This window comes from Felis catus, chromosome A2 (assembly GCF_018350175.1).
Source record: "Felis catus isolate Fca126 chromosome A2, F.catus_Fca126_mat1.0, whole genome shotgun sequence".
Lineage (NCBI taxonomy): Eukaryota > Metazoa > Chordata > Mammalia > Carnivora > Felidae > Felis > Felis catus.
This window is the reverse complement of record NC_058369.1, coordinates 133,033-265,119: the sequence shown is the minus strand read 5'-3', so window position 1 is coordinate 265,119 and position 132,087 is coordinate 133,033. Positions and strand designations below refer to the sequence as shown.

The 132,087-nt window shown below is 61.4% G+C and overlaps 9 protein-coding genes and 4 long non-coding RNA genes across 27 annotated transcripts in view; 4 read left to right on the top strand and 9 right to left on the bottom strand.

Annotated features, from left to right (window-relative positions):
* The window catches only part of FSTL3 (follistatin like 3), a 5,959-nt gene extending 953 nt beyond the window's left edge, over positions 1-5,006 (bottom strand). For 2 of the 4 annotated variants that reach the window (XM_023242637.2, XM_045042414.1), the window contains exons 1-5: positions 4,816-5,006; positions 3,277-3,462; positions 890-1,105; positions 301-528; positions 159-210 (exon numbers count right to left, since the gene is read on the bottom strand). In XM_023242637.2, coding sequence (XP_023098405.1) covers positions 159-210; positions 301-528; positions 890-1,105; positions 3,277-3,462; positions 4,816-4,918 — 785 coding nt within the window. In that variant the 5' untranslated portion in view covers positions 4,919-5,006. Of the gene's footprint in view, positions 211-300; positions 529-889; positions 1,106-3,276; positions 3,463-4,815 lie in introns of all 4 variants that reach the window. The other 2 variants (XM_023242641.2, XR_006588461.1) reach the window with 1 other exon arrangement.
* An 8,451-nt stretch (positions 5,007-13,457) lies between these two features.
* On the top strand, positions 13,458-24,726 carry RNF126 (ring finger protein 126). Of its 4 annotated transcripts, none has more exons than XM_023242598.2 (9): positions 13,458-13,632; positions 21,125-21,183; positions 21,318-21,399; positions 21,781-21,992; positions 23,046-23,114; positions 23,189-23,258; positions 23,798-23,891; positions 23,973-24,088; positions 24,206-24,726. In XM_023242598.2, the coding sequence occupies exons 1-9, from the start codon at positions 13,558-13,560 to the stop codon at positions 24,353-24,355; spliced, it is 927 nt and encodes a 308-aa protein (XP_023098366.1). In that variant the 5' UTR covers positions 13,458-13,557; the 3' UTR covers positions 24,356-24,726. The 4 variants fall into 4 exon arrangements, with proteins under 4 accessions (XP_023098366.1, XP_023098363.2, XP_023098377.1 ...); XM_023242595.2 differs by having other exon boundaries at positions 13,462-13,632; positions 21,748-21,992; XM_023242609.2 differs by having other exon boundaries at positions 13,463-13,632; positions 21,336-21,399.
* Positions 13,643-18,921, top strand: LOC111557538. The gene is made up of 3 exons (XR_002737647.2): positions 13,643-15,230; positions 18,127-18,200; positions 18,663-18,921. It is a non-coding gene; the product is annotated as an uncharacterized LOC111557538 (long non-coding RNA).
* A 353-nt stretch (positions 24,727-25,079) lies between the features above and the next one.
* Positions 25,080-29,249, bottom strand: FGF22 (fibroblast growth factor 22). The gene is made up of 3 exons (XM_023242667.2): positions 28,979-29,249; positions 26,468-26,571; positions 25,080-26,294 (listed from the first exon to the last, which is right to left on the bottom strand). The coding sequence occupies exons 1-3, from the start codon at positions 29,190-29,192 to the stop codon at positions 26,100-26,102; spliced, it is 513 nt and encodes a 170-aa protein (XP_023098435.1). The 5' UTR covers positions 29,193-29,249; the 3' UTR covers positions 25,080-26,099.
* A 6,253-nt stretch (positions 29,250-35,502) lies between these two features.
* Positions 35,503-50,092, top strand: POLRMT (RNA polymerase mitochondrial). 5 transcript variants are annotated; one of them, XM_023242468.2, is made up of 21 exons: positions 35,503-35,655; positions 36,184-36,282; positions 38,757-39,364; positions 42,733-42,863; positions 42,987-43,179; positions 44,028-44,177; positions 44,379-44,543; positions 44,626-44,793; positions 45,136-45,360; positions 45,543-46,331; positions 46,637-46,759; positions 47,027-47,149; positions 47,396-47,575; positions 47,867-47,953; positions 48,038-48,151; positions 48,236-48,288; positions 48,372-48,470; positions 49,361-49,433; positions 49,643-49,734; positions 49,819-49,889; positions 49,989-50,092. In XM_023242468.2, the coding sequence occupies exons 1-21, from the start codon at positions 35,568-35,570 to the stop codon at positions 50,036-50,038; spliced, it is 3,681 nt and encodes a 1,226-aa protein (XP_023098236.2). In that variant the 5' UTR covers positions 35,503-35,567; the 3' UTR covers positions 50,039-50,092. The 5 variants fall into 5 exon arrangements, with proteins under 5 accessions (XP_023098236.2, XP_023098239.2, XP_023098230.2 ...); XM_023242471.2 differs by lacking the exon at positions 49,643-49,734; XM_023242462.2 differs by having other exon boundaries at positions 49,643-49,889.
* Positions 43,613-44,173, bottom strand: LOC123381446. The gene is made up of 2 exons (XR_006588434.1): positions 44,046-44,173; positions 43,613-43,894 (listed from the first exon to the last, which is right to left on the bottom strand). It is a non-coding gene; the product is annotated as an uncharacterized LOC123381446 (long non-coding RNA).
* Positions 50,093-50,171: 79 nt separating the features above from the next.
* HCN2 (hyperpolarization activated cyclic nucleotide gated potassium and sodium channel 2) lies at positions 50,172-71,848 on the bottom strand. The gene is made up of 8 exons (XM_023242496.2): positions 71,229-71,848; positions 60,415-60,838; positions 59,709-59,870; positions 59,036-59,254; positions 57,475-57,621; positions 53,852-54,092; positions 53,445-53,609; positions 50,172-51,613 (listed from the first exon to the last, which is right to left on the bottom strand). Exons 1-8 carry the CDS (start codon positions 71,846-71,848, stop codon positions 50,904-50,906), a joined length of 2,688 nt encoding a protein of 895 aa, XP_023098264.1. The 3' UTR covers positions 50,172-50,903.
* Positions 71,849-72,012: 164 nt separating this feature from the next.
* On the top strand, positions 72,013-76,796 carry LOC109493402. Of its 2 annotated transcripts, none has more exons than XR_002147621.3 (3): positions 72,013-72,322; positions 74,629-75,615; positions 75,886-76,796. It is a non-coding gene; the product is annotated as an uncharacterized LOC109493402 (long non-coding RNA). The 2 variants fall into 2 exon arrangements; XR_002147622.3 differs by having other exon boundaries at positions 72,015-72,322; positions 74,629-75,179; positions 75,305-76,796.
* A 62-nt stretch (positions 76,797-76,858) lies between these two features.
* On the bottom strand, positions 76,859-85,975 carry BSG (basigin). Of its 2 annotated transcripts, none has more exons than XM_023242446.2 (8): positions 85,845-85,975; positions 79,833-79,989; positions 79,032-79,114; positions 78,774-78,910; positions 78,421-78,697; positions 77,874-77,898; positions 77,652-77,713; positions 76,859-77,539 (listed from the first exon to the last, which is right to left on the bottom strand). In XM_023242446.2, exons 1-7 carry the CDS (start codon positions 85,909-85,911, stop codon positions 77,653-77,655), a joined length of 807 nt encoding a protein of 268 aa, XP_023098214.1. In that variant the 5' UTR covers positions 85,912-85,975; the 3' UTR covers positions 76,859-77,539; position 77,652. The 2 variants fall into 2 exon arrangements, with proteins under 2 accessions (XP_023098214.1, XP_023098205.1); XM_023242437.2 differs by having other exon boundaries at positions 85,776-85,926.
* Positions 85,976-94,200: 8,225 nt separating this feature from the next.
* CDC34 (cell division cycle 34, ubiqiutin conjugating enzyme) lies at positions 94,201-102,614 on the bottom strand. 2 transcript variants are annotated; one of them, XM_023242434.2, is made up of 5 exons: positions 102,388-102,614; positions 99,495-99,581; positions 99,289-99,386; positions 98,372-98,506; positions 94,201-95,306 (listed from the first exon to the last, which is right to left on the bottom strand). In XM_023242434.2, the coding sequence occupies exons 1-5, from the start codon at positions 102,562-102,564 to the stop codon at positions 95,045-95,047; spliced, it is 759 nt and encodes a 252-aa protein (XP_023098202.1). In that variant the 5' UTR covers positions 102,565-102,614; the 3' UTR covers positions 94,201-95,044. The 2 variants fall into 2 exon arrangements, with proteins under 2 accessions (XP_023098202.1, XP_023098204.1); XM_023242436.2 differs by having other exon boundaries at positions 94,201-95,258; positions 102,388-102,576.
* A 6,001-nt stretch (positions 102,615-108,615) lies between these two features.
* TPGS1 (tubulin polyglutamylase complex subunit 1) lies at positions 108,616-115,681 on the bottom strand. Its single transcript, XM_023242431.2, has 2 exons — positions 115,306-115,681; positions 108,616-109,435 (listed from the first exon to the last, which is right to left on the bottom strand). The coding sequence occupies exons 1-2, from the start codon at positions 115,641-115,643 to the stop codon at positions 108,898-108,900; spliced, it is 876 nt and encodes a 291-aa protein (XP_023098199.1). The 5' UTR covers positions 115,644-115,681; the 3' UTR covers positions 108,616-108,897.
* Positions 115,682-116,796: 1,115 nt separating this feature from the next.
* On the bottom strand, positions 116,797-121,590 carry MADCAM1 (mucosal vascular addressin cell adhesion molecule 1). 2 transcript variants are annotated; one of them, XM_003981624.5, is made up of 5 exons: positions 121,249-121,590; positions 120,783-121,055; positions 119,894-120,217; positions 117,823-118,197; positions 116,797-117,162 (listed from the first exon to the last, which is right to left on the bottom strand). In XM_003981624.5, exons 1-5 carry the CDS (start codon positions 121,307-121,309, stop codon positions 117,053-117,055), a joined length of 1,143 nt encoding a protein of 380 aa, XP_003981673.2. In that variant the 5' UTR covers positions 121,310-121,590; the 3' UTR covers positions 116,797-117,052. The 2 variants fall into 2 exon arrangements, with proteins under 2 accessions (XP_003981673.2, XP_019670667.2); XM_019815108.3 differs by having other exon boundaries at positions 120,029-120,217; positions 121,249-121,586.
* Positions 121,591-128,884: 7,294 nt separating this feature from the next.
* On the bottom strand, positions 128,885-130,193 carry LOC109493368. The gene is made up of 2 exons (XR_002147582.3): positions 129,599-130,193; positions 128,885-129,194 (listed from the first exon to the last, which is right to left on the bottom strand). It is a non-coding gene; the product is annotated as an uncharacterized LOC109493368 (long non-coding RNA).
* Between the last annotated feature and the right edge of the window lie 1,894 nt (positions 130,194-132,087).

Below are 132,087 nucleotides of genomic sequence, written 5' to 3'. Positions count from 1 at the left end.
CCTTCCAAGGTATTGTCAGGGGGCTCCAGGGCTCCTCCTAAGTGGTCCCGGCCCAGGCTCTGGGGAGTGTCCCTGGGACATAAATTAGACTCGGCTGTGGCAATAAATAAAACGGGGAGGCCTTGAACGCCAGGCCCAAGCCGGCCCCACGGGCTCACACGAAGTTCTCCTCCTCTGACTCCGACTCCGCATCCGACGGCTCAGGGGTGCCTGAAGAGCGGGAGGGACGAAAAGAAAAGTGGGGGCGCGGAGAGGGGCGGGAGGTTGGGCCCCACCGCTGCTCCCCGCTCCGCGCCACACCTGCACAGCTGCCCGGGTGGCGCACGCCGATGGAGCGGCCCAGGAAGCAGGTGGCCTGACGGAGGTGACACGAGGACATGTAGGTGACGTTGTTGTTGCCGCAGAGCTCCTGGCCGGGGCTGGAGGGCGCGGGACAGGGCGCCGCGCGACACACCACGCAGTGGGCGCTGCCGGTCTGGTCCACCACGCACGACTGCGGGCGCGGGCACATCACGTGCGCGCACGACTCTGCGAGCGGGGAGCCAGGACCGGTCAGGGGCGGGGGCCAGCCCGCCGCAGGTTCCACCCGCAGGCCCCGCCCCCGGCCGCGCCGGAAGCCACACCCCTTCCGCGCGCCCCGCCCACTCTCGTTCCACACCCAGGCCCCGCCCCTCTGGTTGCACCCGCAAGCCCCTCCCTGAGTCACGCACCCCAATCTCGCACCCCATGTGAGCCTCCCTTCCCGAAACCCCACCCCGCTTTTCCTCTTTCCGACCGACCCCGGCAGAAGACCCAATCCGGCGGCGCTGTCCCTTCGCTAGGCCCCTCCCTCAGAGCGCCGCCAGGCCCCGCCCCCCGCAGGCCCCGCCCCCACCCCGCCCTCACGTACTGCGGCAGCGTCCTGGGTACATGACGCGCAGGTCCGGGTGGCCGCGGCAGCGCGCGGCGCGCAGCTCGCACTCGTCGCGGTAGGTGGCGCCGTCGGAGCCGCAGACCTGCAGGCGCGCCGGGAGCCCAGCGCAGTCGGGCGCGCACTCGCAGCGCGGGCGGCCCCCCTGCATGCGGCACGTCTTGCCGGGGCCGCACTCCACGCCCTCGCACGAATCTGCGGACACAGGGCACGCGCGCGTGGTGGTGGTGGTGGCGGTGGCGGTGGCGGTGGTGGAGAGGTGCGTGGCCGAGGCCGGGCGTCCTCGGAGCCCACGGCACCCCGTCCCTGCTCCGACGCCGGAGGCCGGGCGGGAGTCCGGGAACCCCGGAGAGGACGACTGGTTCAGAGTCTGGGTGCGGGATCCGTTGGGGACGAGATCAGCCACGGTCCCGGTGGACCGGGAGTCGAGGCTGCGCCTGGGCTTGGGGTTCTGTCTGGAGTTGGGGCTCGGAACGGGCGGGAGTGGGTTGTTTCCGCTCGGTTCTGGGGGTCCAGGAACGAGCTTCCAGTACCCAGTCCCGGTGTCGCTCCGCAGCTGGGCCACCCGCTGGGGCTGGCGTCCGTTCCCTGATTTACGCGCGGTTATGGGAAGGCCGGCGCGGGGCCCGGCTGCGTCATCAGAGGGGGGCCCCACCCCGTCCAGGAGCGGGCCTGGGGAGGACCGGCCGCGTCTGTTCCCCGGGCCTGCCAGGACCAACCCAGAGGAGCCGTCGGGGAGGGTGGGGCGTTGGCACCTGGCCTGAGGCTCATTTTCTGGGGAGGGGGCTTCCCACATCCCGAGCCCAGTGAGCCCAGGGGATACCCCTCCCCGCCAGCCCTATTTCTCAGGCAGGGAAACAGGTCTGGCCAGGGCAAGTCTCTCCCTGGGGTCTTCCCTCCCCCCCCCCCCCCCCCAGACCTATTACTGCGCTGCTCCTCTCACAGGCCCTCCCAGGCTGCTTGCGGTCTCTCAACCACCCCTAGGAGGTGATGACACTTCATTAGCATTTTACAGAAGGGGGAAATCGAGGCCCTGTCACAGCTGTGAGTGGAGGAGAGCCAGGGGCCCCTCAGCATGAGAATTCCAGGCCAGGCCCCAGATGGAACCCCCCACCTCTGTTGCTTGTGGACCTGGAGGGCAGACTTGAGCTCTTGAGTTCAGCCTCAGTTTCCCTGTGTGGAAGTGAGGCTGACTGGGGTACCCACCTTACAGGCGGAGCATGAGCATAAAATGAGCTGGTGCACTGGTGCCCCCAACCAGGCAGAGGCAGGGCATGTGGGCCGCACCTGGGCACCTCCCACACTGCCTGCCCACACACACATCTGGAAACGCTCCCCCTGGGTGGCTTCACAAGCAGAAAGGAAGTGGGAGAACTGAGTTCCCTTCCCCAAGGCCAGATGAGATGTGGTGGTGGGGGGGGGGGGGTGATCTGAACCTTCTCATGCCCAGGCCAGGCACTTTTTGAAGTCTGTCCTCCCCCTGCCAGAACCCAGAGTAGGTTCTGGAGGGAGCCAGCCAGGGCACATGGCAGTGAGTCCAAGACCACCCAGCCAGGCTGAGCGGGGATTAATCACATCCCAGTGGCCAGCTGGGCTCTGGGCTTGGCCCTCAGCTCCAGCCTCCTCCCTGCTCCCCTGCCCTGACCCCACCCACTAGGGCCTGATCCCATACTTTCTCCATCTGGCAAACTCCTAATCACACTCCAACACCCTGGTCCTAATGCCCACTTCCTTCAAGCCATGCCTCACACTACCTCTGGGCCCTTGCAGGTTCAGCCCCGGCCAGAGAGGCCTGGGAGGATCCCCAACCCCTTCTCCAGAGCACAGAGTATGTCTTGGCTTATTCACTCAATCATTCTGCCTTCAAAGAGCTCCTAGGCTGAAGAAAGAGGCGGCATTTCTCAGAACACGATCCAGAAGGGACACGCTTATGAGACATGCATCTGTGGCCCCACCACAGATCGCTGGAATCTGGGGTGATGGGAAGATCAAGTGTTTGGGAGCACTGCCTGTGGAGTCACAAACCCCAGTGGCCAGTTAGGAAAATCCATCTTCCTAGGACTTGGGTGTGAGTCGGGTCTACCAGGTGGGGTGCAGCTGGGAAAGGCCAACCAGGCAGAGGGCTCAGCACGGGCAAGGGCCTAGCGGCTAGAAACCAAGCTGGGGAGTCCTCCAAGCTTCTTCCTGAATCCTCACCAGAGGGAGGCTGAGGCCTGGAACCTCAGGTCCCCTGTCTCTCTCCGAGCCCCGGGTCCCCCCACAAACACCCTTCCTAACAGCCATACCCCCAAGGTGGGGAGCTCATTCGCAGCTGCCCCACCTGCTGCACGGTGACCCTGACCCGTGGCTGATGCCCAGGAGCTCACCTTTGCAGGGGAGGCAGTGGACAAGGCCCAAGAAGCCCAGAAGGCTGATCTTGTTCCCCGGGTGAGTGAAGTTGGACCAGGCGGTGTCAATGTTGCTGGTGGCACAACACTCGGCTTGGCTCACGTCAGTCTGCAGCACCAGACTGCAGGTGGCCTCTCGGCCCTGCTGGAGCCAGCAGACGCCGCCTGTGGACAAGGGGGACAGCGACCACTGGACCAGAGGTGCCCTCCTATGCCGCTCCCAACGCCCAGGCCTTCCACCCAGCTCCCCACCCACGGGGGATGCATACAGTTGGTGCTCGGTGATTACACAGGGGATGATTTTGCTCCCAACTTGGGAAGGAGGGGCAGAGACCTGCACAGGTGCTCCCATCCCAGCTCCGCTCTCGATCCCTCTGGGATTCTTCCTCCTCTCTGAGCCTTACCCCCACACACAACCCTCACTCTTGGTGGGAAGCTCTTCCTACCCCACCCCCGACCTTGCTCCAGGCCCCCAGGCCCCCCAGCCCAGGCCTGGCGTCCTGCCCAACCAGTCAAACACTCAGAGCTCAACATGCCGGGGTCAGTGGGCCCTGGAGCCCCCTCTCCGCCTCTGCCCTCTGTCTAGACAGGGCCCGAGGGCACGCAGAGCCCCCCTCGCCCAGCAGCCCCCCCTTGCCTGGCCCGCCTCTTACTCACTCCAACTTGGGAACATTCTCCTTGCATGAGCTCACATCTCCCTGGGGACACGGCCTTCGGGGAGGGGGCTCAGCTCTCCCCTTCATGCGGGGCTGGGGTGGGGCTGCCGGGTGGGGTCGGAAGGCAGATAGCCCTCAATCCCTTCACCCTTAAATGGGGGCGGGAATGGCCCCGGCCCCCATCCCCGGGAACTTGCTGGTTCCTTCCAGGGGGCAGCTCTGGGAACTCAGCACTCTGGCACCCGTCTTCTAAAAGGAGAAACTGAGGCCAGCGGTGGGGATATTCCTTGCCTGGCATCCCCTAACAAGTAGCAGGTACGGGACTCCAATGGCCCGTCTGCCTAAGCCAAAGCTGGGGAGGATCTGACACTTCCGGTGGAGGTCCTGGGGCCTGCCACCCCCCCCCCCCCAACCCACTCCCGCCTCTCTGGGGCTTCAGGACATAGATGGTTCCGGTTCGAATCCTGACTTGGCCACCGACGGGCTGTGTGACTGCGCCTCAGCTCCCCCATCCGGAAAATGGGCGTGAGAGTACACACATTAATGGGCTATCACATGAATTCAAAGAGGCGAGAGGTAGACACTAAGCGCTCAATAAGTGTCAGCCGTCATCGAGACGACCACTCTTGACAATTGTGAAAGGGAGTCACGTCTGCTCTGCTGACCTCCTGGTGACCCTCCTTCAGGCCCTTTGGGGCTGGGGGAGGGGAGCCCCAAGCCCTCCCGGACTGAACCTGAGGAGGCCGCCCGATCAGCGGCTAGCACGGCCGCCGTGCCCCCAACGTCTCCCCCAAGGCCCGCATTCCGGGCAGGCCCACGTGGGTGGCCCACCCCGCCCGCCCCTTCCGGCCGCCCCACTCACCGGGCGCGGGGTCCCCCGAGCCCACGGAGCCCACGAAGCCCACGGCCCAAGCCAGGGCCCCCCAGGGCAGTGGCCACAGTGGCCCCGGCGTCCCGGGACGCATGGCGGACGCAGAGACGGCGGCGGCCCCCGCGTCGGAGGCGCGGGCGGGCGGGCGGCTGGGAGGGCGGCGGCACCGACTTCCCAGCGCGCCGCGGCCGGGCGCTCCCTATAAAGGTCCCGCTGGCTGCGGGCGGGGCCGGGCCGGGGCGGGGCGCGGGGCCGGGGCGCGCACGGTGTGTGCAGGGGCTGGGCCTGGCCACCCCGAGGGCAGCTGCGCGGGGGGGTGGGGGGGGCAGGAGTGCGACCCGGGAGCCCGAGAACTCGCCCGGGAAGGTGTCCCCGTGGCCGGGGCGAGAGGGCCAGCCTGGCCCCTGGTGTGAGCTCCGGGGCTCACCGCGCGTTTGGGGAGGTGGGGTCTTCGGCCGGAGGGCTGTGGCTGAGCTCGCTGGGGACCCACGGGGAGCCGGCCTACGGTTCCTTGTCAGCCGCGTCGTGGCTTGCTTGCGGTCGCTCGCTCACGTGGCGCCCCCAGACTCATCCCCGCCCCGGTGCGCCCACACACTTCCGGAGACCTGAGTCCCGGCAACGCCCACTCGCACCCCGGGGGCCCCCACCTGGCCGCTGCAGCCCGTGGGCACAGCTGGGCGTGAGCAAGTGCGGGTGGGCGAGGGCCGGGCGGCAGCAGAGGCGGAGGGGCGCAAGGGCGACAGCGGGAGACCCAGAGCCACCAACGGTCCCTCCCGGCGTCGTGGACAGCAGCGATCCTACCGCACGACTGCCACAGTGTGCCGGGCGCGCCCGCCCCCCAGACCCCTGCAAACGGTCCTCCCGGGCCGCATCAAAGAGAACTCACTGGCTAGGGTTTTCTCCTCTCCCCAGGTTCAGTGCTGTGTCTGCAGCCCCTGGCCACCTGGAATCCCAGACTTTCCAGTTTGTGACAGTGACCTCAGACATCAGCGTGGCCCTGGAAAGTAGTGACCACTGGGGCCTTAGTGCAGTGGACACTCTTCCTGTTTGGGAGCCCCCCCCCCCAAATTGTCAGGGCATCCTCCAAAGGCTCGGGGGTCCTGTACAGCCCCTCTCTGAGTTTCCAAGAAATAATTCTTGACGATCTCCTCATGGCAGGGCTTGTTCAAGGTGCTGGGTTCCCGAGTGACCAAGGAACGCTCTGTCTTGTCATCACCAAGCCCATGGCTTGCAGGGGCCGCGGAAATGAAATACCTACATGGACAAATTAATATATGACTTCAAAGAGGGGAAATGCTTTCGGGAAAATAAAAACGCTTGCGAGCAGTATGGTGTATCGTGGGGGGGGGGGGTGCCTCGTCACCCCCCCCATTCCCGCATCTCCCCCCACTCCTTCCCCAGGTATGGAACCCAAAGATCCCTCAGCCACACAGCAGACGCCTTCCGTGTACACGAGATCTGTCAGCAGCATACACCACGCCTAGACCTCTGCCCCATCTCAGCTGCTCAGCCTGACCCATGTGCCCCCACCCGTGGCCAAGGGCCACGTCCCTGCCCAGTGGCACTGAGGGAGGACACCCAGCTTCTTGGCCTGTCCTTGGCCTCTGAGTATGTGAGGGGATTCTCCCCCGGTTGGGGATGGGGCGGGGATGGGACCCTATGTCCTCACCAGGGGTGTGCAAGAGCTGGACATTGTGGCCTTGGCCGAGGGCTGACCCTGCTGTGGCTCAGCCGCCCCAGCCTGGGTTTGTGCAAACCAAAGGGTCATTGTTGGCCTGGCGTGGGTTCGAAACTGAGACCAGTTGCCAGCACCCTCCTGCCTCCCATCCTGGCCTATCTCTCCTCCGACCCAGAGGCCATGTGCTGGGTGACCTTAAGCAAGACACTGGCCCTCTCTGGGGAGCCCTCCCCCCCCCTTTTTGGTCTCTCCTTTTCATGCCCTCCTGTCCACCCTGAACTGGTCTCAGCCTCATCCCCTGCAGCCCGCTTCCTACCTTGGCTGTCCACCATAAGGCTCCTCCCCCAGCTCAGACATCCACCATGACTCCCCGTGGCCCCAGGCTTCACTCCTCCAGACCCCACAGAAAACAGGCGATGACAATCCAAAGTGATCAGGACTGTGATGGAGGATGCTCTACCCAGTGCAGACCGGGGAGGCCCAGGCAGACTTCCCAGAGGAGGAGGACATTTAAATCGCATTGGACTGAACAATGGTGAGGAAGGGGGTGTGGGGACAGACGTGATAGGATGTTTGTGCTACAGGTCAGAGAAAACCCACCTCAAAGGTTTGGATCAGGGAAACGGTCCGGGCTTCGCAGGTGGGCCCAGTGGAATCAGAGGATCGTCAAAAGCGGAGACCACTTCCCTCTGTGGTCACAGTGATGTACGTGACCTGCCATTGCTGTCTGTGAAGGCAGAGGAAGGGGCCTTGAGCCAGTGCATAGCCTCTAGAAGTTGGAAAATCAAGGAACAGACCCTCCCCCCACCCCGAGACTCCAGAAGGAACACAGCTCTACCAACACCTCGATTTTGGTTCAGGGGTGGACTTCTGACCCCCAGAACTGGAAGAGAAGAATGTGTCTTGTTTCAAGCCACCACGTTCGTGGCAGTTCCTTAGAGCAGCAACGGGCAACGAGTGCTACAGACCGGGTTTGGTGCCACCGTGAGAGGGTCCCCTTTGGCTGGAGACAAACGAGAGTGATCACAAATATGAAGGCAGGCGGCGGTATAGACGCCCCCAGGAGCAGGAGGGTGACCCTGGGGCCTGGAACGAGAAGGGGCCTTCTGGGGGAAGGAGGATGTGCCGCCTTGGCTAGGCCACGTGTGTGGCCATTTTCTCTCTGTGCCCATTTTCTCACCTGTAAAATGGGCACAGATCCCAGGCCTGCAGCTTCTAGGAAGGACGCCAGGGACCGTGCCTGGTGCACAGCAGGGGCACGACATGTGTGCCCCGGTTCTTATTAACCAGCAGACAACTGTTTGCCCAGGGAAGATGCGTGACGAGTCTTCTCTGCCACTCACCACAATGCTGTGAGACAGGCATCCGTTTTACAGAGGGGGTATTCAAAGCTGGAGGAGGGAAAGTGACTTTCCGGCAGTCACAAAGCCCCACAGTGTGGGGACAGTACCAGAGAAGCAAGATCCCAGGCCCCACGTGCTGAACTGTGGGGCAGGTCCCTCCCCATTCTGGATCGGACATGGGGGGCCAGCCCCCAGGTTGCGGCTGGCATCCCGTTCTGGTTCCAGCACTGGATTTTCCTTTGAGAAATCACCTCCTGTGCTTCCAGTCCAAATGACCCCAGGAATGGACACCAACCCAGGCTCAAACAATTAGAATCATCTGACATTCAGCAAGCCGGGAGGAGTAAGCTCTGAGATTTTTTTCTGGGATCCAGAGACACCAACTTCCTGCCTGAGCTAGATGGGTGTGAGCCTAGAGCTGCAGGTGGCTCCTACCAATGGCCAGGGAGAGGCCAATCCAGTGGGATGCTGAGCCAAGAGGGGGCAGCAGAAATTCCCTGTGCCGCTATTGGGAGTCCTGGATCCAGCTGCACCTGAACTCCTCCACCCCAATAAGACGAAGTCCATTTAAGCTGAGTTTCTGTCGCTCGTAGTGGACAAAACCAGCTTTCAATAAGCCCATTTACATTTTATTCAAGTGGAGCCTTTAGGACCCAGAGCAGTGGGTCTGCAGGGGCTATAGGAATCACACACACCCTGAAGTGCAGACCTTTGCCTCCAGGATATGGGTCTTAGCTTGGTCCAGAACGGTCAGGGTCGCCCCCGCCTCCCCTCCCCTCCCCCCCCTCCCCCCCCCCCAGCTCCCACCTTCCTCAAGCCGGACGAAGGCTTGTGATGGACTCCACACTCACTCAATGTCCACAGCCCTTGCACTAGGACCTGAAAACTTCAAGGCCTTGTGGGTTCTCCGATAGGGTATGTGATGTTGATAACCAAGGCAGCACCTGAAGACTCGGGGGTGGTGGATGCTACGGGAGAACTCTGGTCAGAGCTGGGCTTCATGACGCCTTCATCGGATGTGCCCTCCCCTCTCAAACGCCACCGTGGCTCCCCATGGCCCCTGGACGAAGTCCAGGCTTCTCAGCCTGGGTTCCAGCCCCTTCCTGCTCAATCCATGCAATCCCCGCTGCAACTCTTCCACGCCATCCCCAAGCGCCCCCACCGCACCCCCGTCCCCGCAAAGTGACCAGATCTTGGGCAGGGAGCCGGCAGTATGATTTGTAACCAAAGGTAGGGCCCGCCCTCCTCTTGCTAGCCATTGGTTTAGGCGTGACCATGTGACCCAGATCTGGCCAATGGTAGGAGAGACAACCTGCCAGGGCGGGGACTGGAAGACGGCGCGGCCGAGCGTGTGTGCACGTGACCCGTGAGAGCTTGATGGATTCGGTTCCCGTTTGCTGCTCTAACAGATGACCGCGATTCTAGCTGCACAAACCCGACGCCTCGCGGTGCTGGGGGTCAGGGGTCTGAGGCGGGTCTCAGCGGCCAAAATCAGATGTGTCCGGGGGTCGCAGCGCTCGCCGCTGTCCGGCCGGTGGCCTCTGCGTCCTCGCCCCCAGGGCGCGCCCTCTATCCTGCAGCATTCTCGCCCCCAGGGCACGTCCTCACCACCCGGCACAGGGGCGACCTGGGCACGTCCTTGTCCTGTCATCCACCTTGGCCCGTCGTCTGTTTGCTCAGGTGTCCAGCGTTCTGGGGTTGGGCCTGTGAACGGGAGGAGAAAGCACCAGAACTCGCTTGCCCTGATCCAGGCCTATGCCGTGTGTAAGGTCACGGCCAAAAATGTCCCATGTGGGAGAACTGACAACCACAGGACGCGGAACGAGACCAAACCACGGAGATGAGCAGCCAGCTTGGATGAGGCTGCGGATTAGCCCTGACTTTGTGTCTTTGGTAAATGTGCCTTCGGTTCAGGTAAGCAAGTAGCTTGCTTTTGGAGATACACCTGCGTGTGTATGAATAAAATGAAAAATATAAATAAAAAGTACAAGCCAACAAACACGAATAAAAAGGGAAGGGATGCCTGGGTGGCTCAGTCGGTTGAGTGTCTGACTGTTGATTTCTGCTCAGGTGGTGATCCCAGGGTCATGAGATGGAGCCCAGAGTCAGGCTGAGTGTGGAGCCTGCTTGGGATTCATTGTCTCTCTCTCTCTCTCTTTCTCTCTCAAATAAAAATTTTAAAATGGGGGAGAAAAGACATAACTCAAAATACACAAATAAAATTTTTAAAAGACAAAAACTGCATACTCAGACGGTGGCATATTCACACCTGTAGGAATACTGGCTGGTGGGCCAGTGGCCCTACCCGCTTGGTGCCTCGGTCTCTTGCCTGAAACATGGGAACTCGCTTTCTCCAACCCCGAAGTCCCCGAAGGCTCCTCCCTGAGGCTTGATTTGAACTAAGCAGGTGAATACATGAGGGCACACCTGCCCCCTGGCCCAGGACAAGCCACTTAATGCCACCAGCTCTCTGGTGGTTGAATGTGGCTCCAATCGGAATCTCCATGGCTTGGTCCCTCCTGAGAACGAACCAAGACCGTTCTAACTCTCATCTGGAAAAATAAATGAGAAAGAAAAGAGGTTCAAACATGGTCACTTGCCCCAAATCAAGATCCAAACACACTACAAAGCCACAAGAAAAGGAACAGGGTGAACCTGGGAGAGGATTGGGGGGGGGGGCCCTGCCCTTGTACAGGCTCCACCTCCTGAAATCTCCCCACACAGAGGACAAAGCTACTGTGTCCCTGGGTGACAGGCGAGGAAACCTAGCAAGAGCAGAAGTCACCCGCCCAAGGCGGAGACTCAAGGGTGCACGGTATCGGGGCAACTTCCCCTCTGCCCCTGAGGCCCCTGGCTCAGCGTGGCGGCGGCCGCGGCGGAAGGAAAGGGTGCTCCTGGCAAAGGGGAAGGCACGTGAAAGGTCTAGCAACTAGAGAGAGCTGGGAGACTATAATCACAGCCGCCACTTGCAGAGGCAGCCTCCCCGGGAGGTGGGAGGCAGACCCACTTTACAGATGAAAGACTGAGTCTTGGAGGGGCTGTTGGTCCTTGTCTTGCAGTGTCTAGGGGGAAGCACAACCGTGTTGTGGGAAGTCTGAGGAGGGAGGCATGGCCCTGTCCTGGGGGGTATGTGTAGGGCCCAGGTGCCGCCTACCTCCTCAACCCACTTTCAGAGCCTTTCTCGGGAAGTGCTGGGCAACCCTCAAGTTGTGTTTCACTGTGCCTGGCAATCAGAGTGCCCTCCCAGGTCTGTCCCAGCAGCAGCAACAGCAGCAAGGTAGCCACAGGGCTGGAAGTGGGTACCTGAGGGCCCCAGAACTGCAGAGACACCGGGTCATTTGCAGACACGGCCTGAGTGCTTGCATTCCAATGCCACAGTCCCAGGGTAGCCAGCAGGCAAGAGCCCACGCAGAGGGCACAGAGACCCAATGGCCTGTGCCTGAGTCCTGGCCCTGCCGCATGACCATGTTTGAGCCCTCAGTCTCCCCAACTATAAAATGGGGGTCTTCATTTTCCTCACATCATGGTGCTTGCACGAAGATTAAACTTCCGGCCCAGCACATACTTAGCCCTTAGATTTATAGTACACAAACCCTGCCTGGGCCTGGCACGCAGCAGGCACTCACTAATTATTCGTTTATTCAAGAATCTATGGGGCATCTACTATATGCTGAGTACTGGCCTCATGTATTGGGAGACGCCGTTGATAACTCCTGGATTTGGGGATAGCTGTAGGAGAAGGAAAAAGGGTGCCAGGCAGCGGGGTGCAGTATGGGATGGGGCTCCCTCAGGGAGGGACTGGAAACAGAAGCAAGGAAACAGAAGGGACAGTGGGAAGGGCGTGCCCAGCAGAGGGCATGACCAGACAGGGGTCGCGAGGTGGGATGCAGCTTGGCCCACCCAAGGGGACCAGCGAGGACCAAGGAAGTGCCGTGTGTGCCCATGTGTGCTCCCAGCCTCATCCAATCCCCAAACCCGGGAGGTGGGTTCTGCCATTTGCACAGAGGAGTTAAGTGACCTACCCGGGGTCACACAGCCAGCATGACTTGGTGGGATTTGAACACAGGCCTGATGGTTGTAAGGCCTCTTGCTCAATACCTCATAAACTTCTACAGGATGAATGAATGAATGAATGAATGAATGAATGAATGAATGAATGAATGAATGAATGTTGGTGGTATGAAATGAGCTAGGGGCTGGGCTTGAGTGGCCTGAAATGAACTGCCCTCCCTGGATCTGGGGTTTCCTGGATTCCCAGTGATGGGACCTGCATACTCTCTAGTGGCCAGACCAGGAATGGCTTGGAATCACCCCTGAACCTTGAGGGGGACAAGACTGACTGTCAGAGAAGTCCCTGTCCCTACCCTGACATTCAAGATCCTTTGTACACGGGCTCCAATTTTTAATGCCTTGACAGTCTGGTTCCTGTGCCCCCTTTTGCGGGAGGCCCAACTCCAACCTACTCCTATTCATTCCTCAAAGCCCTGGCTCAAATGCCCCCTCCCCTAGGAAACCCTGTCTGTCTCCCCAGGCAGAGCCAGTACGGCCTTAGGGACCCATCCTCTGGCTCAGCCTCACGGGGCTGGGGTGCCTGCGTCCAGCTCTGTCTCCCTGAGCCACCGAGCCACTTTCATTGCCTGTTGCGTTGCGTTCCGTGTTATGTCCTTGTACCACCCATCACAAAGTGTGGCACGTGGCAGGTGACCCATGAACGTTCTGTTGAGTAGATGAGGGAAATAAGTTCATGACTGGGCTGGAATTAACCTCAGAAATGTTCCGGGCCTGTGCCAGGTGATAGTGCAGTTTTTGCTGATTAATTTTTTGGAGAGGGGAGTGGTTAGGTTCTCTTTGCTCTCAAAAACAAGGCCACACCCCGCAGGCCTTGCACTGTCTTATCCCGTGGGTCACACTGAGGCACAGAGGGCAGTCCTCCTTCGACCCAGGAACGGGGCTCCCTGCGTTTATTCAACGTGTTCATGGAATACCTGTGTACCAGGCGCTATTAGGAGTCCAGCTGGGAACAAGATATAAACACCCCTTCCACTGTGGAGCCGACTCTATGTTTCGTCAGGCGGGAATAAGTGCCATTGAGAAGGGCAAAGGCTTGAGAAAAGGAGAAAGCAAGCCACGCAGGTGTCTGGGGTGCACCCGGCGGGGGCACAGCAAGTGCAAAGGCCCGGAGGTGAGAGTGCGCCCGGTGCCCAGAAACCAGTGAGGACGGCGGGGGGACAGAAAGGCGGCACTTGGGATAGAAGACCCGACGAGGGAAGTGGAAGCCTGGCCTCTTTCGGAGAAGAGGAGGGGCTCGACCCCACCCCGCGCAGGCCGCTCCCCTCGGCCTCCTCGGAGCCGGGCCTCGCCCCCAGCCACACCCCCGCTCCCTGCTCCGGGTTGCCAAGGAGACTCGGCCCCGCCCCTCCCAGCCCCGCCTTCGGGCTTCCAGGCCCGGCTCCGTCCCCTTACTCGGAGCCCTGCGAGAGAGGCGCCCGCACTGAGTTTGTCCCTCCGCGACCACCGTCGCCCGGGCAGGCGCCTGCCGCGCGCGCCGCCCGCCTCGCTCCCGCGCGCTCCTCCACCCCACGCCGTGCGTGCCTTGCGTGCCTTGCGTGAGCGTGCGCGGGCGCGTCGGCCGGCAAGGGAGCAGCAAACGGCCGGCGGCGGGCGGCGGGCGCCGCGCGGGGGGCGGGCGGCGCGGAGGAGGCGGCAGTGGCCATGGCCGAGGCGTCGCCGCAGCCCGGACGGTACTTCTGCCACTGCTGCTCGGTCGAGATCGTGCCGCGCCTGCCGGTGAGGCGCGGGCCGGGGCGGCGGGCGGGGGCTCTCTCTCCCTTGGCCTGAAGCGAGCTGGCCCCGCCGGGGAAACTGAGGCCCGGGTGGCGTTGGCCCGGGTCGCTGCGGAGGGCCCGGAGGCGGGGCCCACCCCCGGGGAAGCAGCGGGACCGATGATCCCAGATGCGCGGCGGGGAGGCCGCTCGGTCCCCGACGGGGAAACTGAGGCCCGCAGAGGCCGCGTGACCTGCGCTCGGCGCCCCGCCCCGGAGGAGGGAGGTGGGGGGAATCGGACCCCGGGAGGTGTCTCCGGGGGCCGTTCCCGGAGCGCGTGGTCGGCGCTGCGGGCGCCTGGCTGCGGGCCGCCCCGCCGAGCGCTCCCGCCTGCTTTCCCGATGTCGAGACGGGACGGCTGTGTACCTGGCCCGGGCCTGACAGCCCCGGGCAGACTTTCGTGACCTGAGCCTGCGCTTTTGTGCTTCCCCGGAGTGGGGGTTGGGGGGCGGGTTTAGGCCCGCCTGTGGCCAGGTGTTGCCTTCTCCTTTAGGCCAGCGTTTCCCAAACCGTGTGGTGCGGCAGGGGACTGCTTGTTCAACGTACAGTGTTTCAGGCTCCTCGCCCCGGAGGTTCCTAGTTAGCAGGTCTAGGATGGGGCCCGTGTTCCCCTGCTCCAGGCCCACAGGGAAAGCGGGGGTCTGGTTCGACCCTTTCCTATTTTACAGGTGGGAAAAATGAAGCCAGGGGAAGCGCAGGCCAGCTGTGGCCCTGACATCCTGACAGTTGCCCCTGGGCCAGCTCCCACGGAGCAGGAAGAGGGAGGTGTGGGATGGTGGAGGCCCTGCAGGTGGTGAGGATTTATTGAGCACTTTCTAGGTGCTCCTAGTACTTTATCTCTGGCCCGCATGCTCCCCACAGTCGCCTGGGTGGTGGGTGGTGGGTGGAGGCTGTTCTCGTCTCAAAGCCAGACTCAGTCCTGCCTTTGCCAGCAGTGGGGACCCCTGGGAGGAGGGGGCCAGGGGAAGGAGTCTATGGGCATCATCCCAGCCACAGAGGAAGGAAGTGGGCTCAAGTCAGGTTGGGAGCAGAGAGCAATGCCTGGGCCCAGAAGGCGAGAAAAGGTAGGGAGGTGCGGCTTCCAGAAGCGAGGGAGGAGGGAGAAATAAAACGAAACCTCAGCTGTGAGCACCCGCTGGGGGAGCCGACACTTGCCTCACTCTAGCCTCCCGGAAGTCCTGCTTCTGCCTTTTCTGGCTTTCTGCAGCCCCAGCTCCGTTCTCGACCGTGACCACGGCAGGAGGCGGCTGGGGGCCTGACAGCTCACCGGCCTGAGTTAGTTGCCTGCAGCCCCTTGCGGCTGGTATGAGCCCAGGACAGGCCCTGGGACCCAGGCTTTCCCCAGAGCAGCCTGCCCGGAGCCGAGGGGGACCTGGGGCTGGGCGGTCTGCATAGCCAGCTGTTCTGGGCCTCTCTTCCTGGGGCCAGCACAGGGCCTGGGGCCTGGCCAGGTGTGCCCGCTTCCTGGCCGTGTGGCCTTGGACCCGGAGCACCCTGATCTCTTGCAGCTGTCACCGGGCTGGGGAGGACCTGCCTCAGCACAAGAATCCGGTGGTGACAAGGTATCGTTGACCTCTGCCCTCAGAGTTTATAGGCTGGTCAGGGAGCCAGTGTTGAATAAGTGATTGGCAAATATTTAGTTAGGAATGCTGGCAAATTCCGTAAAATTAGCAAATGGCAGTAAGGTACTCGTGTGCCTGTCTGTGGGTTTGAAGGGTTCCATGAGGCCCGGTAGACAGGGTGACTGTTTACCAGTAAGGGGCACACCTGCTGTTTCGGGATGGGGAGGGTTGGCCCTCGACCTGGTAGCGGTGGCAGGTCCCAGCCAGCACGCAGCACGTTCTGTTCACAGGAGGTAGCCCTGACTTTGGCCTGCTCTAGGGCGTCGGGGCTGGGGTTTGTGCAGTTCTTACTTTTGATTTTTGCCACCATCGTGGTACCTCCGTAGGCGCTGAGATAGTGCCGGCTCTCAGGTGCTTCTCGGCAGGGTCGGGCTGAGGCCACACCCAGCTGTGCCTCTTATCACCAGCGTGGCTCTGGGTGAGGTGCTCGACCTCCCTGGACCTCCGTTTCTTCGCCTGCAAGATGGGCTTGACGAGATAACCCGTGCCCACTCGGTGGGAGCACACGTGTAGGGGGGACCCCAGTGCCTGGCTCCCAGGACGGGGAATGGCTGGCAGCCTAGCCGGAGCAGGGCATGTGGGAGCAGGAACCAGACAGGCCGGCTGGCTTGAGGGCCTCCGAGCCTGGCACACAAGCCCAGACTCGAACCCGCCCAGGAAACGGCAGCTCTTGGGATGAGGCGGACGTGCGGGGTTGTGGAGACGCAGCGTCCACGGGCCGCCACCTGGTGTGCTTGGCACCCTGGGGTCCGCCAGGAGGTGCAGGGTCCCACCAGGGGGGCCGAGCGGGTGGCAGTCCGGGGTTGTATCCACCCCTGTGCCACGGCCCTGAGCGCCTCGCCGCAGGCGGTGCCTCCGATGGCCCTCTTCGGGCCGCCTTCTCGTTGCTGGCGACCGCTTTCCTTCTCAGGGACGGCCTGAGTGTGTGACCGGGCGGGACCCGGACCCGGAGGGCGCTGGGGGGAGGAAGCCAGCCTGTGGTCAGCGCCCAGCGGCGGTGGGTGTCTGCCCTCGCTCTCTTTATGCCTCAGTCTACATGTCCTCTGTCCTTGCCCCTCGAGGGGCCTCGAGGAGTCCTGGCCCCTGATGCTTAGCAGAATAAGTGGAGTCCTTCCCATGGGGCACCCTGTGGCCTCGGGCGGGTCCCTCTGGCCACCTGACAGCTCTGTGTGCCCACGTGCCGGATGCTGTGTGTCGTGCCGGGTCCTGCCCTGTGACCAGCCGTCTGTTCACCGCTGCAGAAATCCGGGTGCTCCGACGTGTGGGCTGCCCCTCTGGGGGACACAGACCCCATCCTGCAACTCCACACAGCGGGTGCTGCAGAGAGGGCTGGCATTTGCTCAGGGTCTGAAGTCAGCGGGGCAGGAAGTGAGCTGAGCCCCCAAAAGGTGGCTGGATGCTGGGCGGAGCCACATCCTAGGGCACCCCAGGCCTCTGAGTCACGTGGCACTGTGGGGAGGCTGAAGTGAGGTGGGGCTCCCAGCACAGTGGGCACACATGTCGTGTCACACGGGGTCCCGGTCCCTAGCAGTGGTGTCAGAAGCACCCTGGCAAGATCAAGGAAGCTTGTAACATCTGCTGGGCTCTGTGTGTAAGCATCACTGGCTCCCAGTGGGCCTCACACGCGGCCAGATCCCGGCGTGGCTCTGCACCCTGGCATCCAGCGGTGTGCGTGATGCTCACGGGCGCTTGGGGGACAGGTGGGGTCAATGTGGGGTGTGGTGGCAGCAGGGTGGGCCTTCCGTGGGCCCTGGGCACCTGTCTGCCCAGTGGCAGCTGAGGAGGGCTATGTAGAGCAGCCAGTGCATTCCCGCGGTCCGTGGGCTGGTGGGGCACAGGCTGGGAGCACCGGCAGCAGGGGCCTGGGTGTCCCATCACGTCTGTGTCTGGGGCTGAGTCCATGTTCCTTCAACGCAGCGCTACGCTTGGGTTCTGCCTCTCCTGGAGGGGCCTTGAGGGGCCGGGGCCCACGGAGGCCGAGGTCACTGTACAGCAGGCGATCCCGTGGGGCCAGCCACCTCTCTCCCCCCCGCCCGAGTTTCCCTGATTTAATCACGCTTGCCTGGCTGTGGTGTGAAGGAGTGCCTGAGTGAAGAGTGGCGCCTGTCCCCCAGGGCTGCCCTGGCTGACCCTGGGAGACCTGGGCAGGCTACTCCCTGGTCTGAGCCCCCGGGTCCGCCTCGTCACCGAGGAGGGGCTGAATTGCACCTCTTAGGCACGGCATAGAGACCGAGCACAGAGAGCGAGCGCTCAGTGAATTTCGCGTCTGTCTCTCCTGTCGTTGGTGTTCTGGCCACCGCCGTTGCTGATGATGCTGGGGTGGTCCCCTTCATTCCCTCTCCTCCTCCTAGGGGGAGAGGTAACTGATTCACGGTGAGGAGCCATCAGAGACAGGCGCTCACAAGTTAGGGCCAGCGAGCGCCGGCTGACCCCCACCTGGGAAGTGGGGCTGTCACCACCTGGACCTGGGCTCTGCCCTGTGGGTGGCAGACATCCATCCCAGCGTCTCCTCGCTTGGATGCAGATGGCCGTTACTGGCTAGTCTGATTTAACAGGAACCGGTGGGGTGTGCCCGTGGAGGAGGAGAGCACTGGGGCACCCCCAGATCTGGTCCCTTCCCTGCTGCATACAAGCAGAAGCTGCAGCCCACTCCTGAAATGCCAGGTGTCAGGTGGCCCATGGTCAGGCCGATCTGGACTTAGCGTGGGGCTCGCATGGGGATGGAGAGTGTGGAGGCAGGGCCCTGACCGCAGCCAGCTGTTGAGCCATAGCCCTCTGGTCCTCAGTGGCTGCTGGATTTCAGAGCCCTAGGGTTGAGGCCATCCTCCGTTTACAGGTGGGGAGACCGAGGCTTGCAGCCAGGATGTGACGTTTGAGCAGAGACCCGACTTCCAAGAGGGGGCAAGCCAGGTAGCTATCTGGGGGAGAATGCTCCGGCAGAGGGGATGGCGTGCAGGCCCTGAGAAGAGAGGGCAGGTGGCGGTGGCCTGGATGGGGCAGGGAAGCGGGAGTGGCGGGCCAGCTTGTTCTGAGCCCACCGCAGGGGAGGAGAGCGCAGAGCAGGTAGTTCGATGAGGTTCTTGTGCGCCGCGTGGGATGGGGCTCCAAGGTGACGCTCAGAAATGGCACCCGGCCTTGGTCGCAGAAGAGGTTGCCTGTTTCTAGCAGGTCAGGCTGAGGCTGAGGCTGAGGCCGCCTGGCTCACCGGTCCTGCCCTGGCTCTTCCAGGCTTGCCCAGGGGAGCGTGGAGACTGGGGGCGGGCGGCGTGCTCAGAGGAGAGGAGGGGGAGGGACAGCTTCTCACCCAGGCCCCCCCACCCCCATCCTGGCTGGAGAGGGCGGGCGCGCTTCTGATTCCCGTCTCCCCCGTAGGGCAGGTGTGGTGGCGGCGGGCTCCACCAGGGCCCAGAGAGAGCCTGGACCTTGCCGCCGGCCCCGAGCCGAGGGGAGCCCCGAGCAGACGCCTGCTGTCGTCTGTGACATGGCCACGCTAAGGGCTTGATTGCCAGCGTCCTAACCGAGGCCGTCGCAGCCACCTGCAGCCACACTGGCCCGTGTCCGCGGCCCTCTCTCCCCTGGGGGCTGCACCAGGCCGTGAGAGCCCTGGCCCGTCCACAGAGCTTCACGCGGCCGTCTTCCACTGCAGCCAACAGTCCGAGGGTTGGTCGTTCACTGTGGAGCCGAGCTGCCCGTTGCCCCCTGTGTCCCCACTTGGGAGGGCAGGGGTCACTGTCCTCGCTGTGCCTTCTGACGGCTCTGTTGAGATACAACTCACCTGTTCACAGTGTGCATGTCAGTGTTTTCCATACGCTCGGAGCCCTGCACCCACCACTGCTATCTCCTTCCAGAACATTCCCTCACCCTAAAAGGAAGCCCTGTCCCCGTTAGCATTCACCCTCACTCCCCCTCCCCTCCCCCGGCCCCCACGAACCCCCTTCCGTCCGTGGACGAGCGTGTTCCGGACGTTTCACACACGTGGACTCACACCCCGTGGGGCCTCTCGTGTCGGGTTCCCTCCCTGAGTGTCGTGCGTTCAGGGTTGGTCCGCGGGGCAGCGGGGGTGGGCACTTCGCCCCTTCTCGCGGCCGAGGGATGTGTGCCTGTGCGGTGGACACGGTCGTCTGTGCGCGTGCGCGGGGGACGTGGTCATGTGTGGGCGTGCGGGTGGGGGTTGCGTGGACGTGAGTGTTCGTGTCTCTCGGGTGTGGACCCGGCAGTGGGGTCGCGGGGTCGTGTGGTGACCCTGGGGTTGACCTGACGAGGAACTGACCGCGGGCCTGTCTTCCAGACAGACCGCCCCGCTTCTCATCCCCACCGCCAGCCGGGGGTTCCGGTTCCTCCACTTCCGCTGACGCTTAGCCTAGCCGGCTGAGTGTCGCGGTCCCGGCGGCCGGCCGGGAGGTGGTGTCTCACGGGTTTCGGTTTGCGTTTGCTCGTTGCCTGACGGTGTCGAGCGGCTCTCTGCTGGTTTGTCGCCCTTTGTGTGTCTTTGGAGAACTGTTTTAATTCTTTGGTCATTTTTTAGCCGGGTTGTTTGTGTTTTTGGCATTGAAGCGTTAGAGCTCTGTATTCTGGATCTCAGCTCCTATGGCGGGTGCAGTTCCTTCCTGTCCTCCCCAGTCGGCTCAGACAGTGTGTTCTTTGACCCCACCCCCCCTTTGCTTTTGGTGGCGGGGTGGGGGGGGGACGTGGCGCGTGCTGTGGTGGCACCCACTGCCCTGGTGGAGGTGCCTGGCACTCCCGCTGGGTGTCCACAGGGAGGCCCGTGCCCGCTGAGCCACCGGTGCCTGTGGCTCACGTGGGGCCATTGGCGGCCCCCTCCTTGACAGAGTCTGCATCCCCTCTGTGTCTCCCACTCGGCACGCGGGGACAGTGCTTCCAAAACGTCACCTTAGGTAGAAGCACAGCTTGCACTCACGTCTGTGTCTTCCTGTCTGGGTGGCTTTTGGACACTCGTGCGAGCCCCCAACCCACATGTTTGGTTTTGGTGTTTCCATGCCTTGCGGCCCCTGGGGCCCGTCCTCCACTCGGGACATTACACCTCCCCCATCTGACTGGCGGGCCTGGCTGGGGCGGGAGTGGCTGGGCTTGGAGGGGGCATGGCCAATGGGGGTGGGGTCACACTGCAGCCTGGGGTCACAGGCCCTGCGCTGGGATTGCAGGAATGTTCCAGAGATGCCGCCACGGGACACCCGCGGGCGGGTCCCTTTGCTCAGGTGGCGCTTCCAGTCCTCAGCGGCCGCCTTCCTGGGAGCTGAGCTACTGAGGCCTCGATAGTCCTGTGACCCCACAGTCCCTCCTGCAACCTTCTCAGGAGCTCGGGGCGGGTGCCTTTATATGCAAAAGGAGAGTCTCTCACGGAATGTTCTCACGTCTCACGTCTGCACAAGTCGGGAACTGCTAGGTGGGCCCGCATCAGCTGGCCCGTTTGGTACAGGCTTCTTCAGAGCCTTCAACAGCTGGTGTGGCTGAGTGGAGGCCTTGAAGCTCGGAAAGTTTTGTCACCCTGAGGAGCGTGGGCTGATGGACTTTGGCACGGCAGGAGCTCACCTGGGGGCTCAGGCCTCGCCTGCACGAGGGGCAGGTCGAGGTGGCTGCGGTCATCACCACACAGAGGTGGTGGCCTCGGATGAAGGGCGCCCGCCTCTCAGACATCTCAGAGACCCGGCAGGTCTGTGCCCAATCGGACTCTGGGCCTGAGCAGTTTCACCGATGTGCCTGGAGCCGCTCGCTGTGGCATGAGGTGGGGGTGTCCGGTGACCCCACAGGCACGGCTGACACAGCATGGGGGCCGGGACCCCCGAGATCGCACTCACCCGCCCTCTCCTCCGCAGGATTACACCTGCCCCAGATGCGAGTCTGGTTTTATTGAGGAGCTTCCCGAAGAGACCAGGTAACCCGGCCCAGGTGCACGCTGGCAGCGCCCAGGCCCCTTGGGGTGGGCGGGGCTGTGGGCGGGCAGAGCCTGGACAGGCCGCGGCGGGCAGGGGTGAGAGGTGGAGAGGGCTTCCCTCTCTCCTGACTCAGGACACCCCATCCTCCCAGGAGTACAGAGAATGGTTCCGCCCCCTCCACAGCCCCCACGGACCAGAGCAGGCCACCGTTTGAGGTGAGTTGGGCCCCAGATTGCCCTCCCCTCCCCATGTGGACCGGTCCTCCCACCTGACCCTTGACCACTGGGACCTGTCCTTCCTCGTTTCTCCCACACATGCCAAGGCTCCCCTGCTGTATCCTCAACCCTCAGAGCCCCAAGCCTGGGACGGGGCCCCGTGGCACACGGAGGAGACTTGGGGTCCAGGCAAGGGGCTGGGTCAGGTAGGACCCAGGTGGCCGCTCAGGGCTCCTGTGCCGCCCCCCCCCCGCCCCCCCCACGGTCCCATGGCCCTCCTCCCCACAGAAGGTCCTCGGGGCCCTGCCCTCCCCCCGCCCCATGGTCACATTGCCCTCCCCCTCACAGAACGCGGACCAGCACCTGTTCACACTGCCACAGGGCTACGGGCAGTTTGCTTTCGGCATCTTTGACGACAGCTTCGAGATCCCCACGTTCCCCCCTGGGGTGCAGGCCGACGAGGGCAGGGACCCTGAGAGCCGTCGGGAGAGAGAGCAGCACTCCCGGCACCGGTATGGCGCCCGGCAGCCTCGCGCCCGCCTCACTGCACGACGGGCCACCGGCCGGCACGAAGGCGTCCCCACGCTGGAAGGGTGAGGGCGCTTGGGGGCAGCCAGCGGGTGGGACGCTCCCGAGAGTCTTGCAGCCTGCCCCACCCTGACTTAGGTGGCCTGACCGTCTGCCCCTCCAGAAGGTTCTGTGGTTACAGAGGGGCGGATGCTAGCTCTGGGGCTGACCTGTGGGCGGGGCACTTCCCCTGTGCGTCCAGGCAGAGCCCCCCGTGCTGAAGAGCTGTGGAGGGGGGCCCCTACAGTGTGGCCCGGGGGGCCTCTCGTCCACTCAGTGCCTTCCATCCTTCTGGAGGGGTGTCTGTCCCCCGACTCCCTCACCCCCATCTGTTCAGACATGGCCGATTCACATTTGGGTCCTTGTCTCCCAGGGCGGCAGGCAAGTGGGGTGGGTTTGGGGCCCCCCTGCTCCACCACAAAGCCCCGAGCTCCCTCCGTGTCGGCGTCGGCGTCGGCACCGGCACCAGGAACGGCTTCTCTGTAACCTGAGGCTTGTTCAGAGGACTTGGGGTGAAAAGGAAACATTTTTCTGAGGGCCCCACTCCCAGAGAACATAGGGTCCTCCAGCATCTTCGTAGATGCAACCAGGCTGTGCACAGAAGTGCCTGTGTCACAGGGAGCCCCGACGCTCTCTGCTCTGTTCCGTTCCAGCCCAGGACACAGCCTGGGCTGCCCTGACCCCCCAGGTGTCTCGTGTTCGTGAGCTGCCCTGTAGCAGCCCCTCGCCCCCAGGCTCGGACACGGGCGTCGCCGTGACCTCAGCCGGACGTTGCGGAGCGTCTGCAAACAGCAGGGCTGGGGATCCCCACCCCCCAGGTTGTAAAATGGGGAGCAGGTGTGGTCACGAGTTAACGGGCACGGTCCAGGCCCCTGGGAAAGCTGGCCCGAAAATCTGCAAGGGAGACACTTTTCTCCGCCTGTCTTGTGTTTGATTGCTTGCGAATCTTGCTGGTTGAAAACGCAACCTTTAAAACACCGTGAAGCTCAAAGCCGGACACGTGTGTCCTCTGCTGCCTCCCCTGGGGGTGCCCAGCCTTGGAGGGCGCTGACCACAGGCCGGGCCCCGCTCTGTTCCAGGATCATCCAGCAGCTGGTCAATGGCATCATCACTCCTGCCAGCATCCCCAGCCTGGGCCTGGGCCCCTGGTGAGTAGGTGGGCGGGTCCCCTTGCGCCCTGCCCAGCCCCTCTGCCACTTGAACCCCAGACCTCTCTGCCCAGGGGTGTCCTGCACTCAAACCCGATGGACTACGCCTGGGGGGCCAACGGCCTGGATGCCATCATCACGCAGGTACAGGGTGGCCTCCCCGAGGTGGGCACCAGGGTGTCACCATCTTCTAGGGACCAGGATGTCCCTGGTGTGGATGCCCTGCTCCCCATAACTCCCATCCTGAGGCCGGGGGGCCCCGTGTGGACCTGCGCGTTCTCCTGAGCTGTCCCTGGGGATGGGGTGTTCACCATGACCTTGGTGGCCCTTGTGCGGTAGGAATGCTGCCAACTTTGTGGCCTTTTCGCTGGTGAACTGGTGGTGAACGTGGCCACAGCCAGGCCCAGCCCTTTGGTTCTAGCGGGTGAGAGGACTTAGGGTGGGACCCTCGGCGCTGGGAGGGGCCTCCCTGGCTGCAGGGTGACCCCGACAGGATGAGCAGAAGAGTGGACAGGCGTGGGGGGCAAGGGGGCTCAGCCTTGGCGGAGGGGGGGTCCGGGGCCCCAGAAAAACACAGCCTTGGTGCTTTTGCAGGTAACCCGGCCTTGCATTTCAGAGCCCCGCGGGGCGAGGGGCCGCGCCTGCCTGCCGAGCTCCTGGCACTCTGGCCTCTTGTCTTTCAGCTCCTCAATCAGTTTGAAAACACGGGCCCCCCCCCAGCAGACAAAGAGAAGATCCAGGCCCTCCCCACCGTCCCCGTCACCGAGGAACACGTAGGTGAGTGGCTCGCCCCCTCCCGGGGACACCTGGGGTGGGGGGTTCCCCGGTCTCCGCCGTCACAGGCTCCCTGCCCTGCAGGCTCCGGGCTGGAGTGTCCCGTGTGCAAGGACGACTACGGGCTGGGAGAGCGCGTGCGGCAGCTGCCCTGCAGTCACCTCTTCCACGACGGCTGCATCGTTCCCTGGCTGCAGCAGGTGAGCCGGCCCCTGCCCACCCCCAGGCCGAACCCTGGCCCCTGCCCCCGCCCCCGCCGCAGGCTCGGCCCCTCACCACACACACCCCCTCCCCCCCCCCCCGCTGTCCCCACACAGCACGACAGCTGCCCCGTGTGCCGGAAGAGCCTCACCGGACAGAACACGGCCACCAACCCCCCGGGCCTGAGCGGCGTGAGCTTCTCGTCCTCGTCGTCCTCGTCATCCTCGAGCTCGCCGAGCAACGAAAACCCAGCGGGCAACTCGTGAGCGCGCCGGCCGGCCTCCAGAGAGGGCACAGGACCTGGGCCTTGCCAGGCCCGGCGGGGCGGGGCGGGACAGGGGGCGGCGCGGCGGGGCTGGAGCCTGGAGGTACCCCCGCCTGCCTCCGCCCCCGCACCACCCCCGCGCCCGCCACCGCCACCGCCACCGCCACCGCCGGCCGAGCCTCGAGGACCGCAGCCCCCCCGCCGGGCCGGAGCAGGCTCAGCCCTCCCCGCGGAGTGTGTCGCGCAGGAGCCTGGGCACGCGTCGACCCCCCCACCCGTTTGTCTCTAACCTCACCCCTACACATTCGACGGCGGAAAGGTTTTTATAATTTTAAATTATTACTGCTTTGAAATAAATGGACGTTTAGCTCACGTGCGGCCTGCATGATCTGTGGAGAGAGCGGGTGGAGCCGCTAGGCCGTGGTCTCCGCGACGCCTGGACGGGTCGCCAGCCCCCAACCCAGGCGCCGGGAGCTCGGGACCACAGGATGACCAGCAAAACGAGAACAAAACTGCTCCGACAGACATTTTTTAAAGGAAAAAATACGTGTATCTTGAAAGCTATTTAAAAATACACCTACTTAGAGAAGCAGGTAGTTCGGGGTCTTCCTTCCGCGTCGGCGCCAGGGGCGGGCCGAGCTTCTCCGGCGTTGGCGGGCTCCGTGGCCGCAGAACCCGGGGACCCCGGGACCCCGGGACCCGGGGCGGGCGGCAGCTTCACGGTGTTGCAGAAGGTGAGCTGAGGCGGGGCCTGTCGGCAGCGCCACCCCGCCCCCTGCCCGCTGGGAGCCTGACTGCGTGTGTGTTTGTGTGGCCGCGGGGGGCGGGCGGGGACCAGGGGCCTTGACCCCAGTGAGCGTCTGGGCTGCACACACCCCCACCCCAGGGACTGTCCCCTTCCCGCAGCAGAATATCCCATCTCGCTCGGGCCGGCTGCAGAGCTGGGTTTGGACCTGGGCTCTGAGCTCCGCCCCCTTTGCTTCCGTTGGTGCTGGGCTGGGCGGGGAGGGCTCAGGGGTGCCCGGCGGGCAGCAGGCACAGCCTCCCCGGGACCCTGAGCTCCTGAAGGACACTGGCATGAAGCCCCCTTGGCCCACCCGTGGCCCCTCCTCATCCTCAGGGCCAGCAGCTCGGGGTCTGCCTGTCTCTCTGCCTCCCTCTCGAGAGGACCTCGTGAGGACACTGCCCCCCCCCCCCCGAAAGGGGGCCTTGAAAGGTCCCCTCTGCCACATGGGTGACACATCTGCAGGTCCCAGGACCAGAATGGGGACCTGTGACCCAGGCATATCCACGTTGCCCTCTCTCTCTTGGCCCTCAGACCTCCTCCCTGCCTCGGACACCGGTGGGTTCCCACCTCAGAGCCTCTGCCCAGGCCGGGTCCGGCCCGGAGTGCCCTTCCCAGACCTTCCGGTGAGCACACGGCCACATCCTTCAGTCTCCGTCCCGGGTGGTGAGTGGGGCCTCCGTGCCCTCCCAGCCTGTGAACGGACACCTGCAGCCTGTGCTCAGCTGAGCGTCCACCTCCCCGCAGACTCAGACAGGAGCCCCCTGGGAGTCAGGCTGCATCTGTGGGGGTCGTGCAGTGTCCCCAGCCCGGCACACTGCGGACACACCGTTATCGCTTGTGGAACAGAGGAGTGACCAGACGTGCTTTGCCAGGGCCTGGGCTTCCCCAGCCCCTGGCCGTGCAGCTCGGGCATCTTGTGGGATCTCTGTCCAGCTGCTCCTCGTGGCCCCTGGGAACCTCAGGAGACCAGGACGGGCAGGAAGTGGGTGGACAGGTGGTGCCGCTGTGTCCGGCCACCGCGCCTCGGGGACCCCTGCCCATCCAGCGCCAGGAACATGGGCCGACCGCGGTGACGCCAGCGGAGCGAGGCGTAGGTGTTATAGCCGTTCTCCTCGATGCGCTCCTGGAACCTGCAGTGGGCGGTGTAGACCCGCTTCGGGGGGTCGGGTGTGTGAGGCAGGCCACCGGATACCTGCGCGCCCACCGGACACCCCGCCCCGCCCCGGACGCCCCGTCCCCCACGGGACACCCCGCCTGTCCCCCAGACACTGGTCCCCGCACTGGACACCCACCCGCCCCCGACCACCACATACACTGTGCACTCACCGACCCGTAGAGACGGCCCCCGCGGTTCATGGCCACGTAGAAGCCGGTGTGCACAGCCTTGAGGGCCACGACGCCCACACGGATGGAGCGGATCTCAATGATGCCTGGGGGCAGGGGGCAGTCAGGGCCCACGGTCCGCCATCTACTCACCTGTGCACTCTCGCTCGTTCGTTCTTTCATTCGTTCGTTCAGGTGACATTCACCAAGCACCTACTGTGTGCTTGGCCCTGTGATGGGCATGGTGACACACGGGACCACACAGGCCCTGCAGGAGCACCCCAAAGATGTGGGGGTGACCAAGGGGCAGGAAGGACACTCGAGCCAATGTGAAGGCTCAAGACAGGATCAGTCCTGCCAAGCGGGGGGAAGTCAGCGGGGCAGGAGGGCACTGAGTTAGGTCAAGGGTGAGAAAACCAAGCCAGAGGAGGCAGGGGATGGCCTGGGCAAGCCGTGGTGTCAGAACAAGTGACGGGTGTGATGGGCGTAGACCCCCCAGTTGGCCTCCAGAGGGGAGGCATGGTCCAGGCGAAGGCCTGGAGGCGGGACACGGGGTGTCTACAGATTACCGTGCTCAACTCCGTGAGCACAGCACGGATGCTGCTGGAGCGCCGTGCCCCACCAAGCCCACGTATCAACCCCAGGTGGGAGGTGCCTGCTGAGTCTCCTTCCTAGAGAGGGAAACTGAGCCTGGGAAGTGGCAGAGCCAGCTTTGGGCCTGACTTGCAGATGGGTGACCCTGGGTGACTCTGTCCCACTCTGAGCTGCTCAGTGAAGTAGAACTGTGGGATGAGCAGCCACCCACAGCCTCAACCTTCCCCCCCCCCCCCCCCATGTACTGGGGCCTAATCTGGAGTCAAGGCCTTGCCCTCTGGTCTTCAGTCTGGACTTGGATGCCCGAGGTGATGGGGAGCTCACTCTGTTGCATGGGGCCTTTGTTCCTCCTATTTCCTCTGTCAGAAAGGAAAGTGGTCCTTGCCCTGCTGACTTCCTCCCACTTGGCAGGACCAGGGCGAGCCTTCACGCTGGCTCAAGTGTCCTTCCTGCCCCCTCGGTGACCCCCACATCTTTGGGGTGCTCCCGCAGGGCCTGTGTGGTCCTGAGTGTCACCATGCCAGCTCCTTCGCCCTATATGAAAGCCAACCCAAGCCCACCTCCATGGAGAAGCCCCAGACCTCTCAGATAAAGCTGCCACCCAGTCATCTCCTGGACGTCACTCTGTTTTCATTTTCTTTGCACCCTTTGTGGCCTCCTGTGAAATTACCACATTAGCTGTTCATTTGTTTTACTGCTTTACTCTGCTGTGGGAGCCCCATGAAGGTGGCTGTCCTGGTCACTGCTACGTCCCCCGTGCCCAAGGCAGCCTACAATAGGTGCCCAATTAGGAACCACAGAATTAATGAAGGAGAGAAGAGCTCCAAGGACCCCCCCACCCCCACCCTGTGGAGCCATCAGCCATGTCACTGCCCCTGCTGTCCAGATGGGGAAGGTGCAGCTCAGACAGAAACAGCGACTGTCCCAAGTCGCCTGGCAGATCCAGGCCCCACACCCATCTTGAGGCCACCCTGCCTGCCTGTGCCCACCGCTGAGCAACTGGCCCAGCCAGTCCCCCTGTCATCGCCCTTGTCCGGTGAACCTAATGAGAGCCCTGGGAGCCCGATGAAAGCAGCTGGAGGGGCAGGGGGTGATTATCTGCCCTAATGGTGGTGATTCAGGCAGTGGCCAGTGATCAGCCACCGCCCCCCACGCCCCACCCTGTTCCCTGACCTGGGCCTCAGAGCTCTCCGGAGACTGGGACAGGACCGGGGGCCACTGACTGTCCCCAGCTGTCCCAGGCTCTAGCTTCTCTTTGGGCCCATGTCCCCTCTTGCCTCATACATCCCACCAACACTGAGTGCCTGCTGTTTGCTGGGCAGGACATCTTGACAAGGTTATGGGCATGAAGGAGCCCCAGCGACACCCCTGCCCCCACCCCAGCAGTGTGTCCCAGGGCTGCTCATTTTCCCTCTCTGTGCCTCAGTTTCCTCATCTACCAAAAGGATGCCTAGGAAGAAATAGAGGGGTCCCTAACTCAGGCAGATCCTGAGTTTGGATTTGCAGTGTGGGAAGTCCAGAGTCCAGACCCCAGCTCTGCCTCCACTTCATGATGTAACTGGGCCCCCCGGGGGCTCTTCCAGGAGCAGAGTTGCCCTTCTGTAGATGGCCCCAGTGACCCCAGCCTCGACTATTCTGCAAAGACCTTTCTGTGCTGCGGAGCCAGGCCCAGAGCCAGGAGCTTCCTCGGTGACCTTTACTTTAACTGTCCAACCCTTCCACCGTGTGGGCTGGGCCCATTTCACAGTTGAGAATACTGAGGTCCCCGACGGGAAGCGACTTGGCCAACAGCACACACACAGCCAGAGGAGCCTCTGGGACGCTCCCACGCGCGCAGGAGGGCCCGGCTCATCCTTACTATCATGTTGCCCTTGTTGGTACTGCCGGCCTGTCTGCCTTGGACCCCCTCCCCGGACTCACTGTCAGCTCCGTGACGCCAGCGGGTGCCCTGCACGCGGCCGCTGGGGTCCACTCGCAGGAAGAAGTGGGTGGAGGAGAAGAGGCGCCTCCAGCGCACGTCGCCCTCCAGGTGTGGGTAGCTGCGCGGTCTCCGCGGGCTGTTTGGGGTCCCCGCGGCGCCGGACGCCCGCGCCAGCAGCAGCCACACCAGGCTCAGCCACAGGCGGCCGCGCATGTCCCCGCGCCCGGCTCGCCGCCCTCTCCTGTCTCCCCGCGCGTCCGCGGCCGGGCCATCGCCGGGACGGGGGCGGGGCGCCCGGAGGGGCCGGCCCATGCGGGCCAATAGGGAGCCTCGGGGGCGGGAGCCGCTCCACAGGGGGCGGGGCGGGGCCGGGGGCGGGGCCGCAATCAATGAGCCAACCAATGGAGAGGCTGGGGCTGGCCAATGGGGCGTCGTGGGGGGGCGGGGCAAACGCTGCAGGGGCGGGGCAACGAAGCGGCTGGGGCGGGACCAGGACGCGGGGCGGGGCCCACTCGGGAAAACATTCCTGCCTCCGCGCGTGTTTGTCCTGCGGGATGGGGAGGGCAGCAGTGCGTGTTCCTGAGTCACCGGGTTAGCCTGCAGGGGCTGCGGGGGCGTGGGTGTGAGAGAGGCGAGCCCGTGGAGACGCAGAGGGAGACAGCTACGGGAGAGACAAAGACGAAGATGGAGAGACAGAGACTCTGAGACACACGAGGAAAGGCGGCTAAGAGACACAGAGACAGAGAGAGATAGAGAGATCTGAGAGATACCGGGAGAAATGGAGCAGCTCAGGGGTCAGAGACTGGGTGGGAAGTTCTGGCCTGCGTGTCCGTGCCAGCCAGGTCCCTGCACTGGGCATGCCCAGGTGGGATTTGTCTGCCCTCCAGACTGAACTCCCTGAGAGGCTCAGGGGCAGGGTCTTCACTGAGGGGTGGGCACGGGGAGGCATGTAGGTAGGGGAGCAAGTGAACGCCTGGGAATGCTGTGCTACAGGTGTTGGAGCAGGGGGGTGGATGGGGTGCTGGGGGCGGGAAGGTGGCTGACGGCGGATGGACACATGAGCACATCTGTGGCCGGCTGACAGGGGCATGGGTGATGACTGAGGCCAGCACCCTGTGCCCAGCGTTCAGAGCTGCATGTCCGAGGTGGGAATGGCGTGGCTCCGTTTACAGCCACACCTGCTCATCATTCACAGACACACCCAGGGCCCACTGGGAGGCACCCTGTGCCCTGGATCCTGAGAATAGCACAGTGAACCTTCACAGACTCAGAGCCAAGAGATGTCATTGACAGATGGGGAAACCGAGGCTGAGTGGGTCAGCAGCTTCCCCAAAGCCCCACACAGGACACATCCCAGGGCTCCAGTCCCTGTCCGTCTGCTGCCATAGACCCAGTCCTGCAGCCAGAGCCCCAGGTGGCACCTTTAAATAGCACCCGGTGACAAGCCTGACCTGATGGCGTGTTGGAGGGGTAACCGGTCTGGCCAGAAGCTGGGATGCCTTCCTTGTGGCTCTGGGGATTCCCTGATCTCTCTTCCTGGCTCCAGGAGGGCCATGCGTGGTGTGTGCCCCCTTCCATCTGGGAGAGGATGTCCCCCACACTCAGAGCCCTGAGGCCAGTGCCTGAGGGACCCTGCATGCTTGTATCGGGTCCCCAAGCCTCGGTGTCTCTGGAAAATGGGCCGGGCAGGGAAGGCTGGAAGGACGGAATGAGGGAATCCGTGACCTCGCTGGGCAGAGGGTGCAACACACAAACTTGGAATAGCATCCTGATTCCCACCAGGCAACACTCAGTCTTCCCTTCCTGGAGTTTCCCCACCCTGCCCCCCAGGAGGACAGTCTTCGGGCTCTGCGTGACAGGGGTGGGACCCACGCCCAGGAAGCTGTCCTGCCCCAGGCGTTGTTGCAGGTTAATAACAGCTTCATTGAAATATATAGTTCAGGGGGCGCCTGGGGGGCTCAGGTCAATGATCTCTGCGGTCTGTGAGTTCGAGTCCTGTGTCGAGCTCTGTGCTGACAGCTCAGAGCCTGGAGCCTGCTTCACATTCTGTGTCTCCCTCTCTGTCTGCCCTTCCCCTACTCATGCTCTCTCTCTCTCTCTCTCTCTCTCTCTCTCTCTGTCAAAAATAAATAAACGTTAAAAAAAATTGAAATATAATTCACACATCACACAATTCCCTCATGTAAGTACACAACTCTGTTTTCAGTACACAGTTGTCAGCCATCACCTAGAATCTCTATCTAGTTCCAGAATATTCCATCAGCCTAGAAAGAAACATGGACCCATTAGTATTCACCTCAAGTCCCTCCCCTAACAGCCCCCGCCCCCACGAGCCCCCCTCGTGTCCCTGGATGAGCCTGTTCTGGACGCTTCACACACGTGGACTCACACCCCGTGTGGCCTCTCGTGTCGGGTTCCCTCCCTGAGTGTCGTGTGTTCGGGGTCCGTCCGCGGGGCGGCGGGTGTGGGCGTCTTGTTCCTGCTGGCGGCCGAGGGACGTGCGCGTGCGCGGTGGACACATGGTATGTATCATCCATCTATTGACGGATACTTGGTTGTTTCTACCTTTAAAAAAAATTTTTTTTAATGTTTATTTATTTTTGAGAGAGAGAGAGACAGACAGAGTGTGAGTGGGGAAGGGGCATTAAAGAGAGAGGGAGACACAGAATCCAAAGCTGACTCCAGGCTCTGAGCTGTCAGCACAGATCCCGACGCGGGGCTCGAAGTCACAAACTGTGAGATCATGACCTGAGCCAGAGTCGGAGGCTTAACCAACTGAGCCATCTAGGTGCCCCTAAAAAAAGTGTTTAATGTGTTTATTTATTTTTGAGCGAGAGAGACAGAGTGTGAGCGGGGGAGGAGCAGAGAGAGAGGGAGACATGGAATCCTAAGCAGGCTAGAGCCTGCCGCGGGGCTCGAACTCATGAACCGTGAGATCATGACCTGAGCCGAAGTCCGGTGCTTAATGCACCGAGCCACCCAGGGCTGTTTCTACCTTTTGGCCGCTGCGAATTATGTTGCCGTGGACGTGGGTGTACAGGTTTGTGTGTGGCCTTGCTTTCATTTCTTTCGTGTATATGTGTAGTGCGATTGCTGGGTCACATACTAATTCTGTGTTCAGTGTGTTGAGGAACTTCTAGACCGTTGTCCACAACGGCTGCCCCGTCTTACGCCCCAGCAGCCGTGCCTGAGGGTTCTGATTTCCCCACACCCTCCCGACGCTGGTGATTGTCCGTTGTTTTGACTACCGGCACCTTCGTGGGGCAGAGTGATGTCTCACTGCGGTTTTTTGAAAGACTTCAAACCTACAGAAAAGTTGTAAGGACAGTGCAGTGAGCACCCTGTTCCTGTATTCTCCAATTCTATGTATTCTTTTTGCTCTCCATCAGCAGGAGGGCACGCACCCTGTAGCATATATGCACAAGGGAATTTTTAAAAAATTTTTTGACATTTACTTATTTTTGAGAAACAGAGTGAGATGAAGCGTGAGTGGGGGAGGGGCAGAGGGAGAAGGAGACACAGAACCCGAAGCAGGCTTCAGGCTCTGAGCAAGCGGTCAGCACAGAGCCCGACGCGGGGCTCGAACCCACGAACCGTGAGCTCATGACCCGAGCCGAAGTCGGACGCTCAACCGACTGAGCCACCCAGGCGCCCCCAGGAATTCTATGTCCCAGGAACAGCACAGTGTGGATGAATTTCAGACATAATGTTGTGTAGAAGTAGCCTGACACAAGGAGGTCCATTTATGTCACAGTCTGCAACGGGGCCAAAGCAGCCACGGTGTGAGGCATCAGGATGTGGGTGCCACTCTTGGGGCAGCTATGGGACCGTGAGGGGGCTTCAGGGGCGGGGCATGTTTCGGAATACCCATGTGTCCGGTTGGTGGAAACTGAGCTATATTCTTGACCTGTGCACTGTTGACATTATGCCTCCACACACACACACGTAATCTTTTTACGTAAGTGGGTATTCGAGAATAAGCCACAGGGATGGTACCAGTTCACCTCTAAACATGTGGATGTATCTCCCGAAGGCAAGGTCCTCTGTCATAACCAAACTGCAATTTAATCCACCATCCATGCTCAGATGGCCCCTGTTGTCCCCACAATGTCCTTCAATAGTTTTTTTTTTTTTTTCCCTGATCACAAACTCAGGATAGTCTCTGATCCGCTGATTAACGGTCCCCCAAGATATATCCATATTCTCATCCCAGGAGCCTGTGAATTTTACCTCATTTGGAAAAAGAGTCTTGGCAGATACAATTAAGATTTTCAGATGAAGAAATCATCCCAGTGGGCCCTAAATACAGTCACAAGTGTCCTTATAAGAGAAGCAGAAGAGGGAGATTTGACATAGACACAGAGGAGGCCACGTGACCACGGAGGCAGAGACTGGAGGGGCTCAGTCACAGGCCAAGGGACGTGTGGAGCCCCCAGAAGCTGGAGGAGGTGGGAAGGACCCTCCCCTGGAGCCTCCAGTGGGGGCACAGCCCTGCCACACTTTTATTTCAGCTCACAGATACTGACGTTGCCCGTCTGGTCTGCAGAAATGTGAGAGAATAACTTTCTGTTGTTGAAGGTACACGCAGCCCTAGGGGGCTGATACCATCTCCTCCCATCTAGAGATCCTGGCCTTTCTCCACCTTTCTCAACATGGACACAACCCAGGCTCATCTGAATGTCTCATGGCACGAATCTGACCAAACATTTTGGGTCAGAACCCGACATAAGCAAACAGCTTCTGAAACACGCTGTTGCCCAAATTCCAACCTCTGACGCTGTGTTCCCCGTTTAATTACATCTGCCTCCACCTGTCCTGTGTGTTATTCATATTTTTCTTACTTAAGTTTTACAAGGAAACTTGATGTCACCATCAGGAGTGGAAAACCAGAACCACACACAGACATGATGACGATAAGCCATAAAAAGAAACACTGAGGAGACGACCATGTGACAAATTCTCAGACCGATAGGATCACAGCCAGAGAGCTGAGGTAGGAGTCAGATGTAGGCAGCACTCAGGGAGACCTCCTGTGCCTGAGTGGGAGCAGAAAGAACTTTCTCACTGCTAAGTTCCAGGACCCTGGTTCCAGGGGAATATGCTTTAGGGCATCTGATGCCCCGTTGCATATAAGAGACGACCAAGGCGTCAGAAAGGCACACCGATTCCAAAGTCTAGGCTTCCAGCACAGGTTCCTGGCTCTGCCAGACTGAGGGAGTCCGAGGGGGGTGTATCTAGGTCTTGGGGAGACCAGGTCATACTGATTCAGCCCCTCAGGGCCAGGAAGGCCATCCCAGGAGTGAGTCAGATCTGAGGTCGAGGCCCTTGGGGCATCTTGGAGTGGGTTGGGGCAGGTTTGAGAGGACGCTGCTGTCTGCTGAAAACATTCCCAGCCGGTGGAATCATACTGCACAGGCCCGCGTGGGCAGCTGCGTCTGGAATGTGCTTTCAAGAGGCCGCCAGGCCGAGGAGGCTGGCCCTTCTAGAGCACAGGTCCAGCTTCCACTCTGGGCTAATGGGATAACCAAGTCTGAGAGCCCAAGGGCAGGTGGCAGCTTGAGCTGAAGCCCCAAAGGCCCACTGGCCTGGCCCCTTGAGAACTCCTCCAGCTTTGTCTTAGCTTCTTCTTCCTAACCCCCTCTCTGCTCAAGTTTCTCCAGGTATCCACACCTGACTCTGCCTCAGGGCCTTTGCACTTGCGGTGAACTCTGCCTGGAACACAGTTACCCCAGATATTCTTAGTTTCATCCTTCCATGCCAGCTGGTGCTCCTCTCCCCCCCGCCTCAGTTTCCCAAGTGCCTTCCTGGTCTGATTCTGAAGCTCTGGCTCTGACTACTCCCGAGTGAGACCACCCTGAAGATCAGGACTGGGAACTTTCAGGCTCCGGGCTCATTCCATTTTTCATCAAATCAGTTTAGTAGGTTGGTCTGCTTTTCACGCCCTGCTCTGCTCCTGTCCTTGGGACTGGAGGGAGTGGACGAGGGAGACGTCCTGGAAACGACGTCCCAGCTGCCCCTGGTCTGGGGCTGGGAGTCAGACAGACCTCTGTCTTCACTGCGGTCTCCCTAACGTTGGGGCAACTTGCTCGACCTCTCCCAGCCTCAACTTCCTCCGCAATAAACTGGGGCTAGTCATAGTTGCCGCTCCAAAGTCGAAGTTGGAGCAATGAAGATCGCAGACAGGAATCTCTAAATTGCAGAACGCTGTCTTAACTATTTGGCGACCATTCCTTTAGGAAAAAAAAAGAAAGAAGAAGAAGAAGAAGAACAACAACAACAACAACAATCCGGCTTCCCGGTCCTCCCGAAGACGGCTTAGAGTCACCCCGGGTTACCCAAGCAACGGCTCTGTCCCGCCCCTCCCTGGCAGGAGGAAGAGCCAATTAGAGGGCTTTATCGGCGCATGCGTCGGAGACTCCCGGGCCCCGCTGCTCCCTGGGAATCGTGGTTCCGGCTGCCTCCTCTCGCCGCGAGGTCCCTTCACAGCCGCCGTAGGCGGTGGAACTACAACTCCCGGCAGGCGCAGGCGGCGCAGGCGCGGTGTGGGCGGTGCGACCAGCGCGGGCGGCGCGGCGGTCGGCGTGCGGAATGTCGGCGTTTCGCTGGGGCCGCGGCGCGTCCGGTCTCCGGAGGGCCCTGTGGCCTGCGGGCCCCCCCGGCCCCCTGGCCGAGGAAGGTAACGCGGGGGAGACCCGAGGGTGACGCCATGGCCGCTGCCACTGCCTCCTCTCCCCACGGCCGTGACCTTCGGCTTTTAGGTCCCCGGGATCCAGCTACCCCCCACCTTTGCTCCTTGCCCAGTGTGGTTCTGTGGAACCCATTGACTGGACCCCGCTTTCACTCGCCCTTAGGCCACTCCCCCGATGGGGATCGGCACAGCACTTTGACGCTTGACTCTTGGTCAGGAGTCCCCTGACCCCTTCTTTGCGACTTAGGGCCCTTGACCTTTGAACTCTCACAGCACCTTTAGTTGGAGGAACCCTTTATGTTGATCCCACGCCCAAATTTCTTTTCTGTAAGGTCCCCTTCACCTTTGACCTCTTGGGTTCTTTCCAACGTGAGGCCCATGACCACTGACGGTTTGCAATGAATTTGGAGCTCTTTTGCCCCAGGATCCTGCGATTTCTGTCCACACGAGGCCCTCCCAGCCCCCCAGGCCGCGGGCCTCCTTCTGCCTCCCTCAGCCTCTCTCTTTCGCCCACAGGGGCCCTCAGTGGTGTCTGGGGCCGCAGAAGGAGCTTGTCCGCCAGCCCTTGTGAGCAAGACCGCCGGAAGGACTGGGGCCACGCGGAGCTGCTGGAGGGTGAGCCCAGACCCCCCCAAGGCTTGAAGGCTTGGAGCCTGAAGCCCCTCCTCTCTGTCCCCCCGCCCCTCCCAGCCACGGGCACTCTGCTGGGGGGTTACCTCCCCGTTTCCTCACAGTGACACCACGAGAAGGGCTGCATTCTGCAAAGCAGGGTAACTGAATGGTTCCCCTGCCCTCAGTGTCCTCATGCGGATGGTGACAGGAAGCTTGTGCTGTACACGAGGGCTGTTGTTTCCCCTTCCCCGAACCCCGCAGGCGCTCCTACTCTCCTGGTGAGCCCCAACGTGGTAGCTGGAGAGGCTGGCCCAAGGCTGCACGAACTGCTCCTGCAGAGTCAGGATTCGAATCCTGAACTGACACACGTGCCCTGGCTCGGCTGTCTGGGCTCGGGCGCCCGAGGGGTCCAGTTGGGGTCCTGCCGTCTTCACAGCGTAGGACGGCCGGCCCAGTCCCGGCACCGCCACAGGGAGGTGGGGGCATGTGTGTTCCCTCACTGGAGCCCCCCAGACCATGGCCACTGCTTCCTGCTTCCCCCCCCCCGCCCCGTGTCTCCAGTGTGTCTAAGAAGGAAAAGTTTGTTTCAGGAAATTCTGAACATAGAGAAGTAGAGTACCGTCGTCCTCAACAGCAACCTTCTTTCGTTTCTTACTCACTACCTAATTGTCTTAAAGCCCGAGTATCCTGTGTTCAATGGAGGAAGGTTCTGGAAGTCTGAATCACATTACATCACTCTCCAGCCTAAAAACCCGCCAACTCTGTCCTCTAGCATAGGATAAGCTAATACCCCCCCCCCCCCCCCCCCCCAGTCACAGGTCCATGTGGCCTTTGCCTGCCTTGTCATCCAAAGGCACCGTTGCCACCGCGGGGAGAAAAGCTGTGCGCACAGCCACGTCATGTCGGCCTCACCTCCTCGACAGACACGGGTACCCCACATGCACGCCCCACGTGTCGGCTCCTACAGGGGCCAAGGCCTCCCTGCCTCTTCAGTTTACTCCAGCAAGTCTCTGTTGGACCGAGGCCGGCGGGTGAGGCTGGACTGCGTGGGTGCCGTTGGTCCTCAGTAGTATTTGCACAGTTACCTAAGAACTAAACTCCACCCGTAACCCCCAAATCCCAGTCCCTTGTGGACACGTGCAGAGCAGCAAATACTGGAGCTGCCCGATGTCCCCGTCCCCAGCTGGGGTTGAAGCAGGTGACACACTGGCCTCTTGTTTTAGCACATATTGTAAACAAGTGTCCTTCTCAAGGTATGTGTAGTGCCACGTTTCTGCATTTTGGGGGCTGTCTGTTGCTGATTTTGCTGCTTAACGTGGTCCCCAAGCATAGGGCCAAGGTGTTTTCTACCGGCCTAAGTTCGAGAAGGCTGTGATGTGCCTTTTGGAGAAAATACACATTTTCGTTTTTATTTTTTTAATGTTTACTTAATTGATTTGAGAGAGAGAGAGAGAGGGAGACACAGAATCCCAGCTAGGCTCCACACCAACAGTGTAGAACCCAGCACAGGGCTCGAACTCACACACTGTGAGCTCATGAGCTGAGCCGACATCAAGCGTCAGTGGCTTAACCGACTGAGCCATCCAGCCGCCCAGAAATAGGTGTTTGCTTACAGTTGCGGTGCTGTTGGCTGCGGGCTCAACGTTAGTGAATGAACAACGTATGCGAAATAAGGCATCTTAAACAGAGGGACACTGAAGAAGGTTACGTGTTGATCTGTTGGGGACTCCCGTGATCTGTGAAGCCGTTGTGACGCAGGGCTAGCCATGGCACCTGACTCTGCAGGAAACTCCGGTCATACCGATCATAGCGATCAGGAGTAGAGTGTGCAGAGGCCCTGAGGCCATTGTGGCCGCAGCCTGGGGGGAGTGGGGGGAGGCGAGGGCAGGACCCCTGGGGCACCCGGATGGACTTTGAGGCAGCGCCACACCTCTGAGGGTGTGCTGACAGGCTGGGTGTGGAGGCTTGGACGATCTTAAGGGTTTTTTGGCTGAGGGCCTGCAAGGACCACGCCGTCAGTGACAGTGACAGCCAGTGACGATGACACGGAGGGGCAGGTTTGGGGAAGTGGAGTCAGGCTGTCGCAGAGGTGCTGAATGAGTGGGTAGGGTGTATGCGCCTGAAAATTGGGGGACATACATAGTACTGAGACCTCGAGGGGTGCCTGGGGGGCTCAGTCGGTTAAGCATCCAACTTGGGCTAAGGTCATCATCTTGTGGTTCACGGGTTCGAGTCCACATCGGGCTCCGTGCTGACAGCTCGGAGCCTGGAGCCTGCTTCCGATTCTGTGTCTCCCTCTCTCTCTGCCCCTCCCCCGTTCATGCTCTCTCTCAAAAATAAATAATCGTTTTAAAAAAAAAAAAAAGAACCAAGGCCCCGAGAGTTGGCGAAGCCAGCCACCCCCCAAAACCGCAGGTCTGAAGAGGTTGTTGCTCGCACGGGGGTCCCCCTGACGCCCTCGCCCTTCGCCCCCACAGTGCTCGAGGCCCGGGTGCGGCAGCTGCAGGCCGCGCGTGTGTCGGAGGTGACCGAGAGGAGGCCCCGCCCGGCCCGACTCCCAGAAGCGGGCGGCTTCCAGCCACGCAGGAAGGCCCAGAAGGGGGGCGAGGGCACCGCCCCGGGGCTCGGCGGCCACTGGGCGCAGAAGCTGGACCAGGAGAAGTGGGCGATGCAGAGGCGCAAGCAGCGGCTGCAGGCGAAGCTGCAGGTGCGGGTCCAGCAGCTGGCCTGTGAGCACAGGCTGCGGATGGTGCCCCAGCTGCTGAGCGCCCCGCTGGCCGAGCGCCTGCTGCGCTGGGAGCAGGAGACCCCCCGGAGCCCCTGGGAGGAGCAGCTGGCGCGGCTGCTGCGGGAGGCGCCGCGGAGGCTGAGCTGCGAGGCGGAGCGGGCCCACGAGGCGGGGGGCGCCCCCGCGCGGCTGGAGACCCAGCAGCAGAGGCTCCTGGCCTTCCTGGAGTGCTGCCTGCTCTCGGGCCACCTGCCCCTCGCCCACCACGTGCTGGTCACCTGCCACGGCAAGTGGCGGCAGCGGCGGGTGCTCACGCTGGCCGCGTACAACACCGTCATGCTCGGCTGGGCTCGCAAGGTGAGCGGCGGCCCCGGGGGGGGGGGGTGTCTGCGGGGTCCGCCGGGCCCCACCCGGGAGCGCCTGGTCCGAACCCGGGGCTCTGAGCCCCGGAGGCCGAGTCCTGTGCTTGTTACCGTCCCGATGGTTCTCGTGGCTTGTCAACCATAAGTCCCACGTGGCCCTCAACGGACATTTCCCAAAACAGCCAAAAGAGAAGGAGGGAGTCCTGCTGAACGTTTCAGTCCCTTTCCTTCTGGACGCCTCGACCGGGGCCTCTGTGCCTGACTGGTGTGAGGGGCGCTTTGGCCTCCGGGGGAGTTTCCAGGTCCTTCTCGGGACAGCGACTTCGCTGCTTTAGGTGGGGCTTCCTCGGGTGGGGGGTTAGCTCAGGGCGTCTCGATGCGGGCATTCGTTCGTGGCCGTGGGGTTCCCTGCGGGGTCCGCGCTGGCCATGCCCCGTGTCTCTCCCAAGTGTTTTTAATTTCCCCGCGGCGGCGGCCCGGGCTGCTTGTTCAAGAGTGTTCTTCACGTGGCCTCGCAGGGGCGCAGCTCCGAGCCCCCTCCCTGTGCTCAGGCCCGAGGCAGAGACCGTCGCGTGGGGACCGAGGCGCCGGCTGTGAGCGTGGGCTTGTGGCCGACACCGCCGGGCCTCACGCGAGGACAGGACAGCAGGCCCAGGGGCCACCATCGCTTTACGTCTGCGTCGGCCCCTGGCGTGGAGATGCCCGGTCCCCACAGGCGGCAGTCACGTTCGTCTTCGTCACTGGGACGCACTAGCTTCAGGGAGTTAGTGAAGGCAAGAAGGTCGTTTTCTTCCCCCCAAGGTCACAGGGCCCTGTTACGGCGGGACATTTCTGCCATTGGCGCGGGCGCCAGCTTCCTGCATTTGCGGCGATGACCAAAACCTGGGTGGCTTAAAGTGACAGTTATTTTTTTCCAGTCCCAGGTCAAAGCGGGCGGGGCCACTGCCTTCCTGCCTCTTCCAGCTCCCGGAGCCCCTGTGGCCCTGGGCCTGTGGCCGTGTCCCCAGGCGTCTCCAGGTGTCCCGCATCTGCCCTGTCCTCACACTCCTCACGCGGCTTCATCTGAACTCATTCCGTTAGCAAAGATCCCTCAGGGGCCCGTGTTATGAGGTCCCGGGTAGGTGGGGGTTTGGGGGCATTGCCAACCCCGTCCCAGGCCCCTCCTGCGTCGTGCGTGGACTGCACAGGCATCCTGGGCTCCGGAAGTCATGGTTTCCGGGCGGCCTGCGCATGCGGGATGGGGCTTGGCTGTTACCCAGAGCCCAGCCTGAGTCCTGTGGCGGCCGCTTGCTCACCGTGTGGCCCACACCTCCCACTTCTCTCTGAGCTTCGGTGTCCCCACGTGTAAGGCAGAGGGGCCTGATTTAGAGCCTCGGCCACCGAGTCCGCGTGCGCGCGTGTGTCTCTGTAAAGCGTAAAGGTGAGACGGCACGTGGGGTTTAGACACGCTTCCTGTAGACCAGCGCTGTCCGGCGGGGGTCCCTGCCCCGTTGGCACGTTCACCTGCTCCGGCTGCGTGTGACCCCCGAGCATTTGCAGAGCTGAAGGTTTAAACGTGGTGGCTACGTGTGGCCGCTGACGGCCAGTAGGGCGGCCTGGGCGAGGTCCTTGAGACAAGCGCCTGAAAACCCGGTTGCCGGCACCGCGGTCCCTGGCGTGGCGGCACGCCTTGGATGAAGGCAGCAGGAGCTGGGGGCGGGGGTGGGGGGTGCTAGGAGCCTTGTTTTCTCCAGCGGGTCTGCAGCGGCACAGACCTCCAGCGGTCCGGGAAGCAGCTGCAAGAGGACGTAGCACGTACAGCAGAACCTGGACCGCGAGGAAGCTGTTCCGCGAGACAGGCAGACGTTCCTGATACATTCTCACTTGGTGAGCGAGCGAGGTCTTGCAGTTCACCTAGAACATGACGCCGAGCGTCATGTGGTCGCAGCTGAGCCAGTGGTTCTCTGCGGGGGTGGGTGATCATCGCCCACGCTGGGATGCTCAGTCTCGTTGGCAGAACTCAGTGAGTTTTCAGAACGTTGGCGCTCGTGTATTTTTGTCCCCTCAACGCACCTGCGGACAGCCCTTTGCTTTTCCATCCAAGAGCGAGCTCGGGAACGCTTTGCTTCGTTCTAGGTCTGGCCGCCTGCAGATAGGGACCTTGTCCTCTGCTGCCTCGCTGCCAGTTACGTTAAGTATGGCACATGACAAAAGTTTATTAATCATGTGCTGTAGTCGGCATCAGCGGCAGCGTATACAGTGACCGCCACGCAGAAAAAGGTTGAGGAGAAAGGCGGTAAGAAGGAGATGATTCTGGTGGAAGTCGAAGGAAATCATTGGAGACTATGAACGAGGTATGCAGGGGCTGAAATTGCAAGATTTTGTAGGAAGTCTACGTCTGTGCCTCGCCTGCAGAGGAGGAGGAAAAGGCGGAGGAATCCCTCACTTCAAACGAGATTAGGGAGATGTGTGAAGTGTGGGAAACTGCAAAACTGTGTAGCAAAGCACCGCCCGAATAAGGCTGTAGCAATGTGAGCAACGGGTCTGTTTAACGACAACGCGATGTCCCGTTTTTGCGAAACCCTCAAGAGGAGGCAAAGCAAGCATCACCGGGTAGGTTCCCTGTTAAAGCCTCAGGAAAAGAAGAAGATTGCACTGAGCCGATAGATAGCAGCGATTCCCTTAGTGATAGTGACAGTTGTCCTGCACAGTCACCCTCCTCTCTCTCGTCTCCCTCGCTCCAGCCACGGAGGTTCTCAAAGGTAAGTGCAGGTTAATGTGTCTTTCTTTACACCGTGAATTATATTATTTTCTATTATCTTACAGTATCGTAATCATTTTTACATGAATGTGTTTGGATTGTGTGTTGCCATTATTTCTCATGGGGAAATCGCTTTGACATACAAGTACTTTGGATTACAAACATGTTTCTGGAACGACTTATGCTCGCAAACAAGGTTTCCTGTACTTGGAAATGAACGGAGGCCTGAACGCGGCGTGCCTCCAGCTGGGGGGTGTCGGAGGGAGGTTGACAGCCACGGCGCCTGTGTGAGAGAGGCCGCACTCAAACCAGGGACAGGACTAGCACTTGCGGAAATGGGGAAGAGGTGGGCTAACCCTGGAGCAGGCGGGTGGAAGACAGCACACGGACGCAGAGAACACTGAAGAGCCTCTTGTAGCGGCTGGAATAGTGCATGTTCATGTCCACGGTATCAGCACCTCTCCCGTCGGGAACCCAGCCCCCACCCGGTCCCGCCGTGGTGTCACCGAGCGCCTGCGCTGCGCTTGGCCGGCAAGCCTCTTCCTAATTTGCTGGCTGGAGAGCAAGGTCTCAAGGGACGGGCTGGCCACCCCAGGACCCTCACCCCAACTTGGTCTCCCCAGGGCTCCTTCAGAGAGTTGGTTTACGTGTTCTTCATGGTGAAAGATGCCGGCCTCACCCCAGACCTCTTGTCCTACGCAGCTGCGCTCCAGTGCATGGGACGGCTGGACCAGGACGCCAGGACCGTCCAAAGGTGGGTGGGCATCGGGCCCTTGCTGGGGCCCGGGCCGCCCAGATGGCCCCCGTGGCCGCCTGGCGCTGAGACCTGCAGGGTGTTGGGGGCTGCCCATCCCTTAGGCACCGTGCGCCCCCACAGGTGTCTGGACCAGATGGCCCAGGATGGGCTGCGGCTGCAGGACCTCTTCTCCAGCGTGCCACTATGCCAGGAGGAGCAGGCCGCGCTCCTGCAGGCAGTGCACAAGGCCCAGCCCACCTTCAGCCCTCCTCTGCAGCCCCAGCCCGAGCCCCAGGTCAACACCTCACCCCTGCTCAGGGAGATCTACGCCAAGGTGAGAGGGCCCTGACACCCACGGGGCCGGGGGGGGGGGGGGCGTGCCCTGTTGGGGATGAGCCGGAACCACCCTGTCCTTGTGGAGTCTCCTCGGCCCCTCCTTTAATTTCTCTCGGAGCCACCCTCGTCCCAGGGATGCCCTCCCTGCTCTTCAGAGGCCAGATGAACCAGACTTGGCAAGTCCCAGTCCCCACCGGGGCCCTGACCCTAAAGATTAAAGCTGGAAGGTGCCACAGCCTCGCCGTTGGGTTCCCACCCAGAGGCTCAGCGGCGGGCAGAGCACAGGCGTCATACCAGAGCTGGGTGTAGACAGCCCGAGCTTTGGCCGGCCTCAAGCAGCAGGTGGGCAGTGTGGCCGGGGCTCTGTCTGCTGTGCGGTCATTAGAAGACCTGCTTTGTGTGGGCCTGTGTGTGATTCTCAGCGTGCTGGGTTTTGCGGTTTTCAATTTCTCTTTTTGGATGGGTCACACATTTGCACAGTTTCCAGTTTAAACACGAGCTCACCGCCCAGAGACCTGAGCTGTGTCTCCCCAGGTAGTTCCCACCCCCACCCAGTGAGGCCGGGCAAATGCTGGGTGGCTGTCACGTGCTCTTTGGCACCTTGCTTCCTTCCATCCTCTCGGAGGGATGATTTTCCAGGGACTCGGAGAAGCAGATGTGGTTCTGCGGGTGGGGGTCCTGGACGTGCAGGCCGGACAGCTCCTCTCGTCGGCCTTGTGTGTAGGAGAGTCCAGCCTGTGGGGGCCTGACCTCCTGCTTGCCCCCCCCCACACACACGGGAAGGCCCCGTGTCATACTGTCCCCCCCCACAGGAGGGCCCCGTGTCATACTGTCCCCACCCCGCAGGAGGGCCCCGTGTCATACCCCAAGCTGCACCTGCCTCTGTGGAAGCTGCAGACCCTCTTCCAGCAGCAGCTGCGTGTGGAGATGGCCACCACCGTCACTGTGCAGTCGGTGGAGAAGGCCCAGCTGCTCACCAAGGAGGTCCTGGACGCGGTGAGAAGCTCGGCTGAATCGCAGCCCCCTGGGGTCGGGCGGGCGGTGGGGCCGGGGCAGCCCGTGGGTCGCCCACCGCCGCGAGGAGAGTGCGCGGTGGGCCACGTGGCTCGGGAGGACCCCTCCTCCGGGGTCTCCCCACCCCCCCCACTCCCCCCGCCTCCGGAGGCGGTGACTCCTGTGTCCGCCCCGCCCCCGCAGCGGAGGACCCTGAAGCAGCTGCGCACCGCGTGGGTGGAGGCGCTGTGCGCGGGGCTGCGGGACGTGAAGGCCAGTGAGGCCCGCGCCGCCCGCTCCGGCCGCCCCACGCTCTTCCCGTACCTGTGTCTGCTCACCGAGCGGGAGCTCGCCAGGCTGCTGCTGCAGGTGGGGCGTCGGCGGGCTTGGGGGGGGTGGGGGGGGTGGCGGCGCTGGCCGGGCTCTGCTCACCTCACTGTGCCGCCCCCAGACCCTGCAGGTGCTGCCGCCGCAGGGAGAGTCCCTCCTCTCCCTGGCGCAGCAGCTGGGCCTGCGCGTCTTCAACCGGCACGCGGTGCAGAAGAAGCAGCTCAGCCAGGTGCAGGCGCTGCAGCAACGCTACTACCAGTACCTGCACCTGCTGGCCTCGGACACCCAGGCGAGGCCCGTGGGGGGGCGGGGCTGGGACACCCAGGCGAGGCCCGTGGGGGAGGGGGGCCTCGGACACCCAGGTGAAGGGGGGGGGCTCAGACACCCAGGTGAGGACCGTGGGGGGGCGGGGCTCGGACACCCAGGTGAGGCCTGTGGGGGGCTCAGACACCCAGGTGAGGCCCGTGGGGGGGGGGCCTGGGACACCCAGGTGAGGCCCGTGGGGGGCTCGGACACCCAGGTGAGGCCCGTGGGGGGGGGGCCTGGGACACCCAGGTGAGGCCCGGGGCAGTGGGGGGGGCGCAGGGCTGGGCTCAGACCCCCAGCCCCTGACCCACTCCCCCGCCCCCAGGTGGCGGTGCCCTGCCTGCCGCGGCAGTACTGGGAGACGCTGGGGGCGCCCGAGGCCCCCCATGAGCAGCCCTGGCCCTTGCCTGTGCTGGTGCAGCTGGGCAAGCGTCTGGCGGAGATGCTGGTGGAGGTGGTGCGAATGCCCGGCAGCCTGGCCGCCCCCCAGGGCTCCTGCTCGCTCATCCCGGTGCTCTACCACGTGTACTCCTTCCGCAGCTTCCGCCAGGTGGGGCCTGCGCGAGGCGGGGGGCTCCGGGTGCCGTGGGGACCCCGGGGCCGTGGCCGGGTCCTGTGGAAATCCTGCTGGGGTCCTACGCCCGGTCCCGGGGCTGGAGGGGGCCCTCTGCCCGCCGTGCGTCCTTCGGGGCGATCGACGCCTCTGCCGGTCTTTGCCCGCCTCGCCCCCAGATCGGGATCCTGAAGCCACACCCGGCCTTCACGCAGCTGCTGGCGACCGCAGCGGAGCACACGCTGACCTTTGAGGCGGCCGAGGTGCCCATGCTGTGCCCGCCACTGCCCTGGACGTCACCGCACACGGGCGCCTTCCTGCTGAGTCCCACTAAGCTCGTGCGCTCTGTGGAGGGCACCACGCAGCACCAGCGCCTGCTGGACAGCTGCCCGCCCGCCGAGCTGCACGGCGCCCTGGACGCCCTCACCCAGCTGGGCAACTGCGCCTGGCGCGTCAACGGCCGCGTGCTGGACCTGGTGCTGGAGCTCTTCGCCGCCAAGGGCTGCCCCCGCCTGGGTGTGCCGGCCCCGCCCTCCGAGGCGCCCCGGCCGCCCGAGGGCCGCCTGCCGCCGGACGCCTCGCCTGCCCAGAAGGCCGAGCTGCGGCGGGAGCTGGCCCGCTGCCTCAAAGTGGCCCGGGAGATGCACAGCCTGCGGTCGGACGCGCTATACCGCCTCTCGCTGGCGCAGCACCTGCGTCACCGCGTCTTCTGGCTGCCCCACAACATGGACTTCCGCGGCCGCACCTACCCCTGCCCGCCCCACTTCAACCACCTGGGCAGCGACCTGGCGCGCGCCCTGCTGGAGTTCGCCCAGGGCCGCCCGCTCGGCCCCCGCGGCCTCGACTGGCTCAAGGTCCACCTGGTCAACCTGACCGGGCTCAAGAAGCGGGAGCCGCTGCAGGCGCGCCTGGTTTTCGCCGACGAGGTGATGGAGGACATTCTGGACTCTGCCGACCGGCCCATGACGGTAGGAGCGGGGTCTTCCCCTCCCCCCACCTCCCCCACCTGTTCCCTGCACCCGCTACCCCCTCCCCTCCCTTGGCACGCTCCTGGCGGCGGTCCTCCTTCGGGGTTTCCCTTGGCCCCGGTTCCTCGGCGGCTCTGCGGCCCTTCCCTCCAGGGTTAGCTCTTCTTCCAGACCTTTCCCCGTCCCGCTCCTGCTCGCTCGGGGCTGTTCCCGGGTGTCCCTCCCTGCCCATCGCTCCCGTCACACCCCCCCCCCCGCCGCTGTTCCGGGGGGCTCTGTCCCGGCCTCATGCTGCCCTCCCTCAGGGCCGCAAGTGGTGGATGGAGGTGGAGGAGCCCTGGCAGGCCCTGGCCTGCTGCATGGAGATCGCTCGGGCCGTGCGCGCTCCCAACCCCGCTGCCTATATTTCTCACTTCCCGGTCCACCAGGTGAGCTGGCGGGGACCCTGTCTCGGGATGTGCCTGGCTCAGCGGGGCGCGGCTGGAGGCGTGCGAGGTTCCGTAGAAGTGTGGGCATCTAGTGCACATCCCGCTGTGTTTGACTGGTGTCCCCCTCGTGGAGGCCGGCCCCCGTGGGAGCAGCTGGCCCTGCGGGGCGACCTCCTACGGCGGTGGTACGGGCGGCACACTGGGGCGCCCCGGAGTGCTGGCTCGATCCCCAGGGTTGCCCCTCCCCCCCGCCCCTGTCGGCCCCAGGACGGCTCCTGTAACGGGCTGCAGCACTATGCCGCTCTCGGCCGCGACAGCATCGGGGCCGCCTCCGTCAACCTGCTGCCCTCGGACGTGCCGCAGGACGTGTACAGCGGAGTGGCCGCGCAGGTGGGCACCGCGGTCCCCGCCTGCTCGTGCCCAGGGCCCGCGTGGGGTCTCCGTCCTGGGGACACCTGGATTTGCAGGTCGCGTGGCCCCAGTCACCTGTGACGGGAGCAGGCAGTCAGGGTGGGCTTCCCCAGGGAGGTGTCAGAAGAGGGAACCGTGGGGTCCTCGGGAAGAGAAGGGGCTGCCGGGCAGGGCGGGAGGCAGAAGGTCTACGCACCCGCCCGCTGACCCCGAACGCCTGCGCAGGTGGAGGTGTTCCGCAGTCAGGACGCCAAGCGGGGCGTGCGGGTCGCCCAGGTGCTCGAGGGGTTCATCAGCCGCAAGGTGGTGAAGCAGACGGTGATGACTGTGGTGTACGGGGTCACCCGCTACGGGGGTCGCCTGCAGATCGAGAGGCGCCTGCGGGAGCTCAGCGACTTCCCCCAGGTGCGCAGCCTGGCGGGCGCTTGGCCCCGCGGCAGTGTCGAGGTTTCCCCCGGCCCCGGCCCGCCCCCTGCCCTGAACGGCCAGCTGCTGGACAGCAAGCAGTCCTGGGGGTGGGGCTTGCCCCCCCCCGACCCCCCAGCCTCAGGGGCTCCCGTGTCTCTCTCCGAAAGAAAGATGGGGCCGGGCTTCTGGGTTCCCAGAGGGTGCCGTGAGGTCGTTTTCCTGGGGGGAGGTGGGTGGGTGATCGCCCACCCTGTGCCCCCGCCGACCGCTGCCCCGCACCCCCTCCAGGAGTTCGTGTGGGAGGCGTCTCACTACCTGGTGCGCCAGGTGTTCAACAGTCTCCAGGAGATGTTCTCGGGCACGCGGGCCATCCAGGTGTGTCCTCGCCCCCTCCCCGGGCCCACCGGGCTGTCCCTGACGAGCGGGGCCCTGCCCTGAGCCCGTGCCCTGTGTCCACAGCACTGGCTGACTGAGAGCGCCCGGCTCATTGCCCACGCGGGCTCAGCTGTGGAGTGGGTCACGCCCCTGGGCATCCCCATCATCCAGCCCTACCACCGGGACTCCAAGGTCATGGTAGGTGCGGCCCCACCCCCACCACCCCCGCCCCGTGTCCCTGTCCGGGCGGGACTCCTGACCCTCCCCACCCCGCTCCTGCAGATCAGCGGCGGGATCCAGAGCCTCACCTTCAGCCACAGTGGGGATACCAGCCAGTGAGTGCCGGTGGGGGTGCTGGGCTGGGGGCTGCCCCCGGGTCAGACCAGGCTAGAGGCGGCTGAGTCCTCCCCCTCCCCAGGAGGCCCAACACACTGAAGCAGAAGAATGGCTTCCCCCCCAACTTCATCCACTCTCTGGACTCTTCACACATGATGCTCACAGCCCTGCACTGCTACAGGTGGGCCCCACGTCTGCAGCTTGCCTCGTGGGCCGGGCGTGCTCAGACTGTGTCTGTTAGCGATCTGTGTGCACACCCTCTTCTGGGTGTTGGGGACACAGTGGGGACCTACAGAGTGGGGAAGGCAGGCGGTGAGGCCGGGTCAGACAGGGTCAGGGGACCAGGACCGAGGCCTACAGGAGGCGAGGACCCTAGTCACATGGGTCGTGGGACCCGGTGCCCAGAAAAGGACTACACGTAAGCACACGCAAAGGCCCCGAGGCGGCGAGGTGTGTGTGAGGGGGAAGCAGCTGGCTGGGCCGGTGGGGAAGGTGTCACTGCTCCGAGTGAGAAGTGCCTGTGGTTCCATCCAAGGGAGTGCCGGCAGCACACTGTTCTGACGGGTTCGTGGGCCTTGTAGGGGGAAGCGTCTGGGTTTCTGTTCTGAGCTCTGCAGAGGCACCCAAGCATGGCCATAGGGCAGGTGTGTGGATAGTTGGGTTAGGAAGGAGCCGGCGTTCAGAGACAGGTTGCCATTTGTGCCTGCCTCCTGCGGGTGGCACAGGACCCCTGGGACAGAGCCCTGTAGTGATGGGTGGGGGGACAGTATCGGCTGCGGCAACTGGGGATGGCGGGGGGGTGTGGGCAGTGACATGGGACAGAGTTTTCTTACTAAGAGGAGAACCGTTTCCCGGTATTAACAAGACTGGCAAACAGTCAGTGGCTGGGACACGGGGGGTCAGGAGGTGTGAAGAGGGTGTGAGGCGGGACCATGAACAGGTGAGCTGACCGGTGGGGAGCCGGGTCCCACCGCGGGTGGGGGGGCTTGAGGTGAGGATGGGAAGGAGCAGAGGGGGGAGTGGCCCTGGAGGGGCAGCCCCCCTCACGGGAGACCCCGACTGCCACCGCAGGAAAGGCCTGACCTTTGTCTCCGTGCACGACTGCTTCTGGACCCACGCAGCTGACGTGGAGGTCATGAACCAGGTGCTGCCCGCCCTGCGCCCACACCTGGCCCCCCCTCAGAGGGCAGCGGGTCCCCTTGACCCCACGCCCTTGCCCCGTAGCACCAGGCACCGGCAGCCTCAGTCCAGCCGTCAGTTCCCGGGTTGGGGCGGGACCTGGGAAGCTCCGCCCTCCCCTGCCCCCGCCCCTCAGGCCCCTGTTCTCCCTCCCGACGACCCCCCTGCCCCCAGGTATGCCGGGAGCAGTTTGTCCGCCTGCACAGCCAGCCCATCCTGCACAACCTGTCCAGGTTCCTGATGAAGCGATTCTGCTCTGGCTCCAGGTTTAGCGCCCCTTCCCCCAGTGCGGCCGGGACCACCCCTCCCTGCCCCACTGGGCCTCACGCCCACCCTGCCCTCGGCCTCAGGTCCCCACAGCACTTGAAGGGCATGCGGACTGGCAAGCTCCAGGACACGCTGAAGTCGGTGCCTAAGACAGGTAGGGCCCGACACCCTGAGCGTTCCCTGAGGGCGGGGGCGCGGGAGGTGTCGCCCAGGGCCCCGCCCCGAGGTCTCCGCTGGGCCCTCTGCTCCACAGGGGCCTTCGACCTGAAGCAGGTGAAGCACTCCACTTACTTCTTCAGCTGACGCCGCGCCGCCGCCCGCCCTGTACCATAGTGTAAATAAAGCTGTTGCCACCCATGGGGTCGAGCGTCTCCCGCCGGTCTCGGGGCACCCGAGCAGCTGGGCCCCGGCACCAAGCAGTCAGAGGCCGGCAGGCTGGACGCCAATGCTGTCGTTTATTGCGCGGAATGGGGGTGTGGGGGTTAGGGGCGTGGAGCGCGGTGGGGGTGCTGCTGCCTCGGCCCGTCGGTACATTCATCACGGCGGCCCGGCCTCACCTCCGACCCCCGCGCCCGGGCGCAGCCAGGACTGCCCGCCCCTGGGCGCCGGAGGGGGCGGGGTGTGCCCGCTCCGGGGGGAGGTCACCGCGGGCCGCGCGCGCGAGCGCGGACAGGGTCGGGGAGGGGGGAGGGGGGGGCCGGGCCGGTTATTGCGTGAGCGCGATGGGGGCAGCGGGAAGCCGGCGGGCCAAGTATTGCACTTAAAAAACAGAATCCTCATCGGACGGGCCACCTACGAGGGTGGGGGCGGGCAGGACTCCACGGCCATCTCCTTTCGGCCACGGGGCCGTCCCCGTCCCCGCTTCACAGTTGGGGGAACTGAGGCACCGAGGTGAAGGGGGGCCCCCTCGCACGCACTCAGGCGAGGCCGCCGCCGGGGGCAAGGACGATGTGGGTGGGCGCAGGGCGATGAAGGGCACGGCGGGGGCTCGGAGGGGGCTGCCGCGCCGCCCCGGCCCGCCCGTCCGACTACAACTACCTAGGACTCCTCTATGGCTTCTGGGGCGGGCGGCCGACGACGGCCGGGGCAGCGCGCGATGGCATGGCTTTGGTGTGGATGACGGCCCCGCCCCCGGCCCGCCTGGGCCCGCGGGGCGGCACGGCGAAGGTCACAAGTTGGACGAGAGGCGCGAGCGCGCGGAGTCCAGGGGGTCGAGGCCGCCGGCGGCGCCGGGCGAGGCCGAGTCCCTGCGGTCCGGGCTGGGCGCGGCGGCTCGGGTGGCGGGCGCCGGCCCCAAGCGCGGCGTGGAGCTGCTGGCCGGACGCGCGGAGGCCGCGGGGCCCGGGCCGGGCGCGCCGTGGGGCAGCGACGGCTGCGAGGCCGACAGCGGGCGCGAGGCGCGGCTCAGGCGGCGCGCGGGCAGCGCGGGTCCGGCGCGGGGTGCGGCGGGGGAGCCGGGCGCGCCGCCGTAGGGCGAGGTCCGAGGCGCCCGGGGGCTGGCGGGCGCGCCCGGGGGACTGGCGGCGGGCGCGGGTCCCGGCGAGGCGGCGGCTGCGGCGGCGGAGGGCGCGGGCCCGGGCCCCGGGGGCGGGCGGCGCACGAGGCGTGGCGAGCCGAGGGCCAGCGGCCCCACGAGCGGGCGCGCCACCTGCGGGCAGAAACTCATGGCCACGGCCTGCTGCAGCGTGGCGATGGCCGAGGTGACCTGCGGCGGCGGCGGCGGCGGGAAGAGGCCCACGCGCTGGCCCAGCTCTGCCTGCTGCACCATCTCGCGGTCGTATTTGACGATCTCTTGGATGATGGCGTTCTCCTGGTTGTTGAACACGCCCGAGTTGAGATCGTGTTGGACCTTGTGCAGCAGGATGGAGTTCTTCTTGCCTGGGGGCGGGGCAGGGGCGTCAGCGGGCTGCAGCCCTGGGGCGTGTGCATCCGCGGCGCGCGCCTCCCGCAGTGGGTCCGCAGGTACTGGGCACCTGTTCTGTCCATCCAGGGCGCACACCGCTGCGTGCACTGCGTCAGGCTGTCAGCGCCTACTCGGCACAGCCAGTGTGCACCACGCCCCCGCTCGTACCTACCTACCTGCTGTAGCTGACACGCACCGGGCGCCTTTTGCACATCTTAGGCCAGAATCTGAGCGCCCGCTGTGCACGACAGGCATGTATGGAGCACCTGCTGTATAGAGCAAGCGCACGGAGAGCGTGCAGCGTAGAGCAGCAGGCAGGTGTCGGACACCTACGACATATAGCTGGCACACTCGTCAAGAAACCGTTGCGTACAAGTAAGCACTCTACACAGCAAGCGTGCACGGAGCCCCTCCTGCCTACAGCGAATAGGTACCAAGTGTCATCTGTGTGTAGTGTAGCCAGCAAAACTGAGCACCTACTGTGTACAATAAGCACGCATGACCTGCTGCTGTATGTAACAGGCAGGTATGGAGTACCTACTGTATACAGTATTAAGTACTTGTGCGTAGCAAGCACATTAGAGCACCTACTGCATAGGCAAAGCAGGCATGAGACCTACTGTATACCTCCAGCATGCCCGGGGCACTTCTTGCATACAGGAGACACGTATTGCACACCCACAGTGTACAGCAAGCACTTAAAATGCCTGCTGTGTACACAAAGCAGGTATGAGACACCGTAGCGAGCATGCAATGTACCTCCTACACACAGTGATCCGTGTATTGAGTACCTGCAGTATACAGCAACACACCGAGAACACTCGCCTGTACGCAGCCCGGGTGCTAAGTGCGCACCGTGTGGAGCAAGCGTATGTCGAGAGCCTACTGTGTATCGCAAACACCTCTAAGCACCTGCCACTCACGGATATGCTGAGCACCTATGTATAGAGCACACTGTTGAGTGCCTGTTGTATGCAAACATGAATTGAATGCTTTCTGTATGCTGGGAAGTCTTTCCTCTAACACCGCTGCATTCCACCCAGTCCTTTCCCACTTGTCTTCACTTCCAAAAATAGCACCAGGGGCCACCACCTCTCTGACTCGCGTGTCTAGTCAGCAGCAAGTGCTGAGGGCCCCACCTCCCGACCGTTGCCGAGGTTACCCTCTGGCTCTCCCTACACCCGAGGCCAGGCCGCCATCTCTCTCCTGTATGCTACCCTCTCCTGCCCGGAATCATCCATGGCTCCCTACTGCTCCCAGTCCAAACTCCCATCTGCAGCCCAGTAGGTCCCGTGTACCTGGTCCCTGCCTGCCTCCCCGACCTCCCAGCTTCTCCAGCTCCCTGGGCTCCAGGCCTCCTTCCCCCCCCCCCCCAGGCCTTTCTTTGCACATGCTGTGTTCACTCCTAGAATGTACTTTGTCCCTTTCTACCTGGCAACAGCTACTCAGCCTGGCCTCTACTCAGCATCGCGCAGAAGCCCTGCCACCCCCACCCCCTCCTCTGTGACATAAGCCCGAGGGTGGCCTCCGAGCCAGCCTCTTGGGCCAGCGTCCACACCTCCTGGCACGCTGCAGGTGCCACACAAATCTCTGCCAAGTGAGCAGAAGTTGTGCACAACTGGAAACACTCTGCACTTGCTCTTTCCTGGGGAACCAGGACTATGTTTGGCCAAGGGACAAAGCAGGTCAGAGAGTCTGGTCTGGGGACTACAAGGGGACTTGCGGTCAGCTGGGACACACCACCTTATCTCGCCGGATGCCCCGCCGCCCCGCCCCGCCCCGCCCCGCCAAGAGCAGCCCCCTCACCGATGCGGTCCAGGCGGTCGATGGCGACAGTCTCGAAGGCCCGCCGCATCATGGGGTACTCCTCCAGCACCTCGTTGAAGTGGTCCACGCTCAGCGAGTAGAGGCGGCAGTAGGTGTCGGCGCGCACGCTGGCCGTGCGCCGGCCCCGCGTCAGCAGGCAGATCTCTGCACGCACGCGGCCGAGGGAGACGACCTCAGCTTCCGGGCCACACCTGCCGGCCCCCATCCCGCCACCCCCCCCCCCCAGGGTCGCACAGCCGCTGGGCTGTCCCGCCTCCTCCCCTCTGCTAGTAGGGCCCTTCCGCAGGTCCTTCCTGATGCCCACGGCATCACCCCTGCAGGCTCCCCACCTGCCCCACCCCCAGGAAGGGGGTCCAGCTCTCACCAGCCCCTGGTCCCCGGCTCACCCCCAAAATAGGAGCCATCAGAGAGCTTCATCTCCTTGTTGCCCTTGGTGAGCACGCTGACCACACCGTGCTGGATGAAGTACATCTTCTTGCCGATGGTGCCTTCTCGGATGATGTAGTCACCGGGCTGGAAGACCTCGAATTTGAGTTTGGTCAGCATGGCCGTGACAAAGTTGGGGTCGGCGTTGGCAAACAGTGGCATTGAGGCCACCAGCTTCCGGCAGTTGAAGTTGACGATCTCCTGTAGGGGCAGGAAGCAGGGGGTGACACAGGGCGCAGGTTTTTGTTTTCGTCTTGCCCTCCCTTAGGGGCTGCCTCTCCTGCAGACCCGCAGTTTCTTCATCTATGAAAGGAGTTTTAATTTTTTTTTTAACGTTTATTTATTTCTGAGACAGAGAGAGACAGAGCATGAACAGGGGAGGGGCAGAGAGAGAGAGGGAGACACAGAATCCGAAGCAGGCTCCAGGCTCTGAGCCATCAGCCCAGAGCCCGACGCGGGGCTTGAACTCACGGACCGCGAGATCGTGACCTGAGGTGAAGTCGGACGCTTAACCGACTGAACCACCCAGGCGCCCCATGAAAGGAGTTTCAAATACTCGGGCTGAAAGCCGGCGTCTTACTTACAGGGCAGACATCGAAGGGTTTTGCCGCCAGGGGCAAGAGCAAGAAAAAAATGTGCAGTGACACCCTGCCATTTACCGCTGTATTAGCAATGCTGGCCAGTGCAATTAGACAAGAAAAAGGCAATCGGAGACATGAGAACTGGGAAAGAAAGAGTGACACTAAATCTCTTTACTATCTCTTTTAATATGACGGACCTGGAAGATCCAAAAGACTCCATGTACGACTACAACATTAAGAGTCAAAATAGCAAGCGATTAGAAAAATCAACATAAAAACCCAAGAACTGTAAAATGAATCAGTGGTGGCAGAGACCAGGGTGATGGTCACCCCCGGCAAGGAACCTCTGAGAGGGGTGGAAATGTTCCACATTCAATCCAAGCAGTGTCGCTCTCATCCGTCCAGTGTGCCCTCACGACGTGGGCACTTTTTCTGTAAGATACATTTCAATAAAAAGGGAAGCTTAACCTTAAAAGGAAACTCAATAGCTTTTACGTATACAAACAAAAACCACTCGGAAGAAGACACAACACATGGGAAGACCCCGTTGACACCAGCACAGAGAGCAAAGTAAACAGCACGGCACGAGGTCAAGAAATGTCCGGACCTGTATGAGGGGAGCTTGGAGAGCCCCCCGAAAGGCACGGGGGGAGGCTGAACACACGGTTATTAGGCAGAGCTCGTCACCGTCACGAGGATGAAAGACGACCGTTCTCCCTATTCATCCACACACGTAACAGTGCTCCCAAAGAAAACACCATCAGGTTTGCTTGTTAATTACTGAAGCTACGCAAGGCCGTTCGGAACAAATGAGCAAAAATCGCAGGGAAGCCTGCTGGTGCCGAAGAGCAGAAGGGGCGACTGACCCCCCAGCACACTGAAACACGCTGTGCAGCCTCCAGACTCCGTGTGGGCTTGGCACACAGAGCAGGCGGGCCGGCGGGAGACACCGGGAGGCCAGAAACGTGCCCAAGCACGACGCAGCGAGTTGAGGGTTGCCCCACAACTTCCGAGGCCAAACCAGACGTCTCAGCCCGAGAGCAGAAGGTGAACCCGCATCCCGTCCCCACGGGATAGTCCAGGATGAGCCCAACAAGCAGAACTACAGAAGTGCTATAAGGAAGTGTGGGTGAACCCCCACAGTTGGGTGGCACAGCAAGCATGTACTGTGCACCTGCTGTTGACAGGAGCCAGGTATTGGGGCCTACTATGTCGGCACGTATGTACTGTGCAGCTACTGTATACAGAGAGTAGGTATTCAACACCTACTCTGTGCAGCAATTAGGTACCGAGTACCTAGTGTGTGGAGGAAGCACACAGAGCGCCTGCTGTGTACAGAAGATAGACACTGACCACTGCACACCCACTCTGTGCAGCAGGCACACACTTAACACCTGCTGTGTACAGCAAGCACTCATAGAGCATGAAAATCCCGCATGGCAAAACACACACACAGACACACACACACTCAATAAGCAAAGTTAAAAGCCACTGGGGTGCAGATTTGCATCACATGAAGTCCTCCACACATAAAGGATTTGTAAGATGACAAAAGGATAAAAAATTCTGTAGAAATACAAACGCAACCTATGGCCGGTTCACAGAAGGAGAAACACAAAACAGCCTCTCATCACATAAAGAGCCCAGACGCCCCTCTCACGTGTGCATTTGGGGCTGGGTGCCTCACGGCGCTGCTGGCTGCCCAGAGGGACTGGACCCTCCCCTCACCCCTCGGCCCCGTCCCAAATTCATGAGCAAAACTCCAGAGGTGCATGCCAGAAACTCAGGGGAAAGAGGAGGGCGGACCCTGGGGCCTCGGTGCCTGGAGGCCCCCACAGCCGGAAGGGTCCAGTGAAGGCAGCTGAGAGCGGTGGCCACGCCTTGGTTTTGCGTCGAGGAAGGAAATGGGAGATGTGGCAGGAGGAAGTCAGGACGGGAGCCAGAGATTGTCTGGACATACGTGTTTCTGTAAGTGTGACTTTGGAACCGTGTGAGCAAATAGTGATCAAACACGGCTTGCCAGGAGCTGGGGGGTGGCATGGGGAGTGACGACCAGCCGCCAGCGGTGTCCTGGGGTTCAAGGGTGCTGTGGGTTAGACGAGGGTAATGCCGCACAATTCTAAATACACTAAGAGCTACTGCGTTGTGGGGCGCCTGGCCGGCTCAGTGGGTAGAGCATGCGACTCTTGATCTCATGGTTTGTGGGTTCGAGCCCCACATGGGCTCTCTTGCTGTCAGCGCAGAGCCCGCTTCAGATCCTCTGTCCCCCCCTCTGCCCCGCCCCTGCTCACACTCTCTCTCACAAATAAACATTAAAAAAAGAGAGAGAGAGAGGGGTGGGGGGGACACAGGGAAGGAGGCCATGTAATGGCAGAGGCAGGGATCGGGGAGAGGTGTCCACAAGCCGAGGGACACCGAGGACTCCCACCAGGAGCCGGGAGAGGCAGGAAGGACCCCCCTCCCGGAGCCCCTGGAGGGGGCGTGGCCCCGCCACACCTGGATCTCGGATTTCTAGGCTCCAGAATGCGAAAGAACACATCTCTGGGGTGTGAAGCCGCCCAGCTGGCGGGAACTGATTACAGCTGCCCCAGGAACCTCGCCAGAGGTCACACGGGCTGTCCTGGCAGAGCCGGCGCCCAAAGCCGGTGCTCGGCAGGGCTCCTGTGCTTAGCAAAGCCCGACCACCACCCTGGGCTCGCCAGGTCCGGGCCGCCTCCCCTCTGTCCAGCTCGGACCCCAGACGGGGTAAAGGGAATCAGGCAGTGGCTGTGGGGGACCCAGGACTTCTGCAGAAGCGGGGTCTGGGGCGCCGAGGGGCATCGTGGGGGTGCAGCACGTGGAGACTCACAGAGGGGCACCTGCTGAGGGTCAGAGCCTGAGGACACGTCTGGCTGCAGCCGGGCAGGGCCAGCCCCGCCCCCCCCCCCCCCCCCCCCCCCCCCCCCGCTCAACCCCAGGAAGGAGCGCCTGGCAGCAGGGACAGCCCCGTGGCCCCGCCTCACCTCCCGCAGGGGCCCGTTGAGCTCTCCCAGGATGCTGTCCTCGTCGAACATCTTGCCCTGGTAGCGGTGCTCGTAGTAGTCGTGGATCTTCTGGCGGAAGTCGGCGGGCAGCTTGTGGAAGGACATGTACTGCTCCACCTGCTTGTACTGTGTGAGTGGGGGGAGGGGGACCCGGGTCAGCGGCTGCCACCTCCGGGGGCCCCTGCTGCAGCCCAGACACGCCTGCCAGCTTCAACAACGGCAACACGAGGTGCCCAGTTAAATCTGAGTTTCAAATAAACAGCAAAAATATTTAACGGTACCCGTGCAATATTTGGTGCTTATGCGAAGGTAAGTTACTCTTTGTGTCCTGGATTTTATCTGGGAACCCCCCCCTGAGAAGTGGGGGGACAGCTTGGCTCTAGGCCCTCACAGTGGGCTGGGCCAGACTCCCCAGGTCCCCCAGGATGCCGGAGCCCATCCCAGAGGCTCCCGAATCGGTCAGTGGCCCTGCCTCCCCTCCCCAGAGAGCTTTCCAGAAACCACCGGCTCAGCCCCTCCTGAGCAGGGCGGGGCTGTGGGCACTAGACGGGTGCCAGGCCCTGCTGTCCCCAGGATGGTGCTCCCAGGGTGCCCCCAGCCCCGTTTCCGCCCCGGCTCCACCCGGACACAGCTGCCCTGAGCTCAGCGGAACCCGTGATGCCAGGCGGGTGGCAGCACCAGCTCATGTTTGGGTGTGAGACCCGTGGCTTCCGGACAGCCGGGGCGCCTGGCACCAGGCCCAGCTGACCCGGCCGACCCAGCCGGCACTGCTGTGGGGCTGGCGGGGGGGGGGCGCTCGCAGCTGCCCAGCCAGGACCGGCCACTAGGCAGCAGTGCAGGACGGACGGGGCTGTGTCCCGGAGAGCCGAGCACACCTCGGCATTGAAGGGGGACACTGAGGCAGGGTGGAGCTCGAGGCAGAACTCGAGAAAGGGCCAGCACTCGGGGCCTCTGCCCACTCCCCTTGGTCCCCGGAGGGGGCCCTGGCGCCACCCTCCCAGAGGGGGGCTGCCCCCGCCCAGAGGCCAGGTCCGAGGGGCCAGACATCCTTTTGCTCCTCCCCCAGGAGCCTCCTCCGTGGGTTCAGTCACCCAGCACGTCCTCAAGCGACCCCAGGATTCCTGGACCCCTCTCTGTGCTTCCCTGCTCTAGCCTCGCCCACGCTGGCCCAGAGACCCCTGGAGTGATGAGCCCCGCCTCCTAGGCAGCCCCCAGGGGCTCCCTGATGCGCCATGGACTGGCCTAGCTCCGTTGGGACCTCCCCCCCCCACCGCAGCTCCCACCCTATTCTCAGCTTGTGTCCCCCTCAACCCTTCCCACCATGTCTCCCACCCAGGCTCCGGACCGCCCTCCTCCTAAAGGACCCTGAGCTTCCTCACTGTCTTGGGGACCTTCTAACTCCTCCTAATCGCAGTCACGGACCCCTCTAGGGTCCTCAGCTCCCACATTCCCTGCCGGCCCCTGTCCTAGGCACGACACAGGGAGCTGGGGCACAGCAGGGTGGGCCCCCCAGACCTCCAGACTCTGCCTGCCCTCAGACCTTCTCCTGGTACTGGCGCCGAGAGGAGTCCAGCGACTGGATGAGGGCGGTGGCGTGGCCGATGAACATGGCGTAGCACGTGGCGCCCACGATCATGCTCAGCATGGTCAGCCAGATGTCGGTCATGCTCTCGGGGGCCTGCCGCCCGTACCCGATGCACAGCATGTGGCTCATGGCCTTGAAGAGCGCGAAGGAGTAGAGCTCGCTCCACGAGTGGTTCTGCAAAGCCACGAGGGGCAGGTGGGCCTGCGGTCGCCACCCCGGGGAGTCCCTTGACCTCACGGGCCCCACCCGCCCATCCTGCCATCTAGGCCCACGTCCGGCCCCGAGACTCGCCCTTGTTAATGGTCAGCGTCTCAGCCAGGAATCCACACGGGTGCTTGCGCCCTCCCTCGGCGGGTTCTTATCTCTTCCGGCCCAAGATACTGCTTTCCCACTTCAGGGTTAGGGTACCACAAGCCCTCTTCGACATAGTGTATGTAAGTAAACAGTGGACACAGAGGAAACGTTGGTGACATTATGTGTGGGGCCAGAAGCTGTCCTAGGCACTCTGGCCAACAAGCCGCCTCTCAGCGGCTGGGGTCTGAAGGTCTCAAAGTCACCAGAGCACCCAGGCGGTCACTGGGGTGGGCGGGGTCCGGGGACCGCGCGCCACGGTGGGCCGGACGCTCACCACCATGCCGTTGATGGAGACCCAGCAGTTCCGCGGGAAGTCCTGCAGCATGGGCACCAGGAACTGCAGGCAGCCGTCCCAGTGACACAGCAGCAGCATCATGCTGATGAGGTTGCAGATGCGCATCACCGCGCTCGCCAGGTCATAGGTCATGTGGAAGATCTGCGGGCGGGGCGCGGCGTGAGGGTCCCCCGCCCGCCGCCTCTCACCCACCAGGGCAGTGGGAGGAAGACGCCCCCGGGCCCGGACCCCCAGCCCCTGAGACCTGCGACGGGCGTCCCCGCCTCACCGCAAGCTCTAACCCCACCCCCCAGCCCGTTGCGCTCCGGGTTGACGAGAGCGCGTGGCCCAGGTCCCCTCCCACCCCGTCCCCACCTGCTGCCCCCCCCCCCCCCCGCCCCGAGCCTTGCCGCGGCCCCAGAAACTGGGGGCGATATTGGCGGCAGCAGGCTGGAGGACAGTCCAGAAGCGGCTCACTCGGGGCAGAGGGGGCGTGACCTCGCTCCTCTGGGCCTGTTTTCGCTGCCGCCAGTGGGGGCGAGGGGCGGGATCCCCCTTTTACAGGGCAGAATGAAGGGGGGGGCGCGAATGCGTGGAGGGCCCCGCCTTCGGCCCCCATGACCCTGCCCCTGCCCCTCGCAGCCCCTCCCCGAGCCTCCCCTGCCCGCACCCGCCCGCAGCACCTGCCCGCGGGCCCGGCGCTCACCTCCTCCCACTGGTGGATGTAGCGGATGAGGCGCGACAGACGCAGCAGCCGCAGGAGGCTGAGGATCTTGGTGAAGCGCACGATGCGCAGCGCGCGCGCCGTCTTGTAGACCTCGGAGTCGATGCCCTTCTCCACGATGAGGAAGATGTAGTCCACGGGGATGGAAGACACGAAGTCCACCACGAACCACGTGCGCAGGTACTTCTTCTTGATCTTCTCGGGGTCCAGGATGATCTCCGTGTTGTCCTCGATCACGATGCCCGTGCGGAAGTTCAGCACCAGGTCCATGAGGAAGAACGTGTCCGAGACCACGTTGAACACGATCCACGGGGCGGTGGTCTCATCCTTGAAGAAGGTGATGCCCACAGGTATGATGATGAGGTTTCCCACCATGAAGAGCAACATGGTGAAGTCCCAGTAGAACCTGGGGGCGAAGCGTGGGCCGTCACGCCGCCAGGCCTTGGCCCACGCGGCACGCAGCTGCGGGGCACGCTGTCCCCACCGCGGTGCGCGCAAGCACACACACGCCTTCGAGGGCCAGCCCGGATCTCGCCCCCTCCAAGCTAAGACTTGGGCCTCGAATCACAGTGTGTACCCCAACTCCAGGAAGCCCTCCCTCCCCCTGATGACCCCCACTGCCCGCTGGGCCCCCACAGCCTGGGTTCCTCTAGCCGGCCCACGACCTTCCCTCCTTAAAGAAACTGGAGAGGGGCGCGTGAGTGGCTCAGTCGGTGGAGCTTCCCACTTGGGCTTAGGTCACCATCTCCCAGTTCGTGAGTTCAGGCCCCCCATCAATTTGTGTGCTGACAGCTCAGAGCCTGGAGCCTGCTTGGGATTCTGTGTCTCCGTCTCTCTCTGCCCCTCCCCTGCTTGTGTGCTGTCTCTCTCTCTCAAAAATAAATATTTTTTTAATTAAAAAAAAAAAAAAAAGCAGGAGACCTGGCAGAGCCCAAAAGGTGCCCCCCAAATTGGTTAAAACTTGCCCATGACCAAAAAAGTTCAATGTGCAAGACACAGGGTCAGTGTCCACACAACTATTCCGTATGAGAAAGAAAAGGGGGGACAAGCAAGGAGGAGCTGGGGTGGCAGGGAGTAGGGGGCTTTGGAGGAAGGGGCGGTGGGCAGGCAAGGGGGGCAGGCACAGTGGGGCACAACAGGGCCTGGGGTGCGGGATGGGGGCGGGGCATGCAGGGCGCACACTGTCCTGAGTAGCAGGGCTTCGAGGGAGGCACCGGAAGGGGTTCCTGGCCCAACTTCCATCGCAGGCAGCACCCCGGGGGGCGGGAGGCAGGGGGAAAGAGGCCTAGGCCCCCCAGGCTGGAGGTGGGTGGCTGGGAGAGGCTGAGAGAGGACATTTCGTGGGACAAATTCTCCGGAAAAAGTGCTGACTGGCGGATTCCACTCCCAAGTCCCTGAGGCCGATTCCACACTCCACCTGGGAAGCACGTTCAGGGAAAGGCCTGTCCACTCAAGGGACATCTGCTGGTGGCTGGGCTTGGTGTTCTGAACAAAGCGTGAGGACATACAGGTTCAGAAGGGCCACGTGGACAGATGCCCAGCACAGCAGCGATCGAGAACATGCAAATCAAAACTACTCCAAGGAAAAACTGTTCTGTTAGGTCCTCAAAAGTCCAGACAGTAGCGGGGCGCCTGGGTGGCTCAGTCGGTTGAGTGTCTGACTCTTGCTTTTGGCTCAGGTCATGATCTTACGGCTCATGAGACCGAGCCTCTAGTCGGGCTCTGCCCTAACATCGAGGAGCCTGCCTGGGACTCTCTCTGTTCCCACCCTCCCCGCCCCTGCTCTCGCTCTGTCTCTCAAAATAAATAAATAAGCTTAAAAAAAAAAAATAGAATCATGGTCTTACCCATCAGTTCCACTCCTAGGTGTGAACCCCATGAACTGAAAACAGGCACCTAAGGATAACTGCGCATGCGTGTTCGCAGGAACAGGATTCACAAAAGCCAAAGGTGGAAACTTCGGTGGGGGAGCAGATTCACACAACGTGGCCACCGCTCACGCGCACGCCCCTCAGGTGCATCCACCACGCAGGCGCACATCCACGGATGAGTGTGTCCACCGCGCACGCGCACGTCCACAGACGACCGTGTTCCCCGCGCACGCGCACATCCCTCGGCCGCGAGCAGGAGCGAGGCGCCCCCCCCCTCCCCCCCCCCCCGCGGACGGACTCTGAACACGCGACGCTCAGGGAGGGAACGCCACACAACAGACCGCGTGGGCTGTGAGTCCGCGTGTGTGAAACGTCCAGAACAGGCTCATCCACGGACAGAACGGGGGCTCGTAGGGGTTGGGGAGTTTTAGGGAAGATGAGAAAGTTCTGGATATGGATGGTGGTGATGGCTGCACAACATTGTGAATGTACTTAATGCCGTTCAATTGTATACTTTTAAATGACTAAATGCCAAATTTTATGTCACATAAAAGAAAAAAAGAACTCTGAGGCTATGGGTTGGGGGTCTCCATGATGAGCGGGTGCCCCAGATCTGGGGTCTGGGTCCACACATCCTGTCTAGATCCAGGTAGAGGAGAGTCTCGAATTTTGAACAAAGTCGCTTATTTGAAATTGCTCTTACTGAGTACTGCAGAGAGAGACCCCCACCCCTGGATCGCGTCAGCCCTGTGAGCTCTCTCCAGGTCGTCACTCTCCCAGACAGGTTTGTGCAGGGCTCTGCCGTGGGCCCAGTGCCCTCCCCGGCACGGTGGGGGTCCCCACATCCACTTAGAGAAAGCTCTGTCACCTGTGGGCGGGACAGGCCCCAGAGGCCCCTAAAGGCTGCGGCTCCCTGGATCCTCCTGCTGGCTGGCCAGCTGGAGGGGCAGAGGAGGGGTCCACGGGCCGCAGCGTTAGCGTTCGCCCAAATTAGCACAAATAAGTAAAAAGCCATAAGACCCAGGGGTGCCCGGGTGGCTCAGTCGGTTGAGCCTCCAACTCTTGATTTCGGCTCAGGTTATGGTCCTGGGGTCCTGGGACTGGGCCCCGCTTTGGGCCCCATGCTCAGCGAGGAGCCTGCTTAAGATTCTCTCTCCTCTCTCTCTGCCCCTGCCTGGCTGAAATACATGTGCTCATTCTCTCAAAATAAGTAAACTTAAAAAACAAAAAAAAACAAAAAAAACTTGAAGCAAAGCCGAAGGCTGCAGACTGGCTTGGCCACAGTGAGCTCTGTGTTTTGGGAGCTCCTTTCTGGGCAGCGCCGCGGGGAGCGGCAGTTAGCCCCGTGTGTGCCGGCTGGCCCAGGCCCTCCACTTCGGGGAAGTGATCCCAAGGAAACTGTCCAAGAGGAAGAGAGAAAAATTAAAAAGCAATTTGTACCAAGATGTTCACAGTAGCTCAGTCTTCGAGAGCCAAAGGCTGGAAGGCACCCAACGTCTAACACCTCGGTGGCAGCGGCCAGACCCGGGCTGACACCCAGTTCTCTGGGCTGTTGGTGGGTGCGGCCGTGCGCCAGTCCCACAGCCCCTGGGACCCCCACTCTTCTCTCCATCGGGGAGAAAGGGGCTGGGGAGTGGCAGCCTGTGAGGGCCCTCCGGGAGCCTGTCCCACCCACACCTGGAGCGGGAGCCTCCTCTCGGTGGTGGTCGTGAGGCCCCGGCTGGGCTGTGATGGGAGGGCCTGGGGATGGGGACAAAGACCTAAAGACCTTGAGAGCTAAAAGGACTGAGTGTCCTGGGGGTGAGTATTAAGGGCGAAATCGAATGGCTGTTAAAAATTCAGGACCTTTCTTTGCCTGAATCTAGGCAAGGTGTGGGGCGCGGGATGAGGGGCCCCACCTGCCTGCTGCCCCTGCCCCCCCCTCCCTCCCAGCGCTTCCACTGTAGTCCCACCCCTCACCCTCTCTGAGCTGAGGCCTGCCCTGCCCCCTCCCCCACTTCCGGCACACGCCTGGGGCAGAGCAAGAGGGAAAGAATAACTGAGAAGGCCAGAGGACCTAGAGACCATGGGTGGGGGGCGGTTAGAAACCACCAGGGGGAGTCTAGAAACAATCTAAATGGCCAGAGTGCAAGGTGGCTTCACAGGTGACTCTTCACAGACATTCTCTCCCTTTGTTCCTGGGATGAGGGTAGGAGCAAGCATCACACTTCCCCACCGACAGACCAGAGAGGTGGCCCCGCCAGGGAGTGGGGGCAAAGGACCGAGATCCAGGCCTGGTGCCCTCAGGACCTGTCCTCTGTCTGCTGCCCGCCTGTTTAGGGCTAGGGCTAACCTTCCTCCTGCAGGCCTGGAGCCCTGTCCACGGCCCCTGGTCCCCGGGGAGCGATCCCTGGTCCTGTCGCTCTATCCGGGCTGTCTTCCCAGGTTGGATGGTGTCCCCTGGGCTAATGAGGAGTCAGACCACAGAGGACAGAGCGCTGGACAGGGGCTCTGAAGCAGCTCTGGGGCAGAGTGACCCAATCCCCAGGTCCATCACTAGGGTGCCCCACCTGCTCCAACCAGGACGCCCCAAAAGGGGCCCGAGGCCCTGACCCCTGTCCTCACCAGCCCCCTGGTCCCCTGGAAGGGGACAGGAGGAGGAAGAGGGCCCTGCACACACCCACCAAGGGGGACCTAAGGACTGGGGCAGAGGATCTGGTCAGGGGACAGAGGAACCCCGGTCTTCCCCCAAGCCCCTCCCCTTCCCCTCCCCTGACCTCCCTCCTGGGCCGCACAGCCTGGGACTAACCATTCTCCTCTGAGCCTCAGTGCCTCATCTGCCCAATCCTGGCAGCCCTCCCTCACTGGGCCACCCCAGCAGGACTGGGGCCCAGGGACTACAAGGGCCTCCCCAGGCAGCCAGCAGAGGCCTGGCTCACGGTTAGCTTTCAGCTACCCAGGGCCTTCAATGACCGTAATTAAATCCCATATTTTAAAATCTTCCCTAACATGGCTCAGTCGGTTAAGCATCCCACTATATATATATATTTGTTAATATATATATATATTTGTTAATGTTTATTTTTTGAGAGAGACACAGCATGAGCAGGGGGAAGGGAAGAGAGAGAGAGAGGGAGTCACAGAATCCGAAGCAGGCTCCAGACTGAGCTGTCAGCACAGAGCCCGACGTGGGGCCCGAACCCACGAACCCTGAGATCATGACCTGAGCCAAAGTCAGACGCTTAACCGACTGAGCCACCCAAGCGCCCCTAAGCGTCTGACTCTTGATTTTGGCTCAGGTCATGATCTCACGGTTTGTCAGATGGAGCCCCACATGGGGCTGACAGCTTGGAGCCTGCTTGGGATTTGTTCTCTCTCTGCACCTCCCTGCTCACACGGTCTCTCTGTCTCTCTCTCAAAATAAATAAATAAGCATTAAAAGAAAAAAATCTTCCCTGACAAATAACAGTGAGGCCCCAGAGGGGCCCCTGCTTCTGTGGGAGCACCCGGATCCCTCGGTTCTGTCTCCAGCACAGCCCCGGGAGGGCAGCGGCCTTCTTGGCTGAGTGACACAGGCTCAGCCCCAGGGACACTGGGATGATGCAGGGTCTCCCAGGGAGCTCGGGGCTCGACAGCCATGACCCCCAGCCCCCAGGCCCAGGACGTCTCGGCTCCAGTGCCCTGCCGCTGGGAGAAGGTCCTGGAGCCCTGTCCCAGATGCACCCACGTGCACCCACAGGGGCACGGGACTTCAGCTGGGGCCCCCACCCTGAACGGCAAGTGCTGAGGGACAGAACCCAGGTGCAGAGACTTCCAGGCCAGATAAGGGCTGTTGAACCAAGGCAGCCCGCCACCCCCCACCCCACCGCAGGATCCCAGCACTAAGAACCTGGCAGGAAGCAGTCCAGGAATTACAAATCAGGCAAATCTGAGGGGATTAGGGCCAGGGCGGGCAGGAGCCCTCCCTTATGGAGTTTCAAATCCGAGTCGAGTGTCAGGGATTAGGAAAGGAAGACACCTCCCGGAAAGATCAGCGGATTCCTGGGTGAGCCCGGGCCTGGGCAGGCTGTGGGGGCAGGGTGTGTGCCAGGCTGGGAGGACAGTTGGCGACCACACAGACCCAGCTCTCCCTCAGAGCCCCAGGCTGGGTGGGGGAGACAGACATTCTACACCAACAGATAAGTGAGTGGGATGCTTCAGAGTGGGTGGGGAGGGCTTCTCAGAGGGCATGGCACTTGGGCAGACAATGGAGAAGTTGCTGCTTGACAGAGTTCAGGGGACCCTGCGCCTCACACAGAGGAGGCAGCAAGTGCAAAGGTCCTGTGGCTGCACTTCCCCTCTCAGGGCTGGCCAGGTGGCCTGGTGCTGGAGTAGGCACGAAAGGAAATGGCTGAGGGCAGGAGCTGGGTTCTGCAGGCCCTTGGGAGGCCGTAAGTGAGAGGGAAAGACGGGCAAATGTACCTTGAGAGGCCCGTGCTGGCAGTGGGGAGGTTAGGAAGGGGGCAGGAGGGAGATGGAATGGCCTGTAGTGGCTGGATTTGGGGCCGGCTTCTTGACGGGGAAAAGTGAAGCAGGGTCTGGTCTGAGGAGGCCCAGTCCCCATGATGTTGGAGCAAGGGGGTTGGAGACATGAGGGTTTTAAAGCAGGGACCAGAAATTCCAAATTCTGGTAGGAGTCCCCTGGAGAGAGGAGGGGGACCTCGGCCACAGATGGCCTCTCACCCTTCATATGGATCATGGAGCTTCCTTCCTTCCACCAGGTGGGCCCTGGGCCTCAACCCTCACCTGGGGAAGTGGATTTGTCCCCTGTCCCCGCCCCACGTGCCTCCGTGCTGGGTCTGGAGCCAGGGAAACCCTTGTCTCACCCCTGCCCCCGCCCCCCCCTCCCCGGATAATGCAGGATTTATTCCCGTGAGTTAATGCGGGGATTTGCAGACAGTGCTCCCACACTGATCTCCCTCGGAACCGCCAGGCCATCTGGGGTAGGAGACAGGGGCCTCCAGTCCCATCCGGTTCTTCAGACCAGCCCCTCCACCGGCCCAGTCCCCCGGGGACCCCAGAGGACGTGACACAGACACAGGTCAGCGTCCACTGGTCCCGGCTTTGTCTAAATGCCTCTGAGGGGCAGGAAAGGACTCCTCTCTTCCCCTCACACGGGGCCTCCCCGCGGTAGACAACTGGGGATCATTGCAGGAAAGTCAGCAGCAGCGGCAGAGACTCAGATCAGACCTCGGAGGCACTTACAGACAGGAGCAAGTTGAAAGCCACTCGCCCAAACTTTCAGACCTGCCCGGGCCCCCGGGCCCCGGGACTGCCTCAGTTACCAGAGTGACAACCACATGAGGAGGCGGTGGGGGAGAACAACCCAGAATGAGTGATGGTCGTCTCTGCAGGTCCCAGCCGGGCCCCACAGGGGCCACCCTTGCTGGGGTCCCCCTGCCCACCCACTGTTCCCCCATGAGCTTCACACACGTGGGGCCTGTTGCCCTCCAGAATCAGTGCTGGTCCAGGTGAAAGGAACGGGAATTAACTGTACTTATTTTCTCGTGTTTTTGGAGGGGAGGGGACTCCGTGAGGTGCCGGCTGTGACTGTGGCCCTCCACACCGGCCCCGTGGCTGCCCCCCTGCCTCGCACTCTTGTTCTGACACCTGTTCCCATTCGGGCACGGACCTCAGGGTGCCCAGAAGGAACACCAAGCCTCCCAAGCCCAAACTATTCCCTCTGTCCCTTGGACCTGTTTCTCCGCCTGCTCCCCCTCTCCCCCCACCCCTGCCCCCTGCGAGCCCCTCTGGAACAGGTCCCCGGGCTTCTCTGTCCTGGCCCTGGTGCCTCCCACATGCCCGGTTTCCACGCGGAGAAACAGCCTCAGAAGGGGTTGGGCTGGTCCATCGCAGCCCAGGGATGGGCACCACGGAGCGCCTGTGTGAGCTCAGCGAGCTCGCAAACACCTGAGACCCCAGACGTGACAGGGACCTCACGGGCCCTCAGGCCCACGGCAGGCACTGAGGGGCAGGCAGGCCGGCAACATGAAGTGGAAATGGCCGCGTCGGGGTGGGCCGGCAGCGCGTCCGTGAGACAAGGCGGCAGTGGGTCAGAGCTGGGGTGCGGGCAGGGGTGGGGAAGGGGACAGCGTGTGCCAAGGCTGGTCGTTCCAGGGAAGCAGGGGGAGGGGCCGGAATGGCATAGAAAGTCACACACCCCTGTTTGCTCACACCACCGCCTCTCACGTTTGGGGAAACCAAGGCGGGAGGCCCAGGGAGGACGCGAGCCCAGCCGCAGGCAGCACGGGGCCCTCTGCAGACGGCTGCCTGCTGGCCTTTCCCCCGGACGCTCCCTCCTCCCGGACACCTTCCTCTGTCCACTCCCACGTGTCAAGAGCTCCCCCTCCTCGAGGCCTCCACAAGCACCCCACGCCCTGGAAGGTGTATGCCCGCTTGCGCACGAGGCGGTGCCAGGGCGGCTCCGGTTCCACGGACACCCGTCGTCCCGTTCTCCGTGCCAGGTGGGGGCCGGGCCGATGGGCCCGGGAAGGGCTTCACAGGCAAGCAACAGCGAGAGCTCAGGGAAGTGGAGACACCCTGGTCTTGGGCAGGCGTGGGGGCTGGCGTGGGAGCCTGCACCTCAGAATCTCTTTCCGCTTGAGAGCCTGCACAGTGTGTGGACGCAGGCACCGTCAGGTCAGATTTCAAGGGGGCAAGTGTGGAAAAGCCGACCCAGAAAGGCTCCTCCGCCTTTTGCTCCGTGAGCAGTTGCACAAAAACTCACACACGCATAGAAGCATAGCAATGATCTGCAGCCCGCCTTCGGGTACCCCGATATCTCGAACAGTCTCCAGCAAGCCTTTTCCTTGCCGTGTCTTCCCGATGGGACGCGGCCAGAGGCTGGGCTACCAGCCTGCCCAGGTGCGAACCCCCAATTTGCCCCGATTCTTTGTGTAGCTTTGGGCAGGTGACTTAACTTCTCTGTGCCCTTCCCACTTTACAGCTGACACGACTGAATCAGTATTAGTAAGGTGCTGCCATGGCACCTGGGCCGCCCAGGGAGCCTCAGGAAGCTTGGGGTCTGTGTCCATACTGAATCAGCCCTCCACTAAGACATGGGGGGCTGTAGAGGCCCCACGGCATCCCAGATTGGAAATATCCTGTTTTCAATTTGACAGTGTCTCCCCTAGTCCCCATCCCCCTGCTTGCTCAACCCTATTTTACAGCTTATCTGCCCAGCCCAGACCACGTGGCCTGCCCAGATCCTCACAGGTGACCACGCTCCAAGTGGCACAAGCACCGGGAAGCCCAGCTCCTCCCCCTGGCATCCCCTCCCCCCAGGCTGTAAGCCGCCCCTTCTGCAGCCAAGAGGAAGCCCAGGGTCCCCCACCGCTGGCAGTGGGCAGGTGGTTGGTGGGGGGGGGGGGGAGGTTGGCTGCAGGCAGACGTGCTGGAGAAGACCCAGGGCAATGGCTACTTTCTGCAGGCACCTTCCCCTGCCCCCCCCCCCCACATGTCCCTGATGTCCCTTCCCAGCCAGCTGGCCAGGTCGCTGGAACGTGAGCAGAAACACTGACCCAAGTTCTCCCAGCCTGGACCACCTGCACGGAATGGGGAGCCCCTGTGCAGGTCAGGACCATCCAGATGCACCTCATTCGGACACCCCAGGTCCCCCCACCCGTGGCCTCTCCCAGAACTCAAGCCATTGGTCAAGGGTGTCTTCACCCCCCAGGGAAGGTCTGAAGAGTAGGCAGGTGGAATCCCAGTCTCTGTCCCTGACTTGTGTGCCCCTGGGGCCTCAGTTTCCTCAGCTGTCAAGCACTGGAGCTGCGGAAGGGTCAGAACAGGGGAGAATCCCACAGCCCCCTTTCCCAGCTCCGGACATCCGGGAGCAAGCGCGGAACAAGTTCCCGGGTGGGGGCGAGGGGCTCAGGCTCCGGGCAGGACCCAGAGCTTGATGAAACCCACGGTTCCGAGAGCGCCGTGGGCCGCTGTCCGTGGTGCTGAAGCCGCGCCCGCCCTGGGATTCGGCCCCGTGGAGACCCTCTGCGTGCCAAGTCACACCTCCCTGACGGCCACTTAACTTCACACACACACACACACACACACACACACACACACACACACACACCCCTGGGGACCCGCCTGCCCCCTAGATCGCTCGGCCCACGCCCCCTGCAGTCACATGCTCCCCATCACACACACAGCCTGCAGTGATATGCACGCTTCACGCTTGCAGGCCACAGGGCGCGCACCCAGGAATGAGAACCACAAACATACTCAGCCGTGACCCTGCGCTGGGCCTTGCTCTGAGCCTTTGCACCTATCAACCGCCTGAACACAGACAACGTCTACACACCCACTGACACATGGGCACGCCACCCAGTGGCTCCGGCTGCTGCGGCTCAGAGAACACAGCCTGGGGACCCCAGCACGCTCAGCGCCCTCTCCTCGCGCAATACCCAGGCCTGCGGACCGGAACGCGCCTCCCTGAGCTGTGGGGCGCAGGTGGAGACCTTGGGAGCGAGCCACGTTCGCTTAACCCCTTCTCCGCCGGCCTCTCCCAGGCACGTCCTTCCCGGGCGCCCTTCCTTCCTCCTTCCTTCCGCTCTGCCGCCTCCCCTGCGCCCACGTTCCCCTCTATTCGTCCTCTCCGCCCCTCCGCGCTCAGACCCTGGTCCTGCGGCTCATGACGCGCGCCCATCCCGCAGGGATGGGGATGTCAGGGCGCGTGGGAGGGGGCGCTCAGGGGTCACCGCGGGAGCCTGCGCGCGCTTCCCAGAGCCCCCCCACCCCCACCCCTGCCCCAGGGCGGAGCCTCGCGCGCCCAGGCCATCACGGGGCGGGTCTCGGACGCGCCCGAGGTCACCGAGGGGCCCCGAGGTCACCCACGGGGCGCGCAGCCCCGCCCTCCCCGAGGTGCTCCAAGGACGGCGCCCCCCTCGGCGCCCGCCGGGGCCACACCTGAAGTCGCTGTACGGGTGGATGATCCAGGCCCCCGCCGACTTGACGCGCTCCTGCTCGCGCTCCACGGCCTTCTGGCTGCCGAACATCCGCAGCGAGAACTTGTTGACGCCGGGCTGCAGGAGCGCGCCGAACTGCCGCTGCATGAAGCTGGCCTGGCTGCCGCGCGGCTCCCCCGCGGGGCCCGCCTCCTCGCTGCCCGCCTCATCCGCCGGCCCCGGCCCCGCGCCCGCCCCGCGGCACGAGAACGACACCTTGGACCCCCGCGCCGGGCCCTCGGGTGCCGCGGGGCTGCACTGCGGCTCGCCGCGCCCGCACTCGCCGTTCGGGCTGCCCTTGGCGGTGCTCGCCGCGCCCGGGGTGCCCGGGCGGCCGCACGAGCTGTCGCGGCTGCGGAGCCGGGCCCGCGGGCCGCTCTCGTCCGTCGCCTCCGGGGGCGCCGCCTCGGCCCGGCCCGGCTGCTGGGGGGGCGCAGGCCCGGGGCCCGGGGGGGGCGCGGGCGGCGGCGGCGGCGGCGGTTGCTGCTGGGGGGGCGCGGGCGGCGGCGGCGGCGGCGGCCCCGACGCGGGGGTCGCGCCCGGGCTCTCCCCGGGCCGCCCGCCGCCCCCGCGCGCGTCCATGGCGAGGCGGCGCCGGGCAGTGCGGAGCGGAGCCGCCGCCGCCGCCGCCGGCCCGAGCCCGAGGGAGGGGGGGGAGGCGGGGCCTGGGCTGGGGCGGGGCCGCGGGGGCGGGGCCCCGGGGAGGGGCAGGGGCAGGGGCGGGTTGGGGGCCCCGCCTCTGCCCGCGCCCCCTCCCGGCGTGCCGCGCCCAGACCCCCGCGCCAGGGAAACTGAGGCCGCGGGGTCGGTGACCGCCCAAGGGCACGCCGCCTGAGGCCTTGGAGACCTGCTCAGGCCTCGTTCCAGAAAGGGAAACTGAGGCCCGCGAGGCGGAAGGACACGTCCAAGGTCACTGAGCCCAGCCCCGGGGACCAGAGCCTCCTCCGCGCTCCACCTTCGCAAGGGATCTTCCCCGCGCGCAGGGTTCACCCGCCTGGATGCCACAGCCAGGCGCAGGGAAGCGAGACCGCCCCCGTGCCAGCCTCCTTCCTTTCTGTAAGTGAGAATTTCCGTAATAAGAAGGATGTTTTTAAAGGCCAGAAGGGCCTTGGCTTTGTAATTCGAGGGCCCTGGAAAGACCCGTGGGAGTGTGTTGTGTGCCGAGGGGCAAAATGGGGTCCATGCGGCCAGTCTCCAGGTCTTTCTCGCCTCCTGCGTGTGAAGAAAACTGTGGCCAACAGGAAGAGCCACCCATTGGTGTTGGCACCTACCCCCTAAAATCCAATGGAGGGCTGGGATCTCCTGTAAGGCTGGTGGGTCCCAGGATCATAGAGGGGAACTCAGAGTCCCTGCCCACTTCCCACTGATGCCCACATGGGAGTCCCACCCGACTGCCCCATTTCTCTGCCTCTTGGGCCCAGCCCCCACCTCTGGGGGGACACCTGAGGCTCTGTGCCGGGACCAGGAGCCAGGTTGGGGACTTACTTGGTGTTAAGTGACATGGGAGCACAGGCCCTAGCCCCTGGTCCCTAGCCCCTAGGCCCTCGTCCCTAGCTGGGCTCAACCAGAGTGGGGGAGAGGCGTCCTGAGAGGCAGGTGATGGAGGGAGACAGAGAGGAGAAGGCACGTCCTGGCCTCCGGGAGCCTCCAGCCTTCATAGCACTGTTCCGTGGGCACATCCGCCTGCTGGGATGTTGGGTCCATGAGAGCAGAGATGTAACTGTCCCTGAACAGGGTGGGTGCTCAGTGGTGATTGAGAGAGGGACTGAGCCGGGCCATCTTGAGCCCCCACCAGGCTGCCTCGAGCCCCGGGGACCCCGGTGCTTCCATGAGGCAGGCCTGGCCTCCCTGGGGTCACTGCCATCTTGCCTGTGGCCAGACCTACAGCCAGGCGGGTGGGCGGGCAGGGCTGCTCTCTGTCCTGAGGTGGTGGCGAGAAGATGGGCAGTAGGGTTGGCAGTGCCAGGCTGCGGCCCGCCCCGGGCAGATGTGTGCTCCAGTTGAAGGGGGATCTTTTATGCTCACCCTGGGAGCATGTCAGTCTGGGCAGGCCGCCAGAGCCCCAGGGCTTGTGGCTGAGAGCAGGAGGGAGGCGGACTGTGGCCCAGCCTGAGGACCCACCAGGCCTGGGGGTGGGAGAGGCAGGCCTGGACCTGGGAGTCGCCGGGGGGGGGGGGGTGTCCCGGCCCTTCCTGAGCCTTGGGGACCCTGTCCACAGGTCCCAACAACTCCCCTTCCTCCCACAGACTCCACCCTGGGCCAGATGGCTACCAGCGTGCGTCTCCCAACCCTGTCACCACCTGCCCAGGACAGAGTGTTCTTTGCATTCATTCAATTCATTGATTCAACAAATCTTCATTAAGCACTTGATCAGGGGCTGGAATTCAGAACTGATTCTCACAGGCCAACAGTTAAGCAGAGGGGACAGTCAACACAGTAAACATTACGTTTCATAGATAATTAGAAGGTGGCCAGTGCCACGCAACTCAGGCCAGGAAAGGGAGGAAAAAGGTGCCAGGGGGGTGGGGGGCGGGGGCGGCGATGTCCAGAGGCTTTCCTGAGGGAAAACCAGAAGGAAGAGAGGGCTGGTATCACGTGGACATTTGCGGGAAGAGTGTCTGAAAGGTGGCAAGGCCTGTGCAAAAAAGCCCTGAGGTGGGATGGTGCCTGGCTTGTGGGAGAAGAAGGGATATCAAGGACCCAGGGGGTGGGTGAAGATGATGAGGACGCTGAGACAGCAGTGGGTGAGGCAGGTCTGTTGCCTGAAACTGCTCTGGACTCCCCAGTGCCTTTGGAAGGAAACCCCAATCCCTCCGCACCATCCAGTTAGCCCCCCATCCTTCCTCACCATTCCTGGACTCTACGGACAGTGCCTCTGCTGCGCTGAGCCCTGGCACCGTCCCTCCTTCGGTGCTACCCCCGGCACGGGCTCTGGGGGCACCTTCGGACCTCCACTCAGAAGCCTGCTCCCTCTCTAGCTGGGGCAAGTCCAGGCTGGAGGCCCTGAAGCCCAGACAGTCTGGGCACCCTCCCTCTGAGTGAAAAATAATTTAAGAACAAGAAGACAAAACGAGGCCAGAGCTTTGGCAGGCCCCAGACCAGTGACTGTCCCGGAGTTTAAGCCTCAGGGGCTGCCGGACTCAAAGAATACTGAGATGTCTGATCAGACATGGGTGGCAGGACGGTTGGCTTAGGAAAGAGAGGGTGATGTGCCCCAGGTCTTAGAGCCACACATGCAAACACCATTGTGCTCTGGGGGTCCCGCCCAGAGTGGCAAGTGACCTCAGCTTCATGGTGTCTGCAGTGAGGATGTCCTCAGTTCTGCTAACCTAGGACTCAGCAGGGTTTTCCTTTCCTCACAGAGATCACTCTCCCTGGTGGATGGGGCGGGACAGCCAGACCTGATGACCCCCAGCACTTCTGTCCTACTTCGTTCCAGCTCTGTCTTCTGCTGCTGGGCAAGACCCCCAATCCCTCCCTTGCTGCCAACCGGTGTGAGACCTTGGGGTGCCCGCACCTTGGGGTGCCCTGGGTGGGGTGTCCCAGGGAGAGGATGCACAGCCCCCTCTGTGGGCCCAGAGATGCCCGTGGGGCACTTCCAAAGAGCACCGGCAACGTGCCGTTTCATCTAATGGACACCCCAGCCCTCTGCCCTTCTGCCCTCCCAGATTGGGACCCCGAGACACCAGTTCCTGAGCCTCCTAGCACTTGCCAAATATGAACCCATGGACTCTTGAGACTTGGCTGCTGTCACTTCTTCATCCCACTCTGGGGAAACTGAGGCAGGCTCCAGCAGGCTGTTAACAAGAACGCCCCCCAGCGGCACGGAGCGCACACTGCCGCGCTCATTAAATGCTTACAGATGGAGGGATGAATACTTAAGTACTTACAAAGAAAGCTTACCAAGCTGCTTGTGAGTGGCCCCAGTTTGGCTAATTACCCGTCCACGTGAGGGGCACCTGTGAGGGGAGGGTCTTTTGGGCTAGGAGGGCCAGAGAGGGCTGCTAAGGAGGCCGAGCCTCGCTCACCTTGCCACAGCACCCCCCACGCTCCAGGAAGCCCCGCTCCTGCCCCAGGCTCTGGCGGCCAGAAGCTCCCGTACGTCCCGTCTGGACCCAGTGCAGAGCGCGGCAGGAAGCAGATGGACAGGGCCCTGGCCTCCCGGGGGACACAGAGCCCGGCAACCCAGTGCGCACGTGTGCCTTCTGACTTCGGGCGAGGAGGGAGGCTGCACCTGAGCCCCGGCAGCTTCCCCAGCGAGGGGCCAGCTCGTCATCACCTCCTCCCCCGCCACAGCCCAGCCACGACACGGGTGCCCAGCCAGTGTTGCTTCGTGATCTCCACAAAGTGTGAGTGGTGGGTGCCCCCAAGGAACCCCAGGGTGCAGGGAGGCTGGGCCAGCTGTGTCCAGGGCCAGGCTGGTGCAGCCCCAAGAGCCCTCTGTAGAGGAGGGGCTCCGCTGGCCCCTAGAGCCTGCTCCATGGCAAGTGCGTAGCGCCCTCTGGTGACGGCCAGGGGGAAGGCCGGGTCCGCAGCTCCTCCAGCCCAGCGGGTTCAGCTCTTCCCGGTGACCTGGGGGTGGGAAGGGGCTGTATCACGGACACCCGTTCTGCCCACAGAAGCCCAGGGAATACTTGCAGCTGACAGTGTGGCCGCCAGAGCTCAGCGGGGCTGGGGGCACCCCGGTCAGCACCACTTCAGAGCCTGGAGTCTCAAACTGGCAGTTCGCGGGCCAGGCTTGACCTCGCGGGCGTCGTTACGCTGGAGTTTTTGCCCACATTGAAAATTAAGAATTTCACATGCAAGCCCCAATTTCTGGCTGCTCCGGAGACTTGGGAATAGCTGGCTCAGAGCTCCTTGGCCTCTGGTTCCTCCTGACCCCAGAGGGGAGGTATGGGATGACCACACTCCCTAGGAGTGGCTGCGGGGTCACTCCTCTGTACCAAGCAGGAGGCCTAGATGGCACGGGCCAGAGCCCCCAGGTTTGGCGAGGACGAAGCTCATGAGGCCCTACCTCCTGTGATCTGCTCCCATGGAGTGTTCCCCAGACCCTCAGCCCCACCCATGTTTGTTGCAGTTGTCAGGCTGGGCTGTGCAAACAGGGACTCCCTTTCTCCTGGGGGCCAGCTCAGAAGGGCCACCTCCCTACCACAGCACTGCCCTTCGGGGCTTTCTAGGCCTCAGTGGCCCCCCTTCAGCTGGACAAAGTCCCAAGGGGCTGGCTCCACTACGGACACCTGCTGGGATCCATCATGAGGGCCTGCCCCACCCCCTCACCTCCCACTCAAACCACAGGGAGCTTCCTGCCCAGGGCAGGTGGGTGCCAGGCAGCTGTGGGTGGGGGTTGTCTGTTCTGTCCTGGGGGGCCCATGGGAAGGATTCCCAGGTGCCCCTGTCCGGTCCTCTCTGACGGCAAGAAACAAACTCAGAGGGAAGGGCTGCTGTGTGGAGGGAACCAGCTGGTGAGCCCCTCCCATTCCCAGACCTGCCACAGGCCCGGCCCCTCTGCCCCCCCCCCCCATCTGCACCCCCCCACCCCTGCCCTGGTTCTCCTGCTGAGACCCTGGGCCGGCGCACACAGGAGCCTGGAAAGACGGACACGGGTCAGCCTTTATTGGTGAGCAGGCAGGTGGCGGGCAGGTCAGGACGCAGCTCTGGCAGGATGGCCGCCACACCACTCCTCCACAGCCAGGCGGGGATGTCGGGGGCCCTGCCTGCCTCGAGCTGTCCCCACACACAACACAGACTGGAGGCGACCCGGCAGCACAGACCTCAGACAGACAGGCAGGCACGATATGCTCCCACCACACAACCCGTGACTTTCTGCAAAGGGTCCCAACGAGGCCCAGCAGCCTCAGGAGGTAGAGCCCCACAAGAAGGCCAGTCTGCCCTTCATAACCCCCAAGGTGGGGTGGGATGCCGAGGGGATGGGCTGGGGGGACGGGAGGGACAGGTGTCTGCGTGTGTGTGTGGGGGGGGGGAGGACAGCGAGGGGACAAGTGGGCAGCGAGGGGATGGGCAGAGGGCACCAGTAATCTCACCGGAAGCTCATGGCTTCCTCAAGGCGCTCACAAAACATTTAAAAAGGAAAACCAAAACTCCTAAAGAATGGAATTCTACATGTAGAAAACCCTAGTTTAGTTTTAAAAAGGAAAGAAACGTGAGCTGACCCACAGCGTGGTCTGCTTTTGTGGGGCGGGTCTCCTTTAAGAGGAAAGAACGTGGACTCTGCGAACAGCAGTCACTGAGCTGCTCCGGACAGAGGCTGGAGGCCTGTGTGGGGGCAGGACAGACGCTCAGACAGCAGCCCGAAGCTGAGTGGGGGGGGGGTGGGGGGGGATGGGGAGGGGTAGTCCTCCCTCCCCTCCCCCCTGCCCCTCCTCACCTCAGTTGGCGTTCCTCTGGCGAACGTTCTTGCCTTTGTCGTTGATGTGCCCGCTGCTCTTCCTGGGGAGGGACAGAGGGCTGACGGACGCTCGGGAAGACACAACGGTGTCCCTGCTCCCACCCACCACGTGCAGGGTGCAGGCTATCCAGGCCAGCAGCCCCTCCAGGCCCTGCCCGGGGAACACTGCCTGCCTGCTAGCCCAGCAAGGCCACGACTTACAGAGGAGCGGAGCCGGTGTCCTCATCTGTGCAGACGCGCGGCCACATGTAGAGAGAGGACAGGCCATCAGGAAGTGTCCGGGACAAGGCCCCTCGTGGGCTGGCACCGGTCCTGCTGGGCGCTGCCCTCAGCACGTGCATCCTCAAAATGAGCTGTCTGGGGTCATGGCCCAAGGGGTGCCTGGGAGCCCTGCCCGCTCCCCACAAACTCGGCCCGCAGGAGCCAGGCAGGGGCCAAGCTCAGCTTTCCTGAGCTCCGTCACGTGCAAAGTCAAGAGCATGCTTGGTGCCTACAACCCTTGGGCCCTCAGCAGCCGCCATGGGCAGGGGCAGAGCAGCCAAGAGGACAGCCACTCCCCTCGGAGGTCACCCACCTGCAGCCGAGTGAGGGAAGACAGCGGGGCAGACCAGGCAACAGGCGAGCAGACCTCCAGCCGGGGACCCGTTTGACCCCACAGCGCCCTCCTCTGTCCCGCACTCCCGGACAGTGGCCTGCCCCCACCTCCCCCCCCCCCCCCGCACAGCGAGCAAAGGGCCTGTGGGCTCACCGTCCAGGACCTCGTCCGGCTTCCGTCGCTTCTCATAGATGAAGATCACAGTGACCAGCACCAGCACCTCGGCCACGATGCCCAGGAACGGCCAGAGGGCGGCAAAGCGGTTTCGCACGCGCAGCGTGACAACGGCCTGGCTGGTGCCCTCCGAGTTGGTGCCGTTGCAGGCGTACCTGCCGGGGTCCGTCTCCAGGTCCAGGCTCAAGATGTGCAGTTCCGTCTTCGTCTCCGAGGACACCACGAAGAATTTGTTCTGGGAGCTGTTGCTGATGACCTGGGGGTGGGCGGACTTTGTAGGGGCTGGGGCCGGGGCGGAGGCCAGCTCTTCCCCCGGCAGGCGTGGGCCTCACCTGGTCACCAGAGCTTTCCATCTTGTACCACACCCAGTCGCTGACCGGGGGGAAGGAGTCAGACTTGCAGCCTAGCACGACCGACTCCCTCTCGGTGGCATGCTCGGACTTCTTCACGGCCTTGATGTTGGGGAGCCCTACAGGGGTAACCGAGCAAGGCAGGAGCCTGAGCCCATGACCCTGGAGGAGGAGCTGTCCCTCTCTGGGGGGTCTTTCCGGCCCCCGCCCCAGACGCCCCCGAGGGCCCCCAGAGCTCACCCTTCACCTCGATGCTGGTCTTGCCTGCTTGCTCTGGGAGGAAGACGCACCAGTACTCACCAGAGCGGTCATCCAGGTCCACCCTGCAAACGGACGCGCAGCAATGAGCAGGGCTCGTGGTGGGGACGGACGCCATCCTGTCCTCGGTGAAGTTCAAACCTCTGCGAGCAGCAGGGGACTCCCACCGGGGGCAGAGCAAGGCCACACTCGGGAGTCCCTGCAGGGCACGAGGGCACAGGCTGCCCGCTTCCCGTCAGGGAGAGACGAGGAGGCATGGGTGGCAGATGGAACCGGCCCCCCCCACTGACTGACCCGGTGCCCAGTCACCCCTGAAACCAGACTCTGGTTCTGGAGCTGGCTCAGGCATCGACTAAGACCAAGGCTTCAGAGCAGGGTGGCACAGAGGTCCCAAGGCCTCAGGGAGCCAGGTGCTTGGGGATTCCGGGCTGGGAGACCCCAGGTCTGCCTGCCCTCCTCAGCCGGCACCCCGGAGAAAGAAGGGAAGGGTCTTGGAGTCCAGCCTTACATTCAGCAGCCAGGGGACCCTCGCTGGATGCCAGGCCTTGGCCACCTCAGACCCCAGAAGCCTGGGCTTCTCACACTGAGGGATCTGAGCAGAGCTTGTGTCTAACGTCTGTCCAAAGCAGGCCCGCCGACTACAACCCCAGTTCTGATTGACCAGAGAGGCCGTGAGCAGCAACACGGTGTGGGAGCAGGGGCAGGAAGGGGCCTGGGGGGTGACGCCTGCAGGCTGAGATGGGGCCCGGTGTGTTTGCGGGCCCTGAGGCAGGCCCCACTCACTCATACTCTGTCTTCAGGTCGGGCAGCGCGTCTTCCTTCAGCACCTTGCCCGCCTTCACCCAGCGGTGGCCGATGATCTCAGTGGTGCTGTGGTTCAAGGCACAGGTAAGGCGTGTTTTGGAGCCAGCATCATCTACAGATGTCCAGATCCCGCTCCCTAGGTGGCCACAGGAGAGAACATTGGCAAAAGGTCAGGGAAAGAAAGGACCCAAACCCAGGACCCTGAACCACCTGCCCACTTGTCCCTGTGGCAAGCGTGCAATGGCCCGGACACCCCAGGCCATCCACACTGTCCTGAGCCGGCCCAGAGGAGAGGAGTCCTGAATCACACCTGGCTCCTTCTGGAAGGACACCTTCTGTGGAGTTAAAGGAGCCTGGGGTCTGCAGAGCTACTGCTGCAGAGAAGAGGGCTCGATGAAGGTTCTGTCGGGAAACATTCTAACCAGCTGGGCCTCAGGTGTTGGAAACAAAAGCCAATAAGGGCCCCAGAACCTGGCCAAGACATGGACTGCTGGGTCCAGCCCAGCACAGACCTGAAATTCCTTTTGTGTTAAAAAAGTTTTTTTTTTAATGTTTATTTATTTTTGAGAAAGACAGACAGACTGTGAGTGGGGGAGGGGCAGAGAGAGAGGGAGACACAGAATGAGAAGCAGGATCCAGGCTCCGAGCTGTCAGCGCAGAGCCCGACGCGGGGCTCGAACTCACGAGCTGTGAGATCATGACCTGAGCTGAAGTTGGACTCTTTTTTTTATTTTCTAATTTTTTTTAAGTTTTATTTATTTATGAGAGAGAGAGAGAGTGAGTGGGGGAGGGGCAGAGAGAGAGAGAGAGAGAGAGAGAGAGAGGGAGAGAGAATATCCCAAGCAGGCTCCACACTGTCAGCATGGAGCCTGATGCGGGGCTTGAACTCACACACCGCGAGATCATGACCTGAGCTGAAACCAAGAGTCGGACTCTTAACTGACTCAGCACCCCCAGGCACCTCCGAAATTCCTCTTTTAAAAGATAAATCTGGGGTACCTGGGTGGCTCCATCGGTTGGGCGACTGACTTCGACTCAGGTCATGATCTCATGGTTCAGGAGTTCGAGCCCCGCGTCGGGCTCTGTGCTGACAGCCTGGAGCCTGGAACTTGCTTCAGATTCTGTGTCTCCCTCTCTCTCTACCCCTGCCCTGCCCTGCTCACATCCTGTGTCTGTCTCTCAATAATGAGTAAATGTTAAAAAAAAAAAAATGTTAAAAAAAAAAAAAGATAAGTCTAAGGGCGCCTGGGTGGCTCAGTCAGTTAAGCCTCTGACTTTTGATTTCAGCTCAGGTCTCACAGTTGGGGAAATGAAACACCACACAGGAGTCTGCGCTGACAACACAGAGCCTACTTGGGATTCTCTCTTTCCCTCTTTCTGCCCCTCCCCTGCTCATGCTCTCACTCTCAGAATAAGTAAACATTAAGAAAAAAAAATTAAAAGAAAAAAAAAAAGATAAATCTACTGGGGGTACCTGGGTGATTCAGTCAGGTAAGCATCTGACTTCTGATTTTGCCTGAGGTCATACTTGCACAGCTCAGAGGAGTTCGAGCCCCATGTCGGGCTCTGTGCTGACAGAGCAGAGCCTGCTTGGGATTTTCTCTCTCTCAAAATAAACATAAAAAAAAAAAAAAGTTCTTCTCCCTCTGCCCCTCCCCTGCTCACATACTCTCTCAAAAATAAATAAACAAATAAATAAACAAGTGAATCTAGCACAGTCCCAGCCGCCATTCCCTGGAGGCCCCTGCAGAACCCCCCAACCCTCCTCCCATCAAGGCAGGGCCATCCGAGGTGGGCACCTCCCACCGGGGCAGGGCCTGCTGGCTCCAGCTGCCCCGTCCTGAACGGCACCTTCTTCCGGAAGGTCAAGAGCGCACCCCCACTCGCCACTAAGCCTCTCTGTAGGCACAACCAAGGCACTGCTGGTGGACTCCCAGGGCCTGGCCCTTCTGTTCAATTTCCAACTAGGCAAACCTCACCACTGGCTTGAGATGTTCTCTTTAGGAATCAAAAATCACTTAGAACCAGGGGCGCCTGGGTGGCTCAGTCGGTTAGGCGTCTGACTTCAGCTCAGCTCATGATCTCACAGTCCTGGAGTTCCAGCCCCGCGTCAGGCTCTGTGCTGACAGCTCAGAGCCTGGAGCCCGCTTCTGATTGTGTCTTCCTCTCTCTGCCCCTCCCCCACTCACGCTCTGTCTTAAAAATAAATACTAAAAACATTAAAAAAAAAAATCACTTAGAACCAGACGGTAAGAAGCCTGCTGAGGCAAGGAGGCTTGAGCCAGGGAGGGCTGCCCTCCAGGGACCAGAGTTCAGGGAGAGAGACCGTCAGGCGCTCAAGGGGACCCAGGGTCGAAGGTGAGGGGCATGAAGCTATGAGAACGAACCAGGAGGACCCCCCCCACTTCCCTCCACACCAGACACTGGGCATCGGTGAAGCGGCAGACCCATCCTTGTGCACGCCAGAGCCCCATCCCGGGGCTCAGGGCAGGTGTCACAGGGACGCTCTGGTGCCATCATCCTGGAATTCCACATTGTCCCCAGCTCGCCTCCCCGCCTCCCCGGTGACATATGCCCCAGAGGCGTCCCTTCTAGAAGACCACGCCCAGATGATCTGGGCACAGAGATCCATCCCGGGGCTATTGGCAATAAGCTTCTTTTCCATCCAGTCTGCAGGGAGACGCCTGCAGCACAAAACCGGGTGAAAAATCGGAATGGGAGACTGTGTTCAAAAAGCCACAGTGCGAAGGAAGCAGCGACAAGAAGCAGGCTCTCCCGTCCAGAGACCGGGTCGGTCATTAAGAAAATTTAACCTGACCCAAAGGGCAGCAGGCAAGCTTTACTGGAGAGAGATCACTGAACCCTCCCCTCCCCTGCCCTGCTACAGACTGGCCACAGGCAGGCACTTCCAGTCTGGGGAGCGGTGGCCTCTTTGTGTGGAAGAGGCAGGACCTGAGGCCAGCGGAGGGCAGGACACAAGGTCTCAGGACTCTAGACGGGCAGGGGAAGAGGCAGACAGCTCAGCAGCAGCCAGACAGGAGCTACAGGGAGGCTCCTCTCCGCTGCCCTAGGCACTACCCACCCTTGGCGCGTGCACGCACATGCAGCACACGCACACAGCACCACACACACACGCACGCGTGCACACACACGGGGGTGGTCACGGGCGTGCACACACACACAGCACGTGTATGCACGCGTGGACACATGGGTTCAGACACATACACACGACACGTGAGTACAGACGTATACACGTGTGTGCAGACACACACCCAAAGCACACATAGGGACACGTGCGTGCACACACTTACGGCTTCAAGTCCGTATCGGAGGGCGCGGGCTACTGCTCTGGGGCAAGGTGGACCTTCATGCCTGCCCCTGGGGTGGCCCAAAGCCCATTCACAGGACTCAAAACAGGCACAATCCCAAGCCGGCAGAAGGGTGAAGCTGGGGCTCTGTGGCTGCCCTGAGCCCTCTGTGGCTGTGCTGTCTCTTCAGAAGGATCACCTCCCGGCAACCCACATTTCTCAGGAGTCAAGATTTCCCAAGATTGCAAAACCCAACAGCCGGTGCAGAGCCGGGAGGGTGAGTCAGGGCAGGAAGTGAAGCCAGAGAATGCTCTCCTCCTAGCCTCGCGTCTGTGCCCTTGTCCCCTCACCCAGAGGCTGCTAGAAAGGTCAGTCCGATCTTACCCAGCCGCGCCCTGCCTCCCTGGGAGAGAAAGAAGTCGCCCAAAGGCCACAGGCCTGAGGGCCACTTCCACCAGCGGGAGCAGTGAGGGCCGGGGCACAGCTTCCCCCACCCTGCCTCCCTCCTCCCTCGTCCGAGGAACCACAGGCTGACACCCCTGCCCTGACCTGAGGGTAGCACACAGCAGGGAACTGAGACACGCCCCACCTGGCCCAGCAGATTGAGGGGGGAGGGCACCCGCGGAATTCACAGGGACCCTAAGGGCCACAGGGACAGGAAGGAGGAACAAGGGAGAACATTTGACCCCCCCCCCCATTTTGGCCATGTGACTGTGACCCACGTTCTCAAGTAAAGTCACCTTCATCTAAAAACAGCCACCCCTCCTCCCTGACCTCAGGCTGCTGGGCAGGGCACAGGGCCAGGCAGGCCTTATGGGAAACAGCCCACGAGCTGGGGATGAGACTGAGGCTCCCGGCACCCACCCTCCTCCCCACCCAACTCAGCAGCTCTACTCAGGTAGGAGGAGCAAGAGAACATTTCTGGGATGCCAGGGGTGGGTTCTGGGCCTCTCCACCCTCCCCTCCCCTCCATCTGGCCAGGAGGCCGCTCCTGCTCCCTTCACCTGAGGCTCGGGCCAAATCACCAGCCCGCAGGACCCAGCTAGCAACCTGGTGCCCATGTGTGCCCTCCCAACCTGGTGCACCAGGACAGCGGGGCCCTGGACAGTCCCAGGGAGAGCAGGGGTCCCCCTGGCAGAGCTCCTGAAACAAGTTTCTGGGGAGCTAGCTGACCCAGCCACGGGAGGTGAACACGGTCACTAATTCACACGTCCCAGCAGAAAAGGGACGCATGGTATTTGTGAGGGTCCCCGGGAAAGGTGACAAAGTAAAAAGGTCCCAGGTGGATTCAGACACGGCACAGACACACCTAGACTCCCCAGCACACACACCCTACGCGAGACGCAGGGCTTCCAGCTACAGCTTCGGTGCCTGGTCCCAGGAAACAGGTGAAAAGGCGCTAACCCAGGGCATCCCCCTGACGGGAGGAGCAAACGCAGAGACTTCCTTACCCCCGCCCCCCCGCCGCCGTCCCCGGGGCCGTCCGTGGCCACCTCCCGCCAGGGAGAGCTATTCCTGAAGGGCTCCAGCGGCCAGGGACCCGCTGGCGGGCAGTGAGCCATGTGCACGCCAGGCGCCAAGGCCTTGCCCAGAGGCGTTCAATGAACGGCCGTTCTGATCATAAGGAAGAGGAAAGAGGCCAATTGAGCTCCTGAAGTGGGTCAGGAGTAAGTGGGTGAAGCTCCCACAAGAGGCAGCTCCTCCTGCCCCCCACCCCCAGCAGACACCGTGACCCTGCACTCCTGCCTCCCCAGACCCTTCTCTGCACTTTGTTCCCTACATGCCCATCACTATAAATCTTTAACCCAGAACAAAACGGGAAGTCTCGATCAAGGAAGAAAATTTCTATCAGGCAAAAGAGAGGCTGTCCCGCTTTCCCCTGAAAAATACGCTTTGATCCATTTTCCCCTGAGCGTTCTCTACACGGTGCAGACCTCCCAGAAATAAGTGCTGTTCGTGACTCCGTTAAAAACACCCTCTCAACACATCCTGCCCAGAACTGGGCTGCCAAAGCGACCTCACGGTGACCTTGGAACACGTCCCCTCCCGCCCTGGGCCTCAGTTTCCACTCCTGTTAGAGGAGGGTGGACCAGCTGCCACCTCATTCTGTGGCCTGGAATCAGACAAAACCAAAGGAAGCAGAGCGTGCTGGCTTCCTGCCGGAGGTTTCAGCGTTTGGGCAAACACCAGGGGGCAGGTGCCTACCCAGAGCCAGACATGGGACCTAAATCCTGGGAAGAATGACAATCCCTTCCTGTGCCAGACAGCCCACCGGCTTCAGGGGCGGGCATTCCTCAGTCCTTGGTTCCAGCGTCCACGTGAGGGCCTGTGGAGGCGGCCACCGCTCCAGGCCGCACAGGCTTCGCCAGGGCTCGCGGGATCCCGGGGCCGCGCCAATGCACCCCGCGGTGGCACTGGCACGCCGCGGGCGCGGACCCCGCCGGTTGAGAGGGGGCCGCTCCTGGACTCCGGCCCGGGCCTCCGCCGCCGGACGCGGGGACGGCGGAAGGGCGGGGCTCCGCCTCCAGACCCCACCCCAGGTCCCGTCACCCAGGGGTCAGGCCAGCCCTCGGACCCCTCGCGTTCCCCGGCCGCCGGGGTTTAGGGACTCCACCTGCAGGGCCGCCTGGCGGGCCCCCGCTGCCGCGGCTGAGCCTCCACCCGCGCCGGGCAGGACCCTCACCTGCTCCCGAGCCGCCCTCGGCGCTCAGCAGCGCCAGCGCCAGGACCACGAGCTGCCGCACCGCCATGTCGCCCCCGTCCGTGCCGTCCCCGCCACCAACCGCCGCCCGCGGCACTATAAGAACGGGGAGGGGCCGGGCGCGCGCGCGCAGGGCAACGTCGCGGGGCGGGGCGGGGCGGGGGCGCGCACGGCACGCCAGCCGCCCCCTGCGCATGCGCGCGGACGCACATACGCACGCGTCGGCCCGAGCGGGCGCTGCGGCGGTGCCACGTGACGCTGGCGGCCACGCCTCACGGGCTAGGGGCGTGGTTTCGTTGCTAGGAAACGGGGGCGGGGCCTGCGAGGGCTGGGCTGGGCCCCGCCTCTGTTTCCTCAGCCTCTCGGAGTGTGATGACAGAACAGGTAAGTGCGTGCTCTGTAGAGGTTAAAATACTCGCTTTATGTTATGTGCATCTTACCACAATACGGAAAAGAAACAAAGCGTTAAGGGAGGCGGTGGGGATCCCTGTGAACAGGTGCGATGTGTGCCTTGGGCTGGGGTGGGCTGCCAGATTTAGCAAATAAAAATACCTGGATGGCAGTTAAGTGTGGATTTCAGGTGGAGAGCCAGTAATTTCTAAATGTAAGTATCCCGTGCAACATATGGACGTGGCTGTGCAAGAACATTCGCTGTTTATCTGAAATTCACACCAACTGGCTGTCCTGTATTTTGTCTGGAAAACCCATCCTGAGGTTCCCCATGCTTTACGACAAATACTTTTTTAATTTTTTAAGATTATTTATTAAAAACTTTTTAAATTTATTTACTTATTTTGAGAGAGAGCGAGCGAGAGAGAGAGAGAGAGCACTAGCAGAGGAGGCGCAGAGAGAGGGAGAGAGAGAATCCCAAGCAGGCTCTGAGCTGTCAGTGCAGAGCCCGGTGTGGGGCTTGAACTCACAAATCATGACCTGAGCCAAAACCAAGAGTCGGGGGCTTAACTGAGACTGAGCCACCCAGGTGCCCCTATTTTTTTAAGATTTTATTTTTAAGTAATCTCCACGCCTAACACGGGGCTTGAGCTCATGACCCTGAGATCAAGAGTCGTATGCTCTTCTGACTGAGCCAGCCGGGCGCCCCCACAGCAAATACCTTGTTAAATGACAAAATAATTTCAAAAAACAAAACAAAACAAAACAGGTAGTCTATTGTTCATGATCTTGGGTTAGGCAGTAGTTTCTTACTTGTGACACGAAAAGCCTGAGCAACAATAAGAAAATAGATAAATAGGATTTCATCAAAATTAAAAACTTTGTGTTTCAAAGAACACCAAGAAGGAAGTGAAAAATCAACCCACAGTATGGGAGAAAACACTGGGAAATCATAGATCTGATAAGAGACTCACATCCAATATAAAGAACACTTACAATTCAATTTAAAACAAGTACAAATAGGGGTGCCTGGGTGGCTCAGGTGGTTGAGCATCTGACTTCGGCTCAGGTCACGATCTCGTGGTTCATGGGTTTGAGCCCTGCGTTGGGCTTGATGCTATCAGGACTGAGTCTGCTTCAGACCCTCTGTCCCCCCTCTCTCTGCCCCTCCCCTGCTTTCTCTCTCTCTCTCTCTCTCTCTCTCTCTCTCTCTCTCTCTCTCTCTCAAAAATCAGTATCAAAAAAAAAAAAATGGATGAAGGGTCTGAATACAACGCTTCTCCAAAGAAGACCTACAAATGGACAACAAGCCCATGAGGAGACGCCGGCCATCGTGAGCCATCAGGGAGTGCCGGTCACAGCCAGGTGGGGCACCGCGTCCCTCCTGTGCATCCTGATTGTTTTCAACTGGATATTTAAGAGCCGCAGATACCTGAGATGCTCTGAAAAGTCGAGCAGCAGTTACCCTTTTGCAAGAAACATTCACATTCACAAGGGAAAGTCCCTGTGTCAGGGTGTGTCCCTTCAGAAACCTGTAAGGAGGGGAGGCAGGAGTTGAACGTGCTGCAGCCTTGCCCCCGTCTACCGTGCGGTTCCGGGTCACCTCCCATAACACACTCCCCACCCCCAGCGTCATCTTTGGCTTTCTCTGAAGGTGATGGCTTCCGTACTTCTGAGTGTCACTCGGTTTTCGCGACTGTCTCCCATTCAGTACATGTGTTACTAAACTTCTTCTGCTTGTTTTTCTCCTGCTCATCTGTCTCACATCCATTAATCATTGGAGCAGCCAAAGCACCTGAAAGGGAAGCAGGGAAACTTTTCTGCCCCTTGTGGGTAAAGGGAGGGCTGCTCTAGATTGGAGCCGCTTCTTGAAGGCTGTGCTGTTCAGAGAGGCAGCAGCCGCGGGAGGTGAGCTGCAAGTCTGAGAACAGCCGGTCGGGAGTGGGGAGGAGGCAGTGTCGGGGCTCAAGGGCTACGTGCGGAATGAGGCGGAAAGCAGCCAGCTGGCTTCAAAGTCCCTCTGGCCTGGATAGAATTCCACGGCCCCCTTTCCTGCCCTCCCTGGGCTGGGCTGAGGACACATCTCGTGGGAAATATTAGGGCCACCAGGCAGTCTTTGCTTTTGTTTATAAAACCAAGCTGTGTCCTCTCCAAGGCCCAGTTTTCTGGTTCCCTCTCTGGAAAGTCTTCCCTGTCTCCTCCCACTGGTCAGATGGATCCCTTTGCTGCTCAGTCCTGGCCCCACCTGGGGCAGGAGAAGCCTTCTAGGGCCACTCCATTGTCAGATTTAGCAAATAGAAAGGCAGGACACCCAGGTACATTTGAATTTCAGATTAAAAAAAAAAAAAAGTGATTTTAAAAGTATTAGTCTATCCCATGCAGTATCTGGGGTAGACTTATGCTAAAATGTATCTGTTCTATATCTGATCTGCTCAAAAGCAGCCCAGCTTCATCACCCACTGTCATTTCCCTCATTTGCACTGGTCCCTTCTGTGACCTCGTGTCCAACCCACCTGTGTGTGAGAGCAGGGACACAGGGTACCCTCCTCACTCCGCGCCCCCACCCCTGGCCTCTAGGCCTGCACCCTCACTGGGACGGTCCCAGGTTCCGGATCTGGACGTCTTCCTCAGACAGAAAGGCAAGGAAGCAGCCCAGCTCTCTGGCCTGTTTCTGCAGCTTTGCTCTGTGCAGCAGCCGGGCTGGGGGTGCGAAGAAGGCAAGGAGCCCGTCCTCTGATGCAGCATCTCTGGAGACCCGCAAACCTTGCCCCTGCCGACCCCTCAGGCCTCACTGGCCCGTGTCCTGCCTCGGAGTCCTGCCGTGTGGTGTGGTGCCGCTGGCTCCCTCCCTGCACCCCAGTGACCACCAGACTGTCCCGGGCAGCGTGTCTTCAGGACCTCAGCCCCAGCATGCCACCCCTGCCCCATCACAGGACACGGCGTCTGCTCTGGTTCATTTGCCTTCTGCTTTTTCTTCCAAAACCTCTCAGGGGCGCCCAGCCAGCTCAGTCAGAGGTGTTTGCAGCTCTTCACCTTAGGGTTGTGAGTTCAAGCCCCACTTTGGGCTTAGAGGTCACTTAAATAAACGTAAAAAACAAAACAAAACAAAAACCAACCCTCAAACTCATAGATGAGGAGATGACATCAGACTTTCATTCTGTTACCCATCTGTCCACTGCTAAAATGTTTCGGCTTAGTTTTTTATGTGCATTTTCCCGAAAGGGGGAGCTTTGAAATCCACCCCCTCCAGGCAGTGACTGAAGGAGGACAGGGCAGGTCTTATTCTGGTGTTAGGGAGCCCTGGGAGGGGTTTGAGCCAGGGCGGCCCGTTCCTCTGTTGTGTTCTAGGGAGACATCAGAGCCGCCCAGGGGAGAGGGGCCTGAGAAGAGGGCCGGCAGCGGGCAGGGCAGGCCCTATCCTACGGCTGACATCCGGACGAAAGGGTTATTCTGGCACAGACCCAGAGCAGGGGCCATGTGATCATGGGGGCAGACTCGGGATTGACACAGCCACAAGCAAGGGAGACCTGGGGCCTCCAGGAGCTGGAGGAGGCAGGAAGGACCCTCCCCGCTGGAGCCCTTGGAGGCGGGGAGCCCAGCCCACCTCGATCTCTGACTTTTGGCCCCAGGATGTGGGAAGATAGAGTCCCATTGTTCTGAGTTCCTGCTGTGTGGCTTTGATGCCCTAGATCACACTATGTCATCAAAGCATCAGAGACCACCTTGGGCGGGTGCTGAGTCCCCAGGCAGGCAGGGTGGGGCACCTGCTTATTCCTGTTGGTGGCCTCCCGTTCACCTGGGGGTCAGTTGGGGGGGGGGGGGCGGGGGGAGGAGCCCTGCTGGGCCAGGAAGGAACAGCCAGGCGGGGAGATAAGCCTTCTCCCGGGACAGCAGCAGGCAGGCCTCCCCTAATCTGCAGCCAGATGGAGCCATGCCAGACCCCTGACGAGGCTCGAGGCCTCGGCGCGAAGGAAGAGGAGGCTGCTTGGTGCCTGGGAGCACACCTCTAAATGCAGTCTCACCTGAGGATGTCTGTTGAAGAACAATAAAAACCATAGCTTCCTGCAAAACCAGTGGGGACCTCGGTCCTAATGGGCGCGTGTGGGCAGACAAGTGCTTCAAGGCAGTTCACAGCAGCCAATGAAACAGCCCCAATGTCCATCGGCAGGTGGATGGACACACACAAAAGGTGGACGTCCACTGCGAAAGGTTCATGCCCCTCAGGTGCGAGCAGGAGCCAGGCGCCCACCCCCGCTGCCCCACGGACAGACCCTGAACACACGACGCTCAGGGAGGGAACCAGACGCGAGGTGCCACACGGGGGTGTGAGTCCATGTGTGTGAAACGTCCAGAACAGGTTCATCCACGGACGGAAGGGGGTTCGTGGGGGAGGGGCTGGGCGGTGGGGCGTGACTGTGTGGGGACAGAGTTGCTTTCCGGGGAGATGGAATGTTCCAGAGGTGCTGGTCACACAACCCGCTGAATGTACGAACACCCACTGAATTACACACTCTGGATGTTCAGCATTTGCAGGCCCGGCCCCGAAGCGCCCTGGTGGGGGCCCACCCCGGAGGGTCAGCACCCAGCCTGCTATGTTGCACTGGGCTCCTGTGGACACTGGGGCAAGGCCAGGAGCCTCTGGTCCTGCTACAGGTGACAGGAAGGGGTAGGTGAGTGGGGATGGGGGGAGGAGAGCAGTGGAGGATGGGAAAGCTGGGGGAGGGGGTCCTGGGATGCAAGCTGTTACCCCTCCAACCTGCCCCCAGCACCTTGAACATCTTGAAGGTGTTCTCCATACTGGAGGCCAGTTGTACTCTGGGTGCTGGGCCGTGGCCCTGATGCTGCGCATAAGGCTGCTCTTGTGTCCTGGGGACGCCCCGCAGCCTGCAGCCCCCTCCTGGCTCCTGTCTGGCCAGTCTTCCCCTGTTCCCACCGCTGCCCCGAACTCCAGAAGGCGTGTGTCCCAAAACGCCAAGCCCCTGGCTGGGTTCCCCTCGTCAGAGGCTCCGGCCTTGCCCCGTGCGTGGGCTCTGCCTCAACCAGTGATTTGTCCAGAGGCCAGCATGAAACCTAGGCTGGGTCCAGCGGCACTAGAAACAAGCGCTTTCCATGGGACCCGAGGGGCAGCCATCCTTGCCGCCGGGAGAGAAAGCCTTCATGATCCCACGGCTGAGAGGCGGCAGGTTCGTGAGGACCTCTTGTGAGCACTGGGATCCAGCTGTGCCTGACGCTTGTGTCTTCCCAGACTCTGCATTACAGGAGGCAACAGGGGCCTTTTGGTTACCCGAACCAGTGTAGTCTGGGGTCTTTGGTGCTGGCTCCAGGGTGGGTTTATCTGGGGGCTTCACCATGGCATGCAGGCCCCAGGTTCCTCTGGTGTGGACTTTGCCACCCTCGTGGGTCAGCTCTGCCCCTGTGGCTAGGTGGGAGGCACAGTCCTGAGCGCATGAGGACTGCCCCCTAGCTCTGCACAGGCGGGCTCTAGCTTTCTGCAGCGAGACCAGTATGGGCGAGGAGTGGGGGGCAGACCCTGTGGTGATGTGAATCTCAAGGGTGTTGCCCCTGGGGAGAGAGCCAGGTTAGGGGCAGGGGCCCCACCCCCTCCTGTGACGTTGCTACCTCAGCTCCGAGGCCCCAGACACCTGATGTTACTAGCCTAGCAGTGGCCCCAAGTCCCTGTTTCCTGAGAGGTTCAAGTTGACAGTCAGGGGCCGTCCCCATCTTGCTCTGGCTCCCACTCACCTGCACACAGGCCCCCAAGGCCAGCAGAGGGGCTACGGGCTCCCGTGGTGCTCAGGAAGTCAGCTCAATGAAGACCATGGTCTGGAACCTCTTCCGTGGGGATTCTCCAAAGCAGCTCTCACCCTCTGGACTTGCCGTGATTAGCCTGTCAGCCTGGGTGGGCCCAAGGTGACAGGAGCACACCTGAGAACGAGGGCCACTCAGTGGAAGCTGAGCCTGGCAAGTGACGGTTTCTTCTTGCAGCTCTAGCGGATTAACGGATTACCACACATCCAGGGCCTGAAGCCACACAAGCTTATTCTTTAACAGCTATGGGGCCAGAAGTAGGAAACGGGCCTCACGGGGCTAACGTCCGGGTGTGGGCAGTGCTGGCTCCCGTGAAGGCTCCAGGGGAGACCTGCACCCCTGCGTGCTCTGGCTCTCAGAGAGCTCTCTGGCTCTCAGGTTGCGGGATCAGGGCACGGACATCTCTGGAGCTGTTATTCTGGTGACCACAGGTCTGGGGAGAGACTGCACAGAACCAGTGCCTTGATCAGGCTATGCCTGAAATCCCTGGCCTTGTCACTCACAGAAGCCAATTAAATTCCTTTCTGTTTAAGTCAGTTTGAGTTGGGCATTTTGTCCTGCTACCGAAGGGGTCATTATAAAGGAGAGGTGGCCAAAACAACTGATCACAACAGGCAGATGAATTCACCCAGGTGCAGAGACTCTGGAAACCATTACCGCCCATTTGGTGGCATCCTGTCCTCACCCAGTCGGGTGTGTCAGGCCAGGGATGAGTTCAAGAAAAATCAGTATTTATAGCATGTGTTCACATGTCCTGTCTAGTTTAGCCATAACCACCCCCAGGAAGTAGGCTCCATTAGTATCCGGACGGTCAAATTGAATAACTAAAAAATAGAGAGTTCTTGGGGCGCCTGGGTGGCGCAGTCGGTTAAGCGTCCGACTTCAGCCAGGTCACGATCTCACGGTCCGTGAGTTCGAGCCCCGCGTCAGGCTCTGGGCTGATGGCTCGGAGCCTGGAGCCTGCTTCCGATTCTGTGTCTCCCTCTCTCTCTGCCCCTCCCCCGTTCATGCTCTGTCTCTCTCTGTCCCAAAAATAAATAAACGTTGAAAAAAAAATAAAAAAAAAAATAAAATAATAAAATAAAAATAAATAAAAATAGAGAGTTCTTGGAATTTCAGATAAACAACAAATACTTTCTAAACATGTCCCAAACACTGCACAGGATATATACCCACCATATTATATATACACATATATACAGTAAGAATGATTTATCTGAAATTTATATTTAACTGGGCAACCCTAATTATTTTAAGGTTTATTTTTCAGAAAGAGACAGTGAGAGAGCGGCAGAGAGCGTGAGAGAGAATTCTCAGCAGGCTCTGAGCTGTCAGCACAGAGCCCAACGTGGGGCTCAAATTCATGAACCGTGAGATCGTGGCCAGGGCTGAAGTCGGGATGTCTGAGCCACCAGGCGCCCCCGGGCAACCCTAATTATGATCTCTGTTTTGCAGATAGGTTATGGGATGTGAACCCCAAGGCCTCAGGTATCAGTCAGATCTCTGTGCAGAAGCTTCCTTGGCAGTTGTGTGGGGGACGGCCTGAAGGGAACACGATTCCCATGGAGACGTGGGGTCCGCGCCCCTCCCCTCGGGTCTGGGTGGGTGCACGCCCGTGTCCAGCCCTGTGCAGAAGTGGTGCGTGTGACCCCCGAGTGGTGAAGCGGCCTTGCTCCCGGGGTCCTCCCGCCGGAGCCCGTGCCGCCGTGCCGTGAGGACACCCGGACGGGGTGGGGCGGGGACGGGCCACCCCACCGTGCCGTCCGCTTCCAGACCTCCACCCACCAAGGTCTTCTCGTGCAGGCTGCCAGCCCCCCACACCGCCCCCCGGAAATGCCTCTAGGCTGAGGTGAAGGGAGTGCCCAGCCTGGCCTCGGCGCCCTGTGGAGGTTATAAACATGAGCCACTGGCCTGGCCCTGCCTGTACCTGCTCAGCACACGGGCGAGGGTCACACGCCCAGGCTCCCACTCCGGAGGCTGGGTCGCTGGTGATACACCACAGAGCTCAGAGGCCCAAACTAGGTGCAGGAGGAGCGGGAACAGGTGTGGCCGCCACAGTCCCGCCGAGAACACCGCTTGAGTCCAGAGGGGCCCCTCCCCACCCTGCACTTCCCTCCGGGTTTAAGAAAAGCCAGAGATGAAGAGTGAAACCTTCCACGTTTTAATGGAGAAACATCATTCAGGTTAAAACACCACCAGACCGCGAGGGCAAACCGGGAAAGGCGTGTGCAGGCCGCCGTGGGGATCTGTGTGCACCCTGGATGTACCTGCCCCTCTGGCCCGTCCCCCACCTGTGTGGGGTTGTCTGAGCCCCAGGCGCAGTGACTGGTCAGGCTGGGCGTGTGCTCGTCTGACCCAAGGGGGGACCTCAGTCCTGATGCCATCTGACCCTGAGCCCAGGCCACTCTGGACTTAACAGTTACACTGAAATGAAGCCACCGGGCCTGGGTGACACCAGCACACAGGACTCCTTGGGGGTGCTGCGGCCACAGAGGGGCCGCCTGGGGCCTGATGGCCGGCCCCGCCAGCAGACCAGCTGGCCCCAAGAATCTGGGGCCGTGACCTGGCCCGAAGGGGCACCTGGTGGCCCACCGCTCTCTGCGGTCCTTCGGGAAGGCCAAGGACAGTTGGTTCTGTAGCTTCTCATAAAGTCGTTTTATTTAGATTCCAAACAAACCAAAGCAGAGAGAAGAGGTGACCACAAGTGAATCCGTCAGCGCGAGCCGCAGGCCCAAGTCTCTGGCTCAGCCAGCAGGAGCTGAACACGCACACGGGCGGGTCTGCGTCCCTCAGGCCACCGCCGCCCAGGCCCGCCCCACCTGGCGGGCTGCAAGGGACCCGGGACACACGCGCGGGAAGGGAGGGCGACGCCCGGGAGGAGACCACCCAGGGGGCCGGGCAGCACCCCTCCCATGGGGCAGTCTCGCCACACAGTCCGGGGCTGCTGAGGTAAAATCTGTACGTTTATTCTTGGGGTCGCCCTGTCAGGACTCCTCGTTGCCGGAGTCGTCCTCGTCGTCCCCAAAGCAGCTGTCGGCCTCAGCCTCGGGCTCGCCGTCCTCGTAGTAGTCGTCGTAGAAGAGGTCTGAGCCCTCGTCGGGCGCTGGCGCCTTGGTCTTCACACAGTACTCAGCCAGCGTGGTGGGCACCTTCACGCCGTCCCGCTCTGCGTCCACCTTGGTCCCCAGGACCTGCTTCCTGCGGGAGACACGGGCCCACAGGTCACCGCTCTGTCTCCTCGGGGCCCTGCAGGCAGGAGCACAGACGCCACAGGGGAGGGCCCCTTGAGCCACCAGAGAGGAATCATGGAGACCGGCGGCACCCCGTGGGAGGGTGAAGCCACTACTGCGGTTCAAGCCGGCAGACATCAGCCACCAGGGGCGACGGGACCGGGGCTGGACCAGATCTCCAGCTGCCTGTGCCGGCTGGACAGGGGCGGAGCGGATGAAGAGGGCCAACGCCAGGGGGAAATGGGGACAAGGGAACGCGGGCCCAGGAGGTGACAGACGCCATGGGTCACGCCCAGGACAGAGCAGACAGCTCTCCTGGGGACTCGGCGTGGCACCCCCATGAGCTGTGGCAGGGTGGACACCGAGAGCCCACGTCCCAGCACAGATGACACCCCAGACGGACACCCTGCAGCATCACCCCACTGGGGGGGGGGGCCCTCCAAGTCAGCCGGCTCTGCCCCCGTTGTGCGGGGAACACACTTGGCGGGGGCGGGGGGACAGGCGGGCAGAAGCGCCCGTCACAGCCTTGCTCACGTGGGCGCATGTGAGCCAGCCCACGGGGAGTCTTCAGGGATAAAAACAGTCTGGTTTTAATTTTGGCACCACGTGGGAGGTGCTGGGAAAAACTGGGGCGAAGAACAGGCCATGTGGGCAGGACCCCCCGCCACGGAGCCGAGCCGAGCGCCCTCGCCCCGAGACCCCACGAGGGTCCCGCGCAGCAGCACCGGGAGGCCTGCAGAGCACCCGGCATCACTCGTGGCAGACACCCCGCTCAGCGCCTCCTCACTTCCACAGACCCAAGGCTGTGACCCCGCCCGGCATCGGGGGACAGCTATCCTGGGACGACAACGGGGGACAAACAAACGGGGGAAGGGCTGCCCTACATGCGCATGGGTCACCCTGGGGCCGCGTGTGTGGCTTGGGGGGGCTCTGATGCACTCAGGTCACACGTGCAACACCGCAGAAATCGTTCAGAAAATTCTGCTCACGTAAAATACCACGGAAGCAGCAAAAAACGGGCCAGGTCTACGGAAGAAAACCGGCACAATTTTACTCAGAGGAAAGAGAACCAAAACCAACAGAAACGGCCTGCAGCTACGGGCTGTAGACCCCTGACACCCGCGTCTCTCCAGCGTGAAGCACGAGGCGGCAAAGAGCTCTGGCACACGATGCGGAACAGCGTGTGAGGCCCGTGCGCGTGCACGGCGCGGTTCTCCACGTTTCTAGCACGCATATCAGCGGCTGCCAGGGCAGGGTGGTGGTGGACGTGGGTGTCTGGAAGGCTACACAGAAACTGTCAGGTGTTAGTGTTACGGGGCTTCCTTTTCGTTTCTCTCAGGATGTGTGTGTTTCTCTATCACAAACACGTTGCCTTCTCAGCACACAGTTGTTTCTGGGGCTTCGTCTGTGTGAACTGTGGCAACTTAAAGTGCATGGCGGTGAGTTTTGACCCACATATGTCCTGAGACGCTGCCCCACAAGCGAGGTCGCAAACATACCCCTCACCCCCGGAGGTTCTGCTGTGTCTTTTACATTCTGCCTCTCTGACAGACACCAACGTGCTTTCTGAGGCTACGTGGACAGGCCCCGGCCTGCTCCCTCCTTGCCTGCGGCTGTACGCCTGGGCCGTTGACAGCTTTGGCAAATCGAGACTGTTCTGAACATTCGTGTGCGTACCGGTGTGGACAAGCGCCCCGTTTCTCTTGGGTAAATACTCAGACCTCAAGTGGCTGGGTCCTAATGTAGGTGTGCATGTGACTTACCCATTTTCTTTAATTAAAAGGTAAATGATGGGGGGGTGTGGTGCCTGACTGGCAGGGTCGGAAAAGCATGTTTGATCTTGGGGTCATGAGTTCGAGCCCCACGTTGGGAGTAGAGATTACCTAAATAAAACTTAAAAAATGACAAACTGAAAGGGTATCTAGGAAAAACCTAACAAAGGGTTAAGTCTGTCCTGAAATGAGTCAATAAACCCGCATTAAAAAGTAACAATGGACAACAGACACAGAGCAGCTCACACAAATCCAGGGAGAGAGAAAAGGGGGTCAAGCACAAGCAGCTCTAGGCCCTAAGTGGACAGCGTGTACACCCAGGGCCTTAGACCAGGTTCCCACCCTGGTCCCGCACCTGCCCGCTGAGTGTCCATCCTGTGCAAAGTTCCCTTTCCAAGGGTGCTCACCTGTTTATTCAGAAGGGGAGAGCACTGGAAATGACCACCCGCCAGGTGGAGGATTAGTCCTGGCCAATCCCCAAGTGATGCATCGCTTTCCTAACCAGACAAAACTTATTTTCTAGAAAAGATAGCAATTTTCTAAATGCGCTAGTATCATGATCATTTTCTGCCTTTAGGAAATGATTCCAAGCTTCAAAATTACAAATGTCAATGATGTTCACAGCAAGAAACCACTGAGCAGAAAAGATACAACGTGACATAAACCAGGCCTCAGTAGTACACAAAACGTATGTTCCCCCCCAAAAGAAAGTAGGAAAACAGAGTTGATGTCAGGAGCAGGTACCTGAAGGACCGTGGTCCCGGAGCGTTTATAGATAGGCGTCAGGGGCCAAAATGCAGACAGGAGGCCCCGCAATGCTTGCGAGAGGCTCCCCAGGAGGGAGGGGAGAGGCTCCCCAGGAGGGAGGAGAGAGGGGCGGGGGCATGACGGAAGACCGGGAGAGTCTCTGCTATTTTAGTTACAAAGCAAAGAAACCGCGGCGAACCCTTGTTAAAGCCTGGCGGTCACCACTCAGGGGCTTCTGTATGTATGTGCCACCAGGTCTGTGCACGACACACGTGCACCACAGGTGCTCTGAACGCACACACCGTGTTACACATCTCACAGGCATTAAGCTACACATCTGCGACACACACTGGGGCACCTCACCGTGCGACAGAGAAAGAGGACACCCATTTTCTTTAAAAAAAAAAAAAGGGGGGCAAGGTTGAGGGCAAGGAGACCAGCAGAAGAACCAAGGTGTAGGCTTCAGGCTGGCTGGCTCCTCCCCAGGGCTGCAAGTCCCTACTGGGACTGCTGGCCATGAGCAAGCTGGAGGTGTGTGGGCCTGCACAGAAGCCCTCCTCACCTGATGATGTCCGTGTACTCCCGGTCCTTGCCTTTGCTCTCTTTCCACTTCCTGTACATCACAGAGGCATCCACGTTCGCCGGCGAGAAGGTGTTAGGTTCGTTGAGGAGGGAGATGACGCTCAGCAGGATGGTCCTGGGGGGGAAGTAGGGAGTCAACAGGTGCAGGGCGTTTTTGGCCCACGCCACCCACCTAGGAGCTGGGCTCTCAGGCTACGCCCAGGCCCAAGCGTCACTGGGGAGCTTCCGGACACACTGAAGCCAGCACCTGCCTGGGGACCCTCACAGCCTCCCAACCCTGCAGATGACATCTGACTGGACTTCTCGTCGTCCCTTTTTGTCTCAGGCCCCAAGAACAGCAGGGTCCGACCCCCCCCCCCCCCCCCCCCCCCGTCCATCCACCTGCCCGCCCAGCTCCCAGGACGACATGACGTGGGAGCAGCTGAAGCCAGGACCACCTTTGTCCCACATGTCCCTATCCCCGAGGCATCCTGCGGGCAAACAGGTCCCTCTGTGCCACCAACTTCTACAATAGTTCGGGCTGGACTAAAGACGTGCAGGCTGCGAGGCAGGGAGGCTAGCCCACTCAGGATGAGCAGCTCAGCCCTGAGACGGAGGGGAGATCCCAGGGGCAGGCAGAGGGGCCATGGGAGGGAAGACACAGACCCGAGACTCCCAGAGGCTGTTCCTCATGGTGGATGGGGCAGGGGGCACCAAGAAATGAGAGGCTAGCAGAATTGGTCCTGGGGTCTTTGGGGCCCCCAGTATCCTGGTGGGAGGCCAGTTTGGACAGATGCCACGGTACTCTGGCAAGTCATGGCCCTGAAGAGGCCCCGAAGCAGCAAGGTTAGGAATGCTGTGGGGGCCAGGGGTCCACGTGCTGACCAGTCCCTCCCGCAGGGTCTGGCCCAGCCTCACCTGACGTTCTGCGTAGGGTTCCAGCGCTCTGAGGGCAGCTCCCCACTCTGGGGATCATCAACTGGGGGGTGGAGAATGGAGATGCACACATCCCCCGTCTGTGTGAGGACAGGAGAGAGGGGTCAGCGCCCACAGCACTGCCACCAGGCAGCGCAGTGCCCTCCCCACTACAGGGGAGCCGGGAGGGGCCTGCCCGGTGGGCTCACCTCGTAGATGTTGGGATGCCACATCTTGGTCAGGAACCGGAAGGCTGGCGGGGAGTAGGGGTAGTCGATAGGGAACTTGAGGCGTGCCTGGGGAGGGGCAGAGAGCAGAAAAGCTCAGCCAGTGCTGGCCACTGCTCAGGGACTGTGCCCACGAACACACAAACAAGGACACTGGCCAGGACAGACCCCCCTGTTGCAGGAGGACTGCCTGGACCCTGCTGGTCACCCCTCACAGACCCCCCCCCCCGGACTCTTTGGGGTGGCCTGAGCAGACCCTGGCCCCCCTCCTGCTGCTGAAGGCCAACTCCAAGGCCATTCTTGGCCCAGGCCCGTGGGAGGGGCCAGGAGCCAGGCCCCAGGGAGCTGTGCACCCCCAGCATGGCGGCGACTCCTAGGCCTCAGTTTCCAGGCTGTGGGGAAGGTTAAAAATAGATGTGTGTTCACTCGGCAATCATTCCCGACACCTCTGTGGGCTGGGCTCTGTGGGAGGAGATGAGTCAGCGCTGGACGGATGGGCTCTCTGCCCACAAGCATCCATCCTGGGGGGCCAGGAAGGCAGACAGGAAGGTCCTGGGGCAGACTGGGGAGGGCTGCCTGCCGAGGCCTCAGCAGGTGAAGGAGCTTCGTTTGCGGCTTGAGCCCCAGTCCCAGACATGGGGATGTCTGGCCTAGGGTCCTGGTGGTGCTCCAGGCTCTCCCGGGCGAGCCAGTGTGCTGGGAGCCAAAGCTGGGCTCCTCTGCTGGAGCTTCCCAGGCCCATCTCTGGAGAGTCACCCTCCTGGGCAGGGGCACAGGGGCATTTAGAAGTCCCTCTGTTCCTGGGTGATTGTGCTGAGGCCTGGGAGGCAGGTAACTTACTGGTGACTGCAGAGCAAACCTGGAGCTCAGAACCTGCCCTACAGGTTTCTAAGCGATGGCCCCGAGGACAGCTGTTCTCAAACACCCAGCAAGTCCCACCTCATCTTGTCTCAAGCGTCCCCAGAGATGCCTTCACTACTGAGCAAACTGAGGCTCAGAGAAGGAAAGTACCTTGCCCAAGGACACACAGCAAGCAAGCTGGGAGGAGGTTGTTGAACCGCGTCTCTCTGGCACCCCCTTGAGTACACTGCGTTGCCCAAATGCTCACCATGGCCCATGAAGGACAAGGAAGGCGCCGCAGGAAGTGGCTGGGAAGCGGCGGTGGCCGCCAGGCACTTCCCAGTCTGGCTGTTCCACACCTGCTGCAGAGGGTCTCCCCACCCAGTCACGCCTCGACAGGAGGATCAGGGTGGGTGCCAAAACCACCCCGGGTCCCCCGCCGGCTTCTCTGAGGACACAACACAACACAACCTATGGCAGATGTGTTCGAATCTGGCAGGGCCCCACCCCCAGTCCATTCTTCTCCAGAAAGACGAGACAATTCCCCCAACCCTAGTGTGGAGGATCCCCTGCAACCAGTTAGTGAGCAAGAGTCAGAAGCCCACATCCTTTCCTTCCAGATCTGTGAGCTCACTTAGTCTCTTAGTCTCGCTGTTGCCTCAGGGTGGGACTCCACCTCCGGCTCTGAATGGAGCTCCCACCCCTCCAGCCTGAAGCACACAAAGGAGGCTGGGGGAGGGATCTAGTTGGACCATTAGGTGATCAACCCCAAATCCAGTCCCCGCGTGCAAGAGGCCGGATTGCTGATGCACAACTCAGGCGGGAGTGGTCCACAGTCCTCCCCCCATCCCACCCCAACACCAGGGGAATCTCAACTCAGGACTCACCCCCAGCAGACCAGGCTGCTCCCTCACAGCCACTGAGCAGGCTCAGCTAAAACAGGAGCCAAAAGTGCAAACGCAGACATCTGTCCTGGGAGTATCACCCGCCCCTCCCCCACAGCCTGGCCTAGCTGTGGTTTCTGCCCGCCACCCCCCCTCCAACCTGGCAGGGCTGGGGGAGGGTGTTCCCAGGCTGAGGGCCCTTTCCCCACCTCTCATGCAGGCAGACCCCTGGCCCCATCCCTCTGGCTCAAAGAGCAAAGCCCTACAATCTGACAAGGGTCCCTCCAAGGCCACGTGGGGGCTCAAATGGTGAGATCAAGAAAGCTGCCTGGGTTCTGGCTCAGATCTTCTGTCCCACTAGCGCGAAACACAGCCAGTGCCAGGGCCAGCACCCCCTCCCTGCTCCCAGAAAAGAACTGCCCGGGATGAAACTATCACAGGGGACAGAGAAAACGACCCAGACGTGAGATTTGAGCCCCAAAAGGACACCTGCTCGGCGAAACCCGAGAAAAGCAAGTTGCGGCAAGAGAGGGGCCCCAGGTTTGAGGCCAGGGTCCCGGGTCCTGGGTCCGTGGGGTTGCTCTCTGAGGTGTGGCTCCCAGGGACAAAGTGGAGAGTGGCAGTGATGCCACAGTCTTGCCTCAACGTTCCCTAGAGAACAACTTACATAAAGCTCTAGAGGAAGCCAAGTGGGCCTGGCCGGCTGCTATCGGGAAGAGTGGCTGCTTTCCAAGCAGGCCCCAGCTGGCAAGGCCCCATCTGAGCCTTTGTTGGAACCCAAACAAGTGGCGGAGCAGCCCCCCCAGTCTGGCCTCCCTCCCTCCCTTCCCCAGCCCCGTGCTCCCCAACAATAGAGCTTGCTAGGTCTGGGGAGGCTCTTTGTCTCCTCCGGGCAGGGGGCGGGGAAGGCAGCTGAGGGCCCGGGTCCGCCAGAGGCTGAGGTAAGCACGAGCCCCACACCCAAACAAACAGGGAGCGCCCCGAGCCCTCTCTCCGGGGATCCGGCAGACCGGCCGGGAAGGCGGGGGCCTGGAGCTGCTTCCAGGGACGGAAGGGGTGGCCGAGAGAACCACTAGCTAGACCGAGGGAGACGGGGACCGCCGCGGGCACAGAGGTCGGGTGGGAACCGGGACTGCGAGCCGCGGGCTCACCTTGAAGTAGCCGCCCTCGTAGTAGGTGTTGGGGGGCCCGAAGATGGCCACCTCCCAGTTGTACAGGTCGCCCTCGTCCACCAGGGTCACCCGGAAGCCCTCCACCGGCTCCTCCTGCAGCCCCTTGAGCTCGAGCAGCAGAGCCTTCTGCGAGCTGGGCACCAGCGGCCGGGCCATGGCGGCGGCGGCGGCGGCGGGGCCCGGGGTCGGGGGCGCGCTGGGCCGTGGGGCCGCCGCGGAGGCACGGGACGGGCCGGGCCGCGCGCCGGCCGGGGAGGCGCCGGGGCTGGGGCCGCCGCCGCCGCCTTCCTCTTCTACGCCACCGCCGCCGCCGCCGCCGCCGCCGCTCGGGGCCCCTGAGCGCTCCACTCGCTCTGGCACCGCCGCCCGCCCGGCGCTCGCCTCGGCCTGACCCGCGCGCCCCGCCCCACGCTGCGCCTGCGCGCCGCCGCCGGCCCCCCCCCCCTCCCCTCGACTGCGCCTGCGCGCGGCGGCCGGGCCCGGACCGCACCTGCGCGCCCGCCCGCGGGGCACGCCGGGAAATGGAGTCCCCGCCCCCGGCCCGCCGAGCGCGCAGGCGCAACCGCGGGGAGGGAGGGAGGGAGGGAGGGGGCCGAGCGCGCAGGCGCCTTGGAGCTTTCGACCCCCGGGAGGCCGCCGCCGCCCCCCTCTCGGACTAGCATCCAGGACGCCTGTGCGCGAGGAGGCGGGCAGGGTTGGGCTGCGTCGTCCCGGCACGGGCCGCTGAGCTTTTGGGGTCTTTTTTATGACGTCCCAGCACGGGGTGGGGCCGGGGGCGGGCCGGGGCGGGGTCCTTTGGCCCGGGAAGGGAGGACGGAGGCGGATTCCCTTCTCCGGCGGTTCTGAGCGAGCGGAAAGGGCGGCCCGGCCGGCAGTGGGTAGGCGGGAGGGTGGGGTGAGGCAGTGTCTGGGGTCCGCAGACCCGGTCCTCGTTGGGCGGTGCCTCAGTTTCTCGAGGCAGAGGTGAGGAGTGACCTCCCTGCTCAATTCGGTCCGACGAACTGGAATCCAGAGATGGGCAAGACACTGCTCCCCAGGGAAGCTGGGGAGATCAGTGCACCTCCGCTTTCGGGTTTCATTCGGCAGTGTTGATTCAGCACCCAGCCTGGTCGAACCCCCCGCCTGAGTCCCACCCTCGGCTGAGCCCTGCTTGTGCCCGAATCGTAGACTGACCTTCCACCCCAGCTTGTCCTTCCGACTGTGGCTGAGCTCAGATCTGGCTGGTCCGAGGCCTAGACACACAAGCCTTGCTGGGACACTTGGGCATGAGAGTCAGACGTGGTGCCCAGGCCAACATCCTGCACAACCTCAGGGTGACCGCTCCCCATGAGAGTGGGCGTTGGGCCAGTGGCCCCTGCTGTGGTCCCCCCCTGGGATGTGCCTGTAGCCTTGTTGGCAGGTGTCAGGGGCAGCCAATAGCTGCAACACCTTGGGCTCGGCCCTCCTCCAGGTGTCCCAGCTGAGGACAGGCAGGTGTAAACCTGTCTGGGGCAAGGTGAGCAACATCTCCACAGGGGAGAGAGTCAGGGTACTCTGAGAAGGAACCCCGGGCAGAGCTGAGCTTCAGATGGCTGACCCAAGCCTGGGGCTTTGACTGTCTCATCCATAAAGGGGGCTCTGGGCTTCGAGTCTCAGAACCTCTGCCCTCCTTTGAGGCGCGTGGAGTGGGCCCCTCAGCTGTAAAAGGACTGTGTACCCTGTGCCAAGTGCACTCTGACGCTCATTCTCTGCCTATAGCAGCAGTGTTGGCGTTGGCGTGTGGTAGCTTACAGATAAATGGTCGTGAGAGCTAATCGTGATTCTTCCAGAGAGGCTTCCCAGGATCTCCCTATGTAATCCCCACAGCCCCACAAAGTGTTGGGTGGGCGGGGTGGCCTTGGAGAGGTAAAGGGAGGTACCAAGTTTATGGCCGCTCCAGCAGGTGCCACATGGGGCCTCATCCCCCAGGAAAGCCTGCTCCTTGGGCTCTGAAATATCCTGGAGTGCTGGTCATCTGGGGTGTCCACAGCACCTTCATTTTCCTTTAGGGGCTTCTCATTCTTAGTCTGTAAGGTTCAAATTGGACTGACCCCCCAAACCCTGGCTGCAGGGATGGGTCACCCAATCAGAGCGTTCCAAGCCCCTGGCTGCACTGGTTGCTTCAGGAACAGCATGTGGCTAACCATCTAATGAGATGCAGCTCTGGGACTTTTTCTGAGAACACTGGGCTGGGGTGACTGAGTGGGGACCTGGCCTGAGGTTAGGGGACCGTCTTATCACCACAAGCCCTACGAACAAAGGTGGCACTCGGGGATCCTGATGACCCTGTGTGTGCTCCCGGATGCAGCCATGCTGACCTCTGAATGCTCCAGAGGTGCAAGCTGATAAATTACTTTCGTTCTTATGAAGCCAGTTTGATGTGGGCCTCCCATCACGTGCCACAGGAGCGCCCTGCATTCAAACCTAAGTTCCGCTCTGGCCTTGGAAATGGCCCTGGGATGCTAAGCCAGGTCTCAGTTTCTCTATCTGTAAAATGAGTTACATGAGATGATATTTGGAAAACTCTTAGCATGGGCGTCGAAGATGTTATGGAGAGGTATACAATGGCATTTTGCTGCAATCACGCCGGTTGAGAAGGAAGACGTGATCTCAGGAGGCAGGGACTGCAGGAGTGGAATAAAAGGACGGACAGGAGAGAATGTGGCCCCTCAAGGGTAGAGGGAAATGGAGTCCTAAGACAGAGGCCTCAAGGCCAGTGTGCTCTGGATGCAATAGAACTGGCTTCGAGGTCAGCCCTGCCTTTTCCTGGTTGTGCCATGGGGCCGGTCACTTACCGTGGGAGAGAATAATGCCCCCCTCACCTCCCATAGCCGTCCACATCCTAATTAATCCCAGAGCCTGTGACTATACCACCTCACAGGACAAAAGGGACTTTGCAGATGAGATTAAGAATCTTGAGATGGGAAGAGAGCACCTGGCTGGAGCATGCAACTTGATCTCAGGGTCATGAGTTGGAGTCCGTTGGGCATAAAGCTTACATTAAAAAGAAGAAGAATCTTGAGATGGGAGATCATTTTGGGTAATCACGGTGGTTGGGCCCTGTGTAATCTACCCCATTCCCAAAGGACCAAAGTCAGACAGATGGGCAGACCCCGTGCTTCTGGCTCTGAGGATGAGGAGGGGCCATGGGCCAAGGACGGCACCTCTGGAAGCCGGAAAACCGAGGAGATGGGGCCCCCGGGGGCCCCTGGGGGAGCCAGCCCTGCCTACACCTGGGAGTTAGGACCTGTGAGCCCAGGGCTGTCAGAGAACCAGTGTGTGTAACTTTAAGCCACTGAATTCACGGTGATTTGTAACAACAGTCGTGGGAATTGAATACACTTAGCTCTGTAAGCTTCAGATTCTTCCGCTGGAAAATTGATTGATTCATGACTTCCATGCACAGATCTAGGCCCTGGGGCTACAGAGAACAGGACTAGCAAAGCCACCCACCTGTGGAGAGGTAGGGAGAGAGGCCATAAACAAATCGGTAAATAAATAGCGATTTTTGGTAGCAATAATGGCCAAGAAGAAAAATACAGTATGGTGAGGCATTAGCAACAGGAGTGGTTGGAGGGTTGGTTTGGAGAGTGGTCAGGGGAGGTGTCCCTCAGGAGGTGGCATCTGAGCAGAGACCAGAATGAAGGGAGGAAGTGAGCGATGTGGGTCTGGAGTAACAGTGTTACAGAGACGGGCTAGCACATACAAAGGCCCCGAGGTGGGGACAAGTTGCTCTAGCTAGAGACTGGTGTGCCTGAGACAGAGTGAGGGGGCAGAGGCAAGACCAGGAGCTGGGGAGTCTCCTGGGTCAGCTTTCTTGAGTGCTGACTTTGCTCACAGGACTTGTGGTGGTGTAATGGCTCCAGAACTCAGGCCAGGTCCTCCCAGCTCAACTGTGTCAAAAACAATCCCAGGGCTGCATCTCATTGGCCATCCAGGAGTCACCTGCTGTTCCAGAAAAGGGCCAGCTGAGGGGGAGGAGGCATCCAGCCACGCCCCCAGACCCGGGTGGACAGGTGGCTTCCACAGAGGCCACAAACTCCAGGGGAGCCCCAGGTTTGGGAGGTCAGCTAGAGGCTCAGTCCCAGATACAGCAGGCCTAGGGTGTCCTTGGGATGTCTCCAGAAGTCCTAGGTACGTGGTTGGTTCTCGAAGGCTGGAGCAGAGCAAGGCAAGGGGTCCAAGCCATGACTTTGAGAACCCTGGCGTCCGGGCGGCAATAGATGCCTCAGGCCGGTGAGATTCTAAGTGAGGAGGATGTGTGAGGAGAGGCCCTGGACAGAGCTGGGGGGGCCACGTCCCCCGACCCCCAAAGCTGAGATAAGAGGAGGAGGCCGCTACGGGGCGGGGCAGGAGCATTTAGAGAGTGGGCAAGGGGGTGTTTCCAGAAGGGGGAGGTTTGTAGTGTCCCATGGTCCACACTGCTATGAGGTTGAGGCCAGGTGCGAACGTTGTGTCAGCTTCCCTGGACTCTGGTGGCTGGCAGAGATCAAGCCGGGGTCGTAACGAATGGGGACTTCCGGACCTAAGACCACGCATGATGGTGACCCAGGGAGGCAGCGGGCGAGGCTGGATGGGGCAGGGCAATTGTCCTGGCTGGACTTAGCCTCCCTCTATTCTGGGGGGCTCTGGAACATGAGCTGCCCCCAAATTAGCTCCACCTGAGGCAAAGGGGCTGGCTTTTATACCCTCTGGCCATCACTCACTAGCAATGCCTGCCCCAGAAGGAGTGGAGCTTCCTGGGCAGCGTGGCTCCCCTGCAGAGGGGCAGCGGTGAGCCGGGGCAGCAGGGAGGGGTGACCCAGTACACAGTGCCCACCTCAGCTTCTGAGGTCATGAAGGAGTGACCGCAGAGCTGACCGTTGAGGCCCCCACCTGCCCGGGCTCCGGGACAGGTATGCACCTGATGCAGATGGCCCACCTGTCTACGAGCCGAGTGTGGGCAGGGGCCTCACCCACGATTTGTCCCTGCTGCTGCCCGGCCCCGTGGCGGCTGGGTTGCAAATTTCTGGAGCAATCCCTGTGTGTGGGCGCAAGACAGAGTAGAAGCGTTCCAGCCAACACTTATTCAGCGGCTTGCTTTTCCTTAACCTTCCAGTTGCCCATTGCTGCATGATAAATGACCCTAAAGCTTCATGGCAAACACGGTGATCTGTCTCGCTCGTGAATCTGCGCAGTCGGTGCTGCCAGTCGCCTGCTGTCCCCCACTCGGGGCTGCTGAGTGAACCGGTGAGCCCGGGGCGGGGGGCATGGGACCTGCCACCTTTTGTGACCTAGCCGTGGAGATCCTGTAGTGTTACAAAAGCCACCCGAACTCAGTGAAAGGGAATGCGGATTTCACCTCTCGATCTGTCTTTCGAGGGAGGGGTGGGGACGTTCTGGAAGCGTGTGGGAACAGAAATGTTGCTGTGGTCAGTTTTGCAAAACACATAGTCAGTGGCCACAACTCACAGTTCGCTGATCACCTGGCCTGTGCAGGGGGGAGGGATGGGGAGACAAGGTGGTCCTTGCCATCGGTAGCCTGAAAAATGGTTTAAGCTCTGTTCCCACGGGGTCTTCTTCAATCAGAAAAGGGGCCGAGTCCTGGGTCCCATTTACCAGAGTTGGAGGCTGAGGCCACGAGAGTGAGGTCACCGGCCGGCCACCATTCTGGGCTGGGAATGTGACTCCTTCCTCCTGCTCCCAGAGGGGTTCCTCTTGCGAGCAACAATCCCCTTGGAGGGGAGAAGGGTGCCCAGCGGGTGCTTGGTGAACAGTGACAGGACGGACTTCGCAGGTGTGTGTGGGTTCTGGGTGGACCGACGGCAGGTGGCAGAGGTGGTGGAGGGTGTGGGTTCTGGAGTACGCCCCTTGCCGGTAGGGTGACCCTTCACTCCTCTGGGCCTCGACTTCCCCATCTGCCAAAATCGGGGTAGTGATTTGCCTTCCTTGGAGGCACATAAGACCTTGCAGGGCTCCCACGTGTCCGCCGTTTCCATCATCACCGTCACGATTACCTGCCCAGCCGGACTCTTCCTTCGACAGCTGGGGAACCCGTGGCCAGGAACTGGCTGGGTGGGGCACTTGTGGACAGCAGGGCCTCCCGGGTCTCAGGGTTGTGAGTCCAGGGCGCCTCCTGAGCAGCGGAGGCAGGAGCGGAGAAGCATTTCAGCGGACATGGAGGGGAGGGAGGGGGGCACACACACCGGGTCGGCCTCGAGCACAGACTTTATTACTGCCGAGGAGAGGGGCCTTTGTGGGGGTGGGGGGACGGGGTGCCCGCTCCCTGAGGCCCTCGGCCTCCCCTCCGAAGGGGCTGGGGCACGATTCCAGCTTGGAAGGCGGGCGTGGGGAGGGCTCCCCGCACTGCCCGCTGCATGCAGGGACACTCCAGTTCCGGCCTGAGACCTGCACTCCACCAGGGAGCAGGGGGCTACTACCTTGTGGTCCTCCAGCCGCCCAGGGGGAGGAGGCAGGGAAGGCGTGTGGCGCTCAGCCCACCGGCTTGACCTTGGCTATGAAGAGGGCGGCAGCCTTCTCCAGGAACTCCTCCCGGGTCATGGGGGAGCTGGGCCGCCGAGCCACCAGGGCGCGGTCCATGGCCAGCGCCAGGCTGTCGGGGCCCAGGCGCGAGCCAGCCTCCAGGAAGCAGGCAGGCACAGCAGCCCCGTCGCTGGCCTGCAGGGCCCCCTCCAGGGTGTCCAGCACGGCCTGGCCCACGCGGCGGTCGGCCACAGCCAGCGTGGGGTCCTCCAGCAGCTGGTAGAGGGCGCCGGCCCGCGCCACGAACTCCAGTAGCACGAAGCAGGTGAGCATCCCGGCGCGGAAGACGTCCAGCGGCACGGCCTCATGGTCCCGGCACTGGATCTTGTGCAGCAGCGGCGCGACGACCTCCTCGGGGGCTTCCCCGTCCCGGCAGATGCGCTTGAGCAGCTCGCTGTAGGTGCGCCCGTCCAGCCCCGGCTTCTTCTTGCGCCCACTGGCACTCAGGCACTCGTAGGCCACGCCGACGTTGTTGTTGAAGGCCGTCCTGCGGGAGGATAGGCGTGTTGGGCCAGCTGAGCAGAGTCCAGCACAGCCCTGGGACCCCTCCCCTGTCCCCACCTATCTTCCTCCAACAAACCAGGCCTGGGGGAGCCCCAGGGCCTTTGCACAGACTATGTGCTTTGCCTGGAGTGCCCTTCCCCCACAGGCCCTCCAGCTCCTGAGTTTTTACTGAGATGTCACCTTTCCTGTGGGGACCTCCCCTGCCTTCTCTATTTTTCTCCATGGCAGTTACCACCATCCGACTTAGTGTAAGATGTCCTTTCGGAATGTCGGCCCAGGAACCCTAGTGCCTAGAGCACTGCTTGGCGTATGGCAGGTGCTCTAGAAATGTCTGCTAAGTCAACCAACGGGCACTGCCCCACAGGGACCGCCCGACAATCACATTTACGCTTACGGGGTAGTCACTCTTGGCCAAAAGCTGAGCCCAGCGTTTAACACGGATTAGCTTATTTCATTCTGTCACAGTCCCATGGGCCAAAAGTGGGCAAACTACACCAGGGGGTCAAGTCTGCCCCAGCCCCGCCCTCCCCCCCCCCCCCCCGCCGTCTATTTTGTAAATAAAGCTTTATTGGCACAGGGCCTCGTGCATCCATTGACATGTTGCTTGTGGTCGCTGCAAAGGCAGAGCTGAATGGCTACAACAGCGACTGGGGCACAAAAGCGCCGGCACAGGAGGGGGCTGACCCTGCTGTGAGCTGTCGGCACAAGGTGGGCATGGCTCAGGTTCCACTGCACGGCCTGGCCATGCGGGGGGCTTCACGAGCTGATGGGGGAGCACGGCGGCTACGTGCGGGTTGCAGGGTGAGCCTGGGTGGCTGGTTCGCCCCGTGTCTCACTCCCTCACTGGACTGGCGGCCTAGGGCCTGGCCGGTGGCCCAGCGCTACCGTGGCTGGTGGCCCGTTAGCATTTCCACCGTGACCAATAGGTATTGAGGCTCGGTGCAGGCTCACGGTCAGGCCAAGGATCCCAGAGAGGAGGGGGCCGGGCGACTGTGAGGCTTACACTCCTCCTCTGTCCGCTCCGCTCCAGGCGAGGGAAGGTACGCGGAGGCTCCACTCACCTCCCGTGTGACCTGGGCATGTCGTCTCACCTTTCTATGGGCCAGCGAGCAATGGACCCCAGCAAATGCTGGCCCGTAAGCAGCGGGTGCTTAGTGGAGGCTGGGCCGGCGCACGGCCGGTGCTCAGTACATGCTGGTCAATACGTGACCGCCACTGCGGTCATCACTGCTGCCCGGTGTGGGGCTTGTGGGCGGATGTGCTGACCCAGCGAGCTCTGTGGATCGGAGCCCCACGACAGAGGAGGAAACCGAGGCCCAGAGGCTGCAGAAGTGTAGCCTTGGGGGTCTCTCTGCCAGCTGGGACTCGCTTCTCCGTCGGTCGGGCTACAAACCCCTTTCTCTTCTCACTCATTGGCCCCTCGCCATTGCTGGAGACAGCGGTCGGTGAGACTGCCCCGGGGAGCGCTGGGGTGGCGTTAGTGCTCACTCCTTTACCACGACTGCCACCCACGTGAGCCGATGCCTCAAACCAGCCCTGTGCAGGACTTGGGTTTTGTTTTTAAACATTTGCTTATTTTTGAGAGAGAGAGAGAGAGAGAGAGAGAGAGAGAGAGAGAGAGAGAAAAAGAGAGAGAGAGAGAGAGAGGAAGCACGAAAGTAGGGGAGGCGCAGAAAGAGGGACACAGAATTGGAAGCAGCCTCCGCGATGTGAGCGCAGAACCCGACGTGGGCCTCCAACTCACGAAACGTGAGATCACGACCTGAGCTGAAATGAGCCGAAATCAAGAGTTGGCCACTTACCCGACCGAGCCACACAGGGGCCCCTGCAGGAGCCCGAAACATTAACTCCTTCCACCGGGAGGAGGAAAGAACGTGGGGGAGGTCCGCTGTGAACAGACTCGGCCGTCACTGGCGCCCCAGCAGCTACGTGTCGCTGCGTAACAAATTGCCCTGAGCCCAGCGGCCTGAAATGGCAGCAAGCGTTCATGGCCTGTTTCTGCGGGTCGGGGACTCGGCAGTGGCTCAGGGTCTCTCGCGAGGCTGCCGTCAGGGTCCCCTGAAGGCTCACACGCCGGCACCCTGGCGCCCAGGCCCGTGGCGCCTCCAGAGCCACCGTGCGCCCTCCCCACGTGGCAGCCACCCCATCTGACATGCGGGCGCTCTGAAGGCCCGCCACGCCCCTCAAGTGAGAGGAGCCACAGGATGTGGCTCCACCACCAACAGGTGAGCGGAGCCACGCGCAGTCCTCTCTCGAGCCAGCTTTGGGAGTGACTGTGGTGTCCCCACGGTCCGCTCCCCGCTGCCGTACTTGGGGAAACCAAGCAAGAGTCCGTGAGCACAGCCCCTCGCGGCCACGGCCTCGTGGTGTGAGAAGCAGTCCTTCGTGTCAGGGCTGTTTGTCCCTGCCGCGTGACACGGCTTGTCTCGACCGACACCGACGTGGCCCAAGACTCATCTTTTCCAGCCACCGATTCTCTTGAGCGAATTCGCTCCTCCCTAGAGATGGAGACAGCCTGGCGCGAGAAACCCCAGGAGCCGGTTGGGTCCCCTGTTCACCGAGCTCCTGAGCCCCCCACCCCGCGGGTCTGGACCATGAGGGTCCTAATGCCTGTGTTGCAGGATAGAGGGATGGAATTCATGCCAAGGACTTAAAACAGCGCCCCACACGTGGGAGGGCCTCCTGCGCTCTGAGCCGCGTCCAGGGCCGCGGTCCAGTGGGCTGTCCGGATGCCGTCCGCCTCGCGGGGCAGGGAGACGCGCAAAGAGGTGATCACAGTCCCAGGCAGGGTGCTGAGGAAGGAGACGCCCGGCCTCCAGGGCACTGGCCTCAAGTCAGCCCCTCACCCACACCGCATGCGGGGCCACCTGGCTCTGGCCACGTCACGCTAAAGAGCGCGAGCGTTTGTTTTAAAGATACGTGTACGTGCATGTATCTCCAGAATGAGACGTGGAAACGTTTCGCTTTAGGCCAGAGGTTCTCAATGGGGGTGAGATCCGGGGACACTTCTGGTTGTTACCACCGGGTGGGTGGAGGCCAGAGGTGCTACTCGGCCCCCCGCAGGGCCTGGGATGGCCCCACTCAGAGTGAGGTAAGGAACCGAGCTTGGTGGTGCCTTCTGAGCGTTTTCCCGGGTCATGGGGGCGCGAGGTGGTGCTCTTTCTGTGGCGGTACAGTGGCTCAGAGGCCCCCGGGCGCCACAACACCCAGCTCGGGCTCCGGCTCTGCCCCTCAGTGGCCACACGGCCCTCAGCAGGTCTCATAAAGCTTGTTTTGTGCTCTTGGGGACTTGGGGCTGGCAGGGGGGTGGCCGGCTGCACACCACTGCCACCGTCACCAATCCCGGGGGGCCAGCGCTTCTGATTTTGAAGACGTAGGACAAGGGGAGTTTGGATGACTTCTCCCCAAACCTTTCATGCGGATGACAGCCCCAACCTGGCCCAGTCAGCCCCTCCGCATCAGGGCGAAGCTGCACGGCTTCAGCGGGCGCCCCTGGTTTCCGCCCGGGGACTTGCCTGGCCTGGCTTCTGCCTTTGGCCCGTCAGGCAAGGTTCAGGGCTCCTGACTGCACTGTCTTCTGAGTTAGCCACTGGCTCCATCTCTGGGGGGCCCAGGTGAGCCCCGATGCCAGCGGCAGACATGCCCTCGTTCACTGCACCCTCGGTGGCCCTGCCATTCCAAACTGCCTCCAGCCAATGGCTCCCATGCCCCCGCACTGCAGTAAACAGAGTCCCCCCCAAACTGCACGTCCATCCAGAACCTGTGACTGGCCTTATTTGGAAATACAGTCTTTGCTGAGGGAACTAGTTCAGGATGTGGAGATGAGATGAGGTGGCCCTACATCAAATGTCCTCAGATGAGAAACGAGGACAGGGAGACACAGAAGGAGGGAGGCTTACCCTGGAGGGAGGAGGGCCGCCTGGAGACCCCCGAGCTGGGGAGGCAGGAAGGACCCTCTCCCCTGGAGCCCCAGAGGGAGCACGGCCCCGGGACACTGACACCTTGATCTCAGACTCTCAGCCTCCAGAACTGTGAGAGATAAGTTTCTGTGTGTATTTCTCTTTTTTTAAGATTTTATTTTTAAGTAATCTCTTACACCCAACGTGGGGCTCGAACTTACAACTCTGAGATCAAGAGTCGTGTGCTCTACCTACTGAGCCAGCCAGGTGCCCCAGATACCTGTTGTCTTAAGCCACCAAGTTTGTGGTAATTTGCCACAGCCGCCACGGGAAAGGAATAGGGCCCTCCTGGCCTTAAATCCAACAGACGCTTTGCAGCCCTCGACTACGGGCCACCGGACGGACACAGGACTGCCCCCGGTCCACAAAGTGCCTCCGTGTGAATTAGGAAAAAGCTCTGCAAAAAGCCATTTATATAAATATCCTCATTTGTGGCTGCCTGTAGGTGAGTGCTTCACGCAGTGCTTGACCTGCACCACCGTACATGGTGGCCCCTTTCCTCCCTGCAAGATGCCCCAGGATGCCATTCTCTGCTGGTTCCCGCCTTCATGTCTGGTTGGCCTGATCATGCTTTTTTTGCGGGCTCTCTGAGGCTGGGGCTCCTCAGGGTTGGGTCCTGAGCTCTTCTTGGTTCTCCTGAAGCCTTCACACCCCTCCCAGCTGACGACCTCCTGTCCCAGTTGCAGACCTACCTGTCTGTCTACTCTCCAGCGGCAAGCTTCTCCCAGAGCCTGACTTAGAGTCCTGGAGCAACACTGCACGCTTTCCCCAAACCAATGACCTCCCATCTCAGTGGATGGCCCCAGGGGCTACCTGGGACTCCCTTCCCACCCCAGCCCCTGCAGACCTTCAGACACACGCATGCTCTTCTCAGATGCCCACCCTCCACACCCCTTCCCACACCTGAGACCTCTCCCCAGCTTCTCTGTGCTGTCCTATGGCCTGTACCCATGACTCTCTTGGGAGGCCGCCCAAAGGCGGGCACGTGCTTGAAACGTGCGGGGACCCCCTGGTGATCAGGCTGGAACACTCCCTTGCTTGGCTTCCGCTCCCTTCCTTGGTTCTTCTGGAAGCACTCCCTTATAAAATTACCCACACACAGATGCTTGCCTCAGGCTCTGCTTCTAGGGCCTCTCTCCAGGGGTCTCAACCAAGACCTAGCCATCCACACCCAGTCATGACCTGGTCTGGTGGACGGTGCATGTCAGAAAGCTTCTCCTCAACCCCCCTGATGTGGACCATTCATTCAATCCATGGTCCTCAACCACCTTCCTTGGGCTCAGAACGGTTGGGGGCGGGGCCGTGCTCCGGTGCGGTGGCCATGTCCTCCACCCCACCCGGCCTCAGCCACCAGAAGGCTAAGCAGCCTGTGGGTCCCACACTGCAGCTCTACAGCCTCCGGGCCAGTGCACCCGCCGGCTTCGTGCCTGCAGCACCTCTCCCTGTGCCTAAAGCAGGCCTCTTTCTGGACACCACTCCTGCCCCATGGGAGCTACCTCCTAGGGTAGGGGTCTTGGGTGACTCCGCCGCCCAGCCCTGTAAATATCCATTTTCTGGCCTAACGGATGGGGATGCAACGACGCTAGTAACAACACATCTAGGAAAAAACCTAGCTTGTTAGGACCTGGCTCGGAGGTCTCGCTCCGTGAATTTGGGTGAAGTCCTCTCTGAGCTTTGTGATTTTTAAAAGCGGCGTGGGCTTCAAGGGGGAACTCAGCACCTGCAGAAAGGCATCACAACACACGAAGACGGCCAGAACTACAGGCGCCAGCCCCCCCACTCCCACCCCCACCCCCCCGCCGGGAGGCTTGCGCACCACAGTGCCCAGCACGCCCGCGGGCAGCGAGCTGGGGCTGCAGGTCCGCAGCGGCGCCGCCCCGGCCCCGCCCCGCACCTCTGGGAGTGGTGAGCCAGGCGAAGGTGCCACAGCGCGCGGCCCAGGCGCTGCTGCTGCAACAGGAGCTGGCCCGGGGGCTCCCCGGCGCCGCCGTTTGCAGGCGAGCGCAGGCCCATGTTCTCGAAGTAGTGCGCCAGGAAGGCGATCGGCTCCTCGGGCCGCGCCTCCAGCACCTTCAGCAGAGCCGCGCGCAGCATCTCCGTCACGCCGACCTGCCGCAGGAAGTCCTCCTCACTCTCGGTCGCTGCCGCTGCCCGGGACACCGCCGGCCGGCCGCTGTCGGGGAAACTGGCCGCCGGAGCCACGGCCGGCCGCCGCTTCTCCACTGCCGCCATCTTCGCTGAGGGCAGCGGGACCGGAAGCGCCGCCGTATTCCACAGTGCGCTGGCGCCTCGGGACGGCCATCTTGGTTAAGGGCAGAGCCCGCCCGGATCCCGCTGGAAGACTCTGGCAAATAACTGGAGCAGTCCACTTCCCGCCCCCTTGGGTTTTAATTGGCACTTTCCCTCCGGGTTCCTCTTCACGTGGGTTGGACAGCTTTCCAGGCTTCGGTCCGGAACCTGAGTTTTACCAGACTCCAAAATGGCTCTCTAGGAAAGGACATGGTTTCTGGCCTGAAGCCGGATTGTTTGCCATCTTGGTAGTGGGCGAGTCCTTCATTAGCATGGTCCCCTAGCAACCGGTTTCCTTGGTTATCAGCGATGCCGGGCGGAGCGTGCGGGCGATTGTTCCAACTCCAGGACGGAACGCCGCCCCTGCCCTGTTTTCTGATTTTCCGCTGAGTCTGTGCTCAGCCTGGCCTTCAGCCTAGTCCAATCTCCGTCTGAGTTTCAGGCTCACCCGGTGGGGCGAGGTCTCCTCTCCCCCGCCAACCACCCACCAGGATGAATTGGGGGATCTGCTCTGAGCTCCCACAGCTCCCTGAATGGACCAACCAAGGCCCCATTTCCCCGTCCCATGCTGTTATCTTGTTTCACCACCAGAGGGCTCTCTCACACCAAAGCCTCTGAAGCTCTGAACTCTCCGGTAGCTCCCCAGTGCCCGCAGGCGGAATCCTCAGCATCTACAGCCTTTCACCTGCTCGTCTGATTTCCAGCTCTCCCCAACCCCACCCGACTGACTTAGCCCCCAAGCCACCCCAAGAGAGATAAAATTTCCTTTAACGAGTCACTTCTGTGTCTTTGCTCACACTCCTCCCCATCCCCCCCGTCCGCCCCCCCCATGCCTGTCCCCACTTGTTTTGAGGAATCCCAGTTATTCTCAAGTTTCAGTGTCCCACATCCAGGAGAAGCCACAAACAGTTGTGTTCTCCCACCCGGGCAGAATCCACGCCACGCTCCCTGTTGCGCCCTTTCCCCCAGCCCTGGCCAAGTGGGGGCGGGGTGCCTGTCCATCCCCACCTCTCAGGGGAGCCCCCCCAGTGCAGAGGGTCGCTGGGGCTGGGTAGGAGATTCTGGCATCCTTGAAACACCACAGACACCACTGAGGTCAGACCACACGCCCTTTATTCCCTAGCTCTGGCCCATTGGGAGGTGGGGCCCCAGGGGTCCCACTGAGGGGAAACTCAGATGCTGGCCATCAGAGTTAGCAGGTCATGGTCGGCTCTCAACCGTGTAGATCCAGAACCCTGCAGATGTCCTCTGTTTGCAACTGAGTGGAAGGCAAGGAAGGCCATTTCAGGCCAGTCCTCCTCAATCCAGTCTGCGTGGGGCAGGGGCCCAGAGGGTCTGCTGGGGTTTGGTGGTCAGCCAGCAGACCTGCAGCGTCTCCACAGGCGATGGGTGAGGAATGCCAGGAAGAGCAGCCCCAGCACCAAGCTGCCCGGCCACAGGGCTGCGGATGTTGTTGGGGGACCTAGAGAAGGAAGTGTCGGGAGCTCTGAACACCTCTTGGCGGGTTTGGGGGAGAAGCTTAGTAGAATCTGCTAGGGGCCTCCACATTTACTGGGTTCCCTGAAACTTTACAAAGGACTTCACGGTTTAGAATGTCTTTTGAAATGTCCAAAAGCTGCTAGACTATCCAGAGGTTTTGGAGTGAATCTTTTGAAAGGCACATAGGACCTTGTAGTTAGAAACGGGCTGTCCAGTGAGGTGACCGCCCCCCATGCCTGTGTTTGAAATATGGCATGTGTGAATGGGAAGTGAGGTCAGCGTAAAATCCACACCACGTCTTGAGGACTTAGTTTGAAAAAAGGAGAAAAGAATGTAAGATGTCTCATTTATGGTTCTGAATGTGGCTACTAGCAAATTTGAAATGACCTAAGTGGCTGTATTCTATTCTATAGGCTGTTGTAGGCTACAAAGTTTAGAGTTTACAAAGTGCTGTGAAATCTACACAGTCCCTTAGATTTACAGTCCTCGCCCTGCCAGGTAAGCGTGATCTTACATTTGGGAAGCCCACTGGACAGTTTGGGCAATTGAAGCCGGGCGGGACCATTCCTTGTCTAAGGTCTTGATGCAAGGCTTTCCTCCCTCTGAGGCTCCCCCAGCCCCCTCCCTAGCCCCCAGAACTCACAGATTTCAGGGACCAGGTAGAGGCTGGCCATCTGTCCCCCTGGGTCCAGGCGACACTGAAACCAGCCTTCAGGGTTGCACCTGGCCCACAGCACGCTCAGCCGAGCCAGGGCCCCAGCCTCCTGCCTCTCGTAGGCTTCAAGACCCCCGGGGGCCTGGGTCCAGCTCGCTGACATACCGGGGCCACAGGCTGCCTCACACAGTAGCTCCAGACCCCCCGGTGCTGGTGACTGGTGGATCTCAGGGCGACAGGGCCTGGTGGAGCTGTTCCCAGGCGGGGGCCCAGGACTCCTGGGGCTGTGGGTGGAGCTCAGCTCTGGGGCGGCCTTGGGGGAGGTCGTTACAGGGGGCTCCTGGGAGGTCAGCCTATGCAGGACTGGAAAACAGGGGAGTTGTTTTTTCTCCTGCCCCAGGCCCCTTCTCCTGCCTGCCTCTCCATTTAGACCACAGGGTTTGACCCTGTGGCCCCATCCTGGGCCACTTGGGCAAATCGAAGGGTATCCCAGTGGGTAGGAGTGGGGCCAGGGCCTGTCTCGGTCCTCTCCCCACTCTGAGTAAGCATCTGAACCTCTGCACCTCAATTTCCTCAGTGGTAAAGGGGGTGAGAACCACCCATCCTAGGGGTGCCGTGGAGAGTAATCAGGGTGTGGGCTTGGTGAGTACTGGCTTTTATAAATTACAGGGCTAGTAGGTGGACAGAGGGGAGGTGCTCCCTGACAAAGTGAAGGGTGCCGGGGCTCTCTGCTCATCCCTTGTGCTGGAGATGGGAGGCTGAGCCCCAGGAGGGGTTTGTACATCTTACCAGAAAGCACCTTTCAGATCCAGTGGCCTCTCTGTGTGCTCTCCCACCACCCCTTCCCTGCACCCCGCCCCTTCCAATCAATCCCCCCCGCCCCGGGGAGCTCCCTTGATCTACCCCCACCCCGAAGACCCCAAGTGCAGTAACATGAGTTTCAGGGTGCCCTGCTGGAGAAGGGATTTGTGCTTTTTTAATGAGAGCCTGCCAGGGGCTTCATGATGTGGGCAGGGCCCCTCCCACATTAGACACGTTGTTAAATTAATAATGTCTGATACGAACTGAGCACCTGCTGTGTTCTTAGCCCCAAGTTAAATGTTTTCATTTGTTCATTCATTCAGCAAGTATTTACTGCGTACCTACCACGTGCCAGGCACCGTGATTTCATCTGTCCTTCCGTCTACCCATCCGCTCATTCGGAATGTATCTGTTGAATACTTACTATGTGTTGGGCACTGTTTTAGCCACTGGGGACGTAGCCGTGAATAAAACATATTCCTATCTCAGCGAAGCCAACAGTAGGGGAGACAGACAATGCGAAAAAAATGAAGAGAAAATCCGGGATGCCAGATAGTGATAAAAAGTGTCAAAGAATATACAATAAGAGAAGTCACATGGCTCGTGTGTGTACACATACATGTGTAAGGGACAGTAATGGTGCTTTGACCCTTCAGACAGGTCAGGAAAAGCCTCACTGGGAAGGCAACCCGAGGAAAGTGAGTGATGGAGCAATGGACACAGCTGGGGGAAGAGCATTCCCAGTGGAGGCTGGAGCATGTGTAAAGGTCCTGAGGCAGGACTGCATCTGGCCTGTTGGAGGAGCAGCTGGGAGGCTCATGTGGCTGGAGCAGGGTGATGGAGGAAGAGGGAGGAGGTGACAGGTCATTCAAGGCCCCGTGGATGAAGGAGGATTGGTTGTTTTTTTTTTTGTTGTTTTTTTGTTTTTTTGTTTTTTTTGTTTTTTTTTACCCTGAGGGAGGTAGGAGCCCTGGAGGACTGTGGGCAAAGTAGGACAGGATGTCAGGGGTCCGACACAGGGTAGGTGCTCAATAAATCTGTTGAATGACTGAAGAGATGAGTAGGGAACGTCACTCTGGTGGCATTTGATAGCCCCACCTGCTGTGGGAATTGTGACCGGGACACAGCAGGTGAGGGGTGGAGCCAGGGTTCCAGAAGAGCCCCTGGGCAGCACTCATCAAGGCACATAGGAGCTGGGTGACTTCACCTACTTCCTGGGGACACCGAGTGCAGGCTGTCCAGAACCCCGAAGACTCACCTGGGATGGGCTGGTGGTGGCTCAGCTCCAAGCCAGGCAGCTTCATGGTTGCCTGGCAGTGGAGGGTGGGTGGGGTGGGGGTCCCCAGGGGGGGCAACAGCCAGCGCTCTGTCACTCGGAACAGCAGGTCCTCACCTTGCTGGGGCTCCTCCTCCACATCCCGGCCCAGGGCCTGCACCCCCTCCAGTTCTCGGTCCCCCAGGAGCAGGGACAAGGAGAGGGCCTCGGGACTGACGGGCGTGACGTTGTGGGCTGTGCAGGCTACCTCTCGGTCCTGCTTGGCCACCAGGGCTACTGGGGAGACGGTCAGCTGGGCTGGGAACGCTGCAGAATGGACAGAGGGTTGGGGCCAGGTGGGCTTAGCCCGTAGGTCAGCACCGGGCCCTGAGGAGGAGACTTGAGGGCAGGGCCAAGGGGTGAGTGGGGGCCGCTGGTGCATAGGGTGAGGGGAAGGCCCAGCGGCCACAGCTCGTGTGTCCAGAGTGCAAGATGCTGAAGAGGAGAGCAGAGCAGAGGGGTTGGGAGTCAGGAGGGGTGGGGTGGGGGGTGAGGAGAGCAGAGCAGAAGGGGCGGGAGTCAGGTGGGGGGGGAGAACAGAGCAGGGCAGAAGGGGCAGGAGGCAGGAGGGGCGGGGTGGGGGGAGAACAGAGCAGAGCAGAAGGGGCCGGAGTCAGGAGGGGCACTGGGCGGGGGGAGGGGGGGTGAGGAGGGCGGGGAATGGGTTGCTGAGTGACTCAGGCTGAGCTGGGGCAGTCTTTGATCGGGGTGGGGGGCGGGCTGGGCAATCTGGGAGGGCGCCCAGGAAAACGCAGTATCGGACCGGGCAGGGCAGGGCAGGGCTGCTGGGCCGCGGAAAGTGCGAGGGCGGCAGGGGGGGTTGGGAGCTCACCGAACACCAGGAGCTGCACGGTCCGCTGGAAGGTCAGGTCCCCGCAGGAGCCCACGCACACGCGCGGGCCCGCCGCCGACAGGGAGGCGTTGTGCACGGTGAGGACGCTGCGGCCTGCGTCCGACCGCACGGCGCCCAGGCTGGTGTCCAGGCCGCGCCACTGCACCGAGGGCGCCCGGTGGCCGGCGCAGGCCAGCCGGCAGGTGAGCTGCCGCGACCCGCCCAAGGACACCGCCACCACCGGGTCTGGGGGCTCCACCTCCAGGGGCCCACCTGCGGGCAGACGGCGCTCTCAGCCCTGTCCCCCACCCCCACCCCAGCGGCGGACCCCCTTGTCCCCGCCTTAGGGTCCTCAGCGGCCTCCCCGCCGCCCTGCTCGAGTCCTCCCTGTGCCAGCAACCCCCCCCCCCCACCCCGCCCCGGGCCCCAAACTCGCTCCCCTAACGGGGCCCCTTCCCTTGCTGACCGAGGCCTCGATGGAGGAGCCCCAGGAAGAAGGGGAGCAGGAGGCAGAGGCTCTGGTCCATGCCGGTCCGGCTCTTTCCCCCGCCCAACAGGACTGGCTTAAATAGTGGTGACCCGGCTGCTTCCCGCCGCCCCCTCCTCCAGCGAGTCCCTGGGGGTTTCCCGAGGGGGTTTCCCGTCCTGACCCCCGACCCTGGAGGCGACGCGGCGCTGCGAGGCAGAGGCCCGGGGCCAGAGATGGGGGGCGGGGGGACCTCCTGGCCGAAGTCAGAACAGAGGGAGCGGGAGCGGGAAGGTATGAGCGCACGCCAGTTTGAGAGACCGGAAGATTGGAGGCTGGAAGCCAGAGAGGGGTGGCAGTTGAGGTCAACCGAATGGAAATTAGAACCAGGCCAGGGGAGGCTGAGCGGGGGCGGGGGTGGAGAGTAGCCTCCTTACCCCCGGGAAGTGCAGAGATGGGTGGGTGGGAGGTGGCCTCCTGGCGGCCAGAGTCTCTGGGGTGGGCTCCTGGGGGGGCGGTTTCTGGGGTGGGGCCTCCTGAAAGAGGGGTCCTTCGGGGTGAGGATTTTGGGGTGGTGGGGGTCTCCTAGGGGTCATGTTCTCCGAGACGGGAGGGTCTCCTGGGGGTGATGGAGCTGAGACAGGTACCGCCGCCGCCTCTGAGCTTGTCTGCCCTCAGGTAAGACAGCTCTGGCCCTTGGGAGTCTGGGACCTCCCTGCTGTGTTCCACACAGGTACTGAGATCCACAGGGAGGCCTGGGAAGGGACTCTGGCCAGGCTCCCCACTCACAGCTGTCATCAGTGAGTCCTGAGAAATCCGTCCACGGTTTCCTCTTGCCTCTCAGCCTGGCCTCGTTTCTTTGTCCTTTGTGGCCATGCATCACCAGCACCCAGAGTGACACCTCTCTGCGCACGGTGACTCACACCGCAAGGCTGCCTGTGGCATAAAGGGAAGAATCCTCACTTGCCGGGAGCCTTGCAGGGTCGGGCAGCCTCAGGGCCTTGGCGTGGCTGTGCCCTCACCCTGTGCCGTCTCGGCCCAAAGGTTGCCTCCTCAGAGTCTTTCCCGAGCAGCTTCAGTTTCCCCGGCAATGAGGTGTCGATGGGCCACTAGCCCTGCGCCTGTGTCCTCTCAGTGTCTCATTTGCCAGAGGCAGCAACCGAGGCACAAGAGCGGGGGCTGGTAGCACAGGGGGGAAACTGAGGCGTCTGTGTGAGCTGAGTCCTGTCTTCCTTGGTCCCATCCCCCTCGAGCCTTGTGCCGGGAAAGCGGCACAGGAAGGTGGACTCCAAGGTGCGGCCCTCCCCAGGCCAGAGGTGCGGGCCTTTCTCGGGAAGCTGGGCTCTTAACCCGGGCAGGGGGCAGTGGGCCCGGTGAATGGGCCTCTTCCCAGCCCCTGACCCTGCTTCCTGCTTCCGTCCCTGCTGAGGCCTCTTGTAGGGTGTGACCCAGCTCTCTGGGCTATGCCTCCCCACCCATCACCAGTGCTCCATGGTGCTCATTCCAAGCCCCAAACGCTCTACCTGCGTGGATGACAGACCCTCACGCTCAAGGACACTCACAGCTCTAATCACCGCTGGTATGGGCTGATCAGATTAAGAGGGTTCTGGGCAGAGGTGAGGAGGAGCTGGAACCTGGGGTGGGGGGAGGGGAGAGAGGGGGGGAAGAGGGACGGGACAGGGCCTGGAGAGAGGGTCGAGGTGGACCCTGGGGGGGGGGGGGAACTCTGGGAACCCAGGACCAGCACTGGAGGGGACTGAACGGCATTTCGCGCCTGCATCTGGGATATCTGGTCTCATTGTTAGGAGACTGAGCCCATGGAGCCGCCTGGGTGGGGACTGAGGTCCTCCCCTACATCCCCTGCCCCCCCCCAACCTGAGCTTCCTGCAGTGCCTGCCTGCAGATCCCCCCCTCCTTCCCGGCATTGTCCCCGCCCAGGATGAAGTCCTCAGTGGCCTTGGCAGGAAACCTCCTTCCCATGGAGGGTCCCAGCCTCCCCCCACCCAAGACTTGTCATCCTGGACTCTACCTTCCTATGATAGCAGTAGTTCTCTGGGGGGGGGGGGTGCTGGCTTCCTCAGAGGGTATCCAGGGGAGACCACTCGCCCAGCCCCCCAGAGGTGCCCATTCTCTTCAGGGACACCCTTCCCACCGGGGCTGGGCCAGCTCCACTCATTGGTGCTACTGGTCAGTTGGGGGCTCACAGCTCTTTCTTTGATGTGGGCTGGAGCCATGAGGGCAGGGTCTTCTGGGGTCCTTCATCTAGCTCTGGTGCTGGAGGACCCCAGACCTAGGACATGCCCCCCCTCCTGTGGTCACTCTCTGCTTCTGTGGGTCTCAGCGATGGTGGAGAAGGCTATGGAGGCTGTGAATGATTCTTCAATAAAGACCCACACAGAAGGCTCTGGAGGGCTGGCAAAATTGCCCTGAAGTTGCCTGGCTGAGCTAACCAAGGGAGCATGGCAGGAGGGATGATCCCCAGGGCACCAAGGTTGGGGGCCAGAGCCCCAAGTAAATAATGAACACTGAATGCTCATGAAGGACAACACTGCATGAGTCTCTTTCTGTGAAGCTCAGCCCCAAACTGGTGGTGGCCAGGTAGCTGTCACAGGCAGGGCTGTTAGACCCGGGGGTCTACACCCTCCCTGACCCCTTGGGGCCTGTCTGAGGACCTGAGATTTAAGTTGTCATGAGCATCAAGGGGGCAGAGGCTTTGGGCTGTGATATCTGATTCAGACTGAACGGAGGCACCCAGTGCGGGGTGGGGTTGGGGTAGTCTGCAAAGGCCCCGCAGCTGGGCCCGGTGTCCTTGGGGACTGTGGCGGGTCCCCCCACCAGGGGGACCTCAGGCTGGGGTAGCGCTGAGGGAGTTGAATAGGCAAGGTTGGGGGTGCCCTGAGGATCCTTAGGCCCTGAGGAGCCGGAAGGCACATCTTGGTGACAGCTGATTTTGGGGTGCTGGCTCCATCACCCCGAGGCTGGGGGACCTGAGCAGGAGTTGGTGAGGCCAGTGCTCCCAGGACTGTAACCCCTGGCCTCAGGCCCTGTTGCTAAGTCAGGCCGTGCTGTCCTCTAGCAGCGGCTTCTTGCTGATGGGGGCCCCACCCGAAGGGCTGTGGGACACCTTGGGGACCCACCACCAAGCTTGTTGTGGGCACTGGGCTGCAGGGCAGGTGATTGTGCTGGGGGCGGGGGGAGGTCAAAAGGGTGACCAGGAGCTCGAGGAGAACAGAGGAGGTGCCGAAGGGGAAGGGTGGCCCAGGGTGATGCGCCAGTGAGAAGACCGGGAGCATCAGAGGTCAATGTGGGTGTCCCTGGAGGCAGGCAGGTAGACATGTGGGACGCAGGATGGTCAAGGGTTTGTCCAAAGGGTTTGCCATGCTGGTACTGACTTTGTCTGGGGCCCCGGACCACCATTTTGCTCAGCTCCACGCGGGACAGATGGAAGACAAAGCTGTAGTTGGGGGGGGGGGGGCAGCCTCTTGCACAGGCCACGGATGCCGGCAGTCATGTTCTGCATGACGCCTGGGGCCAGAACTGCAGATGAGTCAGCGCCCCTCCCAGATGCCCCTCAGGGCAGGGGGCAGAACAGGCCCAAAGTGACCCTAGGAGGCACGGGCAGACCAGGGTGGAGTTCTGGGGCCAGTCCTGTCAGTCTAACCAGAGATCTGCCCATCTGTCCGTGTGTCACCCACCACTGTCCATCCATCTATCTCTCCACTCCTTGACCGTCTGTCCATCCATCTGCCCGTCGCCTGTGCCTCTACCTGTGCACATGTCCGTCATGTGGACACCCGCTCATTTGTCCTGCCCCGACTGAGTGCCCTCACCATTCTCCCCTCGGGCTGACTGTGCCGACCACAGCAGTCACGGAGTGGGGACCAGCTGTACCTGACGAGGCAGTCACTGCTGTGCCCCAGAAAGATGCAGTGCTGGTGACTCTTTGGCTTCTCTGTGAGGCGGTGAGGCGGTGGGCCATCCTTTCCCCATCCCCATCCGTGCCCATATCCATCCACGCAGATGTGGTGGTAAATTCACATCGTTCAGAAGGATTTGCCCATGGGTCACCGGGTCCGTGGCTGGGTGATTCCAGCCACGTGCTACATCAGCCTGGCCCAGCAACCACCGGAGGGCCGGGCTGGCGAAGTGACAGCTTTGGGCCACACCGTGAACGGAGGCCAGGGCAGCACCGCCAGTGACTTGTCCCTACTGACCACCTGAAATATAATTCTGAATTAAAGTTTCAACTTACAAGTAGATACTTGACTCAAGTACTAGAAAACTTTTAAGTATGTTTGGAACAACTTGGCTTTGTGAATCTGTTTTTCATCTGCAATTTTGTTAAATCTTATAGATGAAAAACATCCAATGAAAATTAAATGTAAAATGCACATAAGTGGAAAATACAGAGTAAACTTTGAGGATTTAGTATGAAGAATGTCACACATCCTAATATTTATTATATGTTGAGGGACGCCTGGCTGGCTCAGTTGGTTAAGCGTCTGACTTCAGTTCAGATCATGATCTCACGGTCCGTGGGTTCGAGCCCCGCGTCGGGCTCTGTGCGGACGGCTCAGAGCCTGGAGCCTGTTTCGGATTCTGTGTCTCCCTCTCTCTCTGACCCTCCCCTGTTCATGCTCTGTCTCTCTCTGCCTCAAAAATAAATGTTAAAATTTTTTAAAAATATTGATTACATATTGAAACCACTGTACTTTGAATATACTATATATAAAATACATTTTATCTTATATTCTATAAAACTCATTTTATTTATGCTACCTTTTAATTTTTTATCAAAATGTTTATTTTTGAGAGAGAGAGAGGGAGAATGCGAGTGGAGAAGGTGCAGAGAGAGAGGGAGACAGAGGATCCGAAGCAGGCTCCACACTGACAGCAGAGGGCCTGATTCGAGGCTCGAACTCATGAACCGTGAGATCATAACCTGACCCGGAAGCTGACACTTAACTGACTGAACCACCCAGGTGCCCCTTAAAGTTTAAAAAAAAATTATTTATTTTGGGGGCACCGGGCGGCTCGGTCAGTTAAGTGTCTGACTCTTGCTTTCGGCTCGGGTCATGATCTCCTGGTTCGTGGGCTGGAGCCCTGCACTGACATCGAGGAGGCTGCTTGGGATTCTTTCTTGCCCTCTCTCTGCCTTTCCCCTGCTCGAGTGTGCTCTCCCTCTTTCTCAAGAGAAATAAACTTAAATAAAAAAAGGCTTATTCATTTTTGAAAGAGAGAGAGTGAGCAGAGGAGGGGCAGAAAGAGAGGGACAGGGCATCAGAGGCAGGCTCCATGCTGACAGCAGAGAGCCTGATGCGGGGCTCAAACTCATGAACTGTGAGATCATGACCTGAGCTTAAGGAAGTCAGACGCTTAACCAACTGAGCCACCCAGGTGCCCCTATGCTACTTTTTTAGAAAGTTATGTATTGATTTATTGATTTATAGAGCATGAGCTGGGGAGGGGCAGAGGCAGAGGGAGAGAGAGACTCTTAAGCAGGATCTATGCCCAGCGGAGCCCGCCACACTTGGCCTCAAGAGATCATGACCTGATCTGAAATCAGAGTTAGAGGCTTAACCAACTAAGTTGCCCAGGTGCCCTAAGACTTTTTTTTTTTTTTAGAATGTTAATTCTTTTTTTTTAATTTTTTTATGTTTTATTTATTTATTTATTTTTGGGACAGAGAGAGACAGAGCATGAACGGGGGAGGGGCAGAGAGAGAGGGAGACACAGAATCGGAAGCAGGCTCCAGGCTCCGAGCCATCAGCCCAGAGCCTGACGCGGGGCTCGAACTCACGGACCGTGAGATCGTGACCTGGCTGAAGTCGGACGCTTAACCAACTGCGCCACCCAGGCGCCCCTAAAACTTTTTTTTAAGTAATCTTTCCACCAATGTGGGGCTCAAACTCACAACCCTAGAACAAGAAGAGTCGCATGCTCCCCTGACTGAGTCAGCCAGATGCTATTTATGTCCCTTTTTCACTGTGTTTTTTTCAACATGGTTGCTGGAGCATTTAAGTGAGCTGTGTGTTCTAGTGGGCAGGGGGCTCTGTCCTCAGGCTGGGTTTGTGGCCTGTCTTGGGCACAGAATGCAAATGTCCTTTGGTTAGGTGGGTAGCTCCCCTCTCCTCCACCTACCTGCAGGCTAAGACCTGGGAACCCCTGGTGTTTTATCACACTAGGACAGTGGTTCTTACCCTGGTGATCCTGGGTGATATGTAGCAGAGGCAGGTGGTTGTCGGGAGTGGGGGGGGGGGTGCTCCTGGCATGGCAATAGGGGCTGCTACTGCTCAACCCCCCCCCGCCCCCCCACGGGGCCCAGAGAACAATCGAGCCCCAATGCCAGCAGTGCTGGGAACTTCAGAGGTTGGGAAATGCTGGATGGGTGACGATGGTGGAGGGGTAGGGATTGAGGTCGGGGTTAGGGTTAGGCTGAGGCCGGGGGTCACGGTCGGCGCCCACACCAGAGCCCTTCAGAGAAGGTCTCTTGCCCAGGAAGCTTCTTTCAGGCGTCTGCACCTGCGACATGAGTTAGGCCACGGATGGCACGGACGGGAGTCTAGCAGTTCTGTCTGAGTGATGAGGCGGGGCCAAGTTCAGAGCATGGAGGTGGTTCTGCGAGGAAGGTGGGAGCTGAGGTTGCAGGACTGTGCCCGGGTGTCTGCGACAGGGGCCTGGGTGGACCGAGCTGGCTTTGGGGCTTCTGGGAAAGGAGGGGGTTCAGCGTCCAAGGATAAGACTGAACTCCCGGCCCGTCCACACGGGCTATGGGTGCCCAGTATGGTTAGGGTTGGGGTAGGGTTCCGGATCGGGCCGGCGCCTAGGGTCAGGGCTGGGCAGGGGCTCGGGCACTTTCTGCGCCGCCGTCCTCGGTGACGATCTTCTTAGCCAGCGGGACATCGCGAATCTTGCCGTCGGCAGAGGCGCCCCAGCCCCGCAGCACGTTCGCATCCGGCCTTCCGGCCCCGGTCCCGCCCACAAGTCCCGGCGGGCCCTGCGCTCGCCCCGCGCTGCCGCACTACAACTCCCGGCATGCCGCGGACCCCGGTCGGTGTTTCCCACAAAGCACCGCGCACAGCGCCTGCAGGGCTCCGAACCGCGGACCCGCGGGGGCAGGGGCGCGTGCTGTGGGCACCTGGCAGCTTGCGAGGTCGCGCGAGGAACTGCGGTGCTCGCCCCCCGCCCCCAGCCCTCTGGGGTGGGCACCGGCCCGACGTCTCGGTCGCGCGGCCGCGGGGCCAGTGTCGGGGAGGCAGCGAGAGGTCCTGAACCCGGGATCTGCGTGCGGAACCCGGGAGGCAGCAGGCGCTCGATAGATACGCGCGGCATGAGTGCACAGAGGGGTGTCTCTGGGACCGGAGTCCGAGGCCGCGGGGTTCCTGCTCTCTTCCCCGCGGGGCCGGGATCGCGGCTAGGGGCGCTGGGATCCCTCTGCGAGAAGGAGCCCTGTTGCTGGAGGCCGGGGGCTTATTGACCGCCCTGGGGCCAAGGTGCTGGGGAACTCGAGCGTGTCATCTAAAGGTTGGAGGATGTTTCCGGAGTCTGGCGAAATGGTGCCAGAGACCAGAGTCAGGCCGAAGGGTGGTTTGTCACGGGGGACCTGATGTCAAAGTCTGAGAGCAGTTGCTAGGGATGAGGGTCACTCAATTCAACCAGTATTTATTGAATGCTTCCTAGATGCCAAGCATTGTTCTAGGTGCCAGGGTGACAGCAGAAGTCAAGGTGGGCAGACCCCTGCCCCAAGGAGCGTTCATTCTAATGGAAGGGGGAGGGGGCAGGAGACACAGGGTAAAAAGCCTCACTCTGTGGCGCATGCTCATTCCTGTGGTGTCGCTATCCCGTCGTGGCTGATCAAACCACCATCATGACTACCCACATGGCATCAGCCAGCTCACGAAACTCCTGCAAGCTGCACAGTCGTCTCTCACAACTCCAGCCCAACACTGCAATGGGAAGAATGGTATACTGTGTTAGCTAGTGATACATTCTGTGAGAAAAAACGAGTAAGGTGGAAGAGGGATCGGTAGAGTGGTAAGCTGGGTGGTCAGAGGAAGATGTTTCAAGGAGGGGTCTGAGCAGAGACTTAGCAAGCATGTGTGGGGGAAAGGGTGTACCGGGTGGAAGGTACAGTGAGTGCAAAGGCTCTGAGGCTCGAGCTGCCTGGTGTGTTCTAGAAAAGCAAAGAAGGCAGAGGGCTGCAGCAGAGGGATGGATGGAGCCAGAGAGGAGAGAGAGCACTTGGCCGGGTGGGAGTTTGTAGGCTCCAGGAAAGCCTGCCGGGACCCCTATCCAGCCCTCCAGTCCTCCCAATACAGCCCTTCCTTCCTCTGAACCTCAGTGTTTGCACCTGTAAAATGGAGACTTGGCAGACATGCAGCCGGGCACCCAGCAGAACACGAGAGCTCTGTCCCACGTGGAGAGCTGCCACTTTCCTGGAGGGAGACCGGAGGGGAGCCTGGCTCCCCTGGTTCACTGTGTTCTTGTCTTGGGAGAACAAGTCTTCTTTGTTAGAGTCCGCTCGGAACAAAGGGGCAGGCAGCCACAGAGGCACGTGAGTCTGAGTCAGGGGGCTGACCTCAGGACAGAGGACAATTGCGAGTGCCCTGGGGGAGTGACAGATCAGGGCAACTGGGGAGCCAGAGCCGCAGCTAACGCTGGATGCGGTGGCCCATGAACACCTGGCCTGCTGCCACCCGTGTGCCAGGGACAGAGAACAGCAGGCCAGTCACTGACCCAGCCTCCTGGCGGTGCAGCCCCACTTTCAGCCTCCAGATGATTCCAGAAGGGAATGGTGGGGACTGAGACCCACAGCAGTGGTGAGTGATGTCAGTGATAGCCCCCTTCACCCACAAGTCAAAGGTGTTTGCTCTGCCCCTGCTCTGGGCTCCTACCGCCTCTTCCTGTGCGCGCGCCTATGTGTGCGTGTGCTAGCATGTTGCGTAGAGGAGTGTGGGGGAGACTGGCGATAAACAACTAAAGAAATAAGACCCCCTCGTCTGGGTTAAGGTCAGATCCGTTCTTTTTTTTTTTTTTTTCAACATTTATTTATTTTTGGGACAGAGAGAGACAGAGCATGAACGGGGGAGGGGCAGAGAGAGAGGGAGACACAGAATCGGAAACAGGCTCCAGGCTCTGAGCCATCAGCCCAGAGCCCCAGGACACGGGGCTCGAACTCACGGACCGCGAGATCGTGACCTGGCTGAAGTCGGACGCTTAACCGACTGCGCCACCCAGGCGCCCCGAGGTCAGATCCGTTCTTGAGGAGATTCAGGTCCAAAGAAGCCTTGGCTTCTTTTCTCTTACACCTGACCTCACCCCTCCTCTGCCCAGGGCCCTTCAGGGCTCCCACCTCCCTCAGGGTAAAAGCCCATGTCCACCACCTGCCCCCTCACCCCGTCCTCCTCCCTTGCCTCCCTCTCCTCCTCTCCTCCTTGCTCTGCTGGTCCAGCCACAAGAGCTTCCTCGCTCTTCAACACAAAGGCCCAGCGATTCCCCAGGGCCTTGGCACAGGCTGTGCCCTCCGCCTGGAATGTTGGGAACGGCATTATCTGCAGTAGCCTCAAGGGGAAACCTCCTAGAAGCTCATCAGATAAAGTGTGCCGTCTTCATGCAACGGGATATTACACCCAGCGATGAGAGTGAATGGTCTACAGTCGAACCCAGCAAGAGGATGAATCGTACACACTAGGTCCAGGGAAAGAGGGCTCACGGGAACGCAGTGCACTACCATTTATGTAAAGCAAAAAAAGGGGGGGACAATATAGCCCTGCTTTTGAAGTCACCATGGTGGTTACAGGGTAGAGGGGAGGAGAGGAGTGCAAGGGGGCATGGTGGGGCTTCTGGAGGGCAGGAAGCATCCTGTCCAGGGATGTCAGTGCTGGCTATGTGGGCGGGCCTGATCTGCGGGGACAGATGCTGGTTGCAGCCCTCTGCATCAGTCCTCCCCTGCAGCATCCCTGGCTCCCACACCCTCAAGTGTCAGGAGCACCCTTCCCGCCCAGTCTTTGCAACAGAAGGTGCCCCTAGACATTCTGCAGTGTCCCCTGGGGGACCGACTGCCACAGGACTAAGGGTTTGGTTCTAAAGCACTCTAAATCTGTGCTGACCACACAGTGGCCACGTGTGGTCACCGAGCATCTGGACCGTGGCTGAGCATCTGGACCCCAAGCTGAGATGTGCTGTGGGCACAAGACACACTAGGTTCTGAAGCCTTAGCAGGAAAGAAGAATGTAAAATGTCTCAAGCACAACTTTCGTATGCTGGAATGACATTTTGGTTATGCTGAGTTAAATAAAATGTATCATTAAAATGATCTTGTTTCTTTTTCTGACATGGCTGCTAGAAAATTCAAAATTGCACATGTGGTTTGCATTCTGTTTCTTGTGGGCTGTGTTGTTGCACCTGCACAGAGGCTGGTATGTAGTAGGTGCCCAATAAATGCAGCCTGTGCCCTCACGGCCAAACAAAGGCAAGGTTAGAAGTTTGGATTTGTTGATGGCACAGTGGGAGCCTGGGGAATGTTTTGTGAGCAGGACACAGGTACTGGGTGACTTTTTGACTTCAAAAGATCATTTTGTTCTTGTGCAGAAGACGGGTAGCAGGGGAAGAAGGGACGCGAGGGGATTTGGGGGCAGTGATACGTGATTGAAGAAGGATCTGATGGGTTCAGGAAGAGATGGGCTGAGAGAGGGAAGAAGAACCCGGGCCCTGGGTGGGACACCTGCTCCCGTTACTGTTATAAACAACATAAGCTCCATCCTGCATGTTGCGCAGACTTTTTCCTTTGGGGCTTTGAGGAACTAAGCAGCCATGCTTGGAGGCCACCTGGCCAGAAGC

Bases quoted from the DNA above. Each gene is read 5' to 3' on its own strand.
- MADCAM1 (XM_003981624.5), bottom strand. From the start codon at position 121,309: ATGGACCAGAGCCTCTGCCTCCTGCTCCCCTTCTTCCTGGGGCTCCTC. The intron at 118,198-119,893 runs GTGAGTCTTCGG...CCTGTTTTCCAG, and splicing joins CCACCACCAGCCCATCCCAG to TCCTGCATAGGCTGACCTCC. The intron at 117,163-117,822 runs GTGAGTTCTGGG...TTCCTTCTCTAG, and splicing joins CTACCTGGTCCCTGAAATCT to GTCCCCCAACAACATCCGCA.
- FGF22 (XM_023242667.2), bottom strand. From the start codon at position 29,192: ATGCGCGGCCGCCTGTGGCTGAGCCTGGTGTGGCTGCTGCTGGCGCGG. The intron at 26,572-28,978 runs GTGAGTCCGGGG...CCCTGCCCCCAG, and splicing joins CTGGCGTCACGGAGCTGACA to GCATCATTGAGATCCGCTCC. The intron at 26,295-26,467 runs GTGAGTGCACAG...GACCCCCCGAAG, and splicing joins GGGGCCGTCTCTACGGGTCG to CGGGTCTACACCGCCCACTG.
- TPGS1 (XM_023242431.2), bottom strand. From the start codon at position 115,643: ATGGCGGCAGTGGAGAAGCGGCGGCCGGCCGTGGCTCCGGCGGCCAGT. The intron at 109,436-115,305 runs GTGCGGGGCGGG...ATCCTCCCGCAG, and splicing joins CTGGCTCACCACTCCCAGAG to GACGGCCTTCAACAACAACG.
- POLRMT (XM_023242462.2), top strand. From the start codon at position 35,568: ATGTCGGCGTTTCGCTGGGGCCGCGGCGCGTCCGGTCTCCGGAGGGCC. The intron at 36,283-38,756 runs GTGAGCCCAGAC...TCGCCCCCACAG, and splicing joins CCACGCGGAGCTGCTGGAGG to TGCTCGAGGCCCGGGTGCGG. The intron at 47,150-47,395 runs GTGGGCACCGCG...ACGCCTGCGCAG, and splicing joins ACAGCGGAGTGGCCGCGCAG to GTGGAGGTGTTCCGCAGTCA.
- CDC34 (XM_023242434.2), bottom strand. From the start codon at position 102,564: ATGGCCCGGCCGCTGGTGCCCAGCTCGCAGAAGGCTCTGCTGCTCGAG. The intron at 99,582-102,387 runs GTGAGCCCGCGG...GCCCCTCCCCAG, and splicing joins ACGAGGGCGGCTACTTCAAG to GCACGCCTCAAGTTCCCTAT. The intron at 98,507-99,288 runs GTGAGGCTGGGC...CTTCCCCCCCAG, and splicing joins AACCCTACGCAGAACGTCAG to GACCATCCTGCTGAGCGTCA.
- BSG (XM_023242437.2), bottom strand. From the start codon at position 85,911: ATGGCGGTGCGGCAGCTCGTGGTCCTGGCGCTGGCGCTGCTGAGCGCC. The intron at 79,990-85,775 runs GTGGAGTCCCTA...GTGGCCACCTAG, and splicing joins CCCGCCAGGCGGCCCTGCAG to GGAGCGGGATCTGGACATCT. The intron at 78,911-79,031 runs GTGAGCTCTGGG...TTACCCCTGTAG, and splicing joins GACCAGCATCGAGGTGAAGG to GGCTCCCCAACATCAAGGCC.
- RNF126 (XM_023242595.2), top strand. From the start codon at position 13,558: ATGGCCGAGGCGTCGCCGCAGCCCGGACGGTACTTCTGCCACTGCTGC. The intron at 13,633-21,124 runs GTGAGGCGCGGG...TCTCCTCCGCAG, and splicing joins AGATCGTGCCGCGCCTGCCG to GATTACACCTGCCCCAGATG. The intron at 21,993-23,045 runs GTGAGGGCGCTT...GCTCTGTTCCAG, and splicing joins GGCGTCCCCACGCTGGAAGG to GATCATCCAGCAGCTGGTCA.
- HCN2 (XM_023242496.2), bottom strand. From the start codon at position 71,848: ATGGACGCGCGCGGGGGCGGCGGGCGGCCCGGGGAGAGCCCGGGCGCG. The intron at 60,839-71,228 runs GTGTGGCCCCGG...CTTCGCCCCCAG, and splicing joins CACCCGTACAGCGACTTCAG to GTTCTACTGGGACTTCACCA. The intron at 59,255-59,708 runs GTGAGCGTCCGG...GTGGCTTTGCAG, and splicing joins TCTCCATCAACGGCATGGTG to AACCACTCGTGGAGCGAGCT.